This window comes from Pseudophryne corroboree (genome assembly GCF_028390025.1).
Source record: "Pseudophryne corroboree isolate aPseCor3 chromosome 3 unlocalized genomic scaffold, aPseCor3.hap2 SUPER_3_unloc_13, whole genome shotgun sequence".
Classification (NCBI taxonomy): Eukaryota; Metazoa; Chordata; class Amphibia; order Anura; family Myobatrachidae; genus Pseudophryne; species Pseudophryne corroboree.
Genome location: NW_026967501.1, coordinates 2,103,308 through 2,247,486, shown reverse-complemented (window position 1 = coordinate 2,247,486; position 144,179 = coordinate 2,103,308). Strand labels below are relative to the sequence as shown.

At 46.9% G+C, this 144,179-nt stretch overlaps 1 protein-coding gene across 1 annotated transcript; it reads left to right on the top strand.

Moving 5' to 3' along the window:
• The first annotated feature begins 24,389 nt into the window (after window positions 1-24,389).
• Window positions 24,390-82,489, top strand: LOC134983346 (oocyte zinc finger protein XlCOF22-like). Its single transcript, XM_063949053.1, has 5 exons — window positions 24,390-24,662; window positions 24,985-25,063; window positions 43,008-43,109; window positions 43,255-43,602; window positions 77,679-82,489. Exons 1-5 carry the CDS (start codon window positions 24,405-24,407, stop codon window positions 78,992-78,994), a joined length of 2,103 nt encoding a protein of 700 aa, XP_063805123.1. The 5' UTR covers window positions 24,390-24,404; the 3' UTR covers window positions 78,995-82,489.
• Window positions 82,490-144,179: the final 61,690 nt, after the last annotated feature.

Sequence of the window (144,179 nt, the reverse complement as noted above, 5' to 3'; positions counted from 1 at the left end):
ATGCCTGCGGGTGCGTGTGGTGGTGCCTGCTGCCGTGCAGGTGTAGACGCGGTACTCACTAGGCGCCGCTCTCTCTCACCTTCAGGTACCGGAACCTTCAACGGACCTGGAATTCTTCAGTAGGATCCGGACACGGCGATTCCCTCTTGGAGCTGACCGTCGACCTAGCTGAGGAGAGAAGGGTTTACATTAAAGGGGGTATCGACCCTGCTTCCGGTGGAACAGGGGATACCCCAGGGGTGGCTGCGACCTTCACCGGCTGGGTGAATGGTCATCACCGGCACAAAGCCTCAGCTACCCAGCTTTCACACACTCGCGCTTTCGCACGTAGTGTGATGAAAGGGATTCTCACGTCCGTGAGCAATCCTAACTCCGGCGCTCGGGGACAAACAAGGGACAGACGTACACGGATGCTACTCACCGTCACAAGTCTTGCACTCCGATCTTCTCCACTTACAGGTCCCTGTAAGGAGGTAAAGAGAAACAGCCGTGCAGGGCCTAACTCTGACCTAGTGTCACATCCTATACTATCTACAACAGCGGAGCCCTCAAACTAGCTCTGTGGGTGTGGTGCAACACAACTATGCACAACTTACACAACACATACACTTTGCCCTGCACGGTAATATCACACTATCGGAGTTACAACATAAAACGGTGCTGTCCCTTTATCTACCCGACCCAGAACACCCAGTAGTGGGGACCGCACAGCTCACCCACCTACCGTACTCTCAGGGTGGCATGAGCCTAGCGCCCAGTACCACCTTTACTCACCTCAGGGAAACACTGCTTCGCTGGGCCTAGCGCCCCCTAACTGCCCACAGGCCGGAGGCCTGACTTTGCCCACGGGCCTAGCGCCCGCCTACTTGCCGCCCGTTGGGTGACCTGGGCCTTGTGCCCAGGGTCACCTTATCGTATCCCTGATTTGGCCACAAATACCCTAGGGCCTAACGCCCTCTATTAGCCACAGGCCTAGTGCCTAGATTGTCCCCCGGGCCTAGTGCCCGCCTAACTGATGCCGCATGGGTGGGGTGGCTTGGGCCTAATGCCCAAACCACCTCATCAAATATTGGGGGCCCAAACTCCTAACTGCGCCCAGGCCTAGCGCCTGAATTGTGTCCTCGGGCCTAATGCCCGTCCCTGGTGGTCGAGGGAGGAAAAGGGGAGGGGGAGATAGCCTCACTGAGGCCTCACCTGATCCACGGGGTCTCTGGCTCTTTCTTCTGCCGCTGACCCGTCCTGGCCAGCGGCGCCGCCGTCTCTCCTCCGCGTCCAGCCGCCGCTGGACATCTTCTCTTCTCCCGACCGATGACCTCCTCCTTGCGGCGTCTGGATCTTCTGCGCTCCGACGCGCCGACCTCCGTCCGCGCTGCTCCCGCCCGTCTTCTTTCTTCTTCCTCCGCGCCGTCCTCCTCCTCGCGCTCCTGCGCGCGGGCCTCTCCTCCTGGACCCGCCCGGCGTCTGACACCGGGGGCGGGGCCTATGACGCGGCGAGCGCCGATTGGCTCGCCGCGCCTTCCCCTGATTGGCCGCCGCTCCGGGAGCCGCGATTGGCTCCCGGAGGGCGCCAACATTCAAACCCCTCCGCAGCCTCTGGTCCGGTGCAGGGAAAAGGGTAATCCCTGCACCGGACACCCGCTGATGTGCCCACAGGGCACATCCTTACAAGGGCATGAGGGGGGGGGGTCCATTAACCCACTCAGTGAGGGCATGGGGGGGTCCATTAACCCACTCAGTGAGGGCATGAGGGGGGGGGGGGTCCATTAACCCACTCAGTGAGGGCATGAGGGGGGGGGGGGGGGTCCATTAACCCGCTCAGTGAGGGCATGAGGGGGGGTCCATTAACCCACTCAGTGAGGGCATGAGGGGGGGGGTCCATTAACCCACTCAGTGACGGCATGACGGGGGGTCCATTAACCCACTCAGTGACGGCATGACGGGGGGTCCATTAACCCACTCAGTGACGGCATGACGGTGGGTCCATTAACCCACTCAGTGACAGCATGAGGGGGGGTCCATTAACCCACTCAGTGACAGCATGAGGGGGGGTCCATTAACCCACTCAGTGACGGCATGAGGGGGGGGGTCCATTAACCCACTCAGTGACAGCATGAGGGGGGGGGGGGGTCCATTAACCCACTCAGTGACGGCATGAGGGGGGGGGGGGGGTCCATTAACCCACTCAGTGAGGGCATGAGGGGGGGGGGTCCATTAACCCACTCAGTGAGGGCATGAGGGGGGGGGGGTCCATTAACCCACTCAGTGAGGGCATGAGGGGGGTGGGGGGGGGGGGGTCCATTAACCCACTCAGTGAGGGCATGAGGGGGAGGGGTCCATTAACCCACTCAGTGACAGCATGAGGGGGGGTCCATTAACCCACTCAGTGACAGCATGAGGGGGGGTCCATTAACCCACTCAGTGACAGCATGAGGGGGGGGGGGGTCCATTAACCCACTCAGTGACAGCATGAGGGGGGGGGGGGGGTCCATTAACCCACTCAGTGACAGCATGAGGGGGGGGGGGGGTCCATTAACCCACTCAGTGACAGCATGAGGGGGGGGGGGGGTCCATTAACCCACTCAGTGACAGCATGAGGGGGGGTCCATTAACCCACTCAGTGACAGCATGAGGGGGGGGGGGTCCATTAACCCACTCAGTGACAGCATGAGGGGGGGGGGGGGTCCATTAACCCACTCAGTGACAGCATGAGGGGGGGGGTCCATTAACCCACTCAGTGACAGCATGAGGGGGGGGGTCCATTAACCCACTCAGTGACAGCATGAGGGGGGGGGGTCCATTAACCCACTCAGTGACAGCATGAGGGGGGGGGGGTCCATTAACCCACTCAGTGACAGCATGAGGGGGGGGTCCATTAACCCACTCAGTGACAGCATGAGGGGGGGGGGGTCCATTAACCCACTCAGTGACAGCATGAGGGGGGGGGGTCCATTAACCCACTCAGTGACAGCATGAGGGGGGGGGTCCATTAACCCACTCAGTGACGGCATGAGGGGGGGGGTCCATTATCCCGCTCAGTGACGGCATGACGGGGGGGTCCATTATCCCACTCAGTGACGGCATGACGGGGGGGGGGTCCATTAACCCACTCAGTGACGGCATGAGGGGGGTGGGTCCATTATCCCACTCAGTGACAGCGTGACGGGGGGTCCATTAACCCACTCAGTGAGGGCATGAGGGGGGGGGGGGTCCATTAACCCACTCAGTGAGGGCATGAGGGGGGTCCATTAACCCACTCAGTGAGGGCATGAGGGGGGTCCATTAACCCACTTAGTGACGGCATGAGGGGGGAGGGGTCCATTAACCCACTCAGTGACGGCATGAGGGGTCCATTAACCCACTCAGTGACGGCATGAGGGGTCCATTAACCCACTCAGTGACGGCATGAGGGGTCCATTAACCCACTCAGTGACGGCATGAGGGGGGAAGGGGGTCCATTAACCCACTCAGTGAGGGGGGAAGGGGGTCCATTAACCCACTCAGTGAGGGGGGAAGGGGGTCCATTAACCCACTCAGTGAGGGGGGAAGGGGGTCCATTAACCCACTCAGTGAGGGGGGAAGGGGGTCCATTAACCCACTCAGTGAGGGGGGAAGGGGGTCCATTAACCCACTCAGTGAGGGGGGAAGGGGGTCCATTAACCCACTCAGTGACAGCATGAGGGGGGGGGTCCATTAACCCACTCAGTGACGGCATGAGGGGGGGGGTCCATTATCCCGCTCAGTGACGGCATGACGGGGGGGTCCATTATCCCACTCAGTGACGGCATGACGGGGGGGGGGTCCATTAACCCACTCAGTGACGGCATGAGGGGGGTGGGTCCATTATCCCACTCAGTGACAGCGTGACGGGGGGTCCATTAACCCACTCAGTGAGGGCATGAGGGGGGGGGGGGTCCATTAACCCACTCAGTGAGGGCATGAGGGGGGTCCATTAACCCACTCAGTGAGGGCATGAGGGGGGTCCATTAACCCACTTAGTGACGGCATGAGGGGGGAGGGGTCCATTAACCCACTCAGTGACGGCATGAGGGGTCCATTAACCCACTCAGTGACGGCATGAGGGGTCCATTAACCCACTCAGTGACGGCATGAGGGGTCCATTAACCCACTCAGTGACGGCATGAGGGGGGAAGGGGGTCCATTAACCCACTCAGTGAGGGGGGAAGGGGGTCCATTAACCCACTCAGTGAGGGGGGAAGGGGGTCCATTAACCCACTCAGTGAGGGGGGAAGGGGGTCCATTAACCCACTCAGTGAGGGGGGAAGGGGGTCCATTAACCCACTCAGTGAGGGGGGAAGGGGGTCCATTAACCCACTCAGTGAGGGGGGAAGGGGGTCCATTAACCCACTCAGTGAGGGGGGAAGGGGGTCCATTAACCCACTCAGTGAGGGGGGAAGGGGGTCCATTAACCCACTCAGTGAGGGCATGAGGGGGGGGTCATTAACACACGCAGTGCAGGCATGATTGGGGGGGGGGGGGCATTAACCCATTCAGTTCAGGCATTGGGGGAGGCTTTAACACACTCACAGGGCACACCGAGCAGCTCCCATCCATAACACCCGGCCACGATAAGATAACCCTGGGATAGGTCCGATTGCCGCCCGCCAGTCATTACATTCATCTCACTCTCCAGCAGCCTGACCGCACCAAGGTGCTGATCCTGTCCTGTCCTGGGATCCCGCTCACATACACCAGCGCCGGAGCCTCCATACCGCGGCCGCACTGTCCCGACCCTTCTGTCCTGTGCCACTGACTGCACTGCACTGCACTGCTATTCAAAGTTCCCGCGTACGCGCGCGCGACGCTTCTATCGACTCCGCCCCCAGCACCGCCCACTGCCTGACGTACACTAGGTCCTTCCGGCGAAGGCATCTTAGATGCTACCCTGTATATACTGGAGGGGAGCGCATGGGATTATGGGTAGGCACAGCCGCAGTCACTAAGCAACCAGTAGCTCTCCCGCTCATAGGCTGTAGTATCCCGTCACTCATCTTCTAGCCCCGCCCACTCCTTATTTCATACACCAAGGAGTCCATCATACAGCCCCGCCCACTCTACTCGCCATTGGTCTGACTGTCCCGTCACTCATCGTGACATGTGTAGGAGGGAGAGGGGGCGGGGCTGCGAGAAATGGGCGGGAGAAAGGTTACTGAGTGACTGGACCCTGCGACCAATAGCTAGAGACAGAGGCGGGGCTGGGCTGAGTGACGGGTTGCTACAGCCTATGAGAGAGTGGGCGGGGCTGGTGGCTGATCCCTTGCTCTATACGGTGACCCGGAAACAGTGCCCCTTCCCTTCCTGTACACAGAGCTCCGCCCCCGGTCTCCTCCAGGTAATGGCCGCTGCCCCCACTCCTGCCGGGCAGGGTGTATGTGCTGCAGTGTGTGGTGCATGGAGTGTATATTACCCGTGTCATACACACACAGCGCTGCTCACACTGCTGTCACTGGTGATACAGGTTGTTACACATAGGGGGAGATATACACACATAGGGGGCACTATACACATAGGGGGCACTATACACATAGGGGGCACTATACACACATAGGGGGTGCTGTACATAGGGGGTGGTATACACACATAGGGGGGGGCGGTATACACACATAGGGGACGGTATACACATATAGGGGGCGCTATACACACATAGGGGGCGCTATACACACATAGGGGCGCTATACACACATAGGGGCGCTATATACACATAGGGGGTGCTATACACACATAGGGGCGCTATATACACATAGGGGGCGCTATACACACATAGGGGGCGCTATACACACATAGGGGCGCTATATACACATAGGGGGGCGCTATACACACATAGGGGGCGCTATACACACATAGGGGCGCTATATACACATAGGGGGTGCTATACACACATAAGGGGCGCTATACACACATAGGGGGCGCTATACACACATAGGGGGCGCTATACACACATAGGGGGGCGCTATATACACATAGGGGGGCGCTATACACACATAGGGGGCGCTATACACACATAGGGGGTGCTATACACACATGGGGGCGCTATACACACATAGGGGGCAGTATACACACATAGGGGCGCTATACACACAAAGGGGCGCTATATACACATAGGGGGCGCTATATACACATAGGGGGGCGCTATATACACATAGGGGGTGCTATACACACATAAGGGGCGCTATACACACATAGGGGGCGCTATACACACATAGGGGGCGCTATACACACATAGGGGCGCTATATACACATAGGGGGGCGCTATACACACATAGGGGGCGCTATACACACATAGGGGGTGCTATACACACATGGGGGCGCTATACACACATAGGGGGCAGTATACACACATAGGGGCGCTATACACACAAAGGGGCGCTATATACACATAGGGGGGCGCTATATACACATAGGGGGGCGCTATACACACATGGGGGCGCTATACACACATGGGGACGCTATATACACATAGGGGGTGCTATACACACATAGGGGGCGCTATACACACATAGGGGGCGCTATACACACATAGGGGACGGTATACACACATAGGGGACGCTATACACACATAGGGGGCGCTATACACACATAGGGGGCGCTATACACACATAGGGGGGCGGTATACACACATAGGGGGGCGGTATACACACATAGGGGGGCGGTATACACACATGGGGGGCGGTATACACACATGGGGGGCGGTATACACACATGGGGGGCGGTATACACACATAGGGGGCGCTATACACACATAGGGGCACTATACACACAGGGGGGCGCTATATACACATAGGGGGGCGCTATATACACATAGGGGGCGCTATACACACATAGGGGCACTATACACACAGGGGGGCGCTATATACACATAGGGGGGCGCTATATACACATAGGGGGCACTATACTCACATAGGGAGCGCTATACTCACATAGGGGGCGGTATACACACATGGGGGGTGGTATACACACATAGGGGGGGGCGGTATACACACATAGGGGACGGTATACACATATAGGGGGCGCTATACACACATAGGGGGCGCTATACACACATAGGGGCGCTATACACACATAGGGGCGCTATATACACATAGGGGGTGCTATACACACATAGGGGCGCTATATACACATAGGGGGCGCTATACACACATAGGGGGCGCTATACACACATAGGGGCGCTATATACACATAGGGGGGCGCTATACACACATAGGGGGCGCTATACACACATAGGGGCGCTATATACACATAGGGGGTGCTATACACACATAAGGGGCGCTATACACACATAGGGGGCGCTATACACACATAGGGGGCGCTATACACACATAGGGGGGCGCTATATACACATAGGGGGGCGCTATACACACATAGGGGGCGCTATACACACATAGGGGGTGCTATACACACATGGGGGCGCTATACACACATAGGGGGCAGTATACACACATAGGGGCGCTATACACACAAAGGGGCGCTATATACACATAGGGGGCGCTATATACACATAGGGGGGCGCTATATACACATAGGGGGTGCTATACACACATAAGGGGCGCTATACACACATAGGGGGCGCTATACACACATAGGGGGCGCTATACACACATAGGGGCGCTATATACACATAGGGGGGCGCTATACACACATAGGGGGCGCTATACACACATAGGGGGTGCTATACACACATGGGGGCGCTATACACACATAGGGGGCAGTATACACACATAGGGGCGCTATACACACAAAGGGGCGCTATATACACATAGGGGGGCGCTATATACACATAGGGGGGCGCTATACACACATGGGGGCGCTATACACACATGGGGACGCTATATACACATAGGGGGTGCTATACACACATAGGGGGCGCTATACACACATAGGGGGCGCTATACACACATAGGGGACGGTATACACACATAGGGGACGCTATACACACATAGGGGGCGCTATACACACATAGGGGGCGCTATACACACATAGGGGGGCGGTATACACACATAGGGGGGCGGTATACACACATAGGGGGGCGGTATACACACATGGGGGGCGGTATACACACATGGGGGGCGGTATACACACATGGGGGGCGGTATACACACATAGGGGGCGCTATACACACATAGGGGCACTATACACACAGGGGGGCGCTATATACACATAGGGGGGCGCTATATACACATAGGGGGCGCTATACACACATAGGGGCACTATACACACAGGGGGGCGCTATATACACATAGGGGGGCGCTATATACACATAGGGGGCACTATACTCACATAGGGAGCGCTATACTCACATAGGGGGCGGTATACACACATGGGGGGTGGTATACACACATAGGGGGGGGCGGTATACACACATAGGGGACGGTATACACATATAGGGGGCGCTATACACACATAGGGGGCGCTATACACACATAGGGGCGCTATACACACATAGGGGCGCTATATACACATAGGGGGTGCTATACACACATAGGGGCGCTATATACACATAGGGGGCGCTATACACACATAGGGGGCGCTATACACACATAGGGGCGCTATATACACATAGGGGGGCGCTATACACACATAGGGGGCGCTATACACACATAGGGGCGCTATATACACATAGGGGGTGCTATACACACATAAGGGGCGCTATACACACATAGGGGGCGCTATACACACATAGGGGGCGCTATACACACATAGGGGGGCGCTATATACACATAGGGGGGCGCTATACACACATAGGGGGCGCTATACACACATAGGGGGTGCTATACACACATGGGGGCGCTATACACACATAGGGGGCAGTATACACACATAGGGGCGCTATACACACAAAGGGGCGCTATATACACATAGGGGGGCGCTATATACACATAGGGGGGCGCTATATACACATAGGGGGTGCTATACACACATAAGGGGCGCTATACACACATAGGGGGCGCTATACACACATAGGGGGCGCTATACACACATAGGGGCGCTATATACACATAGGGGGGCGCTATACACACATAGGGGGCGCTATACACACATAGGGGGTGCTATACACACATGGGGGCGCTATACACACATAGGGGGCAGTATACACACATAGGGGCGCTATACACACAAAGGGGCGCTATATACACATAGGGGGGCGCTATATACACATAGGGGGGCGCTATACACACATGGGGGCGCTATACACACATGGGGACGCTATATACACATAGGGGGTGCTATACACACATAGGGGGCGCTATACACACATAGGGGGCGCTATACACACATAGGGGACGGTATACACACATAGGGGACGCTATACACACATAGGGGGCGCTATACACACATAGGGGGCGCTATACACACATAGGGGGGCGGTATACACACATAGGGGGGCGGTATACACACATAGGGGGGCGGTATACACACATGGGGGGCGGTATACACACATGGGGGGCGGTATACACACATGGGGGGCGGTATACACACATAGGGGGCGCTATACACACATAGGGGCACTATACACACAGGGGGGCGCTATATACACATAGGGGGGCGCTATATACACATAGGGGGCACTATACTCACATAGGGAGCGCTATACTCACATAGGGGGCGGTATACACACATGGGGGGCGGTATACACACATGGGGGGGCGGTATACACACATAGGGGCGGTATACACACATAGGGGGCCGGTATACACACATAGGGGGCGCTATACACACATAGGGGGTGCTATACACACAGGGGGGCGGTATACACACATGGGGGGCGCTATACACACATAGGGGCACTATACACACAGGGGGGCGTTATATACACATAGGGGGCACTATACTCACATAGGGAGCGCTATACTCACATAGGGAGCGCTATACACACATAGGGGGCGCTATACACACATAGGGGGCGCTATACATTCAGGGGGCGGTATACACACATGGGGGGCGGTATACACACATGGGGGGCGGTATACACACATGGGGGGCAGTATACACACATGGGGGCACTATACACACATGGGGGGCACTATACACACATAGGGGGCACTATACACACATTGGGGGCGGTATACACACATAGGGGGCAGTATACACACATAGGGGGCAGTATACACACATAGGGGGCGCTATATACACATAGGGGGGCGCTATATACACATAGGGGGCACTATACACACATAGGGGACGGTATACACACATAGGGGGTCGCTATATATACATAGGGGGTGCTATACACACATAGGGGATGGTATACACACATAGGGAGCGCTATACACACATGGGGGGTGGTATACACACATGGGGGCGGTATACACACATAGGGGGCGCCATACACACATAGGGGGCGGTATATACACATAGGGGGCACTATACACACATAGGGAGCGCTATACACACATAGGGGGCGCTATACACACATAGGGGGTGCTGTACACACATAGGCGGCGCTATACACACATGGGGGGCGGTATACACACATGGGGGGCGGTATACACACATGGGGGGCGGTATACACACATGGGGGGCACTATACACACATGGGGGGCACTATACACACATAGGGGGCGGTATACACACATAGGGGGCGGTATACACACATAGGGGGCGCTATATACACATAGGGGGGCGCTATATACATATAGGGGGCACTATACACACATAGGGGACGGTATACACACATAGGGGGTCGCTATACATACATAGGGGGTGCTATACACACATAGGGGATGGTATACACACATAGGGAGCGCTATACACACATAGGGGACGGTATACACACATAGGGAGTGCTATACACACATGGGGGGCGGTATACACACATAGGGGGGCGCTATACACACATAGGGGGCGGTATATACACATAGGGGGCACTATACACACATAGGGAGCGCTATACACACATAGGGGGCGCTATACACACATAGGGGGTGCTGTACACACATAGGCGGCGCTATACACACATAGGGGGCGGTATACACACATGGGGGGGCGGTATACACACATAGGGGGTGCTATACACACAGGGGGGCGGTATACACACATAGGGGGCGCTATACACACATAGGGGCACTATACACACATAGGGGGGCGCTATACACACATAGGGGGGGCGCTATACACACATAGGGGGGCGCTATATACACATAGGGGGCGGTATACACACATAGGGGGCAGAATATACACATAGGGGGGAGGTATACACACATAGGGGCGCTATATACACATAGGGGGGTGCTATACACACAGGGGGGCGGTATACACACATAGGGGGCGCTATACACACATAGGGGGGCGCTATATACACATAGGGGGCGGTATACACACATAGGGGGCAGAATATACACATAGGGGGGAGGTATACACACATAGGGGCGCTATATACACATAGGGGGGTGCTATACACACAGGGGGGCGGTATACACACATAGGGGGGCGCTATACACACATAGGGGGGCGCTATACACACATAGGGGGGCGCTATATACACATAGGGGGCGGTATACACACATAGGGGGCAGAATATACACATAGGGGGGAGGTATACACACAGGGGCGCTATATACACATAGGGGGCGCTATACACACATAGGGGACGGTATACACACATGGGGGCGCTATACACACATGGGGGCGCTATACACACATGGGGGCGCTATACACACATGGGGGGCACTATACACACATGGGGGGGCGCTATACACACATAGGGGGCACTATACACACATAGGGGCGCTATACACACATAGGGGGTGCTGTACACACATAGGGAGCGGTATACACACATGGGGGGGCGGTATACACACATAGGGGGTTCTATACATATGGGGGGGCGCTATACACACATGGGGGCGCTATACACACATGGGCGCTATACACACATGGGGGGGCGCTATACACACATAGGGGGCACTATAGACACATAGGGGGCGCTATACACACATAGGGGGTGCTGTACACACATAGGGAGCGGTATACACATGGGGGGGCGGTATACACACATAGGGGGTTCTATACATACGGGGGGCGCTATACACACATAGGGGGCGGTATACACACATGGGGGGCGCTATACACACACATGGGGGGGCACTATACACACATAGGGGGCGCTATACACACATAGGGGGTGCTGTACACACATAGGGGGCGGTATACACACATAGGCGGCGCTATACACACATAGGCGGCGCTATACACACATAGGCGGCGCTATACACACATAGGGGGGTGGTATACACACATGGGGGGGCGGTATACACACATAGGGGGTTCTATACATACGGGGGGGCGCTATACACACATAGGGGGCGGTATACACACATAGGGGGCGCTATACACACATAGGGGGTGCTGTACACACATAGGGGGCGGTATACACACATAGGCGGCGCTATACACACATAGGGGGTGGTATACACACATAGGGGGTGCTATACATACAGGGGGGCGGTATACACACATAGGGGGTGAATAGGGTTGCCCCTTCGTGTCTCCTGTCCCTTCCCAGTTGCCCCCTACCTGCCTCCCATATCCCCCTCCCCTGCCTGTCCCCTTCTATCCCCCTCACCTGATGTGACGACACCGCAACCCTGGCACTCCACATGCATTCCTACTGTCCACTTTCCGTCAAGAACCTCATCTCCTCCCAGTCCTCAAACCCTGGCGCCCCTTTTCCACTGTCAACTCGCTCCTCTGCCCCGCCCCCTCACTCTCTGCTCTTGACTTTGCCACCTACTTCCCATGCAAAATTGGCTCCCTATGGCAGGATATCACATCCCACCAGACCCTTGAGCAATGCCCTCCTCCATTTCCTGACACCCCCCTTACCTCCTACCAACTCTGACATCTCTCTTCTTTGTATCTAGTGTGGAAGTCATGGCCCTCAGCCGTTCCTCACCCTCTCCACCTCCCCATTTGACCCTATCACCTCCTCCGCTACCTCTCTTCTTCTGCCTGTTCCCATCTTGCCCATCTCATTCTCTCCCTCTCATCAGACACTGTCCCCTCGGCCTTCCATCATGCTCTTGTCTCCCCTATTCTTATAAACCCTTCCCTTCATCCAACCAATCTCTCCAACTACCGACCATCTCTCTCCTCCTAACTCCTGTCTTTCCTCACACTCACTGCTTGACCCATTCCAGCCTGGCTTCCGTCCTCTCCACTCCACTGATACTGCCCTCGCTAAAGTCTGCAAAGACCTCCATGCTGCCAGATCCAATGGTCACTACTCTCTGCTTATTCTCCTTCACCTCTCTGCTGCATTGGACACTGTGGACCACCCTCTGCTGCAATTACTTTTCTCTAGCATCCATAAGGGATATTGTAGACAGAATTAGAACCATGGGGTATAGACGGGTCCAAAGGAGCAAGTGCACTTTAAACATTCTACCACTGGGTGTGCTGGCTCCTCCCCTCTATGCCCCTCCCACAGCTCAGTTTAGATAAAGTGCCCTCAGGAGAGGATGCACACTCTGCATCTCCAGAGTTTTCCTTCATTTTTATTTCTAACTTTTAATGATTTCGGTATGCTGTTTGGGCAACACCATACCTGCACCGTTGTGGTTAGGGGGGGGGGCGGTCACCGGCCTCCTGAGGTGAGAGCCGCTTCCCCGCTGCAGGACCACCGTCCTGAGGGGCTGTTTGTTCAGCGGGGCATGGCGCCTTGTCTGTCGCAGCCGCAGCATTGCGCACACCCCTAACAGATGCCTGAAGGTGATCATCAGTGGTGAGTACCAACCGGGGGGACCCACTAGGGGGGGTCCCCCGGACAAATGTGCGGCTGAACCACCTGGGGGGGACCCGCTATAGCCCCTGCGTGAGACTGGCTAAACACAGGTGAACCAAGCATTTATGTGAGGTTGTACATACATAAGGAGACATGGCCAGTATAAATATACAGCAGTAGCTCTGGCACCATGGCGGGGGGTGGAGCTACATTAGAGCGGGCTCAGCGGCATATTGGCATCTTCCTCTGCATGAGCTGCAGCAGCCTCCACAGCTCCTCCAGAACTGCCCCTGTATACACTGGTACCGGGTATAGGGGGGAGAGCCGCTATCATTGTGCACAATAATCCCCTGTGGGGTTTTATAAAGAATCTCACTGTGGTTACACAGATGTAACAACCACTGACAGCCTCACTGGGGCCGGTCACCATTGGGTGCGCTGGAGTCCTCTCTTCTCTGTCTCCTCTCACATGCAATAGGGCAGGCTTGTCATATATCATATCAGGCTGTATTGTGTGTGTACATTATACCTGTTTTCTACTACACTATGGTAAAACAGAAGTCTTGCAGTGTGCGTAATGCCAGGTTCTCTCCTAGTACATCCAGCTCCGTATCATGTGAGCAGTGTAGTCAGTCATCTCATGCTGATACTAATGTGGGGGAGAATGCGGAGCCTCCCTGGTTGGGGGCTATAAAAACTATGATGTCTGATATGTCATCTTAGCTCACTGCAACTGCAAACACGACACAAGAACTGTAACAAGCAGTGGCTAGCCTTACTGCTAAGTGTCCCTCCCTGCCTGCTTCACAGAAACCTGCTCTACCTGCACTCCTATCATATGATACTGATGGTGATGTTGATGTACAGGATGATGGGGATCCCACCCCAATCCAGGGTATTGAACCCCTCGTATTGGCTATTAGGGAGGTGTTAAAGCTCCTCCTGGGGGATGCAAGTACTCAGCAGTCATTTTTCCTCCCTCAAAAGGAACCAAAAGTCACATTCCCTGATTCCACGGAATTGGATGATTTATTTAAACTAGCCTGGAAGAATCCAGATAAAAAATATCAGGTGACGAAAAGGTTTCTGAATACCTTCCCCTTTGCCCCTGAAGGCAGAAAATTCTGGGAAGAATCCCCAGCCGTAGACGTCTCAGCGTCTCGCCTTTCTAAAAAGGCGGTGCTCCCTGCTCCGGGCTCCCTTACGGTGAAGGACCCGGCGGATAGGAAAATAGAGACCACTCTAAAATCTATTTTCTCCTACGTCCTAGAGGATGCTGGGGATGCTTCAAGAACCATGGGGTATAGACGGCATCCGCAAGAGACATGGGCACACTACAAGACTTTGAATGGGTGTGAACTGGCTCCTCCCTCTATGCCCCTGCTCCAGACTTCAGTTTAGATTCTGTGCCCAGTGAGACTGGATGCACACTGAGGAGCTCTCCTGAGTTTCTCTGAAAATACTTTTTGTTAGGTTTATTATTTTCAGGGAGATTTGTTGGCTACAGGCTCCCTGCATCGTGGGACTGAGGGGAGAGAAGCAGACCTACTTCTTAAGAGTTCAAGGGCTCTGCTTCTTAGGCTACTGGACAACATTAGCTCCAGAGGGTTCGATCACTACGGTGCGCCTAGCTGCTTGTTCCCAGAGCCGCGCCGTCGCCCCCTCACAGAGCCGGAAGATAGAAGCCGGGTGAGTATGAGAAGATCAGAAGACTTCAGTGACGGCAGAAGAGGTTCCGCGCTGCGCACCGTGCTCCCACACATATCACAGCACTGCAGGGTGCAGGGCGCAGGGAGGGGCGCCCTGGGCAGCATGAACACCTCAAATCAGACTGCCTTGAGTTATAACAGTGCCCCAGGCACAAGATAAGGGTCCCCCGCCAGTATAAACATATTTTTAAGCGGGACTGAAGCGCGATATGTAGTGGGCGGGGCTTAGCCCACATACCTCTGACCAGCGCCATTTTCTCTCCTCAGAAGCTGCAGAGACGCTGGCCCTGTCCTCCACACGGCTGTACAAGTAACAGGGTGCAAAACGGGGGGACGCACAAATAAATTGGTGCAGATTTGTATATATATATATATAAAGCGCTAGCAGGTCTGGGCAGTCATGTCACTGGCCTCAGTACCGGGATAGGCGCTGGGTGTGAGCTGGCAGAACGCTCTCTGTGTCTCTCTTGCAGGCTTTATTGTGGGTCTGTCTCCTATAGCCCCAGTGTGGTTGTGGGTGTCGGTACGTGGGTGTCGACATGTCTGAGGCGGAATGCTTTTCCCAGGAGGAGGCTGGAGTGGGGACAGAAAATACTGTGAGAGTGACCGTGTCTGCACCGCCGACGGATGATTGGATGAATATATGGAGAGTGTTTTAAACGCAAACGTGACTAAGTTGACTAAGAGACTTGATAAATCTGAGTCTAAGAACCAGACATGGAGGAAATCCATGGAAGATGCTTTGTCACAGGCCCAGACCCCTTCGGGGTCACAGAAACGTGCAGTTACCCAGATAGCAGAGACATATACCGACACAGACTCTGATTCCAGTGTCGACTATAATGATGCCAGATTACATCCAAAGCTGGCTAAAAGTATTCAGTACATGATCGTGGTGATAAAAGACGTGTTACATATCACTGAGGACCCTGCTGTCCCTGATACTAGGGTCTGTATGTATAAAGGAAAGAAACCTGAGGTGACGTTTCCTCCCTCTCATGAACTGCACGCTCTTTTTGAAAAGGCTTGGGAAAATCCTGACAAAAAGATACAGGTTCCCAAAAGAATTCCAGTGACATATCCGTTCCCCTCTGGGGACAGGGAAAGGTGGATGTCAATCCCCACGGTAGACAAAGCTTTATCGCGTGTATCCAAAAAGGTGGCGCTTCCGTCCCCTGACACGGCAACCCTAAAGGATCCTGCGGATCGTAAGCAGGAAAATACCCTGAAATCCATTTATGTCACTACGGGGTCGCTACTCAGGCCTGCCGTTGCTGTGGCATGGGTGAGTAGCGCTATTGAAAGGTGGGCAGAGAACTTGTCATCTGAGGTAGATTCCCTAGATAGGGATAGCGTGCTTTTGACTTTGGGTCACATCAGGGATGCTGCAGCGTATTTAAAGGAAGCTGTGAGGGATATTGGCCTTTTGGGATCAAGGGCCAATGCCATGGCACTCTCAGCCAGGAGAGTGTTGTGGATTCATCAATGGAAAGCTGATGCTGACTCTAAGAAGGCGATAGAGTCTCTACCATTTAACGGTAGGGTCTTGTTTGGCGATGGCCTCACTGACCTGGTATCTACGGCTACCGCGGGTAAGTCATCGTTCCTGCCTTATGTTCCTGCACAGCAAAAGAAAACGCCCCACTATCGAGTGGTCTTCAGTATGCCAGCGGTCGGGCTCCCGGCGACCAGCATACCGGCGCCGTGAGCCCGACAGCCAGCATACCGACACTTATTCTCCCTCTTGGGGGTCCACGACCCCCTGGACCGTGCCCGTAGCATGGCGAGAGCAGGGAGCCCGCAAGGGGCTCATTTGCGCTCGCCACACTGTCGGTAAGCCGGCGATCAGGCTCCCGGCGCCGGTATGCTGGTCGCCGGGAGCCCGACCGCCGGCATATCGTAGTGAACCCCCCACTATCAAATGCAGTCCTTTCGGCCCAATAAATACAAAAAAGGACAAGGATCTTCTTTCCTTGCTACGAGAGGAAGGGGAAAAAGGTCACAAGCTGTGGCAAGTTCCCAAGAGCAGAAGTCCTCCCCGGCTTCTGCCAAATCCACTGCATGACGCTGGGGCTCCTCTGAGGGAGTCCGCACTGGTGGGGGCACGTCTCAAACTTTTCAGTCAGGTCTGGGTGCACTCGGCCCTGGACCCTTGTATAGTCGAAATAGTAACCCAAGGGTACAAATTGGAGTTTCAAGACGTGCCCCCTCACCCATTTTTCAAGTCGGTCTTGCCAGCATCTCTTCTAGAAAGGGAAATAGTAAGCGCTGCAATACTAAAGTTGTGTCACAGTCAAGTGATTGTCACTGTGCACCCGTCACAGCGGGTGGAAGGGTTTTATTCGAGCCTGTTCGTGGTCCCGAAGCCGGATGGTTCAGTCAGACCGATTCTGAACCTAAAATCACTCAATTTCTTTCTAAAGAAATTCAAATTCAAGATGGAATCTCTACGTGCAGTGATCTCCACGCTGGAAGAGGGGGATTTTATGGTGTCGGTCGACTTAAAGAATACCGACTTACACGTCCCCATATATCCTCCATATCAGGCTTATCTGAGGATTGCGGTACAGGATTGTCATTACCAATTTCTGACGTTGCCGTTTGTTCTGTCCACGGGATTTTCACCAAAGTAATGGCGGAAATGATGGTTCTCCTGCGCAAGCAGGGAATCACAATTATCCTGTACTTGGACGATCTCCTCATAAAGGCGAGGTCCAAGGAGCAATTGTTGAAGAATGTGGCTCTTTCACTGACGATTCTGCAACAACACGGGTGGCTCCTAAATTTGCCAAAATAACAGTTGGATCCAACGACACGGCTTTCGTTTCTGGGAATGATTCTGGACACAGAATTGCAGAGAATTTTTCTTCCAATGGAAAAAGCTCTTGAATTACAGAACATGGTAAAACAATTTCTGAAACTAACAAAAGTGTCAGTTCTTCAATGCACTCGGTTGCTGGGGAAGATGGTGGCGGCCTACGAGGCCATTCCGTATATGGCAGGTTCCATGCAAGGGTGTTTCAGTGGAACCTGTTGGACCGGGTGGTCTTCAGTATGCCGACTGACGGGATCCCGGCGCACAGTATACCGATGCCGGAATCCCGACAGCCTGTATACCGACACTTATTCTCCCTCATGGGATCCACGACCCCCCTGGACGGAGAATAAAAAAGCGTGGCGCTCATTTGCGCTCGCCACACTGCCGGTAAGCCGGCAGTCGGGCTCCCGGCGCCGGTATGCTGGTTGCCGGCATACCATACTGCACCCTGTTGGACCAATGGTCCGGGTCTCACCTGGACATGCATCAGAAGATAATTCTATCTCCCAGGACCAGAATCTCCCTTCTGTGGTGGCTGCACAGTTCTCACCTTCTGGAGGGACGCAGGTTCAGGATTCAGGATTGGATCCTAGTGACCATAGATGCAAGCCTCCGTGGCTGGGGAGCAGTCACACAGGGAAGAAACTTTCAGGGAAAGTGGTAGAGCCAAGAAGTTTTGTCTACACATAAACATTCTGGAATTAAGAGCCATTTACAACGGCATACTGCAAGCAGAACATCTTCTTCGAGGTCTGCCTGTCTTGATTCAGTCAGACAACATGACAGCAGTGGCGTACATAAACTGCTAAGGCAGTACAAGGAGCAGAGCAGCGATGGCCGAGGCCACAAAGATTCTTCGCTGGGCGGAAAGACATGCCAGCGCTCTGTCAGCAGTCTTCATTCCGGGTGTGGACAACTGGGAAGCAGACTTCCTCAGCAGACACGATCTCCAGCCAGGAGAGTGGGGTCTTCATCGAAAGGTCTTTGCAGAAGTGACAAGTCGTTGGGGAGTTCCTCAAGTAGACATGATGGCGTCACGCCTCAACAAGAAACTTCAGAGATATTGTTCCAGGTCAAGGGACCCTCAAGCTATAGCGGTGGACGCCCTAGTGACACAGTGGGTGTTTCCGTCAGTATATGTGTTCCCTCCACTTCCTCTCATTCCAAAGGTGATAAAGATTATAAGAAGAACAAGGGTTCAGGCGATACTCATTGTTCCGGATTGATCAAGAAGGGCCTGGTATCCAGAGCTTCAGGAGTTGTTCATAGAAGATCCCTGGCCTCTTCCTGTTTGTGAGGACCTGTTGCAACAGGGGACGTGCGTGTATCAAGACTTACCACAGCTGCGCTTGACGGCGTGGTGATTGAACGCCAAATCCTAACCCGAAAGGGTATTCCCAGTGAAGTCATTCCCACACTTCTTCAGGCTAGAAAAGAAGTAACGGCAAAGCATTACCAGCGTATTTGAAGAAAATATGTGTCTTGGTGTGAAATTTCAGCTGGGGCGGTTGCTCCATTTTTTGCAAGCAGGTGTGGATGAGGGCCTAAAGTTAGGCTCCATTAAAGTACAAATTTTGGCCTTATCTATTTTCTTTCAGAAGGAGTTGGCCTCCCTTCCAGAAGTTCAGACCTTTGTGAAAGTCGTACTGCACATACAACCTCCCTTTGTATCCCCAGTGGCACCATGGGATCTTAACATGGTGTTGCAATTCCTGCAATCTCATTGGATTGAACCTTTGCATAAGGTTGAGTTAAAATTCCTTACTTGGAAAGTAGCCATGCTGTTGGCCTTGGCATCTGCAAGGCGGGTATCTGAATTGGCTGCTTTGTCGCACAAAAGTCCCTATTTAATCTTCCATGCTGATAGGGCGGAGTTGAGAACTCGTCAGCAATTTTTGCCAAAGGTGGTTTCTTCAATTCACGTGAACCAGCCTGTTGTGGTTCCAGTGGCTACTGATGCCTTGGTCAGAGCTTTGCAAATCTATGTCGCCAGAACGGTTTAAGTTAGGAAAACAGAGGCTCTGTTTGTCCTGTATGCTCCCAACAAGATTGGGGCTCCTGTTTCCAAGCAGACTATTGCACACTGGATCTGTAATATGATTCAGCAGTCTCATTCTACGGCAGGATTGCCGTTACCGAAGTCGGTGAAGGCCCATTCTACCAGGAAGGTGGGCTCATCCTGGGCGGCTGCCAGAGGGGTCTCGGCATTACAGCTGAGCTGCTACTTGGTCAGGATCAAACACCTTTGCGAAGTTCTACAAGTTTGATACCCTGGCTGGGGAGGACCTCTTGTTTGGTCAATCTGTGCTGCAGAGTCATCCGCAGTCTCCCGCCCGTTCTAGAGCTTTGGTATAAACCCCATGGTTCTTGAAGCATCCCCAGCATCCTCTAGGACGTATGCGAAAATAGGATTTTAATACCTACCGGTAAATCCTTTTCTCTTAGTCTATAGAGGATGCTGGGCGCCCGTCCCAGTGCGGACGGTATCTGCAGTTATTGGTTGTAGTTACGCACATGTTGTGCTGAGTGCAGTCAGTCTGTCACTGTTGTTGATCATGCCGTTGCATGCGTTGTTGTTGAATGCCATGTTGTAGGGCGTGTTGGTGGTGTGAGCTGGTATGTATCTCACCTTAGTTTAAAATGTTAAATAAATACTTTTCCTCGAAATGTCCATCTCCCTGGGCACAGTTCCTATAACTGGAGTCTGGAGGAGGGGCATAGAGGGAGGAGGTAGTTCATACCCATTCAAAGTCTTATAGTGTGTCCATGTTTCCTGCGGATCCCGTCTATACCCCATGGTTCTTGAAGCATCCCCAGCATCCTCTATGGACTAAGAGAAAAGGATTTACCGGTAGGTATTAAAATCCTATTTACGTTGCTGCAGGCGTAGCACAATGGCTTGTCATTGCAGGTTGCAGGATGACACATGCAATCCATTCCTGGGCTAGACAAATAAAGGAAGATCTCTTGGGTAATATGACCTTAGACGACACTGTTGCCTTACTGTCTCACATTCAGGACACGGCAAGAGTCCTCTGTGACTCCTTATAAGAGATTGGCACTGTTAGTGCTAGAACCACGGCTATGGCTGTGTCTGCGCGCAGAGCCATATGGTTACGTCAGTGGATCGCTGATGCTGACTCAAACCGTAATGTGGAATCTATTTCCTTCACAGGTGAATGGCTCTTTGGAGGTGACCTGGACACCTGGATTTCGAAGGCTACGGCCGGAAAATCCACATTTCTCCCTTCGGGTGCCCCTCCTGCTAGACGTTCCTAAATGGGACCATCTACTCAGTCCTTTCGGTCCTCCAGATTTCGATCCAGAGCCAGAGGAGCCTCCAATGCAGCGAGAGGCTCCAGGGCAATACCTATAAAACCAGCAGTTGCTGGGTCTCAGAACCAGAAAACCAGTTCTGCTCCCGCAAACACTTCAGCATGACGGTGCACACCCACCCCGGGGGGATCTCGTGGTGGGAGCTCGGTTACGTCACTTAAGCCACATCTGTGACGGTTCTTGCCAAGATGCTTGGGTAAGGGACCTTATCTCTCAGGCCTACAAGCTGGAGTTTGACGTTTCTCCTCCCCAACGATTTTTCAAATCAGGCTTACCAGTTTTGGAAAGTATGCATGGTACTCTACTACTGGCCATAGAGAAGTTGGTACAGTCCCAGGTCATTGTCCCAGTACCACTGTTGCAACAAGGACAGGGTTACTACAGTCTGTAGTACCGAAAACAGATGGGTCTGTGAGATCCCTTCTGAATCTGAAGTCCTTGAATCCTTACCTGAAGGTTTTCAGATTCAAGACTGAATCTCTGAGGGCAGTGATCGCAGGCCTGGAACCACAGGAGTTCCTAGTATCCCTGGATATCAAGGATGCTTATCTACATGTCCCAATTTGGCCATGTCATCAGGCCTTTCTGAGGTTTGCCCTGCTGAACGATCATTACCAATTTCAGGCATTACCCTTCGGCCTGTCTACAGCTCCAAGGGTGTTCACGAAGGTGATGGTGGAAATGATGTTTCAGCTCAGGGTCCAGGGGGTCAATGTGATCCCATACCTGGACGATCTCCGGATAAAAGCAAGATCAAGGGAGCTTCTATTACTCCACATAGATCGCACTATCCAACGCCTGTCTCACCACGGGTGTATCCTTAATCTACAGAAGTCCCACCTGGAACCGTCTCCGCGGCTCCTGTTTCTGGGCATGCTACTGGATACTGTAGCATAGAAAGTATTCCTCCCAGTTGACAAGGCGAGAGCACTCCAAGAAATGGTATGCATGGTCTTCAGACCTGCTCGAGTGTCCGTTGATCTTTGCATAAAATTGTTGGGAAAGATGGTGGCCTCCTACGAGGCGATACAGTACGGAAGGTTCCATGCAAGACCCTTCCAATTGGACATCCTGAATAAATGGTCCGGTTCCCATCTTCAGGTGCACCGGATGATTCGGCTGTCACCCCTGGCCAGGATTTCACTCCTGTGGTGGACACAGTCTTCCAACCTCTTGGAAGGCTGGAACTTTGGGATTCAGGACTGGATCCTCCTCACAACAGATGCAAGTCTATGAGGATGGGGAGCTGTCACCCAAGGGGCACAGTTCCAGGGCAGGTGGTCTGCCCAGGAGGCCCTGCTTCCAATCAACATTCTGGAACTTCAGGCTATCCAGAACGTCTCTGCTTCAGGCGTCTCCTCTACTAAGGCCACAGGCAATCCAGGTGCAGTCGGACAACGCTTTGGCAGTGGCGTACATCAATCGACAAGGAGGGACAAAAAGCAGGGCCTGCATGCGAGAAGTGTCAAGAATACTCCTCTGGGCAGAAAAACATGCAAGAGCGCTGTCCGCAATCTTCATTCCGGGAGTGGAGAACTGGGAGGCGGACCTCCTAAGCCGCCACGACCTCCACCTGAGGGAGTGGGGACTACACCCTCAGGTGTTCCAACTGAACATCCACAGGTGGGGTTGCCCACAGATCGACTTGATGGCCTCTCATCTCAACAAGAAGCTTCGCTGCTATTGCTCACAGACCAGGGACCCTCAGGCGAATGCAGTGTATGCGCTGACTTCGCTTTGGCCTTACCAGCTGGTCTACCTGTTTCCTCAAGCGGATCAGACAACAAAAAGTGGAAGCAATCTTGATTGCCCTGGATTGGCCCTGAAGAGCATGGAACACGGCTCTTCTGGACATGTCTGTACAGGACCCTTGGCCTCTACCACTAAGAAGGGATCTTCTTCAACAAGGACCGTTCGTCTACCCGGACTTACGGCAGCTTAGTTTGATGGCATGGAAGTTGAGCGGAACATCCTAGCTCACAAAGGGCTTTCCAAAAAGGTAATTGCCACTATGGTACAAGCCAGAAAACCTGTGATGTCAAAACACTATCATATCTTGCGGAGATATGTCTCTTGGTGCGAAGAACGCACATATCCCTCTTCGGAATTCCACTTAGGAAGGTTCCTGTGTTTCCTGCAGGCTGGAGTGGATAAGGGCTTATGTCTGGGATCCATTAAAGTCCAGATTTCAGTTCTTTCCATCTCCATCAAGAAAAAGTTGTCTCTCTTGCCAAAAATTCAGACCTTCTTGCAAGGGCTGCTTCATATACAACCTCCCTTTGTGCCCCCTATGGCACCTTGGGATCTAGATGTTAAGTTACGTTTTCTACAGTCCTCCTGCTTTGAACCTCTGGTGATGGTAGAAGACAAGTACCTCACGTGGAAGACGGTGATGTTACTGGCCCTGGCTTCTGCTAGGTGTGTCTCAGAATTGGGGGCCTTATCCTGTCAACTGATTACCTCCTCCCAGTCCTACCTATTTTGCACGTGCTCTCCCCATCTCACTCTCCACCTCTCTACAAAACTTCAAATGGGCTCTCAAGGCCCACTTCTTCACAAACCCCAGCCAATTGTCCTCCTAACCCTCTTATCCGCACTCAGTCTTCCGCTTCTATGTCACCCTGGTCTGTTAGCCCTATCTGCAGTAATAATACAGGGACATGACTGGGGACTTGAGGGGATCTGGGAGCGTCACAGTGACATCACTTATATCTATAGTAATAATACAGGGACATGACTGGGGAGGTGAGGGGATCTGGGAGTGTCACAGTGACGTCACTTATATCTATAGTAATAATACAGGGACATGACTGGGGAGGTGAGGGGATCTGTCAGTATTTATAGTGATATTGATGTATCCCCCATTTTGCAGAGTTGCACAGTAGTAAAGAAGACATCTGGTGAGTGTGAGACACCCAGCAGCCATAGCCGTGTGTCACGTGGACTGAGCAGAACTAAGAGCCCCATCACGGTGCCTCCACCTCACTCACTGATACATGAGAGGCACAGTGACCAGAAGATCCTGGAACTCACCAACAAGATCATTCAGCTGCTGACTGGAGAGGTGACTGCTGGGAATGGGACATTATACAGTAACACCAGGGGACGTGTCTGGGTGATGACTGGAGAGGTGAATGCTGGGAATGAGACATTATACAGTAACACCAGGGGATGTGTCTGGGTGATGACTGGACAGGTGACTGCTGGGAATGGGACATTATACAGTAACACCAGGGGACGTGTCTGGGTGATGACTGGAGAGGTGACTGCTGGGAATGGGACATTGTACAGTAACACCAGGGGATGTGTCTGGGTGATGAATGTATCACTGTGTGTGTCCGGTTCCTATAAGGCGTCAGGAAGTCACTGTCTATGTCTCCATGCAGGAAGGGGAGTATATAGAGGAACACAGGGGTCTGTACAAGGACGTGATGATGGAGAATCACCGGCCCCTCACATCACTGGGTAAGAGGAGACTGTCATGTATTGTACAGGGGAGAGCAGGTATGGGGGCCCCTATATACACACATCATCTGATCACATTTCTCTAACGTCCTAAGTGGATGCTGGGACTCCGTAAGGACCATGGGGAATAGCGGCTCCGCAGGAGACTGGGCACAACTAAAGAAAGCTTTAGGACTACCTGGTGTGCACTGGCTCCTCCCTCCTCCAGACCTCAGTTAGAATTTTGTGCCCGGCTGAGCTGGATGCACACTAGGGGCTCTCCTGAGCTCCTAGAAAAGAAAGTATATTTTAGGTTTTTTATTTTCAGTGAGATCTGCTGGCAACAGACTCACTGCTACGAGGGACTAAGGGGAGAGAAGCGAACCTACCTGCTTGCAGCTAGCTTGGGCTTCTAGGCTACTGGACACCATTAGCTCCAGAGGGATCGAACACAGGCCCAGCCTCGGTCGTCCGGTCCCGGAGCCGCGCCGCCGTCCCCCTTGCAGAGCCAGAAGCAAGAAGACGTTCCTGGAAATCGGCGGCAGAAGACTTCGGTCTTCATCAAGGTAGCGCACAGCACTGCAGCTGTGCGCCATTGCTCCCCATGCACACCTCACACTCCGGTCACTGATGGGTGCAGGGCGCGGGGGGGGGCGCCCTGGGCTGCAATATAGAGTACCTTGCTGGCAAATAACACATAATATAGTCATAGAGACTATATATGTGTAAAATACCCCTGCCAGATATACATATAGAAAAGCGGGAGAAGTCAGCGGAAAAAGGGGCGGGGCTATCTCCCAGGCTCTCCCCTGCAGTTTCAAGACTACATAGGGTTAAAAAAGAGAGGGGGGGGGCACTAAATTTAGGCGCAACATATATATATATATATATATATATATATATATATATGCAGCTATTGGGAAAAATCACTCAGTTATAGTGTTAATCCCTGTGTTATATAGCGCTTTTGGTGTGTGCTGGCATACTCTCTCTCTCTCTGTCTCCCCAAAGGGCTTTTGTGGGGTCCTGTCCTCAGTCAGAGCATTCCCTGTGTGTGTGCGGTGTGTCGGTACGGCTGTGTCGACATGTTTGATGAGGAGGCTTATGTGGAGGCGATAAATGTGATGTCACCCCCTGCGGGGCCGACACCTGAATGGATGGTCATGTGGAAGGAATTACGTGATAGTGTCGACTCTTTACATAAAAGGTTTGACGACATAACAGATGTGGGACAGCCGGCTTCTCAAAAGCCATCACCGGCTCTAAAACGCCCGCTACATCAGATGGCAGACACAGATGTCGACACGTATACCGACTCCAGTGTCGACGACAAGGAGACTACTGTACATTCCAATAGAGCCACCCGTTATATGATTGCGGCAATGAAAAATGTCTTGCACATTGCTGATGTTACCCCAGGTACCACAAAAAAGGGTATAATGTTTGGGGAGAAAAAACTACCAATAGTTATTCCCCCATCTGAAGAATTAAATGAAGTGTGTGAAGAAGCGTGGGCTTCCCCCGATAAGAAACTGGTAATTTCTAAAAAGTTACTAATGGCGTACCCTTTCCCGCCAGAGGACAGGTTATGTTGGGAGACATCCCCTAGGGTGGATAAAGCGCTCACACGTCTATCAAAGAAGGTGGCACTGCCGTCTCCGCACACGGCCGCCCTCAAGGAACCTGCTGATAGAAAGCAGGAGGCTATACTGCAGTCTGTTTATACACACTCAGGCATTACACTGAGACCAGCTATTGCTTCGGCATGGATGTGCAGTGCTGCAGCTGCGTGGTCAGATTCCCTGTCAGAAAATATTGACACCCTAGACAGGGACACTATTCTGCTAACCATAGAGCATATAAAAGACTCAGTCTTATACATGAGAGATGCACAGAGGGAGATCTGCCGGCTGGCATCTAAAATAAGTGCATTGTCCAATTCTGCTAGGAGAGGCTTATGGACTCGGCAGTGGACAGGGGATGCAGATTCTAAAAGGCACATGGAAGTTTTGCCTTACAAGGGTGAGGAGTTGTTTGGGGATGGTCTCTCGGACCTAGTTTCCACAGCGACAGCTGGGAAATCAGCATTTTTACCCCATGTTCCCTCACAGCAAAAGAAAGCACTGTATTATCAGGTACAGTCCTTTTGGCCCCAGAAAGGCAAGCGGGTTAAAGGCGCGTCCTTTCTGCCCAGAGGCAGAGGTAGAGGGAAAAAGCTGCAAAATACAGCCAGTTCCAAGGAACAAAAGTCCTCCCCCGCTTCCTCTAAGTCCACAGCATGACGCTGGGGCTCCACTGGCGGAGCCAGGTGCGGTGGGGGCCTGTCTCAAGTACTTCAGCGATCAGTGGGCTTGCTCACGGGGGGGATCCCTGGATTCTACAAGTGGTGTCTCAGGGATACAAGATGGAATTCGAGGAGTCTCCCCCTCGCCGTTTCCTAAAATCTGCCTTGCCAACGACTCCCTTGGACAGGGAGGCAGTGCTAGAGGCAATTCACAAGCTGTATTCGCAACAGGTGATAGTCAAGGTACCTCTCCTTCAACATGGAAGGGATTACTATTCCACAATGTTTGTGGTACCGAAACCGAACGGTTCGGTCAGACCTATTTTAAATTTGAAATCCTTGAACACGTATATAAAAAGATGCTAGTTCAAGATGGAATCGCTCAGGGCGGTTATTTCAAGCCTGGAGGAAGGGGATTACATGGTATCACTGGACATCAAGGATGCTTACCTGCATGTCCCCATTTACCCTCCTCACCAGGAGTACCTCAGATTTGTGGTACAGGACTGTCATTACCAATTCCAGATGTTGCCGTTTGGTCTGTCCACGGCACCGAGGGTATTAACCAAGGTAATGGCCGAAATGATGATACTCCTTAAAAAAAAAAGGAGTTATAATTATCCCGTACTTGGACGATCTCCTTATAAAGGCGAGGTCCAGGGAACAGTTGCTGTTATGCACACCAGTGCCTGCAGGAATGTACTGGTGTCTGAACTGTTATGCACACCAGTGCCTGCAGGAATGTACTGGTGTTTGAACTGTTGTTAGGGTCTCCTGCCCTGTGCTGCCACGTCGTCATGGCAACCGGGAGACAAGTGCTAGTGGAGTAACCTGAGCGCAGCTGATACTCCGGTTCGGGTCTTTTGCTGTGCAGTGGTTATAGGCTCTGTGCACGGCAGGGGATCCGGTGCTGGTTTTGGTGCTCACAGTCTGTGAGGTCTGAGTGGGGCGTGGACAGCACCTGCTTTATAAGGCCTCTTTTCAGGGTAAGCAGATGCTGCTGAATCTTTGTTGGTTAGTCATTTCATGAAAGTTAGCCAGTACTGTGTAGCTTTGTATTTGTTTGTTGCTTACTGCAAATAGGCCTGGGGATTTGGTGTTACACTCTGCCAATCCAGACCTAGCAGTAAGACTGGAGTCAGTCGTTTAGCTTGCTGGGGTTCTGTTACTACTCTGTGAACTTAGCAAGTTTGCGGCTGTATTCTAAGACTTGCCTGTCTAATCCTGTCTCACTGTGCTAGGTGTCAGGGGTCAGTTTGGTGGCAGTAAGCTAAAACCTGTGCACTGCAAGTGAGAATTAGGATTGGGGAGACTCTCCTTGTGTCTATCATTCCATCTCTGACCAAGGAGTTTACTGCCACATCCGTTGGTAACCCTTTAGGGTTTTGCTGTTGCCCTTAGCAACAGCATTTCGGGTTCTCTACGTATTAAAACACAACATCTTGCTTTTTCCACCTGAGCAGTTCTAATACAAGGGAGATACCCAGTTCCTTAGCCTGTGGGCTTCTCTGTTCACTTTGTGTGTATTTTGTTACCCTATCACCTTCTGTGTACGTTATGTCATATTCCCCAGTTTGTCTGTGAGTCCATTTGTTTTGCATAACAGTTCAAACACCAGTACATTCCTGCAGACACTGGAGTGCATAACAGTTCTGACACCAGTACTTTCCTGCAGGCACTGGTGTGCATAACATATTCAGCAGACCAATACTCCTGTTGAAATTTTGTGGGAATATGGAGCATACCCCTCAAAATACGTTGCAACAGGTGGTCGATCAGGTGCAGGTCCTGACTCGACAATTTAATGATTTGTCCATTAAAATGCACACCTCCCAGGCTGCTGGCGGAGCTCCCGCAGCAGCAGCACCTGCAGGGGTTAAGGAGCCGAAAGTAAATCTCCCGGATCGTTTTTCTGGAGATCGCTCGCAGTTCTTTTGTTTCAAGGAGAGCTGCAAGCTATACTTCCGGCTTAGGCCTCAGTCTTCTGGGTCGGAGATTCAGCGGGTGGGCCTAGTGATTTCCTTGCTACAAGGAGACCCACAGGTCTGGGCATATGGGTTGCAGCCTGACTGTCCGTCGCTTAAAAGTGTTGATGCTTTTTTTACGGCCCTGGGCATGTTGTATGATGACCCTGACAAGACGGCCTCAGCCGAGGCTCAGATTTCGATCCTTAAGCAAGGGCGAAGGCCAGTTGAGGTTTACTGTACGGAGTTTCGGAGGTTGGCCCATGATACCCAGTGGAATGACCGAGCCCTGAGACACCAGTACCGAAGAGGTCTTTCTAACCAGATAAAGGACCAACTGGTACAATATCCCTTGCCTGATAGCTTGGATCAGCTCATGCAGTTATCCATCCGGGTGGATAGACGGCTGAGAGAGCGTAGGCTTGAAAGGGAGACTGAGATTTCCTTCCTTCCCAAGGGAACCTCAGACTCTGAGGAATTTTCTGAGGAGCCTATGCAGATTGGGGCTACCCGCCTCTCCTCGCGTGAGAAGATGCGGAGGAGACAGCAGGGGTTGTGTTTGTACTGTGGGAATAAAGGTCATGTGGTAGTATCATGCCCAGAAAAGCCGGAAAACTTCAGGGCCTGAGGGTGATGGGAAATATCCTGTCAGGCCAGAAGTCAGAATTTCCCAAGAAGACTTTTATCATTCCGGTGACCTTGAAGATCCTCGGTCATACTGTCAAGATTGAGGCCTTTGTGGACAGTGGGGCCGACGGGGTTTTTATGGACCGCCAATTCGCCCTGAAACACTCTGTTCCCTTAGTACCCTTGGCATCGGAAATTGAGATTTGTGGGTTAAACGGGGAACCATTATCCCAAGGTAAAATTACCTCTTGCACTAGCCAGATTTCTTTGTTTATTGGAGCCACACACTCTGAAAAATTGTCCTTTTATGTGACTGTCTGTACTTTTGCCCCATTGGTGTTGGGGTTACCCTGGTTAAGGGCCCACAATCCTCAATTTGACTGGGCCTCTGGGGAGATTCTTAGTTGGGGTACTGATTGTTTCAGGAGTTGCTTGAGCCTTCCAGTCAGGCTCTCGCAGCTAAGTTTGCCAGGATTGCCAGGGTGTTATGCAGATTTTGAGGACGTGTTCTCCAAAAAAGTTGCAGAAGTACTACCTCCCCATCGCCCCTATGACTGTGCCATTGATTTGTTGCCAAATGCTAAGCTTCCCAAGAGCAGGTTGTACTCCCTGTCACGTCCTGAGACTCAGGCTATGGCAGAGTACATTCAGGAGAACTTGGCTAAGGGATTTATCAGACCTTCACAGTCTCCAGTTGGGTCGGGGTTCTTCTTCGTGGGTAAAAAGGACGGTTCGTTGCGACCCTGCATCGACTTCAGGGAATTGAACCGTATCACGATTAAAAACTCATACCCACTGCCTCTCATTTCGGTCTTGTTTGACCAGCTTCGTACTGCCACCATTTTTTCTAAGATTGACCTACGCGGTGCGTACAATCTAATCCGAATAAGAGAGGGGGATGAATGGAAGACTGCCTTTAATACCCACTCAGGGCATTATGAATATTTGGTGATGCCTTTTGGGCTCTGTAATGCCCCGGCAGTCTTCCAGGATTTCATGAATGATGTGCTCAGGGAATATTTGGATAGATTCTTAGTTGTATACTTAGATGACATCCTAATCTTCTCCCATTCCCTGGAGGAACATCGGAAGCATGTACGCTTAGTCCTCCAGAAACTCAGAGACCACCGGCTTGGGGCGAAGCTGGAGAAGTGCGAATTTGAAGTTCAGCAAATCGCATTTCTAGGATATATTATCTCCCCAGAAGGTTTCCAAATGGAGGGTTCCAAGGTACAGGCAGTCCTGGATTGGGTGCAGCCCACTAATTTGAAGGCGCTTCAGCGTTTCCTGGGCTTTGCAAATTTTTATAGACGATTTATCGCTGGATTTTCGTCTATAGTGGCGCCCTTGGTGGCACTCACTAAGAAAGGGGCGGATGTTGCTCACTGGTCTGGTGAGGCTAAAGCGGCTTTTGCCCGTCTCAAAAGGGCATTTGTTTCGGCCAAGGTGCTGCGACACCCAGATCCAGAGCGTCCTTTTGTGGTGGAGGTGGATGCCTCTGAGATGGGTATTGGGGCAGTGCTTTCTCAGATGGGAGTGTCTGATAATCGCCTTCATCCCTGTGCTTACTTTTCCCGTAAATTTTCGCCTGCCGAGATGAATTATGACGTGGGTAACCGGGAATTGTTGGCTATTAAGGATGCACTCGAGGAGTGGAGACACTGGCTTGAGGGGGCTAAGTTTGTGGTCTCAATTCTCACTGACCATAAGAATCTGGCATATTTAGAGTCAGCGAAGCGTCTCAATGCCAGGCAGGCACGATGGGCTTTGTTTTTTGCTCGCTTTAATTTTTTGATAACATATCGCCCTGGGTCAAAAAACATCAAGGCTGATGCGCTCTCGCGGAGTTTTGCTCCAATCCAGGAGACCACCGAGGAGCCGTTGCCCATTGTTTCCCCATCATGTATTAAAGTGGGCATTACCCAGGACCTCTTATCATTAGTCCTTAGAGCACAGGAGCAGGCTCCTCCAGACCTTCCGGTAGGTCTTTTGTTTGTGCCTCCTAGGTTAAGACAGCGAGTGTTCCTGGAATTCCATGCCAAGAAGTCGGCAGGTCACCCGGGTATTGCCAGAACTCGGGAGTTGCTATCTAGGGCGGTGTGGTGGCCCTCGGTGGCTAAGGATGTGGATCAGTGGGTTCGGGCATGTGACATCTGTGCCCGAAATAAGACTCCTAGAGGGGTTCCTGTTGGCCCATTACATCCACTCTCTATCCCATCTAAGCCATGGACCCACATTTCAATGGATTTTGTGGTGGGCTTGCCCAAATCCTCGGGGATGACAGCCATCTGGGTTGTCGTTGACAGGTTTTCGAAGATGGCGCACTTCGTTCCACTGGTTGGGCTGCCATCAGCCAGACGCCTGTCTGAATTATTTATGCTGCATGTTGTGCGTCTCCATGGGTTGCCACTTGATGTGGTCTCTGACCGCGGATCCCAGTTTGTGGCCAAATTCTGGAGGGCATTTTGTTCCGATCTCCAGATTTCTGTCAGCTTGTCGTCAGGCTACCATCCGCAGTCTAATGGGCAGACTGAAAGGGTGAACCAGTCCTTAGAGCAGTTCCTCAGGTGTTATGTCTCCAAGTGTCAGACTGACTGGGTTGCTCATCTGTCCATGGCGGAGTTTGCCTATAACAACGCGGCTCACTCTGCTACAGGGATCTCTCCCTTCCTTTGTGTGTATGGGCATCATCCTAAGGCCAATTCTTTTGACCCCCTGGACTCCACGCCTGGTGGTTCCTCTGTGGTTTCGGTCCTTAGAGGTATTTGGCGGAAAGTGAAGAAAGCCCTTGTGTCTGTGTCATTAGTGACCAAAAGGGTTTTTGATAAGCGGAAAAGACCCTGCAGCTTCAAATTAGGAGACTTCGTCTGGTTGTCTACCAAGAATTTGAATTTGAGACAGCCATCTCATAAGTTAGGGCCCCGGTTCATCGGCCCTTATAAGATCACCAGGGTTATCAATCCGGTGGCATTTCAGTTAGATCTGCCCCGTTCTTTGGGTATCAATAAAACATTTCATTGTTCCCTTTTAAAACGGGCGATTAGTAATCCTTCTTCCCGTGGAAGACCTTCCCCTCTGCTGGTACGTGGCCAGAGGGAGTTTGTTGTTGAAAGGATTCTTGACGCCAAGGTGGTTCGGGGTCGGCTGTCATTTTTGGTGCACTGGAAGGGGTATGGCCCGGAGGAGCGGTCGTGGGTGCGCAGTTGTGATCTTCATGCCCCCAGACTGATACGCTCTTTCTTCTCGCAGTTCCCCGATAAACCCGGTGGTAGGGGTTCTTTGACCCCTCGTCAGAGGGGGGGTACTGTTAGGGTCTCCTGCCCTGTGCTGCCACGTCGTCATGGCAACCGGGAGACAAGTGCTAGTGAAGTAACCTGAGCGCAGCTGATACTCCGGTTCGGGTCTTTTGCTGTGCAGTGGTTATAGGCTCTGTGCACGGCAGGGGATCCGGTGCTGGTTTTTGTGCTCACAGTCTGTGAGGTCTGAGTGGGGCGTGGACAGCACCTGCTTTATAAGGCCTCTTTTCAGGGTAAGCAGATGCTGCTGAATCTTTGTTGGTTAGTCAGTTCATGAAAGTTAGCCAGTACTGTGTAGCTTTGTATTTGTTTGTTGCTTACTGCAAATAGGCCTGGGGATTTGGTATTACACTCTGCCAATCCAGACCTAGCAGTAAGACTGGAGTCAGTCGTTTAGCTTGCTGGGGTTCTGTTACTACTCTGTGAACTTAGCAAGTTTGCGGCTGTATTCTAAGACTTGCCTGTCTAATCCTGTCTCACTGTGCTAGGTGTCAGGGGTCAGTTTGGTGGCAGTAAGCTAAAACCTGTGCACTGCAAGTGAGAATTAGGATTGGGGAGACTCTCCTTGTGTCTATCATTCCATCTCTGACCAAGGAGTTTACTGACACATCCGTTGGTAACCCTTTAGGGTTTTGCTGTTGCCCTTAGCAACAGCATTTCGGGTTCTCTACGTATTAAAACACATCTTGCTTTTCCCATCTGAGCAGTTCTAATACAAGGGAGATACCCAGTCCCTTAGCCTCTGGGCTTCTCTGTTCACTTTGTGTGTATTTTGTTACCCTATCACCTTCTGTGTACGTTATGTCATATTCCCCAGTTTGTCTGTGAGTCCATTTGTTTTGCATAACAGTTCAAACACCAGTACATTCCTGCAGACACTGGAGTGCATAACAATTCTGACACCAGTACTTTCCTGCAGGCACTGGTGTGCATAACAACTGTTATGCACACCAGTGCCTGCAGGAATGTACTGGTGTCTGAACGGATAGGGATGCAAAACAAATGAACTCACAGACAGACTGGGGAATATGACATTACGTACACAGAAGGTGATAGGGTAACAAAATAAACACAAAGTGAACAGAGAAGCCCAGAGGCTAAGAAACTGGGTGTCTCCCTAGTATTAGTAATGCTCAGATGGAAAAAGCAAGATGTTGTGTTTTAATACGTAGAGAACCCGAAATGCTGTTGCTAAGGGCAACAGCAAAACCCTAAAGGGTTACCAACGGGTGTGGCAGTAAACTCCTTGGTCAGAGATGGAATGATAGACACAAGGAGAGTCTCCCCAATCCTAATCCTCACTTGCAGTGTACAGGTTCAGCTTACTGCCACTAAACTGACACCTGAACACCTTGCTCAGTGAGACAGGATTTAGGCAAGCAAATCTGAGAATACAGCCGCAAACTTGCTAAGTTCACAGAGTAGCAAAAGAACCCCAGCAAGTTAAACGACTGACTCCAGTCTTACTGCTAGGTCTGGATTGGCAGAGTGTAATACCAAATCCCCAGGCCTATTTGCAGTAAACAACAACAAATACAAAGCTACACAGTACTGGCTAACTTTCAGGAACTGACTAACCAACAAAGATTCAGCAGCATCTGCTTAACCTGAGAAGAGGCCTTATATAGCAGGTGCTGTCCACGCCCCACTCAGACCTCACAGACAGTGAGCACAAAAACCAGCACCGGATCCCCTGCCGTGCACAGAGCCTGTAACCACTGCACAGCAAAAGACCCGAACCGGAGTATCAGCTGCGCTCAGGTTACTCTGCTAACACTTGTCTCCCGGTTGCCTTGACGACGTGGCAGCACAGGGCAGGAGACCCTAACAGTACCCCCCCTCTGACGAGGTGTCAAAGAACCCCTACCACCGGGTTTATCGGGGAACTGCGAGAAGAAAGAGCGTATCAGTCTGGGGGCATGAAGATCACAACTGCGCACCCACGACCGCTCCTCCGGGCCATACCCCTTCCAGTGGACCAAAAATGACAGCCGACCCCGAACCATCTTGGAGTCAAGAATCCTTTCAACAACAAACTCCCTCTGGCCACGTATCAGAAGAGGGGAAGGTCTTCCACGGGAAGAAGGATTACTAATCGCCCGTTTTAAAAGGGAACAATGAAATGTTTTATTGATACCCAAAGAACGGGGCAGATCTAACTGAAATGCCACCGGATTGATAACCCTGGTGATCTTATAAGGGCCGATGAACCGGGGGCCTAACTTATGAGATGGCTGTCTCAACTTCAAATTCTTGGTAGACAACCAGACGAAGTCTCCTAATTTGAAGCTGCAGGGTCTTTTCCGCTTGTCAAAAACCCTTTTGGTCACTAATGACACAGACACAAGGGCTTTCTTCACTTTCCTCCAAATACCTCTAAGGACCGAAACCACAGAGGAACCACCAGGCGTGGAGTCCAGGGGGTCAAAAGAATTGGCCTTAGGATGATGCCCATACACACAAAGGAAGGGAGAGATCCCTGTAGCAGAGTGAGCCTCGTTGTTATAGGCAAACTCCGCCATGGACAGATGAGCAACCCAGTCAGTCTGACACTTGGAGACATAACACCTGAGGAACTGCTCCAAGGACTGGTTCACCCTTTCAGTCTGCCCATTAGACTGCGGATGGTAGCCTGACGACAAGCTGACAGAAATCTGGAGATCGGAACAAAATGCCCTCCAGAATTTGGCCACAAACTGGGATCCGCGGTCAGAGACCACATCAAGTGGCAACCCGTGGAGACGCACAACATGCAGCATAAATAATTCAGACAGGCGTCTGGCCGATGGCAGCCCAACCAGTGGAACGAAGTGCGCCATCTTCGAAAACCTGTCAACGACAACCCAGATGGCTGTCATCCCCGAGGATTTGGGCAAGTCCACCACAAAATCCATTGAAATGTGGGTCCATGGCTTAGATGGGATAGAGAGTGGATGTAATGGGCCAACAGGAACCCCTCTAGGAGTCTTATTTCGGGCACAGATGTCACATGCCCGAACCCACTGATCCACATCCTTAGCCACCGAGGGCCACCACACCGCCCTAGATAGCAACTCCCGAGTTCTGGCAATACCCGTGTGACCTGCCGACTTCTTGGCATGGAATTCCAGGAACACTCGCTGTCTTAACCTAGGAGGCACAAACAAAAGACCTACCGGAAGGTCTGGAGGAGCCTGCTCCTGTGCTCTAAGGACTAATGATAAGAGGTCCTGGGTAATGCCCACTTTAATACATGATGGGGACACAATGGGCAACGGCTCCTCGGTGGTCTCCTGGATTGGAGCAAAACTCTGCGAGAGCGCATCAGCCTTGATGTTTTTTGACCCAGGGCGATATGTTATCAAAAAATTAAAGCGAGCAAAAAACAAAGCCCATTGTGCCTGCCTGGCATTGAGACGCTTCGCTGACACTAATTATGCCAGATTCTTATGGTCGGTGAGAATTGAGACCACAAACTTAGCCCCCTCAAGCCAGTGTCTCCACTCCTCGAGTGCATCCTTAATAGCCAACAATTCCCGGTTACTCACGTCATAATTCATCTCGGCAGGCGAAAATTTACAGGAAAAGTAAGCACAGGGATGAAGGCGATTATCAGACACTCCCATCTGAGAGAGCACTGCCCCAATACCCATCTCAGAGGCATCCACCTCCACCACAAAAGGACGCTCTGGATCTGGGTGTCGCAGTACCTTGGCCGATACAAATGCCCTTTTGAGACGGGCAAAAGCCGCTTTAGCCTCAAAAGACCAGTGAGCAACATCCGCTCCTTTCTTAGTGAGTGCCACCAAGGGCGCCACTATAGACGAAAATCCAGCGATAAATCGTCTATAAAAATTCGCAAAGCCCAGGAAACGCTGAAGCGCCTTCAAACTAGTGGGCTGCACCCAATCCAGGACTGCCTGTACCTTGGAACCCTCCATTTGGAAACCTTCTGGGGAGATAATATATCCTAGAAATGCGATTTGCTGAACTTCAAATTCGCACTTCTCCAGCTTCGCCCCAAGCCGGTGGTCTCTGAGTTTCTGGAGGACTAAGCGTACATGCTTCCGATGTTCCTCCAGGGAATGGGAGAAGATTAGGATGTCATCTAAGTATACAACTAAGAATCTATCCAAATATTCCCTGAGCACATCATTCATGAAATCCTGGAAGACTGCCGGGGCATTACAGAGCCCAAAAGGCATCACCAAATATTCATAATGCCCTGAGTGGGTATTAAAGGCAGTCTTCCATTCATCCCCCTCTCTTATTCGGATTAGATTGTACGCACCGCGTAGGTCAATCTTAGAAAAAATGGTGGCAGTACGAAGCTGGTCAAACAAGACCGAAATGAGAGGCAGTGGGTATGAGTTTTTAATCGTGATACGGTTCAATTCCCTGAAGTCGATGCAGGGTCGCAACGAACCGTCCTTTTTACCCACGAAGAAGAACCCCGACCCAACTGGAGACTGTGAAGGTCTGATAAATCCCTTAGCCAAGTTCTCCTGAATGTACTCTGCCATAGCCTGAGTCTCAGGACGTGACAGGGAGTACAACCTGCTCTTGGGAAGCTTAGCATTTGGCAACAAATCAATGGCACAGTCATAGGGGCGATGGGGAGGTAGTACCTCTGCAACTTGTTTGGAGAACACGTCCGCAAAATCTGCATAACACCCTGGCAATCCTGGCAAACTTAGCTGCGAGAGCCTGACTGGAAGGCTCAAGCAACTCCTGAAACAATCAGTACCCCAACTAAGAATCTCCCCAGAGACCCAGTCAAATTGAGGATTGTGGGCCCTTAACCAGGGTAACCCCAACACCAATGGGGCAAAAGTACAGACAGTCACATAAAAGGACAATTTTTCAGAGTGTGTGGCTCCAATAAACAAAGAAATCTGGCTAGTGCAAGAGGTAATTTTACCTTGGGATAATGGTTCCCCGTTTAACCCACATCTCAATTTCCGATGCCAAGGGTACTAAGGGAACAGAGTGTTTCAGGGCGAATTGGCGGTCCATAAAAACCCAGTCGGCCCCACTGTCCACAAAGGCCTCAGTCTTGACAGTTTGACCGAGGATCTTCAAGGTCACCGGAATGATAAAAGTCTTCTTGGGAAATTCTGACTTCTGGCCTGACAGGATATTTCCCATCACCCTCAGGCCCTGAAGTTTTCCGGCTTTTCTGGGCATGATACTACCACATGACCTTTATTCCCACAGTACAAACACAACCCCTGCTGTCTCCTCCGCGTCTTCTCACGCGAGGAGAGGCGGGTAGCCCCAATCTGCATAGGCTCCTCGGAAAATTCCTTAGAGTCTGAGGTTCCCTTGGGAAAGAAGGAAACCTCGGTCTCCCTTTCAAGCCTACGCTCTCTCAGCCGTCTATCCACCCGGATGGATAACTGCATGAGCTGATCCAAGCTATCAGGCAAGGGATATTGTACCAGTTGGTCTTTTATCTGGTTAGAAAGACCTCTTCGGTACTGGTGTCTCAGGGCTGGGTCATTCCACTGGGTATCATGGGCCAACCTCCAAAACTCCGTACAGTAAACCTCAACTGGCCTTCGCCCTTGCTTAAGGATCGAAATCTTAGCCTCGGCTGAGGCCGTCTTGTCAGGGTCATCATACAACATGCCCAGGGCCGTAAAAAAAGCATCAACACTTTTAAGCGACGGACAGTCAGGCTGCAACCCATATGCCCAGACCTGTGGGTCTCCTTGTAGCAAGGAAATCACTATGCCCACCCGCTGAATCTCCGACCCAGAAGACTGAGGCCTAAGCCGGAAGTATAGCTTGCAGCTCTCCTTGAAACAAAAGAACTGCGAGCGATCTCCAGAAAAACGATCCGGGAGATTTACTTTTGGCTCCTTAACCCCTGAAGGTGCTGCTGCTGCGGGAGCTCCGCCAGCGGCCTGGGAGGTGTGCATTTTAATGGACAAATCATTAAATTGTCGAGTCAGGACCTGCACCTGATCGACCACCTGTTGCAACGTATTTTGAGGGGTATGCTCCATATTCGCACAAAATTTCAACAGGAGTATTAGGCTGCTGAATATGTTATGCACACCAGTGCCTGCAGGAATGTACTGGTGTCTGAACTGTTATGCACACCAGTGCCTGCAGGAATGTACTGGTGTTTGAACTGTTATGTACACCAGTGCCTGCAGGAATGTACTGGTGTCTGAACGGATAGGGATGCAAAACAAATGAACTCACAGACAGACTGGGGAATATGACATTACGTACACAGAAGGTGATAGGGTAACAAAATAAACACAAAGTGAACAGAGAAGCCCAGAGGCTAAGAAACCGGGTGTCTCCCTAGTATTAGTAATGCTCAGATGGAAAAAGCAAGATGTTGTGTTTTAATACGTAGAGAACCCGAAATGCTGTTGCTAGGGCAACAGCAAAACCCTAAAGGGTTACCAACGGGTGTGGCAGTAAACTCCTTGGTCAGAGATGGAATGATAGACACAAGGAGAGTCTCCCCAATCCTAATCCTCACTTGCAGTGCACAGGTTCAGCTTACTGCCACTAAACTTACACCTGAACACCTTGCACAGTGAGACAGGATTTAGGCAGGCAAATCTGAGAATACAGCCGCAAACTTGCTAAGTTCACAGAGTAGCAAAAGAACCCCAGCAAGTTAAACGACTGACTCCAGTCTTACTGCTAGGTCTGGATTGGCAGAGTGTAGTACCAAATCCCCAGGCCTATTTGCAGTAAGCAACAACAAATACAAAGCTACACAGTACTGGCTAACTTTTAGGAACTGACTAACCAACAAAGATTCAGCAGCATCTGCTTAACCTGAGAAGAGGCCTTATATAGCAGGTGCTGTCCACGCCCCACTCAGACCTCACAGACTGTGAGCACAAAAACCAGCATCGGATCCCCTGCCGTGCACAGAGCCTGTAACCACTGCACAGCAAAAGACCCGAACCGGAGTATCAGCTGCGCTCAGGTTACTCTGCTAACACTTGTCTCCCGGTTGCCTTGACGACGTGGCAGCACAGGGCAGGAGACCCTAACAGTTGCTGATCGGAGTAGCACTAGCTTGGGAAGTGCTACAACAGCACGGCTGGATCCTGAATATTCCAAAGTCGCAGCTGGTTCTTGCAACGCGTCTATTGTTCCTGGGGATGGTTCTGGACACAGAACAGAAAAGGGTGTTTCTCCCGGAGGAGAAGGCCAAGGAGTTGTCATCGCTAGTCAGAGACCTCCTCAAACCAAAACAGGTGTCGGTGCACCACTGCACGCGAGTCCTGGGAAAGATGGTAGCTTCTTACGAAGCAATTTCGTTCGGAAGGTTCCATGCATGGATCTTTCAGTGGGATCTGTTGGACAAGTGGTCCGGATCGCATCTTCAGATGCATCGGATGATAACCCTGTCTGCAAGGACCAGGGTGTCTCTACTGTGGTGGCTGCAGAGTGCTCATCTTCTGGAGGGCCGCAGATTCGGCATACAGGACTGGGTCCTGGTAACCACGGACGCCAGCCTTCGAGGCTGGGGAGCAGTCATACAGGGAAGACATTTCCAAGGACTATGGTCAAGCCAGGAGATGTCCCTACACATAACTATTCTGGAACTAAGAGCCATTTACAATGCCTAAGTCAGGCAAGACCCCTGCTTCAAAGTCAGCTAATACTGATTCAGTCAGACAACATCACGGCGGTCGCCCATGTAAACCGACAGGGCTGCACGAGAAGCAGGATGGCAATGACAGAAGCCACAAGGATTCTCCGATGGGCGGAAAATCACGTGTTAGCACTGTCAGCAGTGTTCATTCCGGGAGTGGACAACTGGGAAGCAGACTTCCTCAGCAGGCACGACCTCCACCCGGGAGAGTGGGGACTTCATCCAGAAGTCTTCCGGCTGATTACAAACCGTTGGGAAAGGCCACAGGTGGACATGATGGCGTCCCGCCTCAACAAAAAGCTAGAAAAATATTGTGCCAGGTCAAGGGACCCTCAGGCGATAGCGGTGGACGCTCTAGTGACACCGTGGGTGTACCGGTCGGTTTATGTGTTCCCTCCTCATCCTCTCATACCAAAGGTACTGAGGATAATAAGAAGGAGAAGAGTAAGAACTATACTCATTGTTTCGGATTGGCCAAGAAGAGCTTGGTACCCAGAACTTCAAGAAATGATCTCAGAGGACCCATGGCCTCTACCGCTCAGACAAGACCTGCTGCAGCAGGGGCCCTGTCTGTTCCAAGACTTACCGCGGCTGCGTTTGACGGCATGGCGGTTGAACACCGGATCCTGAAGGAAAAGAGCATTCCGGAGGAAGTCATTCCTACGCTGATCAAAGCCAGGAAGGATGTGACTGCAAAACGTTATCACCGCATATGGCGAAAATATGTTGCTTGGTGTGAGGCCAGGAAGGCCCCAACGGAGGAATTTCAACTGGGTCGATTCCTGCACTTCCCACAGTCAGGGGTGACTATGGCCCTCAAATTGGGGTCCATTAAGGTCCAGATTTCGGTTCTGTCGATTTTATTCCAGAAAAAACTGGCTTCACTGCCTGAAGTTCAGACTTTTGTTAAAGGAGTGCTGCATATTCAGCCCCCTTTTGTGCCTCCAGTGGCACCTTGGGATCTCAACGTGGTGTTGGATTTCCTTAAGTCGCATTGGTTTGAGCCACTTAAAACCGTGGAGCTAAAATATCTCACGTGGAAAGTGGTCATGCTGTTGGCCCTGGCTTCGGCCAGGCGTGTGTCAGAATTGGCGGCTTTGTCATGTAAAAGCCCTTATCTGATTTTCCATATGGATAGGGCGGAATTGAGGACTCGTCCCCAATTTCTTCCTAAGGTGGTTTCAGCGTTTCATTTGAACCAACCTATTGTGGTGCCTGCGGCTACTCGGGACTTGGAGGATTCCAAGTTGCTGGATGTAGTCAGGGCCCTGAAAATGTATGTTTCCAGGACGGCTAGAGTCAGGAAAACTGACTCACTATTTATCCTGTACGCACCCAACAAGCTGGGTGCTCCTGCTTCAAAGCAGACTATTGCTCGCTGGATCTGTAGCACAATTCAGCTTGCGCATTCTGCGGCTGGACTGCCGCATCCTAGATCAGTGAAAGCCCATTCCACAAGGAAGGTGGGCTCTTCTTGGGCGGCTGCCCGAGGGGTCTCGGCTTTGCAACTTTGCCGAGCAGCTACTTGGTCGGGGTCAAACACATTTGCAGGATTCTACAAGTTTGACACCCTGGCTGAGGAGGACCTAGAGTTCGCTCATTCGGTGCTGCAGAGTCATCCGCACTCTCCTGCCCGTTTGGGAGCTTTGGTATAATCCCCATGGTCCTTACGGAGTCCCAGCATCCACTTAGGACGTTAGAGAAAATAAGATATTTCTCGTAGTCCGTAGTGGATGCTGGGCGCCCATCCCAAGTGCGGATTGTCTGCAATACTTGTATATAGTTATTGTTTAACTAAAGGGTTATTGTTGAGAGCCATCTGTTGAGAGGCTCCGTTGTATTTCATACTGTTAACTGGGTATAGTATCACGAGTTGTACGGTGTGATTGGTGTGGCTGGTATGAGTCTTACCCGGGATTCAAAATCCTTTCCTTATTGTGTCAGCTCTTTCGGGCACAGTATCCTAACTGAGGTCTGGAGGAGTGTCATAGAGGGAGGAGCCAGTGCACACCAGGTAGTCCTAAAGCTTTCTTTAGTTGTGCCCAGTCTCCTGCGGAGCCGCTATTCCCCATGGTCCTTACGGAGTCCCAGCATCCACTACGGACTATGAGAAATAGATTTACCGGTGAGTAAAATCTTATTATATACTCTGTACTCAGTCACTGTGTGTCTCCTACAGATGGGCCCAGTAACAGAGATACCCCAGAGAGTTGTCCCCGTCCTCTGTATTCCCAGGATTGTACAGAGGAGTATCACAGGACCCCACAGGAGGATCAGGTAGGTGGGATTTAGGGTCTCACCAATATACCAAAGTGACTGTCACTATATGATCTGTAGAGAAGCTGTGTGTCTTATACACTGATATTATACTGTTTTCTCCAAATGTCATTATAGTGTTGTGTTTTGTTTTTGTTTTTTTTAGGTAGAACGTCTGTCTGATATTAAAACAGATGATATAGAGGGAGAAGAGGAGACGTATGTGACTGATATAAAGGCAGAAGATATAGAGGGAGAAGAAGAGATGTATGTGACTGATATAAAGGCAGAAGATATAGAGGGAGAAGAAGAGACGTATGTGACTGATATAAAGGCAGAAGATATAGAGGGAGAAGAAGAGACGTATGTAACTGATATAAAGGTAGAAGATATAGAGGGAGAAGAAGAGACGTATGTGACTGATATGAAGTCAGAAGATATAGAGGGAGAAGAAGAGACGTATGTGAGGGGGGATCAGCAGTGTAAGGAGGAGGAGATCCCTACAGATATCAGCACAGGTGAGTAATAAACATTTATTACAGAAAAGAGTCACATATTCTCCTTGCTCAATCACTACAGCAATCTCTTATCCTACACCCTCCTTTGTCAGTACAAACCAATGAGGAATATTTATTTTCCCAGAGGGGAAGTCATGAGCCATCACCTCTATTATACTCCTGCTCTCCCCCTCACATCATGTCACTGTGTGTTACCAGCCCAGAGATCTGACCAGTCTCCGCCCCACACTCTCTGGTGTATCTCGTACATCAGGAGCCATCAGCCCCTATTATACTCCTGCTCTCCCCTCACATCATGTCACTGTGTGTTACCAGCCCAGAGATCTGACCAGTCTCCTCCCCACACACTCTGGTGTATCTCATACATCAGGAAACATCAGCCCCTATTATACTCCTGCTCTCCCCCTCACATCATGTCACTGTGTGTTACCAGCCCAGAGATCTGACCAGTCTCCTCCCCACACTCTCTGGTGTATATCATACATAAGGAGCCATCAGCCCCTATTATACTCCTGCTCTCCCCCTCACATCATGTCACTGTGTGTTACCAGCCCAGAGATCTGACCAGTCTCCTCCCCACACTTTGGTGTATCTCATACATCAGGAGCCATCAGCCCCTAATATACTCCTGCTCTCCCCCTCACATCATGTCACTGTGTGTTACCAGCCCAGAGATCTGACCAGTCTCCTCCCCACACTCTCTGGTGTATCTCATACATTGGGAGCCATCAGCCTCTATTATTTTAGGCTGGGGATACTGGGATGGTCTTAGTACTATGGGGTATAGATTGGGTCTATTGGAGCCTAGCACTTTAAGAAATCATTAGTGTGTGCTGGCTCCTCCCCTCTATGCCCCTCCTACCAGACTACATTTAGAAAAACGTGCCCAAGGAGCCGGGTGCATTCTCTGGAGCGCCAGAGAGTTTTTTTCAGAATGTATTTTAGTTTTTGTTTTCAGGAAGGATGGGTTGGCACCAGTCTGCCTGCGTCGTGAGACTTAGGGGGGGGACCGGTACCAACCTCTTGAAGGGTTAATGGTCCAGATCCCCGCTGACAGGACATAGCTCCTCAAGGGGGTTGCTTCGCTCACCCACAGCGGTGTGCACTCTTCCCCACAGCATGCCGCCACCCCTAATTGAGTGGTGAGTGCTAAACCGGTTCAGATGGCGGCATTAAGGCAGCGGGCACAGTGCTGCTGTTGTCCCTCTATGCAAGCATGATGACACACAGACGTGACTGAAATCTTTTAGTCTCGCTCCCACCTGCCTGATCTCCAGGCTGAGAGGTCCACCATCATGCTAAATATTTGGAGGAAGCAGAACCTGGATTCTGTCCCTGGGAACCTGTTGGTGCAGGTTTTTTTGATCTTCCCCGACCTCCTGTAAAGAAGGTGGGAGGGGGTTTGGATTTTTTAAATGTTGCGGTCCAAAAGGACTGCAGTGTAGGTGTAGGATAAGATTTCCTAGCTTGGGCTGCTGCGGTGGGAAGAAATGTCTTACCCGCAGTCGCCATGGAAATCCACGAATCCAATGCATCCCCAAATAGTGCCTGACCTGTGAATGGCAAGTTCTCCACACTTTTCTTTGATACTGCATCCGCAGTCCATTGGCGTAGCCAGAGTCCTCTGCGTGCCATGGAAGAAGCAGGCCAATGTCCTTCATGGCCTCCACCATGAAACATGCAGAATCCTGTATGTGACGTAAAAACAAGTCAATGTCACTCCTATCCATAGTATCTAAGTCCTCTAGTAAGGTGCCTGACCACTTTACTATGGCTTTAGAAATCCATGCACAAGCAATAGTGGGCCTTAAAGCCACGCCTGTAGCAGTGTATAGTGATTTGAGCGTAGTCTTAATCTTGCGGTCAGCCGGCTCCTTTATGGCGGTTGAACCAGGGACAGGTAAAACCACCTTTTTAGACAGCCTATATACAGAAGCATCTACTATAGGTGGATTTTCCCACTTCTTCCTATTCTCTTCAGGGAAAGGGAAAGCAATGAGAATTCTTTTAGGGATCTGGAATTTTTTCTCTGGGTTTTCCCAGGATTTCTCATACGTCCTAGAGGATGCTGGGGACTCCGTAAGGACCATGGGGTATAGACGGGATCCGCAGGAGACATGGGCACACTATAAGACTTTGAATGGGTGTGAACTGGCTCCTCCCTTTATGCCTGGCATGACATGTATGCAGTGCACGGACACTGTATACGAACCCCCGCCAGCATGAACCGTTAAAATAACAGCGGGGCTGAAGCGCGCCGAGACGGGGGCGTGGCTTAGCCCTCACAGCACGATACATCGCCATTCTCTCCAACAGTCCCTGCCAAAAGCTCTGTGTACATAGCAGTGTAAAGGAAGTAGGGCACAGTGATTAGTGCAATATACAAGTATAGCACTATGTTAGATCATGGCCGTGTAGTCAGTGTGTTGTGTATAAGTGTCTGTGTTTTCCCTGTCAGATACCCACTATAGCTTTTAGTACACATGTGTCGACATGTGTGAGGGCTCTGTCGCAAACAGTTATGGGAATATCTCTGTCGGCATTGCCGACTCCTGTGGTACTTGATTGAGTAATTGAAGTGTCAGCAGGTCGGTAGTGGTATTCTTTCAAAGAGTAAACACGCTATGGGAGACACAGTAGTATGTGGGTGACCCTGTTGGCACCAACTGTCAATACTGGGTGTAAATTAACATGCTGTAACTGCCTTATACCTGTATATATATTTATATGTATATGTATGGTACGGTTTCATGGGCCTGTAGCTCGAGCACAGACATGGTAGTATTGTGGGGGTGTGATATTAAAATTATATATGTATATTTCCCTTGGACCCCTTGGGGTCGCAAGAATGTTATTTTGCCTGGTACTACTCCCTGCTGTCGACGATTACTATGTTTTATGTCGACCATAAGGTTTCCTGGTTAGATCCACAACTGGGGCATTCAGTACATGGACATACACATTCAGAACACATTAATGTCACTAGGGACCCGATGGTTGCGGACAATCCGCTTATATGTATGGTGTATATATATATATATTGATAAAGCTAAATATTTATCTTATATAAAACCCTTTATGAGAGGTCTAAGAACACGGTACGCTATTTACTTATGAAGTACCGTAAGGGTACGCACGTTGCGTAACAATCGCTTATCCGTAGTCGAGACGCTCAAGCGTCACGTTCGCTCACGGCCAAGAGATCACAGGCAGGCACGCTATTGGCTGCCGACTAACGTACTGGTTCGCTATATCGTAGCGGACGCTCGGGACCACGAGGAGATCACCAGCGGCGCAGACGCTCACAATGTTAAACCTTTATATCTAAACCATCAACAATGTATTATGCAGTAAAACCTTAGTGTAGTGAAAGGGTGTAAATGCAACACAGTATAACCTTATTAACTCAAAAGCTGTTCGAGCGTCACCGACGCTCTGAGAATACTTAACACTAAGAAATACACAGATACCGTGCTTTAGGGTCTAACGCCTTATATGAATGTTATTACTTGCAAAAAGAGTAATACAGTACAAGTCACACACTACAATATAACATAGACTAACTAACCAGATAACTACACAGGAAATACAATACAATTACGTTTAAGGGAAAATGAAGGAGAAAGAGGAGAAGAGAGAGAGAGAGAGAGATATGGCTCACAATAACAATAAAGACAATATGATTGCGGAGAAAACTTACGCACAAAGGGAAACGATCGCATGCGCCTCTGGATATCCAGCTCCCGATTATCAGCAATGAGAACCGTTGAAGAGAGTGAGCTGGATACCATCGGCTTGTCTATTTATGCCCCACACACAATACAATTCAATGGTCCCTACAATCTCATTGTTCATTGGACACAGGAATTCGTCTTCGCATTATAACAAAAGGTCATAGGTTGATTCATACAGGTGGGCTGTGTCTACTTCCAACTGCTCAGGTGGGTGGGAAACTAGGTTTTCCGCCGCATGGATAAGTAAGTGCAAATAAATAGTAAATGGATATAAACTTCTTATGTCCATAACTATTCGCACAAGCGATTTATCCGCTTCAAACCAACACCGGAATATTGCTAATTAAATACTCTTCCGATGGATACTAAACACCACTGTATGACCCGTGTTGGACCCTTCGTATCAAACAAAGAGGGATCTCTTTGTCCAGGAACATGCTACATTAACTAAACTTTCAGAATCTATCAAAGGGACCATGATCTACAAAATACATTATATAGTGAAAATATGTAACGATTGAGTCGCACGCTGCGAACACATAAACTCTACCGTAAATACGCATACCGTGCACCTGCGGGTGCACGTAACAGCGGGTATGCGCACGCACGGGAGAGCGCACGCATGCGCAACGCGGACATGTATGAGGTGCAAATATGGCAGTGTGCATAGTGATATTTTTCTGACTTTGACAGTCCACCCTTTGGCAGTCAACAATAACTGCCACCTTCTAAAACATTTCAAAAAGAGAAAAATATATGTCAGGGGTTAATACATTTCCATGGTTGGGTAAGGGAGGAGAGAGGAAGGTGAGAAAAGGGTATGACCTAGTGAGATAGCAGAAGCATGTGTGTATGAATCCATGTTTGGGGGGTCATGTATCATCGTGCCGTACGTGTTGTACATCAAGCTTCGAGGTATTGCGAAGTATACATTTGAATTCCTTCTTATCCCGTATTAAGGGTCTGTGGATGGGCTGTCAAACTTTACCGAGCTCTTTTCGGCTGTGGTTGCAACAAAATGCAACATTTTAGTTGATGATACATGAATGGGGGAATATGTGATTGCGGATATCTGTGCCTGTATTCCCTATCGACTATGTGTGTCATTACCTGAGGGTTGTAGAGATGAAGATAAAGAACACTTATGGTAAATGCAGTGGTATTCTATGTCAGGTTAATGTACATTTGTCGGTTGAAGTCTTGTTCGGTGTCAGTTGATTGCAGTCTTCTTTGTGCTTTTGCCCATAAGGTGCGAGCAAAAAAGCTTTGTCAATGTCCATAGACTTACAAAAAGTGTTGGGCTAGCGTAATTTTAAAATTTCTAGGGAAACTGGGGGTCTATGGCACAGTTCATCAAATATCTGTGTATAAGGTTGTCAAAACTTCTTCTTTAATCCATCAGTTGTCTGTATACAGGATCATCAAATTCCTCGTCCGAGTGGGTCTTTTTATCTTGGAGGAAAACGGAAAAACAGGTGAAAGAAACGGACCGTATAATCGCATTTTCATCACATCATTGTTTCTACAGTTGGGTCATAAATCAAATCCATTGGAATTACAGTTTCCCCTCTCCTCAGACTCATTACCCTGGTACGACGTTTGCACTTCATTAAAGCCTGACCGCTTCTAAATATCAAGCCAATTGATATGACAACACCTAAGATACATAGAAGAAACTTCCCAACATCCATTATGACTCCTTGAGCCCATTCTCCTAAACCAGAGAACCAATTTCGCGGGTTCAACCATGACACCCAACCAGTCAGCTCATTACCTACAGCAGCAAGAGTGAGATTGTGTCTTCTGCGAAATTCCCACTTCAATTGGAGAATATCGTCCATCTTTTGGTCTATGACCTCGACCGGGTCCTCGGTACTATTTGTAATATATGTGCAACATTTCACGCCGTACTGCGTTGCCAGTGTGACACAATATCCGCCTGTCACTGCTGTGAGGTAATTGAGAACCATTCTATGCTGGACTAGTTCTGTTTTATAAGCTTGAAGTTCTCTTCCAGTATACCTAAACGTATCATCATACATTTCCATGATATTGTCTAACAAATTTGCAAGCGCAGATATGTATCTATAGTTCATCACTCCTCGAGTGGTGCGAGTGAAGTCTAACGCGAGTAGAACCTGAATCCCGGTGGATTCATGGATCATGTCAGAGGCCAAATGCTCTGTCCTTTCTGTCAGTTGCCTTTTAACTACGTGCTCGTAATGAGTATGAGTATAAGGAGCTTGGGCACCACGGTGTATATCTTTCATTTTGGCATGTGATACAGTCATTACTTCAGGCAGTACTTTTCCAATATAACACAATCCTTCAGAGTTTGGGGCAAGCCACTTATACGCCTTCCTCCCGCATATGAAATATGCATCATCGGGGAGAACATATGGGACGGAGTAGGACATAACCATATTACACATCTTCCATGTGAAATCTCCTAACCCTAATTCTCCCATCTGTTTAGTACACGTATCAGTTTGTACGATATGTGCGCAGTTTCCTGGTGATACCTCTCCAACTCTCGTAATCCTACTTCCTAGGGTATACCTATACCGGAAAGATTTTCCTCTACTGGCTATGTGGCGTATAAGCTCTGTATCTGTAGGCATTCTATCTGCTCTATATGAAAAGGTCATGGTTTGGTTACTCCATGACACTTCCCAATTTCCTGGTTTTCGGGGGTTGGTAATGTTAAAACATATTAGGGACTTATCCACATGATATTGGTGGAGCTTCAAACTAGGAGGGCTGGAGATATTAAACCTCTGGCCACCGGTCTCCCACCCTTTAGCTCAAGTACCTCCCCTACCGTTAAAGGAAATGGTACTAGCCCTGATTTGCTATGACCTTGAGGTACTTGAGAGCATACCCAACAATCTGTTTTATTTAACACACTACCCACTAAGGAGTAATAGTCACTCAATGGATGCCGGTCCATATGGATATTAAAACTGGATTGGCATTTCTTAATGCACCCATCCTCAACTACGTTGTCACAGAGCCTACAGATACAGTTTTCTTCAGCTAACAATCCTTCACAATTCCTTCTATTGTCAATGCTATCGGATCGTTTTCTGATACTCGCCTTTACTTGTTGGTTAAGTTGTTCTTGGAAAACTACGCCTCCATCTTTATCATCAGAACCCATTCCAGAACCTCTCTCGACCTCCATGGTACTCTCGCCGGAACAGGCTGCTCTGGTCAACATCATGGTCAACAGGAAAATCCGGATCACAGTCTCTTGGGGCAAGTCCATCTTATAGGAGGTAAACGGAGAAGAATGAGAAGGGGGAAAGAAATAATTGAGGGAGATGGGATGGGAAGTTGGAGAAAAACAATAAAAGGGAACAGGGGATCGACAACTGCTTTTGATCTTGTGATCTTCAATGCTCAGGTGCCGCCTCAGTCCTCCTGGAACAGACACTCCAGTGATACAACTTCTACCGTCTGTTCCTTATCACGGGACTTCTCTGGATCAGCGACCTTCTTACAGTGGGACGAATGAACCCAAGTCTCTCTCTCAGCAACCTTCAATGCTGTAGTGCTAGTCAATAAGACCTGGTATGGTCCTTCCCATCTGTCAATAAGGCTACCTGAGCGTAGAAAATTCCATATCATTACATAATCCCCAGGTTCAATGTCATGACAATTACTATCTGGTAAATCAGGAATCACTAACTTCAAATTATCATTTTGATTCCTTAGCTGTTTACTCATGTTAACCAGGTATTTTACAGTCACTTCATTGTTACACTTCAAATCATCCTGAGGGTTAATCATAACATGCGGTTGTCGACCAAACAGAATTTCAAAGGGGGACAGATTAAGAGGGGACCTGGGAGTGGTTCTGATGCTGTATAGTACAATGGGTAAAGCTTCTGGCCATGTCAATCCTGTTTCTGCCATAACTTTGCTCAGTTTATTTTTAATAGTGCTGTTCACTCTTTCTACCTTCGCACTCGCCTGGGGGCGGTACGGAGTGTGCAGCTTACTATCAATTCCCATCAACTTACACATTCCTTGAAAGACATCACCTGTAAAATGGGTACCCCTATCACTTTCAATTATTCTAGGGATACCGTATCTACACACAAATTCCTGCACAATTTTCTTAGCAGTAAACATAGCGGTATTTGTGGCCGCAGGAAATGCTTCGACCCAATTTGAAAACACATCTATACAAACTAGTACATACTTTAAATTTCGACAAGGGGGTAATTGTATGAAATCAATTTGTATTACCTGAAAAGGGCCGCCTGTAGGGGGGATATGAGATAGTTCTGTTGGTATTGCCTTTCCGATATTCTTCCTCAAGCAGGTGAGGCATGACATTGCTCTCTTTCCCGCATGGGATGAAAATCCTGGGGCGCACCAATATGCTCTTACCAACTTGCACATCCATTCCTTGCCTAGATGAGTCAGCCCATGTGCTGCTTCCGCTAGACTTGGAAGGTATGCTCTGGGTGCCACTGGTTTACCATGTGCATCCATCCAGAGTCCTGAGGACTCTTGGCCATATCCTTTTGCCCTCCAAACTGCCTTTTCCTGTGTGGAACACAAATTTTGCATTTCACACAATTTCTGTGTGTTGACAGTATTAAATACCATCAGTTGTGTGGTATCTGTCTGTCTGGGGGTACCAGCTGCTAACTTAGCAGCTTCGTCTGCTCGGCTGTTACCAAGTGATACTGGGTCCTGGCTATATGTATGTGCTTTACACTTGATAACAGCCACTCTGTCGGGTTCCTGTATCGCTGTTAGAAGCCTTTTGATGTGGGCTGCATGCGCTACCGGTGTGCCAGCTGCCGTCATGAAATTTCTGAGGTGCCATAGGGCTCCGAAATCATGGACTGCCCCGAAGGCGTATCTAGAATAGGTGTAGATATTGGCTGACTTGCCCTTAGCCAATTCACATGCTCTGGTTAGGGCAACCAGTTCAGCAACCTGGGCTGAGTGAGGTTGGCCTAGCGGTTCTGCTTCTATGGTGCCTTGGTCATCTACGACTGCGTATCCAGTACACAAGTCTCCCGGGTCCGTCTGTCTGTGACAACTACCGTCAGTGTAGAAAGTAAAATCAACATCTTCCAGTGGGTTGTCACAATGAGGCACGGACAAATAATAGTAAACAAGAAATACAGGTGTGTGTGCTTATGCATACATACGCAAAACAGAAACAAAACAGGTTTTAAAAGACAATAACGTACTGTTCCTACCTTCCGGTACCGGATTCCCTCAGCACTCCTTACTAAGTGAAGCAGACGCTTATCTGGTCAGCACTACGAGGGATAACACCTCCCGCCCTTTGCTGACCGATAATGTCTACTAAAGTTACCTAGTGCAGATATGTGAAGAGCGGATGAGTCCCCCAATTGATAAAGCCTATAAATTTATCCTATTTAAAACACTCTAAAAGGTCAATGAACACAGTACGCAATTGGCGTATGATGTACCGTAAGGGTAAGCACTTATCGTAGCAAACTCTTAGCCGTGGACGAGACGCACGAGCGGCACGTTCGCTTACGGCTTAAAGCGTAGAGGCAAGCACGCTATAGGCTGCCGACTAACGTAATGATACACTATCAGCGTAGCGGACGCTCGAGACCACGAGGAGATCACAAGCGGCGCTGACGCTCACAGAGTTAAACCTTTATAACTATACCATAAGTAATGTACTTATACTGTAAACCTTTGTGCAGTGATAAGGTGTAAATGCAACGCAGTGTAACCTTGTTACTTTAAAGCTGTATGAGCGTATGTGACGCTCAGAGAACACTTTAGCAATATAATAAACACTCAAATACCGGTCTAAGGTTCTAACACCTTTAAGGGAGAGAATGAACGTTCAATTGCAAAAGAATACACAATACAAGTTATACACTACCAAACTAACATAGAATACCTAACCGAATTACTACACATAAAATACAATAACGACACAATTTCATTTAAGGGGAAGGAGAGAGAGAGAATGGCTTACAACATTAATAAGAGACAAAATGGTTGCAGAGAACTTACGCACAAGGGAAAACAATCGCATGCGCCTTCCTGGATATCCAGCTCCCGATTATCAGTGATGAGAACCGTTGAGAAGAGTAGAGTGGAGCTGGCCCAGGTCGGCTTGTCTTTATATACACTACACACAATACAGTACAATGGTCCCTACATTCTTATTGTTCATTGGACACAGGAATTCGTCTCCGCATTATAACAAAAGGTCATAGGTTGGTTCATACAGGTGGGCTGTGACTATTTCACACTGCTCAGGTGGGAGGGAAACTCAGGTTTCCCGCCGCATGGGTAATAAACTGCATTTATAGTAAATGTCCATAAACTTGTTATAGTCATAACTATACGCACGAGCGAGTAATCCGTTTCAAACCAACACCGGAATGTTGCTAATTATATTCTCTTCCGATGGATACTAAACACCACTGTGTAACCCCTGTCTGACCCTTCGTATCAAACAAAGAGGGATCTCTTTGTCCCCGAACATGCTACATTAACTAAACTTTCAGATTCTATCAAAAGGACCATAATCTACAAAATACATTATATGACTAAAATATGTAACGATTAAGTCGCCCGCTAGACGCACACAAACTCTACCGTAAATGCGCACATCGTGCGCCTGCGGGTGCACGTGACCGAGTATACGCACGCACGGGAGGGCTCATGCACGTGCAGCGGGCACTCGCATGAGGTGCATATATGGCAATGTGTGGCGTGATATTTTTCTGACTTTGACAGTCCCATGCTTTCAGGGATTCGCAGATGGGGACGTGTCTTTGGATGTTGTCCGAGCTTACGAATATATGTACAAGTTACGTCGTCCTTTAGAAGGTCGGACCATTGGTTTGGTCCAAAGAATGGTTGGCCAGCATCTAGGCAGTCTTTGTTTAGATGGAATAGCTTTGCCAATCGGCAAGCTAATATTTCCTGTGGTAAACAGTTTCCGGTTCAGACTGGTACTCATAATACCAGATCAGTGGGTGCCTCATGGGCGGCTATTTGAGGTGCTTCCTCTACTCAATTTTGCAGAGCGACAACGTGGTCTTCAGCCCACACATTCGCAAACTTTTACAGGTTTGATACCTTGGCGTCCGGAGATTCTAAGTGGGGATAACTTTGGGACGTCCCCTACTGTATAGGACTCCAGTGTCCCCTAGTGGGTGAAAGAGATAAGAGGATTTTCGTACTTAACGATAAATCCATTTCTCTGAATCCTCTAGGGGACACTGGACGCCCGCCTCAGTGCTGTCAACCTGCTGTGTTCAAAGTTCTTGTTCAAACAGTTCGTGCAAACAGCGTTGGTTTTTCTGTTAAGAGTTTCTTGGATGCTGTTTGCTTTGTTGTACGGTTTGGTTCCTCGCCAAGTGCTTGTCAGGAATCGACTCACCGCTGTTATGTCTGTCCGCCGGAGCGGACTCCGTCCGGGGTCACTGCATGTTGCTGTCATCTGTCACCCTGCTCTTGGATGCCATCTCAGGCCTGGAAGCGCCCCTGGAGTCAACGGGCGTGAGAGCGCGCCGCGTTCCTGCCGGGCCGCGGCATGGGCGCCGCCATGACAGTATTCCCCAGTGTAAGTGCGGCAGCCAATCCGGAGCTTGGCCGCACCCCCTTGTCTCACTCCAGCCAATACCTGCCGGTCAGGGGGTATATCATGAGCTGCAGGGTGAGTCAGAGGTTGTCCTGAACTTTGTGTCACTCCTGCGACCCGTGTGTCTGGACCTGTTCTCCTGTTTCTCCGTGTTCCTGGATATTCTCCTGATCCTCCGTGTTCCTGGATATTCTCCTGTACCTCTGTTACCTCCGTGGAACTACAAGCACCAGCACTACAGCAATACCTCTCTGGCTTCACCTCCACCATCTGCAGTGTGCTCCAGCCCTCAGCAGTAGAGACTCTCTCTCCAGGTGCATTCCGTCATCTCACCTGTGATTCAGCCTGCAGGCTGCCTGTGCACTTCCAACAGCACAGTGGACATTAACATCAAGTCTCCTGCTCTGCTACCAGGTTTGCTACCATTATTTCCACCTCTGCTGGCTCCATGTTTTAACTATTCTGGTTCATGTCTGCATATCATACACTGCCATAGACTTTCAGCTCCCAAGCTGTATTCCTATCATTGCCATTACCATTGCCAATACCATTGCATTGCGTTTGTTTATTTCTCTGACGTCCTAGTGGATGCTGGGAACTCCGTAAGGACCATGGGGAATAGCGGCTCTGCAGGAGTCTGGGCACATCTAAAGAAAGCTTTAGGATCACCTGGTGTGCACTGGCTTCTCCCCCTATGACCCTCCTCCAAGCCTCTGTTAGATCTCTGTGCCCGAACGAGAAGGGTGCACACTAGGGGCTCTCCTGAGCTTCTTAGTGAAAGTTTTAGATTAGATTTGTTAGTTTCAGTGAGACCTGCTGGCAACAGGCTCACTGCATCGAGGGACTAAGGGGAGAAGAAGCGAACTCACCTGCTTCCAGAGTGGATTGGGCTTCTTGGCTACTGGACATTAACCTCCAGAGGGACGATCACAGGTACAGCCTGGATGGGTCCCGGAGCCGCGCCGCCTGCCCCCTTACAGAGCCAGAAGAGCGAAGAGGTCCGGAAAAAGCGGCGGCAGAAGACGTTCCTGTCTTCAAATAAGGTAGCGCACAGCACTGCAGCTGTGCGCCATTGCTCTCAGCACACTTCACACTCCGGTCACTGAGGGTGCAGGGCGCTTGGGGGGGGAGCGCCCTGAGACGCAATAAAACACTGAAAAAACCTTATATGGCTAAAAAAATGCATCACATATAGCTCCTGGGCTATATGGATGCATTTAACCCCTGCCAGTTTTCCAGAAAAAAGCGGGAGATAAGGACGTCGTGAAGGGGCGGAGCCTATCTCCTCAGCACACAAGCGCCATTTTCCCTCACAGCTCAGTTGGAGGGAAGCTCCCTGGCTCTTCCCTGCAGTCACTACACTACAGAAAGGGTTAAAAAAAAGAGAGGGGGGCACTGATTAGGCGCAGTATTAAAAGCAGCTATAAGGGGAAAACACTTATATAAGGTTATCCCTGTATATATATAGCGCTCTGGTGTGTGCTGGCAAACTCTCCCTCTGTCTCCCCAAAGGGCTAGTGGGGTCCTGTCCTCTATCAGAGCATTCCCTGTGTGTGTGCTGTGTGTCGGTACGTTTGTGTCGACATGTATGAGGAGAAAAATGAGGTGGAGACGGAGAAAATTGTCTGTAATAGTGCTGTCACCCCCTAGGGGGTCGACACCTGAGTGGATGTACTGTTGAAAATTACGTGACAGTGTCAGCTCTGTATAAAGCCAGTGGTTGACATGAGACAGCCGGCTACTCAGCTTGTGCCTGTCCAGACGTCTCATAGGCCGTCAGGGGCTCTAAAGCGCCCGTTACCTCAGATGGCAGATACAGACGCCGACACGGATACTGACTCCTGTGTCGACGGTGAAGAGACAACCGTGTTTTTCAAAATTACATGATAATATGAGTACCACCAAAAAGGGGTATTATGTTTGGTGAGGAAAAACTACCTGTAGTTTTCCTGAATCTGAGAAATAAAATGAGGTGTGTGATGATGCGTGGGTTTCCCCCCGATAACAATTGATAATTTCTAAAAAGTTATTGGCAGTATACCTTTTCCCGCCAGAGGTTAGGGTGCGTTGGGAAACACCCCCTAGGGGGGATAAGGCGCTCACACGCTTGTAAGAATAAGGGCTCTACCCTCTCCTGAGATGGCCGCCCTTAAGGATCCTGCTGATAGAAAGCAGGAGGGTATCCTAAAATGTATTTACACACATACTGGTGTTATACTGCCTCAGCCTGTATGTGCAGTGCTGGGTTGGCGTGGTCGGATTCCCTGACTGGAAATATTGATATCCTAGATAAGGACAGTATATTATTGCCTATAGAGCATTTAAAAGATGCATTTCTATATATGCATGATGCACAGAGGAATATTTGCCGACTGGCATCAAGTATAAGTGAGTTGTCCAAATTCTACCAGTAAAGTGGTCAAGTGATGCGGATTCCAAACGGCATTTGGAAGTATTGCTTAAAAAAAGGGGACAGTTGGGGTCGGTCTTTCAGACCTGGTGGCCACGGCAACAGCTGGGATATCCACGTTTGTACCCCAGGTCGCCTCTCCAAATAAGACGCCGTATTATCAGGCGCAGTCCTTTGTTGGCAAGCGGACAAAAGGTTCCTCTTTTCTGCTCGTGACAGAGGGAGAGGAAAAAGGCTGCAGAGATCAGCCAGTTCCCAGGAACAGAAACCCTTTCCCGCCTCTGCCAAGCCCTCAGTATGACGCTAGGGCTTTACAAGCTCAGGCACGGTGGGGGCCCGTTCTCAATGAATTTCAGTGCGCAGTGGGCTCACTCGCAAGTAGACCCCTGGATCCTTCAGGTAATATTTCAGGGGTACAAATTGGAATTCGAGACGTCTTCCCCTCGCCGTTTCCAAAAGGTCGGTTTTACCGACGTCTCCCTCTGACAGGGAGGCAGTTTTGGAAGCCATTCACAAGCTGTATTCCCAGCAGGTGAAAATCAAGGTACCCCTCCTGCAACAGAGAACGGGGTATTATTCCACACTATTGTGGTACCAAAGCCAGACGGCTCGGTGAGACCGATTCTAAATCTTTGAACACTTACATACAGAGGTTCAAATTCAAGATTGAGTCACTCAGAGCAGTGATTGCGAACCTGGAAGAAGGGACTACATGATGTCTTGGGACATCAAGGATGCTTACCTTCATGTCAAAATTTACCCTTCTCACCAAGGGTACCTCAGGTTATGGTACAGAACTGTCACTATCAGTTCAGACGCTGCCGTAGAGATGGTCCACGGCACCCCGGGTCTTTACTAAAGTAATGACCGAAATAATGATATTCCTTCGAAGGAAGGGAATTTTAGTTAACCTTTACTTGGACGACTCCCTGATAAGGGTAAGATCCAGGGAACAGTTGGAGGTCGGTGTAGCACTATCTCAGGTAGTGTTGCGGCAGCACAATTGGATTCTCAATATTCCAAGATCGCAGCTGGTTCCGACGACTTGTCTTCTGTTCCTAGGGATGATCCTGGACACAGTCCAGAAAAAAAAAAAAAAAAGGTGTTTCTCCCGGAAGAGAAAGCCAGGGAGTTATCCGAGCTAGTCAGGAACCTCCTAAAACCGAGCCAAGTCTCAGTGCATCAATGCACAGGGGTTCTGGGTAAAAATGGTGGCTTCCTACGAAGCAATCCCATTCGGCAGATTCCACGCAAGAACTTTCCAGTGGGACCTACTGGACAAATGGTCCGGGTCGCATCTTCAGATGCATCAGCGGATAACCCTGTCACCAAGGACAAGGGTATCCCTCCTGTGGTGGTTGCAGAGTGCTCATCTTCTAGAGGGCCGCAGATTCGGCATTCAGGACTGGGTTCTGGTGACCACGGATGCCAGCCTGCGAGGCTGGGGAGCAGTCACACAGGGAAGGAATATCCAGGGCTTATGGTCAAGCCTGGAGACATCACTTCACATAAATATCCTGAAGCTAAGGGCCATTTACAATGCTCTAAGCTTAGCAAGACCTCTGCTTCAAGGTCAGCCGGTGTTGATCCAGTCGGACAACATCACGGCAGTCACCCACGTAAACAGACAGGGTGGCACAAGAAGCAGGAGGGCAATGGCAGAAGCTGCAAGGATTCTTCGCTGGGCGAAAAACCATGTGATAGCACTGTCAGCAGTATTCATTCCGGGAGTGGACAACTGGGAAGCAGATTTCCTCAGTACGACTTCCACCCGGGAGAGTGGGGACTTCACCCAGAAGTCTTCCACATGAGTATAAACCGTTGGGAAAAACTCGACAGGTATTGCGCCAGGTCAAGGGACCCTCAGGCAATAGCTGTAGACGCTCTGGTAACACCGTGGGTGTACCAGTCAGTGTATGGGTTCCCTCCTCTGCCTCTCATACCCAAGGTACTGAGATTGATAAGATGGAGAGGAGTAAGCACTATATTCGTGGCTCCGGATTGGCCAAGAAGGACTTGGTAACCGGAACTTCAAGAGATGCTCACGGAGGATCCGTGGCCTCTACCTCTAAGAAGGGACCTGCTCCAGCAAGGACCCTGTCTGTTCCAAGACTTACCGCGGCTGCGTTTTGACGGCATGGCGGTTGAACGCCGGATCCTGAAGGAAAAAGGCATTCCGGATGAAGTCATCCCTATCCTGATCAAAGCCAGGAAAGATGTAACCGCAAAACATTATCACCGCATTTGGCGAAAATATGTTGCGTGGTGCGAGGCCAGTAATGCCCGACGGAGGAAAGTCAACTGGGTCGATTCCTACATTTCCTGTAAACAGGACAGGAGTGTCTATGGGCCTGAAATTGGGGTCCATTAAGGTTCAAATTTCGGCTCTGTCAATTTTCTTCCAAAAAGAACTAGCTTCAGTCCCTGAAGTTCAGACGTTTGTAAAAAGGGGTACTGCATATACAGCCTCCTTTTGTGCCTCCAGTGGCACTTTGGGATCTCAATGTAGTTTTTGGATTCCAAAAGTCACATTGGTTTGACCCACTTAAATCTGTGGAGTTAAAATATCTCACAGGAAAAGTGGTCATGCTGTTGGCTCTGGCCTGGGCCAGGTGCGTGTCAGAATTGGCGGCTTTATCCTGTAAAAGCCCTTATCTGATTTTCCATTCGGACACGGCGGAATTGAGGACTCGTCCTCAGTTTCTCCCTAAGGTGGTTTCAGCGTTCACCTGAACCAACCTATTGTGGTGCCTGCGGTTACTAGGGACTTGGAGGACTCCAAGTTGCTAGACGTTGTCAGGGCCCGGAAAATATATGTTTCCAGGACGGCTGGAGTCAGGAAATCTGACTCGCTGTTTATCCTGTATGCACCCAACAAGCTGGGTGCTCCTGCCCTGCTTCTAAGCAGACTTTTGCTCGTTGGATTTGTAGTACAATTCAGCTTGCACATTCTGTGGCAGGCCTGCCACAGCCAAAAATCTGTAAATGCCCACTCCACAAGGAAGGTGGGCTCATCTTGGGCGGCTGCCCGAGGGGTCTCGGCTTTACAATTTTGCCGAGCAGCTACTTGGTCAGGAGCAAATACGTTTGTAAAATTCTACAAATTTGATACCCTGGCTGAGGAGGACCTGGAGTTCTCTCATTCGGTGCTGCAGAGTCATCCGCACTCTCCCGCCCGTTTGGAAGCTTTGGTATAATCCCCATGGTCCTTACGGAGTTCCCAGCATCCACTAGGACGTCAGAGAAAATAAGAATTTTACTTACCGATAATTCTATTTCTCGTAGTCCGTAGTGGATGCTGGGTGCCCATCCCAAGTGCGGATTGTCTGCAATACTGGTACATAATTATTGTTACCAAAAAATTCAGGTTATTGCTGTAGTGAGCCATCTTTTCTAGAGGCTCCTCTATTATCATGCTGTTAACTGGGTTCAGATCACAAGTTGTACAGTGTGATTGGTGTGGCTGGTATGAGTCTTACCCGGGATTCAAAATCCTTCCTTATTGTGTACGCTCGTCCGGGCACAGTATCCTAACCGAGGCTTGGAGGAGGGTCATAGGGGGAGGAGCCAGTGCACACCTGGTGATCCTAAAGCTTTCTTTAGATGTGCCCAGACTCCTGCGGAGCCGCTATTCCCCATGGTCCTTACGGAGTTCCCAGCATCCACTACGGACTACGAGAAATAGAATTATCGGTAAGTAAATTCTTATTTTTCTGCTGCATTATTATCTGGACTTTTCGTTGTTAATAAAACTACATTGTGCACATGCGCAGAAATCCAATCCTGCCTCCTCACTTCATTCCTCCTACCTCCACTGACCCACTAGCGCCCCCTCCGGGGACACAAACTAAACCGACTCTGACAGTAAGTTCAGGACCGATGGACTCGGACGGTGGTCAGAGTGTGGGGTCAGGGGCCTTACAAAATCTGGTCTCCCGTTTGGATGGACAAGAGGCTGTGCAGCAGCAGATATTCCAATTTCTGCAAGGGATGTCCTCTCGGATTGATACGTTACAACAATCTCATCAGAATACGCAGCGGTGATGAATGGAAGACGGCTTTCAATACTCGGGATGGCCATTACGAGTACCTGGTAATGCCATTCGGGTTGAGCAATGCCCCAGCAGTGTTCCAGCACTTTGTTAATGAAATCTTCTGTGACGTTCTGTACAAATATCTCGTAGTCGACGTCTTCGTGAGAACCGTCTCTACGGCAAATTATCCAAGTGTACCTTTGAAGTTGCCTCCATACCCTTCCTGGGGTATATAATTTCTGGATCGGATCTCCAGATGGACCCGGCAAAATTGGAAGCTATTGCCAGTTGGTCCATTCCGAATACTCTCAAGTCCATTCAACGATTCCTGGGCTTCGCCAATTATTATAGGAAATTCATCCGAGGCTTTTCAACTCTCATTGCTCCTATTACTAGCTTAACTCGAAAAGAGGCAGATCATTCCAACTGGTCAGAAGATGCCCTGGCTGCGTTTCAAAAAATCAAGATGGCTTTTATGACCGCCCCAGTTTTGTTACAGCCCGATGTTAATAAGCCATTCGAGTTGGAGGTGGATGCTTCCACAGTAGGAGTGGGAGCTGTTCTCTCTCAGATGGGAGCTGATGGGAAGATTCATCCCTGTGGATTCTTTTCCCGCAAATTTCTTCCTGCAGAAGTTAATTATTCCATCGGAGATCAAGAGCTTCTGGCGATTAAACTGGCCCTTGAGGAATGGAGGTATCTCCTGGAAGGGGCGAAGTTTCCATTTAACATCTATACGGATCATAAAAACCTGCTCTATTTGAAGGCAGCTCAGTGCCTTAATCCTCGCCAGTCCCGATGGGCTATGTTCTTCTCCCGTTTTAATTTTAAGCTCCATTTCCGCCCAGGTTCTCAGAATACCAAAGCAGATGCCTTGTCTCGATCCATGGAATCCGAGGACGAGATGTCCGATCCAGTACCACGCTCCATCCTGGATCCTGTTGCATTTGCCTCATCACAAGTTTCTCCAGCTCCGCCTCCTGGTAAGACTTTTGTTGCTCCTGAACTCCGTTCTAAGTTGCTGTCTTGGGCTCATCAGTCTAAATTTACTGGGCATCCTGGTGTCCTAAAGACTTTTAAATTTCTCTCCGAGACATACTGGTGGCCGAAGATGAAAGTCGACATCAAAGACTTTGTGGCGTCTTGTCCTAAATGTGTGCAGCACAAGACTCCTCGTCAGTCTCCAGCAGGTCAGTTACAGCCATTATCCATTCCCAGCCGTCCTTGGTCACATCTGTCTATGGATTTTATCTCTGACCTTCCCTCCTCCCAAGGATTCAATACCATCTGGGTAGTGGTCGACAGATTTACCAAAATGGCTCATTTTGTTCCACTCCAAGGACTTCCTTCAGCTCCAAAACTGGCCCAAATCTTCCTACGGGAGATTTTCCGTTTACATGGACTACCCACTGAAATAATATCTGACCGTGGAGTTCAGTTTGTGGCAAGGTTTTGGAGAGCTCTCTGTTCTGCCATGCAGGTCCATCTCAAGTTCTCATCAGCTTATCATCCTCAGACGAATGGGCAGACAGAGAGGGTAAACCAGGAGTTGGAGACTTTCCTGAGACTGTACATATCATCTTCCCAAGATGACTGGGTGGATTTGCTCCCGTGGGCTGAATTCGCTCACAATTTCCGCTACCACACAGCTACTGAAACTACTCCGTTCTTCGCTGTTTATGGGCAACATCCACGTGTTCCTGATTTCAAGACCTTCCTAGCATCGATGTTCCTGCTGCCACTACTGTCCTCAGTCAGTTCTCGTCAATTTGGAAGAAGATTCATACTTCACTCAAAAAGGCTTCTGCCCGGTACAAGTTCTTTGCCGACCGCAAAAGACGTGCAGTTCCCAGCCTGAAACCTGGTGATAAAGTTTGGCTTTCCACCCGGCATCTTCGTCTTAAAGTGCCTTCGATGAAGTTTGCACCACGCTTCATCGGTCCTTTCTCCATCGAAAGAGTTCTTAGTCCTGTGGCTTACAAGCTCAAATTACCCCCTTCCTTGCGAATTCCTAATGCTTTCCATGTCTCTCTCCTCAGACCATTAGTCCTGAATCGCTTCCAAAGAGCTCTTCCAGCTGGCCAAGAATTCCAACTCAGCGGGGCATAGAGTTCGAGATAGAGAAGATTCTGGACTCCCGTCACCAGTATGGTCGTCTGCAATATCTCATCGACTGGGCCTGCTACGGTCCTGAGGAGAGGAGTTGGGTGAATTCTGCTGATGTCCACGCTCCCAGGTTGGTCCGTGTTTTCCACAGGTTTCATCCTTCCAAGCCACGTGGGTGTTCGGTGCCCACCCTTAAGGGAGGGGGTACTGTCAGGAATCGACTCACCGCTGTTATGTCTGTCCGCCGGAGCGGACTCCGTCCGGGGTCACTGCATGTTGCTGTCATCTGTCACCCTGCTCTTGGATGCCATCTCAGGCCTGGAAGCGCCCCTGGAGTCAACGGGCGTGAGAGCGCGCCGCGTTCCTGCCGGGCCGCGGCATGGGCGCCGCCATGACAGTATTCCCCAGTGTAAGTGCGGCAGCCAATCCGGAGCTTGGCCGCACCCCCTTGTCTCACTCCAGCCAATACCTGCCGGTCAGGGGGTATATCATGAGCTGCAGGGTGAGTCAGAGGTTGTCCTGAACTTTGTGTCACTCCTGCGACCCGTGTGTCTGGACCTGTTCTCCTGTTTCTCCGTGTTCCTGGATATTCTCCTGATCCTCCGTGTTCCTGGATATTCTCCTGTACCTCTGTTACCTCCGTGGAACTACAAGCACCAGCACTACAGCAATACCTCTCTGGCTTCACCTCCACCATCTGCAGTGTGCTCCAGCCTTCATCAGTAGAGACTCTCTCTCCAGGTGCATTCCGTCATCTCACCTGTGATTCAGCCTGCAGGCTGCCTGTGCACTTCCAACAGCACAGTGGACATTTAACATCAAGTCTCCTGCTCTGCTACCAGGCTTGCTACCATTATTTTCACCTCTGCTGGCTCCATGTTTTAACTATTCTGGTTCATGTCTGCATATCATACACTGCCATAGACTTTCAGCTCCCAAGCTGTATTCCTATCATTGCCATTACCATTGCCAATACCATTGCATTGCGTTTGTTTATTTTCTGCTGCATTATTATCTGGACTTTTCGTTGTTAATAAAACTACATTGTGCACATGCGCAGAAATCCAATCCTGCCTCCTCACTTCATTCCTCCTACCTCCACTGACCCACTAGCGCCCCCTCCGGGGACACAAACTAAACCGACTCTGATAGTGCTATAATATTATGTCCTATTCTCTCAGTCAAATTTTTCAAACTGAGGGAGGAGGGATGTGAAGGGGGAGGTGCCGGCTGTGCAGACAATGCTAATTTTAGATTGTGCCACACCTCCGGTTGCAAGCTTCACACCCCTACTGTATAAGACTCCAGTGTCCCCTAGAGGATTTAGAGAAATGGATTTATCGGTAAGTACCAAAATCATCTTTTTTGGGGTTATTTAGGTAGAACGTCTTTCTCGTATAAAGGCAGAAGATATAAGGAGAGAAGAAGAGACATATGTGACTGATATAAAGGCAGAATATATAGAGGGAGAAGAAGAGACATATGTGAATGATATAACGGGAAAAGATACAGAGGAAGAAGAAGAGACGTATGTGACTGATATAAAGACAGAAGATATAGAGGGAGAAGAAGAGACGTATGTGACTGATATGATGACAGAAGATACAGAGGGAGAAGAAGAGACGTATGTGACTGATATAAAGGCAGAAGATATAGAGGGAGAAGAAGTGACGTATGTGACTGATATAAAGGCAGAAGATACAGAGGGAGAAGAAGAGACGTATGTGACTGATATAAAGGCAGAAGATATAGAGGGAGAAGAAGAGACGTATGTGACTGATATAAAGGCAGAAGATATAGCGAGAGAAGAAGAGACGTATGTGACTGATATAAAGGCAGAAGATACAGAGGGAGAAGAAGAGACGTATGTGACTGATATAAAGGCGGAAGATATAGAGGAAGAAGAAGAGACGTATGTGACTGATATAAAGACAGAAAATACAGAGGGAGAAGAAGAGACGTATGTGACTGATATAAAGGCAGAAGATACAGAGGGAGAAGAAAAGACATATGCGACTGATATGATGACAGAAGATACAGAAGGAGAAGAAGAGATGTATGTGACTGATATAAAGGCAGAAGATATAGCGGGAGAAGAAGAGACGTATGTGACTGATATCAAGGCAGAAGATACAGAGGGAGAAGAAGAGACGTATGTGACTGATATAAAGGCAGAAGATATAGAGGGAGAAGAAGAGATGTATGTGAGGGGTGATCAGCAGTGTAAGGAGGAGGAGATCCCTACAGATATCAGCACAGGTGAGTAATAAACACTTATTACAGAAGTCACATATTCTCATTGCTCAGTCACTACAGCAATCTCTTATCCTACACCCTCCTCCGCCATCAGCACTGTTCTCAGTTGGGTGTTTATAACACAAGGCTATCCATGACAAACATCACATGTAGAGAGTTATTACACACATCACTATAGTGTTATTAAAAGTAACAAGCAGAAGTTTTTATGGATCATATATAAGTAGTAGTGTGTTTTTTGTGGCGCGCCTAATTTGTATGGGATCTAAATTTCTCAGTTTAGCAACCTTTTATTAAATAACCTTCATTTTGTTAGATGATGCAGGTATTAAATAACGCCTTGTATATAGTAGACCTATTTGGCCATTTGTGGTCAGGTTTATATCTTTACATTTAGCGAGGTGTAGTCATGGTGTAAAGGACAGAGTGTGATTCCTGATTAGTTAAAAAAACAAATACCAAATACTGAACAACATCACCAAGCAGGTAATTTCAACTTTAAACTTGTCATTTATTTTGTACTGTCTGGACATGGCTACTAATAACAGATGCACAGACATAATTCTTAAAGCTATGTGTGCAAATGCTAGGAGCTTAGGAGACAAAATTCCAGAGCTAATTGTGATAATGAACAGGGATAACCTGGATATTGTGGCAATTACAGAGTCATAGTGCAATGAGAATCATGACTGGGACATATCTATACCAGGATAGAATTTATTTAGAAAGGATAGAATGGTCAGTGTAGGAGGGAGGGTAGCAATGTATGTGGGAAAAAAAGCATGAATGCTACTTCAATTAATACAAAATATTTAAGACAAATCTGAAGCCCTTTTGGTCACCACAGAATCCGGGGGAAAGGACATTATTCGCATTGGGGTGATCTATAGATGACGTGGCCAGGGGCAGGATTTGAACAGGAATCTATTGTTGGACATCAGTAAAATGGCTTTAAAGGGAGAAGTCATAATCATAGGAGACATTAATTTACCTGATGCAAGGGGAGGGGTCTTTTGCAATTTCAGCTACAAGTGGTAATTTCCTTACAGGGAGCATCTCTCAATAAACAGCAGATATTTCCCTTCTGCATAGAAGAGCGGTCCGGAAAGAAAGAAGTAAACTTCCTTTTTGGGAGCACTCTTGTTAACTTAATTGCAATTAAAATATAACCTTTAATAACTATTCACTAAAAATTCATATAAATTGATCCTACTTAATTAAAAGAAAGATTACTATTGACTGAATTGTCAGTATTATATCAACCGGGGTGAAAAATATTTTATTTAGAAGAAATATATTCATATGTGTAATACTTTACCATCTAGAACACTTTCAGACAGCCGTGGGCTCTCCCTATTGTTTCCTGTAAATAGAATCAGTTACATGTGCATGGTATCCACACACACACCTTATTCATTATCATTTTCAGAAGGGAGACGCTGAGGCTTATATATACTGTCTATGTATGGTAGTTATCTCTTCCATACCTACTATACATAGACAGGAAAACTATGTATATAGGAAACTATACGTCTGTAAGACAATACAGAAGGAAACTATAGGTCAGTAAGACAATACAGAAGAAACTATAGGTCAGTAAGACATTACAGAAGAAACTATAGGTCAGTAAAACAATACAGAAGAAACTATAGGTCAGTAAGACAATACAGTAGGAAACTATAGGTCAGTAAGACAATACAGTCAGAAACTATAGGTCAGTAAGACAATACAGTAGGAAACTATAGGTCAGTAAGACAATACAGTCAGAAACTATAGTTCAGTAAAGGGCCCTACACACTTAAAGATTATCTGTCCAATCTGGCTGATTGGAAAGAAAATCCGTCAATGTCTGGGAGCAAATGACAATCAACCATTTGCTCCTAAAATCAAGAAAATGGACAAACACAGTTCAGATAAATTGGTTTAATGAAACAAATGTAACCAATCTGTCTGAAAGTCCATTTTTGTCTGTTTTCCAATCTTTGAGAGCAAATAGTAAATTGCCATTTGCTCCCAGACATTGCCAGATTTTCTTTCCAATCAGCCAGATTGGACAGATAATCTTTTAGTGTGTAGGGCCCTAAGACAATACAGAAGAAACTTTAGGTCAGTAAGACAATACAGTAGGAAACTATAGGTCAGTAAGACAGGAAACTATAAGTCAGTAAGACAGTGATACAGTAGGAAACTATAGGTCAGTAAGACAATATAGAAGGAAACTATAGGTCAATAAGACAATACAGAAGGCAACTAGGTCAGTAAGACATTACAGAAGAAACTATAGGTCAGTAAGAATACAGAAGGAAACTATAGGTCAGTAAAACAATACAGAAGAAACTATAGGTCAGTAAGACATTACAGAAGGAAACTAGGTCAGTAAAACAATACAGAAGCCACTATATGTCAGTATGACAATACAGTAGGAAACTATAGGTCAGTAAGACAATACAGAAGAAACTATAGGTCAGTAAAGACAATACAATAGGAAACTACAGGTCAGTAAGACAATACAGTAGGAAACTGTAGATAGATAAGGCGTTGACATGCTTATCTAAGAAGGTGGCCCTGCCGTCACAGGATACGGCCGCCCTAAAGGATCCTGCGGATAGGAAGTAGGAAGGTATCCTGAAGTCTGTTTATACACATTCTGGTACTCTACTGAGGCCAGCAACTGCTTCGGCCTGGATGTGTAGTGCTGTGGCAGCATGGACAGATACTCTGTCTGAGGGGATAGATACCCTGGACAGGGAGACTATTTTACTGACCCTGGGACATATCAAAGACACTGTCTTATATATGAGGGATGCCCAGAGGGATATTTGCCTACTGGGCTCTAGAGTAAACGCAATGTCGACTTCTGCCAGAAGGTTCCTGTGGACTCGGCAGTGGACTGGTGATGCCGACTCTAAAAAACACATGGAGGTTTTACCTTACAAGGGTGAGGAATTGTTTGGGGACGGTCTCTCGGACCTGGTTTCCACAGCAATGGCTGGGAAGTCGAATTTTTTGCCATATGTTCCCTCACAGCCAAAGAATGCACCGTATTACCAAATGCACTTCTTTCGTTCACAAAAAAGCAAGAAAGTCAGAAGTGCATCTTTTCTTGCCAGAGGCAGGGGTAGAGGAAAGAAGCTGCACCATGCAGCTAGTTCCCAGGAACAAAAGTCCTCCCCGGCCTCCACTAAATCCAGCGCATGATGCTGGGGCTCCACAGGCAGAGCCAGGAGCGGTGGGGCGCGTCTCCGAAATTTCAGCCACCAGTGGGTTCGCTCACGGGTGGATCCTTGGGCTATACAAATTGTGTCTCAGGGATACAAGCTGGAATTAGAAGTGACGCCCCCTCACCGTTACCTAAAATCGGCCCTGCCGGCTTCTCCCATGGAAAGTGAGGTAGTGTTGGCAGCAATTCACAAGTTATATCTCCAGCAGGTGGTGGTGAAGGTTCCCCTTCTTCAACATGGAAGGGGCTACTATTCCACAATGTTTGTGGTGCCGAAACCGGACGGTTCGGTCAGACCCGTTTTGAATTTAAAATCCCTGAACATTTATCTGAAGAAATTCAAGTTCAAAATGGAATCGCTCAGAGCGGTCATTGCAAGCCTGGAAGAGGGGGATTTTATGGTGTCGCTGGACATCAAGGATGCTTACTTGCATGTCCCCATTTATCCTCCTCATCAGGAGTACCTCAGGTTTGTGGAACAGGACTCTCATTACCAATTCCAGACGTTGCCGTTTGGCCTGTCCACGGCACCGAGAATATTTACCAAGGTAATGGCGGAGATGATGGTACTCCTTCGAAAGCAAGGAGTTACAATTATCCCATACTTGGACGATCTCCTCATAAAGGCGAGGTCCAGGGAGCAGTTGCTGATTGGCCTAGCACACTCTCAGGAAGTGTTGCAACAACACGGGTGGATCTTGAATATTCCAAAGTCGCACCTGATCCCTACGACGCGTCTGCCCTTCCTGGGCATGATTCTGGACACAGACCAGAAGAAGGTGTTTCTCCCGGCGGAGAAGGCTCAGGAGCTTGTGACTCTGGTCAGAGACCTCCTAAAACCGAAACAGGTGTCGGTGCATCACTGCACGCGAGTCCTGGGAAAGATGGTGGCGTCATATGAAGCCATTCCCTTCGGCAGGTTCCATGCGAGGATCTTTCAGTGGGATCTGTTGGACAAGTGGTCCGGATCGCATCTTCAGATGCATCGGCTGATCACCCTGTCCCCCAGGCCAGGGTGTCTCTTCTGTGGTGGCTTCAAAGTGCTCACCTCTTCGAAGGCCGCAGGTTCGGCATACAGGACTGGGTCCTGGTGACCACGGAAGCAAGCCTCCGAGGCTGTGGTCAAGTCAGGAGACTTCTCTGCACATCAGTATCCTGGAACTAAGGGCCATATACAACGCCCTGAGTCAAGTGGAGCCTTTGCTTCGAAACCAACCAGTGCTGATTCAATCAGACAATATCACCGCAGTGGCCCATGTAAACCGCCAGGGCAGCACAAGAAGCAGGGTGGCAATGGCGGAAGCCACCAGGATTCTTCGCTGGGCGGAGAATCACCTGCAAGCACTGTCAGCGGTGTTCATTCCGGGAGTGGACAACTGGGAAGCAGACTTCCTCAGCAGGCACGACCTCCACCCGGGAGAGTGGGGACTTTATCAAGAAGTCTTCACACAGATTGCAAATCGTTGGGAACTGCCACAGGTGGACATGATGGCGTCCCGCCTCAACAAAAAGCTAAAAAGGTATTGCGCCAGGTCAAGGGACCCTCAGGCAATAGCTATGGACGCACTAGTAACACCATGGGTGTACCAGTCAGTCTATGTGTTTCCTCCTCTTCCTCTCATACCAGAGGTGCTGAGAATTGTAAGAAAAAGAGGAGTGAGAACAATACTCATTGTTCCGGATTGGCCAAGAAGGACTTGGTACCCGGAACTGCAAGAAATGCTCACAGAGGACCCATGGCCTCTGCCTCTCAGACAGGACCTGTTGCAACAAGGGCCCTGTCTGTTCCAAGACTTACCGCGGCTGCGTTTGACGGCATGGCGGTTGAACACTGGATCCTAGCGGAAAAAGGCATTCCGAAGAAGTTGTTCCTACGCTGATAAAGGCTAGGAAGGACGTGACAGCAAAGCATTATCACCGTATATGGCGAAAATATGTTGCTTAGTGTGAGGCCAGGAAGGCCCCTGCAGAGGAATTCCAGGTGGGCCGGTTCCTGCACTTCCTACAGTCAGGAGTGTCTATGGGCCTAAAATGAGGGCCCATAAAGGTCCAGATTTCGGCCCTATCCATTTTCTTTCAAAAGGAACTGGCTTCACTGCCTGAGGTTCAGACGTTTGTTAAGGGAGTGCTGCATATTCAGCCCCCTTTTGTGCCACCAGTGGCACCATGGGATCTTAACGTGGTGTTGGGTTTCCTGAAATCCCACTGGTTTGAGCCACTTAAAACCGTGGAGCTAAAGTATCTCACGTGGAAAGTGGTCATGCTGTTGGCCTTAGCTTCGGCTAGGCGTGTGTCAGAATTGGTGGCTTTATCATGTAAAAGACCCTATCTGGTTTTCCATATGGACAGGGCAGAATTGCGGACACGTCCGCAATTTCAGCCAAAGGTGTTGTCATCTTTTCATTTGAACCAACCTATTGTGGTGCCTGCGGCTACTCATGACTTGGAGGATTCCAAGTTGCTTGACGTAGTCCGGGCTTTGAAGATTTATGTTACCAGAACGGCTGGAGTCAGGAAGACTGACTCGCTGTTTATCCTGTATGCATCCAACAAGCTGGGTGCTCCTGCTTCAAAGCAAACTATTGCTCGCTGGATCTGTAACACGATTCAGCAGGCTCATTCTGCGGCTGGATTGCCGCATCCAAAATCAGTGAAAGCCCATTCCACAAGGAAGGTGGGCTCTTCTTGGGCGGCTGCCCGAGGGGTCTCGGCAGTACAGCTTTGCCGAGCTGCTACTTGGTCAGGTTCAAACACATTTGCAAAATTCTACAAGTTTGATACCCTGGCTGAGGAGGACCTTGTGTTTGCCCAGTCGGTGCTGCAGAGTCATCCGCACTCTCCCGCCCATTTGGGAGCTTTGGTATAATCCCCATGGTCCTTACGGAGTCCCCAGCATCCACTAGGACGTTAGAGAAAATAAGATTTTACTCACCGGTAAATCTATTTCTCGTAGTCCGTAGTGGATGCTGGGCGCCCGTCCCAAGTGCGGACTTTCTGCAATACGTGTATATAGTTATTGCTTACTAAAGGGTTATGTTATGTGGCATCCGTTGAGTGATGCTCGTTTGTTATTCATGCTGTTAACTGGGTATGTTATCACAAGTTGTACGGTGTGATTGGTGTGGCTGGTATGAGTCTTACCCTGGATTCCAAAAATCCTTTCCTTGTACTGTCAGCTCTTCCGGGCACAGTTTCCTTAACTGAGGTCTAGAGGAGGGGCATAGAGGGAGGAGCCAGTGCACACCAGGTAGTACTAAATCTTTCTTTAGAGTGCCCAGTCTCCTGCGGAGCCCGTTTATTCCCCATGGTCCTTACGGAGTCCCCAGCATCCACTACGAGAAATAGATTTACCGGTGAGTAAAATCTTATTTTTTACCATTTATTCCCCAACAGCAAAAGAAAATATCACCGTATCAGATGCAGTCCTTTCGGTCGCAAAAGTCCAGAAGAGGTCGGGGGGTCCTCCTTCCTTGCCAGAGGTAAGGCTGGAGGGATAGAGAACCCGCTTCGGCCAGTGCCCAGGAACAAATGTCCTCCCCGGCTACTTCAAAACGCTCAGCATGACGCTGGGGCTCCCCTGAGGGAGTCTGCACCGGTGGGGGCACGTCTTCGACTTTTCAGCCAGGCCTGGGTCAGCTCAGACCTGAATCCTTGGGTGTTGGAAATAGTTTCCCTGGGTTACAAACTGGAATTCGAAGAGGTGCCTCCGCGCTGATATTTCAAGTCGGCATTACCAGCTTCTACACCAGAACGGAATGTAGTGTTAGCTGCAATTCAAACGCTGTGTCTACAGCAACTAATTATCAGGGTTCCCTTGAACCAGCAGGGAAGAGGCTACTACTCAACCCTCTTTGTGGTCCCGAAACCGGACGGTTCGGTAAGACCTATTTTGCATCTAAAATCCCTAAACCTGTACATGAAAAGATTCAAATTCAAGATGGAATCCCTCAGGACGATTATAGCCAGTATGGTGTCACTGCACATAAAGGATGCGTACCTTCATGTCCCCATATATCCCTCCCATCAGGAATACCTAAGATTCATTGTACAGGATTGTCATTACCAATTTCAGACGTTGCCGTTTGGGCTTTCCACGGCCCTGAGGATTTTGTCAGAAATCATGGTGCTCCTGCGCAAGCATGGAGTCACAATTATCCCATACTTGGACGATCTCCTGATAAAGGCGAGATCAAGAGAGAAAATTGCTGAACAGTGTAACGCTCTCTCTGAGAGTGCTCCAGCAACACGGTTGGATTCTGAATCTACCGAAGTCACAGTTGATTCCGACAACTCGACTAATGTTCCTAGGTATGATACTGGATACGGAACAAATGAAGGTTTTTCTTCCGTTGGGGAAGGCCCAGGACATCCAGAACATGGTCAGAGACCTGCTAAAACCGAAAAGGGTTCAACAATGCACTCGAGTTCTGGGAAAAATGGTGGCGGACTACGAGGCCATCCCCTTCGGCAGGTTCCATGCGAGGACGTTTCAATGGGACTTTCTGGACAAATGGTCCGGGTCGCATCTGCACTTACATCAAGGGCCAGGGTGTCTCTCCTATGGTGGCTACAAAGTGCTGACCTGCTGGAGGGTCGCAGGTTCGGAATTCAGGACTGGATCCTGGTAACCACGGACGCGAGCCTCCGAGGATGGGGAGCAGTCACCCAAGGAAAACATTTTCAGGGACTGTGGTCAGACCAGGAATCCTGTCTACACATTAACGTGTTGGAACTCAGGGCCATATACAACGGCCTTCGACAAGCGTAGAGTTTTCTTCGAAACCTACCAGTTCTGATTCAATCAGACAATGTCACAGCAGTGGCTCATGTGAACCACCAAGGCGGGACAAGAAGCAGAGTCGCGATGACGGAAGCCGCAAGGATTCTTCGCTTGGCGGAAAATCACGTAAGCGCTCTGTCGGCTGTTTTCATTCCGGGAGTGGACAACTGGGAAGCAGACTTCCTCAGCAGACACGATCTCCATCCAGGAGAGTGGGGACTTCATCAAGAAGTCTTTGCAGATATAACACGTCTTTGGGGAATTCCTCAAATAGACATGATGGCGTCACGCCTCAACAAAAAGCTTCGGAGGTATTGTGCCAGGTCTCTGGACCCTCAGGCAGTAGCAGTAGACTACCTGGTAACACCGTGGGTGTTCCACTCAGTCTCCATGTTTCCTCCTCTTCCTCTCATCAAAAAAGTGTTGAGGATCATAAGGCGAAGAAGAGTACAGACGATACTCGTTGTTCCAGACTGGCCTCGAAGGGCCTGGTACTCAGATCTTCAAGAGATGCTCACAGGAGATCCCTGGCCTCTCCCTCTGAGGGAGGACCTGTTGCAACAGGGGCCCTGTATATTCCAAGACTTACCGCGGTTACGTTTGACGGCATGGCGGTTGAACGCCGAATCCTAGCGGAGAAGGGGATTCCGGAGGAGGTCATCCCTACTTTAATAAAGGCTAGGAAGGAGGTGACGGTGAAACATTATCACCGTATCTGGCGAAAGTATGTGTCTTGGTGTGAAAACAAGAACGCGCCTATGGAAGATTTTCATTTGGGGCGTTTTCTCCACTTCCTGCAGACAGGAGTGGATATGGGCCTGAAATTAGGTTCTGTTAAGGTACAGATTTCAGCCCTTCGATTTTCTTTCAGAGGGAATTGGCTTCTCTTCCAGAAGTCCAGACGTTTGTAAAGAGAGTGCTGCACATCCAGCCTCCTTATGTGCCTCCAGTGGCACCGTGGGACCTGAACGTGTTGTTGCAGTTCCTAAAATCACACTGGTTTGAACCACTTAACAGGGTTGAGTTTAAATTTCTTACCTGGAAGGTGGTCATGTAGTTGGCCTTGGCATCGACAAGGAGAGTGTCAGAATTGGCGGCCTTGTCACACAAGAGCCCCTACTTGATTTTTCATGTGGATAGAGCGGAATTGAGGACACACCCTCAATATTTGCCTAAAGTGGTTTCTTCATTCCATCTGGTGCCTGTGGCTACGAGTGACTTGGAGGATTCCAGGTCCCTGGACGTAGTCAGGGCTTTGAAGATTTATGTAGCCAGAACGGCTAGAATTAGGAAAACAGAGGCACTGTTTGTCCTGTATGCTGCTAATAAGATTGGCGCACCTGCTTCGAAGCAGACTATTGCTCACTGGATCTGTAATACGATTCAGCAGGCTCATTCTGCGGCTGGATTGCCGCTTCCAAATTCGGTTAAGGCCCATTCCACTAGGAATGGTGGGCTCTTCTTCGGCGGCTGCCCGAGGCGTCTCGGCATTACAGCTTTGCCGTGCGGCGACTTGGTCGGAGTTTGATACCCTGGCTGACGAGGACCTAGCTTTTGCTCAGTCGGTGCTGCAGAGTCATTCGCACTCTCCCGCCCGATTGGGAGCTTTGGTATAAACCCCATGGTCCTTACGGAGTCCCCAGCATCCTCTAGGACTTAAGAGAAAATAATATTTTAAACCTACCGGTAAATCTATTTCTCCTAGTCCGTAGAGGATGCTGGGCGCCCGTCCCAGTGCGGAAACTCTGCAAGACTTGCATATAGTTGTTGCTTACATAAGGGTTATGTTACAGTTGGAGTCGGTTTTGGACCGTCACTGTTGTTGTTCATACGGTTAACTGGTTATGTATGTTCCAGGTTACATGGTTTGATTGGTGTGGGCTGGTATGAATCTTGCCCTTGGATTTTTAAATCCTGCCTTGTATTGTCCATCTCCTCTGGGCACAGTTCTCTAACTGAGGTCTGGAGGAGGGGCATAGAGGGAAGAGCCAGTGCACACCCATAGGAAAAGTTCTATTTAGGTGCCCATGTCTCCTGCGGAGCCCGTCTATACCCCATAGTCCTTACGGAGTCCCCAGCATCCTCTACGGACTAGGAAAAATAGATTTACCGATAGGTTTAAAATCTTATTATAAATGAGTTCCTTCTAACACCGCACAACTGCTCAGTGCGCAGACATTTGTGAGCAAAATAAAAAATCTATGGAGAAATATCACCAATAACTTTTTGCGGCTAATTGGTTAGGGAGTTTTTGCGATGAACTGAATCCCCCCCACACAGTGTTTATACATACAGTATGATGTTCCATTGAGATTACCGCTGGAGGAAACTCTGCCACAATATTATTAAATGTGTAATTTATCCCATCCTCGTATGGGTGTAATATATAAATATATTCTTACTGACCAGGATTACCAGCACTGAATCAATTATCACCCAATATAATATACATGCCGATGTTTAACAACAAATACACTTGTTTCTTTATTACTTTATTCACCTTTATACATTTACCTTTGTGTTTAATATATCACTGATTTATCTTACATACTTTACTGTACTTAATAAAGGTTATATATTATTTATTAGTGCACAAACAGGACAGCACTGTCTCTTCTTTGCTGTTTTATTATTGCAAATCCCATGTCACCTCTAGTAATCCCACATGAGCGTCCATGTCACCTCTAGTAATCACACATGAGCGTCCATGTCACCTCTAGTAATCCCACATGAGCGTCCGTGTCACCTCTAGTAATCCCACATGAGTGTCCATGTCACCTCTAGTAATCCCACATGAGCGTCCATATAACCTCTAGTAATCCCACATGAGCGTCCATGTCACCTCTAGTAATCCCACATGAGCGTCCTTGTCACCTCTGGTAATCCCACATGAGTGGCCATGTCACCTCTAGTAATCCCACATGAACGTCCATGTCACCTCTAGTAATCCCACATGAGCGTCCATATAACCTCTAGTAATCCCACATGAGCGCCCATGTCACCTCTAGTAACCCCACGTGAGCATCCATGTCACCTCTAGTAACCCCACATGAACATCCATGTCACCTCTAGTAACCCCACGTGAGCGTCCATGTCACCTCTAGTAACCCCACGTGAATGTCCATGTCACCTCTAGTAACCCCACATGAGCGTCCATGTCACCTCTAGTAACCCCACGAGCGCCCATGTCACCTCTAGTAATCCCACATGAGCGTCCATGTCACCTCTATTAACCCCACATGAGCGTCCATGTCACCTCTAGTAATCCCACATGAGCGTCCATGTCACCTCTAGTGATCCCACATGAGCATCCGTGTCACCTCTAGTGATCCCACATGAGCGTCCATGTCACCTCTAGTAACCCCACATGAGCGTCCATGTCACCTCTAGTAATCCTACGTGAGCATCCGTGTCACCTCTAGTAATCCCACGTGAGCGTCCGTGTCACCTCTAGTAATCCCACGTGAGCGTCCTTGTCACCTCTAGTAATCCCACGTGAGCGTCCCTGTCCCCTCTAGTAATCCCACGTGAGCGTCCCTGTCACCTCTAGTAATCCCACGTGAGCGTCCCTGTCTCCTCTAGTAATCCCACGTGAGTGTCCGTGTCACCTCTAGTAATCCCACGTGAGCGTCCGTGTCACCTCTAGTAATCCCACGTGAGTGTCCGTGTCACCTCTAGTAATTCCACGTGAGCGTCCACGTCACCTCTAGTAATCCCACATGAGCATCCACGTCCCCTCTAGTAATCCCACATGAGCGTTCAGTGTTGATCAAGCTCCATTCTAAGCATCCTAGCTTTTTTTATTTTTTAATAAACATAAAAGCAATGATTACAGGTAAAAATGTCAGTTATAGAATTATATATTGTATCCTGTAACACCCTGGGTCTTGTCTACTCATTATATATATTAATGTATTTTATTTCCAGCAGATGGACACACAAGCAGGAATATCTCAGAAGGACATCTAATGTTATCCCTAGATTCTGAAATAACAGATAATGACAGTAGACAGGATTCTCCAGGAGCTAACCCCATTACCCCAATTATTCATCCAGCTCTATCAGCTGATCCCTCTGATACTGGGAAATGTTCTCCTGATCACTCTGATATTGGTGCATCTGTTACAGCTCTGACAGTAGATACAGTGTTTCCTTGTTCTATAGATGCCAAATGTTTTACACAGAACACAAAGCCTATTACCCATCAGCCAGCTAAGGCAGGGGACGGGCCATTTCCATGTTCTGAGTGTGGGAAATGTTTTACATATAAATCATATCTTGTTAGACATAAGAGAAGTCACACAGGTGAGAAGCCGTATTCCTGTTCTGAGTGTGGGAAATGTTTCGCATATAAATCACAACTTGTTACACATCAGAGAAGTCACACAGGTGAGAAGCCATATTCCTGTTCTGAGTGTGGGAAATGTTTTGCATACAAATCACATTTTGTTATTCATCAGCATGCTCACACAGGTGAGAGGCCATTTTCCTGTTCTGAGTGTGGGAAATGTTTTACATATAAATCATATCTTGTTAGACATGAGAGAAGTCACACAGGTGAGAGGCCATTTTCCTGTTCTGAGTGTGGGAAATGTTTTGCATGTAAATCAGTTCTTGTTACACATCAGAGAAGTCACACAGGTGAGAAGCCATTTTCCTGTTCTGAGTGTGGGAAATGTTTTTTATCGACATCACATCTTGTTAGTCATCAGAGAAGTCACACAGGTGAGAAGCCATATTCCTGTTCTGAGTGTGGGAAATGTTTTTTATCGACATCACATCTTGTTAGTCATCAGAGAAGTCACACAGGTGAGAAGCCGTACTCCTGTTCTGAGTGTAGGAAATGTTTTGCACAGAAACCAGCTCTTGTTATACATCAGAGAAGTCACACAGGTGAGAAGCCATATTCCTGTTCTGAGTGTGGGAAATGTTTTTTATCGACATCACATCTTGTTAGTCATCAGAGAAGTCACACAGGTGAGAAGCCGTACTCCTGTTCTGAGTGTGGGAAATGTGTTGCATGGAAATCACATCTTGTTATTCATCAGAGAAGTCACACAGGTGAGAAGACGTATTCCTGTTCTGAGTGTGGGAAATGTTTTGCACACAAATCACATTTAGTTACACATCAGAGAAGTCACACAGGTGAGAAGCCATTTTCCTGTTCTGACTGTGGGAAATGTTTTTCATCGACATCACATCTTGTTAGACATCAGAGGAGTCACACAGGTGAGAAGCCATAGTCCTGTTCTGAGTGTGGGAAATGTTTTGCACGGAAATCAGTTCTTGTTAAACATCAGCGATTTCACAGATGAGAAGCCATTTTCATGCTGTGAGAGAAATAAATCTGCTCTTGTTGAACATATTAGACATTACCCAAGTCCGAAACCATTTACATCTTCTGGAGTATAATTATCACTGTCGTCCAATGTTCCTCAAGGGTGAATCCGATCTCCTATGCTTTATAAAATATACATGCTACCACTGGGTGATATAATCAGACGTCATGGCCTGATCTACCACTGCTATGCAGATGACCTGCTTTTTGCTCCATGTACTGAGAACCTAATACCAATAAATGGTTGTCTAGCTGAGCGCCAGGGGTGGATGATGCCAGTTGGCTGTGACTCAGTCTTTGTGAAACATAATAGAAGCTCCCAAACAAAGGACAAGACTACAGCTTTACCAACCATCTGGATTTATGCTTTGGTGTTCAGAATCGCAAAATACTGAACGTGTGCTGAATCTTTGTGTTGTCCTGGTATGTGGATGACACAGACATCAGGTATCCGCCACATACAATTCCTCATTCTTCCATCTGTGGACCATAACCAGAATCAAGCTCTTGATTCCCTCAGAAGTTCATAGACTACTGCAATGCCATCTACCTGGGTCACCCAGCAAAAGAATTACAGAGCTTTCAGGTTTTCCAAAAGGTGGAGAAAGTAAATTCTCCTCCCAATTGGAGAGTAACCCGCACCAGGATATAACTGTCCTGATAGTTTATGTACTTGGGGTACCTTTATATTAAATAATACCACTATCACAATTAAGTGAATAAATCGTGGGACATTCTCAAGGTAATTATAGGTGCTACCAACTGATTTAGGTCAAGGAATAAAGTCAAATCCCCAAAGGGAGGGGAAAGAAAAAATAAATCAGTTTTTTTGTGCGGTGCACACAACCCAATATCCAATATATTAAAATATTTTTCTTTATTGATAAATTGTTAAAAAATCCCTATGTTATTCGTATTTATAGGCAAAATTGCCACACTTAATATTTATTAATTTTATGTATAATTAAGGATATTAATCAGACTAGTATTGTCCTTAAATTTGTAATCAAGCAAAGTAATAAAAGATAGTAAGGAAAGTGAAAAAGAATGAAAATTAAGTGAATAAAGATTAAAAACAAAGCTGGTGTGTCGAGTGCCTTTTGTATTTATGTAATAAGATGGTCCTAATGTGCGTAAACCGTACTGGTTCCCACTGAGTTATATTGACATAAAAGGTTCTTACTGGGAAATACGTGAATATTTAACTGCAATAATACTCATTACTGGGATGTGTTCCACAGATGCAATATGGTATTAATAATTATGATAGTAAATGTGTGTCGGTTAACAGATGATTTCAGACAGAGACACAGATCCTATATTGTAATAGTTATTGCAGGTTCCACACGATCCCATCCCTGGGGTGTTGCATATTATGCCTGCAGAGTTCGTTTACTCAAGGTGATTTATTGTGTCTTTTATTGTAGTGCAAAAGATACATGTGAGGTAAGAGATAAGTCACTCAATAGAGCACCCAAAGTTGTCACATTACCCACATCAAGTGCTATTTAGGCACAGTTGCCTGAATAATATTGGCAAGCTGGACTGTGAATTTGCTATAAAATATTATTGTCACTACAATGTCCTGCTGAATCACCACCTTTAATTTCCCATGTGATCTGTGACTCAGAAAAGATCCAAAGATAGTCAGTTGACACAGTAATTTGGGCCAGCAATAACTCCTATGTGGTCATCCAGCGCCCCATCTGATATGATGTGCACGATTTAAATATATCACCGTGCAATCTGTAGTTGCAGTTAGTGCCTCTATAGTTGGATTCTTGCTTTCTGCTGCTAATATTGCGCAGTTCTCATTCTCATTAATAGAGATCTCGATCCAACTCAATCCATATGCTTATACACTTGGTAATAAGCGTACTCCTGCTAGATGTTTAGCGGTGCAGTGATTGCTTTCAAGTGTCTAACAGTCGTATATATTATTGCAATTAGACAGGCAATTACACCGCTCATCTGGTATGCTGTATGCAGGTTGATGATAACACATTCACCTATGTTTTTAATTGCTATAAACTCCACCTATAAGTTTGGCAGTGCAGTGATTGTTATGGTGCAGCACGTCAGTGAAATGTCACAATGGAGATTATTGATTCCTGAGGATACTGCTGTAAGTTTGGTAGTACTGTAATTCGTTTCTAATTTCTAACAGTCACGTATGTTTTACAGTAGCACGGGCGGTTGTACCGCTCGTCAGGTACACTGTATACAGGCTAATAATAGCACATTCTCCTGTGTAGATACTGCTACAAGTTTGGCTGTGCCGTAATTAGTTTCCAATTTCCAACAATCACATATGTTTCACAATGAGACGAGCGGTTGCACCGCTCGTTAGATACACTGTATACAGGCTAATAATAACACCTTCTCCTGTGATCTTAATTATCAATACTTCTACTATATGTTCATCAGTGCAGTAATTAATTTCAGATTTCTACCAGTCACATATAGTATTATGACTGGGCGGGCAGTTGCACCGCTCGTCGTAACGCTATCTGCAGGTTAACAGAGGCACATTCTCCTATGTACGTACACACATTTGATCGGACACTTTTTCTAACATTTATATATTGCACATTAGACACATCAGCCTAACGCCAATGCACATTTCGCTCATAGGCTTCCTCAGGGCACTATATCTTGCAGCTAGTACAGAATGCAGCAGCCAAGCTGTTACCTGACCAGCCCGTTCCAGCCTCATAACACCCATTCTCTACTCCCTTCACCGGCTGCCTGTAAGATGACAAATCTATTTCATAATTAACTAAATGACCTTCCCAGCCCAGCATTACATGGTCCAAGGTACTAGAAGCAGCTTCTGCCTCCTTACTGCCCTGCTGGCTTCTACAGATGAAGGACTGTTACCAGCAGTACCAAGAATCTCCTGTAATTCATTTATGGGTTGAACGTTTAGCTTTGACCATGGAACTCACTGCCTTGCACAGTCCAAGAGGCCTCCACTCTAGAGACCTTCACAAGCAGACTGATGACTGCTACTCACACTTTTCATTAATGTACCTCTATTTACTTCCTAAATAATACATCCCAAATGCTTAGGTCTTTATTCTGCTGTTTATTTTGTATCTTGTGCTTTGTGTAAATGTGAATGTGTAATGCCAGTTTCCACAATCTGTATTGCTGCACGACAATATGGCGGCCATTGGAACGTGTTTTCACTTCTTGTAGTTTACCTAACTTGTTGCAGACACTCATCTTGACATGGAGTGTTTTCTGATACAAGATCCTATCCATATATACCCTGTACATTATCATGTGCATTAGAGTCACCCGGGTTCCATCTGCGGTGGTTTGTTGTATGTTACATCTATATGGTGCGGATACTCCCCTGTATGATTTCATAATAAAAGCTTTTGTTTGCATCTAATTATTGCATTATAGCTTTTATTTTTTTATCTGTTTTATATTCCCGTCTGAGTAATTACGCCATAATATCTAATCTCGGAGTGGACCCCAAAAGATGTAAAGAAACCGTGTAAGTTTTCCATCATTCTGTTTCATATAAGCATACAGGTAAGTGATGGCACGGTGGTCACTGACCGTCACATTCCGGTGGTATAATGGAAGTGGACTGTCTGGGCTTATTCTAGTCTACTGCAGAAATAAAAAACTCAGCCTTTATCCTGCTTATAAAAATTACAAAGCCCATAAATCAAGCTGGCCGGACAAGACAGAAGCCACATTAATGGTGGCACATCATATAGGCTGAAGACCCATGCTTCAGCTATATATGGCATAACTCACTCTTCACCCACAAAAACCTTCCCTTCACCATTCGCAATGTCCACCATTGCCCCTTCAGAAGGGTCAAAACTTTCCTTTGCTTGTTCCACCTCCTCCTGTACAGAGCCCAGGACCACCTCCATGACCATTTCATATTTATCTGGAGGCCAGGCATCTGGGAGGTTCATGGCCTGAGATGACCACAGAACCACCAGGTAGTGGGCAGAAAGAATCCACAGCCTCCTGAGGAACTGGAGAGTCCAAAGTTCCACCCCACATGAGGTAGAGAAGGGTCAACCACAGGGTCTGGCTCACCTATTTCCTTCCTAAAAGCTGCTCTTTACCCACTTTGGTACATGTGGGATCCCACTCCAATTTCCCTTGAGAGTCCTTACCCTCACTAATCCCTTCTGAACCTACTAACCCACAGAAATACTAACAATGGCCCTCATTCCGAGTCGTTCGCTCGTTATTTTTCATCGCATCGCAATGAAAATCCGCTTAGTACGCATGCGCAATGTTCGCACTGAGACTGCGCCAAGTTATTTTGCTAAGAAGATAGTATTTTTACTCACAGCTTTTTCTTCGCACCGGCGATCGTAGTGTGATTGACAGGAAATGGGTGTTACTGGGCGGAAACACAGCGTTTTATGGGCGTGTGGTTGAAAACGCTACCGTTTCCGGAAAAAACGCAGGAGTGGCCGGAGAAACGGGGGAGTGTCTGGGCGAACGATGGGAGTGTTTATGACGTCAAACCAGGAACGACAAGCACTGAACTGATCGCAGATGCTGAGTAAGTCAGAAGCTACTCTGAAACTGCTAAGTAGTTTGTAATTGCAATATTGCGAATACTTCGGTCGCAATTTTAAGATGCTAAGATACACTCCCAGTAGGCGGCGGCTTAGCGTGAGCAACTCTGCTAAATTCGCCTTGCGACCGATCAACTCGGAATGAGGGCCAATATACATTTTCAACAGCTTTCCACTTCCCTGCAACAACTGCTCTCACCAATCTCTACATTTACTACACCTGACACTGCTATATCACACCTGCAGCAGACCCTAGAGAGTGCCCTTGATGAAGTGGCTCCAGCTACCCATCACACTCCACGTAGGCTTAGATGCCTACCATGGCACTCTAAATCAACAAGACACCTACAAAAACTGTCACGTAAAGTAGAACATCAGTGGCGTAAATCTCAGAATCCAAGTGACTTTCTCACATATAAGACTACCTACTACTCCTATCATCAGGCCCTGGACACTGCCAAACAAACATATTTCCAATCTCTCATCTCTTATCATGCCAATAACCCCAAGCCACTTTTTAATACGTTTAAATCACTTCTTTACCCTCCCTCACCTCCCCCACTAGCTACTATCAGTGCACAAGAACTTGCTTCCTACTTCAAGGATAAGATTGATAAAATCTGAGAAGAAATGGTATGCTCTTCCTCAGCCAGTGACCTGCTCAATTCCCTACCTGAACCGTCTGGCACTTTCTCTTCATTTGATCCCACAAGTGAAGATGAAGTATCATCAGTCTTTCCATCCTCCTACTCCACTACCTCTCCTCTTGATCCTATACCCTCACAGGTCAGTAAAACCTTGTCTCCTGTGTTTATCCCAACCTTAACTAAAATCTGTAATCTCTCTCTCTACTGGTATCTTTCCCTCTTTGTTTAAACATGCAGTCATTACTCCCATTCTAAAAAAACACAACTCTGACCCAAACACACTCTCTAACTACCGTCCCATTTCTCAGCTACCAGGTCCCTTCAAGCTACTTGAGGAATTGCCTACACTCGCCTCACACACATTCTTAACTCCCACAACTTATTGGACCCACTTCAGTCAGGCTTTCATGCCCAACACTCCACAGAGACGGCGCTGACCAAAGTAGTGAATGATCTAGTCACTGCTAGATCAAAAGGCCATTACACACTACTCATTCTTCTAGATCTCTCTGCTGCTTATGACACTGTTGACCACTCTCTTCTCATACAAATACTACAATCTCTAGGTCTTCAGGACACAGCCCTCTCCTGGTTCTCATTCTACCTATCTAATGGCTCTTTCAGTGTTCACTTCTCTGATTCTACCTCCTCTTCTCTACCTCTATCAGTTGGAGTACCGCAAGGCTCAGTCTTAGGTCCTCTGCTTTTCTCAATCTATACCTCTTCTCTTGGTAAACTAATCAGCTCCTTTGGATTTCAGTATCATTTTTATGCTGATGATACTCAAATCTACCTATCCTCCCCAGATTTGTCACCACCAGTATTGGCTCGTCTCACTGGATGCCTGTCTGCCATTTCATCTTGGATGTCATCTCGCCACCTCAAACTCAACATTTCCAAAACCAAATTAATTATTTTCCCACCGGCTAAGAGTAGTTACCAACCTGATATCTCTATAACTGTTGACAATGCAACTATCCACCCCACAAGCTCAAGCCTAGGTGTCACCCTCGACTCTGAACTGTCCTTTGTTCCACACATTCAATCTGTCTCTAAATCATGTTACATGCACCTTAAAAACATATCCAAAATACGCCCTTATCTTATACAAGACACTGCAAAAACTCTAATCCATGCACTCATCATCTCCCGCATTGATTATTGTAATAGTCTCCTTACTGGTCTTCCCAAACATAGGCTATCACCACTTCAATCCATTTTAAATGCAGCTGCAAGGCTAATCTTCCTCGCCAGACGTTCTTCATCTGCTTATCCGCTCTGTCAGTCCCTCCATTTGTTACCGGTATTCTACCGTGTCAAATATAAAATACTTTTACTTACATACAAGGCTATTTACCAAACTGCACCATCATACATCTCCTCACTAATCTCAAAATATCTCCCTACCAGACCTCTCCGCTCTGCACAAGATCTGCGTCTCTCATCCAAATGTATTACCTGTTCCCACTCAAAATTACAGGACTTTACCCGGGCATCACCCACTCTGTGGAATGCACTCCCACGCACAATAAGACTCTCCTCTAGTCTCCAAACCTTTAAACGTTCTCTGAAAACTCATCTCTTCAGACAAGCCTACCAAATTCCTGACCCACACACATAACCTTCAATGCTTCCCTATCCAGTTACATCCCCTCTGTACAGTCCACATAACCTCACATTTTGTCTTCCAACATTGCGGGGGGATCATATATACAACCCATTAACCTAGCAACCTGGGGAACCATTATGTGACAGGTAGCATCTATCCTTGTGTATCAATGCCTATTTCCCTATAGATTGTTAGCTTGTGAGCAGGGCCTTCCTACCTCTGTCTGTCTTTGCCCAGTTTTGTTCTATAATTGTTCTAATTGTAAAGCGCAACGGAATATGCTGCGCTATATAAGAAACTGCTAATAAATAAAAAATAAATAAATAGTTCCTTTCCCTTCCAACCACTCCTCCTTTTTAAGCTTTTCACCACCTGCTGTGTGAGTCCCATGCAACTACTCCATTCCTTGACTCATTGGTGTAGCAACCCCCTTCTCCCACCCCCACCACACTGATACACTGCAGTTAAGCTGTGAGACTTGCTGCTAGCAGTACTCACTACTCAGCACACACACTCACATCATGATTACACAGCTGTGCCAGAGACACTGTCTCATTGACAACCAGGACGAGACACTCCCAGAAAGGCATGTATGTATGAGTATGGAGAGAGTGGGCGCAGTGGGGCTGCATGACTGACATCTGAGCCTGTCACGTCAGTGAGGTGGATGGGGCATCCCATTCCCAGCTGGAACAGCACACTATATGTAAGAGCCGGAGCGGTGCAGGGCTACTGGCTGACAGCCTAGCATCTCGGTGCAGCGGCAGAAGTCTGTAAATGATGGGAAATAACATCTGGCCCATGGCTACTGTGAGGAAATGAGAGGTCTGTTACAATATAGCTATGCCTCATTTCTCATGTCAAATATGTACTTTTTATCCCCATATCCCTATACATTCATCTGTTTCCTCATTCTCCATAACATGTCCATTACTGCTCACCCAATATTGTGTTTAAATCAACCTTAATATTGTTAATATATGCAATTGTGTTACGTTATCTGTTACCCTTTGGATAATGTATTCATTTTAGACCTGGTTTTCTATCGTTTACTACCACCACAGTGGACACTCAAAGGGTGAGTCATATAAGGTACCATTGTCCCTTCTTATTTACTCCCTATTGTCCAACAGTGAGCTGACCAGACATGGTTGCTCTCTGGCTGATGTAATCACCTTGATTAGAATATGTATTGTATTCCAATGCTGTAAGATCCTTAGACAAAGAAGTCACACACACACCATGTAATATGAAGCTTCTGGGGGTATAAGTAGAGCTAACCAGAGAGCTGAAAGAGATTCTATGCTCCTTGACTAAGAAGTGATGCTCTGTCAGGAGTTTGTGGTGGGAATTGTCATGTGGAATTGGATTACAGAGGTGTGCTGAGCTGTTTATAGCCCATTCAGTTCAATAACCACTGTTGGTTTTTCATCTACCACTGTGCCTGAGTGATTTGGAACCCAGTATCTTCACAGCTACTATCGATGGCGGGTAACTACCTGGCTCTCTTCCTTTGATGGTAAAACTAGTTATCATCAGGTATAAACCATCAATGATTCCAGATCATCAATGGTTGATAGCCAATCCTAGACCAGACCCTGAGAGCACAGCCACCACCAGATCCACATTGTGTACCTAGAAGCTGCCACATCTGGCACTTTGTCACCCACCATCAGATCTACCTTCTCCTAGAGAGCCACCTCCACAGCTTTCCACATCTAAGCTGGAACTCTGCAGGTTTCCTTCACCACCAGCTTGGATCTCCTTTGCATCAGCATCCCGGCCAGCCACACACAGGTCCGTGGAATCAGCATTATGATAACTTTTGACTCTTTATTTGCTGCAGCTGCTGTATAGTTCCTGTGATTTCCTCCAGCTTATTAACCAGCTGCACCAGCTCCTCATTTCATGTAACTCTCCCAGCTGCTGCTACAGTTTTTTCTCCTGCAGGGTCCACAGGTTATCCACAGGATAACATTGGGATATGATGACGCGACAGCAGATTTGCACCAAACGGTCTAAGCTTTTGGCCTCATAGCATGCAGTGGGCCCGTCCATATATCCCCACCTCCTGGCTCAGGCAAATCAGTTTTTTGTCTGGTGTGGCAGGAGTCAGGCCGTGGTCAAGAGGGCTTCTGGTTTTTAGCAGCCATAAGCTTTCTTATTTTATTTTCTATTTTTCTCGAGTGATCTTTCTAAAAAGTGTCTTAAACGCACCTTAGAAAGAGTCGCTCCAACAATTCCCCGCCGAGTCGTTTACAGTGCTGTTTCGGTGGGCGTCTGTGTTGGATATACTGGCAAGTCCAGGAGAAGAAAGAAAGAAGGCTCTTGTTTGGGCGCACTCAAGCAAAATAAATGATTTATAGTCGTAAACAGATAAAACTCAAATTTTTTATCATTAAATGTTAAAAATATATATTTTTATGTGTGTCATCCACCGATGGAATAATTAAAAGAATGTTCTGGTCATTTGCACCATGCAAAGTAGGATTGGATATAGATGTGACCACTCACAGTGCCACATCCGATCTCATTAGACCAGTATAGTAAATCTGTATTAATCAGACCTGTTAGTTTGGTCAGAGAAAGTAATGACTAATAAGTGAGAGTAAAATAAACAAGACGGCAACCTTGTCACAAAATAGGTGTTTCTGTGAAAATGTGTAAGAAAGCAATCCTCAAATAATCCTGCTGATATAATATTAGGCACAAATGACCTAATTAAATATTGTGTCACACAAATAGCATTGAGAAGCTAATGAAGATTCTTACGTTACACAATGTTGACTATGTAGCATTACAAATCAGTATACCATATATGGGCAGCAAAAAACCGCACTGTAACATAATGTAAGGGGGTAGATACAGAGGTACCTGCCACACCTTTAAATCCACAGGTGTCTGGATCCTTGTTTAGAAAATGCGTTTCACCCGTACTCAGGTTTGTTCACTTCCTGAAGGTGTCCTAACTAGTTTCCCTCTGCAGGGTTAAAATACCCGGTGTGATGAGCATGAACCACTCAGTGTTGATACAGAGGTACCTGCCACAGCAATAAATCCACAGGTGTCTGGATCCTTGTTTAGAAAACGCGTTTCACCCGTACTCAGGCTTGTTCACTTCCTGAAGGTGTCCTAACTAGTTTCCCTCTGCAGGGTTAAAATACCCGGTGTGATGAGCATGAACCACTCAGTGTTGATACAGAGGTACCTGCCACAGCAATAAATCCACAGGTGTCTGGATCCTTGTTTAGAAAACGCGTTTCACCCGTACTCAGGCTTGTTCACTTCCTGAAGGTGTCCTAACTAATTTCCCTCTGCAGGGTTAAAATACCCTGTGTGATGAGCATGAACGACTCAGTGTTACTGAGGGGTCGGAGGGGGTTCCCGGAAGTGGGAACTTATGGGTGGAAGAAATCATATATCACAGTGTCTGTCCGTTCACTGTGGAGGTGGAAGTAATCATTATTATGGCAGCTAGTGAGGGCAGAAGTGGAAAGGGCCGCTTCATGGGGCCAATACCAGCATAAGTATTAGATAATAAAGGTACTTAATCAAAGTGGAGGTATCACAGGTGGAGACTTGGGGACGTCAATGATGAAACATCCCTGTGTCCAATTGTTAAGTGTATGGGCGGAAGTGGTCATTAAACAGACATCCAGTAAGGGCGGAAATCACTCGGCCACTTCACATCCGTCTATCACAGCGTGCATACTGACCAATAATCTCGCAGGGATGATCCCGAGTGCACGCCCACCGAACTATTCAAAGACTGTATAGTCATATAGGGGTGGATACATGTAAAATCCCCAAGACATTACCCGGCAACGATGTTGACAAGGGAAATAGCATCAATTTACAGGTGATTAGAATAGAAACTTATATTGCAATGCGATGCTTAAAATAAAAAATGCAGTTATGAGCAATAAAGCTGTCACAAAGAATAAGTGCTTATTTATTAATTAAAGATCAAATAAGGTGATGAAGGGATCTGTGATTACATGAAGCTAGGATAAATAAAAGTGATGGAATAATAATAAGAGTGCTTGAATCAAAAATAAACTATAATTTGTTAAGTGACACAGGAAAGTGAGAATTGAGTCAGTACTGTGAAGGGTAACCTCATAGGAAGACTCAGTGCTGTAGTGGGCTGAGTCAGTACTGAGAAGGGTAACCTTATAGGATGACTCAGTGCTGTAGTGGGCTGAGTCAGTACTGTGAAGGGTAACCTCATAGGAAGACTCAGTGCTGTAGTGGGCTGAGTCAGTACTGTGAAGGGTAACCTCATAGGAAGACTCAGTGCTGTAGTGGGCTGAGTCTGTACTGTGAAGGGCAACCTCATAGGAACACTCAGTGCTGTAGTGGGCTGAGTCAGTAATGTAAAGGGCAGCCTCATAGGAACACTCAGTGCTGTAGTGGGCTGAGTCAGTACTGTCAAGGGCAGCCTCATAGGAAGACTCAGTGCTGTAGTGGGCTGAGTCAGTACTGTGAAGGGCAACCTCATAGGAACACTCAGTGCTGTAGTGGGCTGAGTCAGTACTGTGAAGGGCAACCTCATAGGAAGACTCAGTGCTGTAGTGGGCTGAGTCAGTACTGTGAATGGCAACCTCATAGGAAGACTCAGTGCTGTAGTGGGCTGAGTCAGTACTGTGAAGGATAACCTCATAGGAAGACTAAGTGCTGTAGTGGGCTGAGTCAGTAATGTGAAGGGCAGCCTCATAGCAAGACTCAGTGCTGTAGTGGGCTGAGTCAGTACTGTGGATGGCAACCTCATAGGAAGACTCAGTGCTGTAGTGGGCTGAGTCAGTACTGTGAATGGCAACCTCATAGGAAGACTCAGTGCTGTAGTGGGCTGAGTCAGTACTGTGAATGGCAACCTCATAGGAAGACTCAGTGCTGTAATGGGCTGAGTCAGTACTGTGAAGGGCAACCTCAAATGAAGACTCAGTGCTGTAATGAGCTGAGTCCGTACTGTGAAAGGCAGCCTCATAGGAAGACTCAGTGCTGTAGTGGGTTGAGTCAGTACTGTGAAGGGCAACCTCATAGGAACACTCAGTGCTGTAGTGGGCTGAGTCAGTAATGTGAAGGGCAGCCTCATAGGAAGACTCAGTGCTGTAGTGGGCTGAGTCAGTACTGTGAATGGCAACCTCATAGGAAGACTCAGTGCTGTAGTGGGCTGAGTCAGTACTGTGAATGGCAACCTCATAGGAAGACTCAGTGCTGTAGTGGGCTGAGTCAGTACTGTAAAGGGTAACCTCATAGGAAGACTCAGTGCTGTAGTGGAATGAGTCAGTACTGTGACTGGCAACCTCATAGGAAGACTCAGTGCTGTAGTGGGCTGAGTCAGTACTGTGAAGGGCAACCTCATAGCAAGACTCAGTGCTGTAGTGGGCTGAGTCAGTACTGTGAATGGCAACCTCATAGGAAGACTCAGTGCTGTAGTGGGCTGAGTCAGTACTGTGAATGGCAACCTCATAGGAAGACTCAGTGCTGTAGTGGGCTGAGTCAGTACTGTGAAGGGCAACCTCAAATGAAGACTCAGTGCTGTAGTGGGCTGAGTCCGTACTGTGAAAGGCAGCCTCATAGGAAGACTCAGTGCTGTAGTGGGTTGAGTCAGTACTGTGAAGGGCAACCTCATAGGAACACTCAGTGCTGTAGTAGGCTGAGTCAGTAATGTGAAGGGCAGCCTCATAGGAAGACTCAGTGCTGTAGTGGGCTGAGTCAGTACTGTGAATGGCAACCTCATAGGAAGACTCAGTGCTGTAGTGGGCTGAGTCAGTACTGTAAAGGGTAACCTCATAGGAAGACTCAGTGCTGTAGTGGGCTGAGTCAGTACTGTGAATGGCAACCTAATAGAAAGACTCAGTGCTGTAGTGGGCTGAGTCAGTACTGTGAAGGGCAACCTCATAGGAACACTCAGTGCTGTAGTGGGCTGAGTCAGTACTGTGAATGGCAACCTCATAGGAAGACTCAGTGCTGTAGTGGGTTGAGTCAGTACTGTGAATGGCAACCTCATAGGAAGACTCAGTGCTGTAGTGGGCTGATTCAGTACTGTGAAGGATAACCTCATAGGAAGACTCAGTGCTGTAGTGGGCTGAGTCAGTACTGTGAATGGCAACCTCATAGGAAGATTCAATGCTGTAGTGGGCTGATTCAGTACTGTGAAGGGCAACCTCATAGGAAGACTCAGTGCTGTAGTGGGCTGAGTCAGTACTGTAAAAGGTAACCTCATGGGAAGACTCAGTGCTGTAGTGGGCTGAGTCAGTACTGTGAAGGGCAACCTCATAGGAAGACTCAGTGCTGTAGTGGGCTGAGTCAGTACTGTGAAGGGCAACCTCATGGGAAGACTCAGTGATGTAGACTTTTGTGTATGAACCCGAAGGCATTAACCTGTTGCAACGCTGACAGCAGCATCACCATCTTTTTTTCCTTCATTTCTTAGTACAAAAATAATGATCTCAGACTACTGTAACAGGGTATATTACCATTAACGGATATATTATCAACAGAAAGGTTTACATTGTCAGGTACCCGCACACGGGATTCCCCCACATAAATTGTGCTCCGGTATCCTAAGTGTCATATTGATTTATTTTAGTCTCACTTATTAGTCATTACTTTCTCTGACCAAACTAACAGGTCTGATTAATACAGATTTACTATACTGGTCTAAGGGGATCGGATGTGGCACTGTGAGTGATCACATCTGTATCCAATCCTAATTTGCATGGTGCAAAAGACCAGAACATTCTGTTAATTATTCCTTCGGTGGGTGACACACTTAAAAATAATTTTTTTTTAACATTAAATAATAAATTTGAATTTTATTTGTTTACGACTATAAATCATTTATTTTGCTTAAGAGTGCGCCCAAACAAGAGCTTCTTTCTTCCTTCTCCTGTGCTCACAGAATACTTACTGGGTCCGGGCGCACCACCAAATTACGAAATCACAAAGGGATTTACCCTGTGGATGTTTATTTTGGTTACATTATTATGTCTATATAAAAATTTATGAGACTTGTGCGGAATCAACAAACTTCTTATACTAGCAGGTCCAGCAGAAGTTACCCGGCTGTGGCTGGAGCATGGGAAGAAGGTAAGGTATCGGTTCTTCTTAGAGTGGGAACACGGGCACAGCTGCACTGTTTTGGAGGAGACTACCAGTCACTGATGCGACTTCCACCTAGGGTGCACCAGCGCTAGGCCTTTTGGATCATAGGGTTTAGATGTAGTATGAGGCCACAATCCCTGGGATTGATGTCAGCAGTGGGGAGTCAGATGCTCCCCTGGTCACCCCTCCCCCCCGGTTCATGACCAGTTTCCTCCGAGTCTCCCGCCATGAACCGTTTTCCCACTTCCGTCTGAGACGCTGTGTATCTAAAAGGACCCAGTCGCAGCATAGGCGGCTGTGTGACTGGTGCGTCGGTGTTCACTTGGGCGTCTGAGTTTATTGTAGGTTCACAGGGTGAGTGTGTACACTATTAGTTTCTGGATCCACTTAGCGTTTGCTAATGTATTGTTTGGTCCTGGAAGCAGGGTGAGTATCCCTGTATCCCACTCTACTGAGCCGGGTAATACAGCACTAAGTCTCTATCTACCTTTTGAGTATGAATAGTTGGATAAGTGCCGGATGCATGTGAGTCTAATAATTATTACTGTTGTTTCTTTTGCTATGCGTCTGAATACGGTTAAACTCCTATATATAACATAATTAGTGAGGTTGAAAAGAGGCAAAATGTCCATCGGGTTCAACCTGTATTCTGTGATCAGCTGATCATATTATAATGTACCTACTGATGTAATGGCTTAGTACCAATTGACAACAATGATTCTGACCACTCCCAGTTTAATGTCACTGTGATAAATGCTATAACCCTGGATACCCTTTCCAGTTAGAAATTTGTTTAATTGGTTTTTAAATGCATTTACAGAGTCTGCCATTACTATCTTCTCCGGCAGGGGTTCCAAATCTTTATTGCCCTTACCGTGAATAACCCTTTCCTACGTTGTATATGGAATTTTCTCTCCTCTAGCCTCAGCGAGAGGCCACGTGTCCTATGCAGAGTTCTTTTAATACACAAATCCGCTGCTAGCTCCTTGTGCTGACCCTTTACATATTTGATGATATTAATAATGTCTCCTCTTAGTCGCCGCTTTTCTAGTGTATACATATATAACTTAGCAAGCCTTTCCTCGTACTCCAGTGTCTCTAACCCGTTAATCAGTTTAGTAGCCCGCCTTTGAACCCTTTCTAGTTCTCCTATATCTGTTTTATAATACGGTGCCCAGAACTGAACACAATATTCCAGGTGCGGACACACCAATGATTTGTACAGTGGCAGGATTACATCCTCGTCCCTTATCTCAATGCCCTGTGTTATGCACGCTAATACCTTGCCTTTTTAGCAGTATTTTGACATTGTGTACTGTAAGCCTATTATCCATGAGCACCCCCAAATCTTTTTCCACCACAGTTACCCCTATTATTTCCCCATTTAGAGTGTACGATGTTTGTGTGTTTTTGTCCCAAAATGCATAACTTTGCATTTTTTTATATTGAACCTCATTCCCCATTTAGACGCCCAGGCTTCAAGTATAAATAAGTAATTTTGTAGAGACTCCACATCGCTATCTGAATTACCTTACACATCTTAGTATCATCCACAAAGATTGACACTGTGCTTTCCAGGCCTATTCCTAGATCGTTGATAAATATATTGAATAGTAGCGGGCCAAGTACGGACCCTTGTGGTATTCCACTTACTACTGGTGCCCAGCTGGAGAACATCCCTTTCACCATTACTCGTTGTACTCTGTTATCCAGCCAATTACCTATCCATGTACAAATAGTATATCCTAGACCAAGTTCCCCTAATTTGATGATCAGTCTCCTGTGAGGCAAAATCTAAATACACCACATCTACTGCTTTTTCCTGATCAAGATTCCCGCTCACTTCCTCGTAGAAGCTAATTAAGTTAGTTTGACATGATCTGTCCCTTGCAAACATTTGCTGACTTTTGCTATTAATCTTATTAACCTCCACTATGCGCCAATCCTTAGGTACCTTGCCTGATCTAATTGAACTGGGGAAAATCAAGTATAGGGGTTTTGCTAGCTATGACCTAGGCTCTGTAATAACCCTTGGATGAAAACCACCTGGGCCTGGTGATTTATTAATCTTTATTTTGCTTAGTCTTTCCAGGACAACAAGTATTCAGCCAAGAGTCATTATCTTCACTATCTTTATGCACTACTTTCTCCGACTGATCCTCCCTGGTGAATACCGAGGAAAAAAATTGTTCAGTATTTCCACTTTATTTTATCATCGTTTATCAAAGCTCCCAATTCATCTTTTAAAGGGCCTATGTTCTCCTTTAACATTTTAGTGTTTATGTTTTTATAATACTTTTTTGGGATTGCTTTTACTCTATAGCGATTTGCTTTTCATTTACAATTTTTGCTGCGATTATTTTTTGCATTTTTTGTTGCATTCCTTGTAATGCTGGAATGACTCCTCCCCTCCATTAGATTTAAATGTTTTTAAAGCACGCCTCTTTTAACCATTGCTTCTTTGACATCCTTATTAAGCCACATTGGTTTGTATTTAGTACTCCTGCGTTTACTGCTCATGGGAATGAATTTGTGAATATGCTCATGGGAATGAATTTGTGAATATGCTCATGGGAATGAATTTGTGAATATGCTGTCAAGCAACCCTTTTAAAGCATCCCACATTTCCGTTGTGTCTTTACCATGAAAAAAAACTTCCCAATCAATCTCGTTTAGTGCCTGTCTCAGCATATTGAAATTAGCTTTTCTAAGGTTATATGTTTTAGTTGTTCCCTAATAGCTGTTTCTTGAAACTGATGTCGAATGTGATCATATAGTGGTCACTGTTCCCCAAGGTCTCCCCAACTTTAGTGTTTGATATAATGTCCACATTATTGGTAATAACTAGGTCCAGAATAGTTTTACCTCTAGTTGGGTCCTCGACTAATTGAGTCAAGTATTGATCCTTTAATGTATTTAAGAACCTGCTGCTCCTAGTTTTTACACATGAATCGTTACTACAATTTATATCAGGATAAAATCCCCTAACACTAGGATGTCCCCCATTCTCGCAGCTTTTTCAATTTGGTGTAAGAGTTGTTCCTCGTCATGTACACTAATATCTGGTTACTTGTAGCACGTGCCAATGACTAGTTTCTTTGCCTCTGTGCCCCCACTTGTGATCTCACCCCATAGCGACTCCACGTTATCTCCAGCCTCCCTGAAAATACCCTCTATTAAGTTTGGTTTTAGAGATGGTGTAACAAAGAGACATACCCCTCCTCCCCTTTTGGTAGCCCTGTCCCTCCTGAAAAGAGAATATATCCCTCCAAATTCACAACCCAGTCGTGAGAGTCATCCCACCATGTTTCCGCAATATCTATAATATTATACTGAGACTTTGATACAAGCCATTCCAATTCCCCCATTTTACCCGATAGGCTTCTTGCGTTCACAAGCATACATCTTAGCTTAGCCTCTCCATTACCCGTTTGTTTTAGTGGTATCTTATCTATATTTACAAGAGCCTTTCTAGACTTACCCTTACTGACTGTTATTCTACTTCCTCCCTTTCCACCCCCATCGTGCTTAATACAGCCTTCCTCACTACTATCTCTATCTGACCTATTAAGACTTTCAACCCCCCCCCCCCCTGATGTTAGTATCCTCCCTTATGATATGCACATTATTTTCTATATACCGTATTGCTGAGCCATATTCATTATTAGGTAATAAATTGGGAATATCTTGGCAATACCTGTGTCAGTATTTCCGATGTCAATACCAATGCAAATACCCTTGCCATCTGATCTTACGCTCCCCTCTTCTCCACCCCCAAATTGTTCACTACCCCCATCCTTACTGCTCTCCCTGATTAACCCACCGCTTCTAACTAAACCCTCCCCCCAGGCTCCTAGTTTAAAAGCTCCTCCAACCTTCTAACCATCCAGCACCGCAGACCCCTCCTCATTCAGTTGCAATCCATCGCGACAAAGATGACGCCTGTCTGACAAGTCCGCCTAGTGTTCCAGGAACACAAACCCTTCCTTCCTACACCAGTCTCTAAGCCACACAATTATCTCCCTAATCTCCCTCTGCCTCCCTGGACTAGCGCATGGCACTGGTAATATTTAGGAGAATATTACCCTAGATGTCCTTGCCTTAAGTGTCTTGCCTAAGTCCCCATGGTCTTTCTTAAGGACATCCCACCTACCACTAACTTTGTCATTGGTGCCAACTTGCACCAAGACCGCCAGGTCTTTACCAACCCCTCCCAACAATCTACCCTCTGTCAGAGACGGTTTTGTTTGTGTCCCCGGAGGGGGCGCTAGTGGGTCAGTGGAGGTAGGTGGAATGAAGTGAGGAGGCAGTACTGGGTTTCTGCGCATGAGCACAATGTAGATTTATTAATAACAGAAAAGTCCAGATAATAATGCAGCAGAAAGTAAACAAACGAATACCATGGAAATGACAATGGTAACGGCAATGGTAATGGCAATGGAATAGTATGGTTTGAAACTGAAAGTCTATGGCAGAGTTTGTAATGCAGGAATGGAACCAGAGTAATTAAAACGTTAGCCAGCAGAGGTGGAATGATGGTAGCAAACCTGGTAGAAATGCAGGAGACTGGATGGTAATGTTCACTGTGCTGTTGGAAAGCACAATCAGCTTGCAGGCTGAATCACAGGTGAGAGTGTTAGAATGCACCTGGATAGGGAGTCTCCACTGCTGATGGCTGGAGCACACTGCAGGTGTGGAAGGTGTGAAGCCAGAAGGTATTGCTGTGATGCTGGTGCTTGTAGTTCCATGGGGTAACAGGTACAGGAGAATATCCCGGAACACGGAGGAACAGGAGAATGTCCAGGAACACGGAGGATCAGGAGAATATCCAGGAACACGGAGGAACAGGATAACAGGTCCAAACACACGAGTCGTAGGAGTGACACAAAGTTCAGGACCACCTCTGACTCACCCAGCAGCTCCTGATATACCCCCTGACCGGCAGGCATTGGCTGGAGTGAGACAAGGGGGTGCGGCCAAGCTCCGGATTGGCCGCCGCACTTACACTGGGGAATACTGTCATGGCGGCGCCCATGCCGCGGCCCGGCAGGAACGCGGCGCGCTCACACGCCCGTTGACTCCAGGGGCGCTTCCAGGCCTGAGGGTGCATCCACGAGCAGGGCGACAGGTGACAGCAACGTGCAGTGACCCCAGACGGAGTCCGCTCCGGCGGACCGACATAACAGCGGTGAGTCGATTCCTGACACCCTCTCCGCGATGTGCCGTACCTGAGCACCTGGAAGACAACAGACTGTACGGCGATCACGGTCCCGGTAGTAGATTGCCCTGTCTTCCTGATAATAGAATCCCCTATAACCACAATCTGACTAGGTACCTCACCATCTGCATCGGTGGGAATGCTCCTCTGGTTGCTAGAGGGAACGGTCTCCTCCGGTTCCGTCATATCCTCACTGCTATCCTCAGAATCTCTGTCCAATCAGGCGAATTTATTGGGGTTTGGCAGATTGGAGATGTCCTGTCTTCCCCTCCCCCTCTTCTTCTTCCTTCTAACTGTGACCCAGCTGTCTACCTGATCTTCCTCATCTACCAGTGATCCCCCCTGCAACTCCCCCACGGTTCTACCTAAACTTTGCTCAAGATTGTGAATGCTCCTTAGTTGTGGAAAGGTCTAGATCAGTTACCTGGGCTTCCAAGGCGGCCGTACGCTCACATCTTGCACAGATGTACCCGCACTCGGACTGATGTGTCAGGTGCTCATACGTCATGCACGACATGCATTGAGTGAGATTACTAATCTTGGCCACACCCATTTTTTAATTAGTGCTAACTCCCTGTTACCTTCAGAAAATCAAAAAGAGGAGGACAATCAATATATAAGGAATATATTAGGAACAATAACTAAAATAAAGGAATAAGGGACAATAAATAAAAATATAAATAAATGGATAGGATAAGGATAAATTTAGTACAAAGATGGGCACTCAACAATAAAATGCAGTAATGGACAAAGGAAGACAATCGGTTATACAACACAGTGGGAAAAGTTAATAGGGAAAGTTAATACTTATCTGCTCCACTGATCTGCACAGAAGTTGTTCTCCCCGGCTGCAGGCTCCCTTCCCCACCGGCTGCTGGCTCCCTCCGGCCACTGCTTCCTCCTGGCTGCTGGCTTCCCCCTTGTTGCCGGCTTCTGGCTCCCCCGGCTTGTGGCTCTAGCACCTTGCTGCTCCGTCCTTGTGTGCGCCCTCGTGTGTGCGCACCCAATGTCACTTCCGGTTCCAGTCGCTCGATGCTTTATCTCAGTTATAGGTTTCTCCTACATACTTGAAATGTATCTGTAGTTGATTATGTGCTCATATTGCTTACTGTACTAATGTATAACCTGTGACTGCTGAATTTACTATAATTCTGTCAGTTTTTTCTGTCTATTCCGATCTTCAATGCTGGTACAAAGCAGGGTAGGTTCGGATTTTATGTCACTTTAACAAAATTTAAAGTGATTACCGTCTCAAATTGTGTAGTACACTGTGCAAGTGTCTGATTATTTATCATGTCTAAGAGCAGCAAGGGTGAGGAAAATACACTCACAGCAGCACCAATACTCATATCATGTTTGTCAAAGCTGGGTTAACCTCTCAGGATCTGGTTCAGAAAAATTGTTTTAGCTCTCACCAAAGTCTCTTGAAAAATCCAAGGAGGACACAGGTGCAAGTTGAACCCCTATGGGCTACCTTTGTACAGACATTATCCAGTATAGCTGACTGGATAATTCCAACTTCTTTACCAGGGATAGGTTACACTATTAACCCTTACATGCAGCATTCCCCCTGGAGTTTATCACATAAACCCCAGGAAGCAGCAGCCTCTCAACAAAAACAGACCGAAAGGACAGTGGTAAGTAAATCACATAGATATGAAACAACATCTTCACAGTCTACACATGCTTCAGATGAGGATTCATTGGAGAATGAAGACTCATTACACTCTGGTTCTGCATATGAAGATGAGGAAGGAGGTCTCAGCTCAGTGGACATATCTGAGTTAATTAATGCGATGAAAGCCATTATATCCTTAGAATAATCAGCAGTGCCTGTGTTAAAATACAAGTCACCTGTGTTTAAATGTCCCAAAACAGTCAGGACTGAGTTTCCTGGGTCAGAACAGCTGAAGGAAATTATGGAAGAGGCTTAGGCTACTCCCATTAAGAAATTTAGAATTCCAAGGAAATGGAATTCCAATTATCCTCTTCTGGCTGAGGACAGTTTAAACAGGGAGATGGTCCCAAAGTAGATATGCATGTCATTCTATTAGTGGGAATATCGACATTACCTCTGCCTTCAACATCATTAAATGTCATGGATAGGAGAGTTGATGGTTTTAAAACAAAACATTTTTTTCCCTGTCTGGGGCAATCGTAAGACCAGTTATGGCTTCAGCCTGGCTGGCAAAAGCAGTGGCTGCCTGTGCTGATGCATTGGAAGGGGATCTTTCAATTGTAACTAGAGAGCAAAACTCTCATGTAGCACTGTTAGGGTCTCCTGCCCTGTGCTGCCACGTCGTCATGGCAACCGGGAGACAAGTGCTAGTGGTGTAACCTGAGCGCAGCTGATACTCCGGTTCGGGTCTTTTGCTGTGCAGTGGTTATAGGCTCTGTGCACGGCAGGGGATCCGGTGCTGGTTTTTGTGCTCACAGTCTGTGAGGTCTGAGTGGGGCGTGGACAGCACCTGCTTTATAAGGCCTCTTTTCAGGGTAAGCAGATGCTGCTGAATCTTTGTTGGTTAGTCAGTTTAGGAAAGTTAGCCAGTACTGTGTAGCTTTGTATTTGTTTGTTGCTTACTGCAAATAGGCCTGGGGATTTGGTATTACACTCTGCCAATCCAGACCTAGCAGTAAGACTGGAGTCAGTCGTTTAGCTTGCTGGGGTTCTGTTACTACTCTGTGAACTTAGCAAGTTTGCGGCTGTATTCTAAGACTTGCCTGTCTAATCCTGTCTCACTGTGCTAGGTGTCAGGGGTCAGTTTAGTGGCAGTAAGCTAAAACCTGTGCACTGCAAGTGAGAAATAGGATTGTGGAGATTCTCCTTGTGTCTATCATTCCATCTCTGACCAAGGAGTTTACTGCCACACCCGTTGGTAACCCTTTAGGGTTTTGCTGTTGCCCTTAGCAACAGCATTTCGGGTTCTCTACGTATTAAAACACAACATCTTGCTTTTCCATCTGAGCAGTTCTAATACAAGGGAGATACCCAGTTCCTTAGCCTCTGGGCTTCTCTGTTCACTTTGTGTGTATTCTGTTACCCTATCACCTTCTGTGTACATTATGTCATATCCCCCAGTTTGTCTGTGAGTCCATCTGTTTTGCATAACAGTTCAAACACCAGTACATTCCTGCAGACACTGGAGTGCATAACAGTTCTGACACCAGTACTTTCCTGCAGGCACTGGTGTGCATAACAAGCACATATCAAACAGGCTGCAATGTTCTTGGAAGAAGCAGCCTTGGATATGGGTACTATTGCCTCTCAGGCATCAGCTTCAGCAGTAGCCACTCACAGAGCAGTTTGGCTACGTACAGGGAAACCTGATTCAGAATCCAAAAGGGTTTTGGAGTCTTTACCTTTTACTGGAGATATTCTTTTTGGTAAAGAATTAATCAGTATCTTGGAGTCAGAAGCAGACTCCAAAAAAGTGCAGTTTCCTTCCACATACAAATTCAAGCCTAAAATTCCAGCTTTTCAGCCCTTTCCGTCTCAAGGGAAAACAAAAGGAAAAGGAGATGGCAAACAGTCCCAATACAAGAAGTCTGGTGTTAAAACTGAATGATAAGAATAATAATTGAGAGTTCTCCGTTTTGATGATATTCAGCATATAGAATTTATTATCAAAGAGGGAACCACACCCAATATTCTGTGCAGAGGAGCATGGACCAAGACATAATTCATCAATGAGCCTGTGTCTTTAGAACACTGACTTTACATTATTTATACCATAACATTATACAATTATTCCGAACTTATTTTTTTATAGTTTTTTTTTCTTCAAATATATTTATTGGATTTTCTCCAGAGAAGACACTGAGACAGTTATCACAAAATGTACATAGGGAAACAATACAGCATCTCGTGAAAGAGGCAAAAGAGGAATTATGAATACATCAACGTAGCATACCATAAAGCGCTGCTTCTCATACATTATATTCGTGTATCCCAGTAGGTATATTGATCCCCGTGTAACAAAAGTACATTATCTAATAAAATCCATATTTGTCTCATATCACTGGTTATTTTCTAATAGAAACATACAAGAACAGTAACCATACAAATACAAAAGTAATTAACAAGAATATGAAGAGAAGGAAGAAAAGAGGGGGGTGATTAAGTGCATACAATAATCATCTGATCCGGTGGTGAATAAATAATATAGTCTACCTAGTAGAGGTGGAATAATACTTAGCACCATAAGTAGAACAACTCAGGTTAACTATATAAAGAAGAATCCTCACATATCCGACCCATTCAGTGTCCAGAGACATTAAGTATCAGACCCTCTATACACCGATACGTCCACCAATTTGTTTTGTCAAATAGTTTAAACATCCGTGTTTGGGTAGCTTCATCTAGGGTGTCAATATATGGACCCCATTTTCTGTAAAATGAAATAGCCCCTTTTTCTAGGTCAGGTTAAGCTGTTTGTCTATCCATATATCTAGTTTTCAAGAGCAACGTCTTAAGTTCTGCTACAAAAGGAGAAGCCTTTGTGATCCAATATGACAGAATTATTTTCTTCGCAATAGTAACTATATTGACCATTACAGGCCCCATTGTCTTTGACATGCCCTCAGCAACCCATTCAGTATAATTAGCAAAAAGTAAATGCAATGGCAATAAAGATAAATGAAGTCCAAAAGTACTATTTATAAAACTTAAGACTTTATTCCAAAATGTCTTTATGACGCCATATCCCCAAATCTGATGTGTATAATCAGTAGTGGATCCCTTACATTTCAGACAATGAACATCAGAGAATGGAAATTATAGTAAATAGCTTGAGAGGCATAGGCTCTGTGCACCATCTTAAAATGTTTTTTAGGCGTGGCCTGGACGAGCATGGAGTAGCACTTGCATAGTGCAGCTCTCCAGCCTAAATATCCTGAATCAATATCCTGGACTCCCTCCCTGGGTCTGAAATTGAGGACAGCGCTGCATGAATGCCCCCTGCCCCTGTGGAGTGAATTTGGGCTGGATGTCAGTGTTCCCCTAGCTCCTGCAGCCCTGTCTGTCTGTCCGGCGGGCCCTGCTCGGCGCTGGAGCTGCTGCCTCGCGCTCACCTCAGACCGGAAGTTCGGCTCTCCGCCGCTGCCCGTGTCTCTGTGGGGAGAAGTGAGAGACACCCATCTGCCACCCGGAGTGACTGCTGAAAACCTGAGGGGGATCTGCGGCGCTTGAAACACCCTGCACCGCCGAGGATCCGTGCCGCCCGGGGGACCGGAAGTTCGGCCCCGGCTTTTTACCGCCGCCCGCACTCCTGTGGAGGGAGGTGAGGAGAGCTCGACTGCCGCCATATGAGCCTGCTGGGGGACGCAGCTTATAGTTAAAGCCGCCCGGGCTGTCATCCTCCGCCGCTGCGGGCCCGCGGGACCGGAAGTGCGGCTCCCGCGACTTCTCTCTGCCCACTGCAGCCTTCAGGGACACTATAATATGCGGGGACCTATCTGAGCTGGCTGCAAATTTACTGGGTCGAGTGTGCCCTTCCCCCCTCTCTCTCCGCTGCACGTCTCTGGCTGGCCGATCCTGATCTCACCCTGCCTAGAGGTCAGTACGGGGGACTGTTCAGCTTTAAATACACGGCTGTGAATAGGGGGGATTACCTGACTCCCTGCTCCATCAGGCAGACATACATTACTTCCGGAGGCCTTAGCCCTGCTGTTTGGCTATACATATTTATATCCTGCCCTGAGCCCGCTGCCCTTGCTATAGGGTGTCGGCGCGGGCGCCCCCCTCTTGCTTGCTTATATTTGCTTTGATATATCTGCTCGGTTAGGCAGATCGACACCGTGTTGTCTAAAATGGTGTGCGGCCGCCAAAGTAATGCGGCGGCGGGCGCAATGGATAAGTTTGTCCGGAATCCTGCCAATCAGCGGCAGGGGGAGGGTGAGAATGCTGGATCTGAATCTGCACCACCATCTCCTGCGTATAGTTCCGCTTCCTCAGACCATCCGGATGCTACTCTGCAGAGAGTATTAGATGCGGTGACTGCCAGCGAGGCGCGTCTGGCGGACAAGATTGGGCAAGTGCAGTCTGATCTCTCCATTATCCATCAGGACCTTCAACGAGTGAGAGAACGAGTGGGCGAGGCTGAGACCCGTATATCCAATGTTGAAGACTCTGTCGGCCCGCTGGGTCGCCGCACTGATGCTTTGGAATCTCAAATGACCGAGGTGCGCAAAACACTGACGGATATGGAGGGGCGCTTGCGGCGTAATAACGTCCGTTTTGTCGGCCTGCCGGAAAAGGAGGAGGGTTCATCTCCTGAAGAATTTCTTGTAAAATGGCTTCGTGATGCTTTTGGAACTGAGGAATTCTCACCTTACTTTACCGTAGAACGGGCCCATAGAGTTCCGATGCGCCCGCTGCCTCCGGGGGCTCCACCCCGCACCTTTATTGCTAAGTTCCTCCATTTCCGAGACCGCGACACAGTCCTACGGCTGGCTCGCCCTAAGGGCCCTTTGAAGTGGAATGGATCGCCCATATCGGTTTTCCCTGACTTTGCCGTGGATGTACAAAAGGATAGGGCTCAATTCCTGTCTGTTAAGAGGAGGCTCCGTGAACTTGACCTGCCGTATGCCATGCTCTTCCCATCTAAGTTGCGAGTGGTGGCTGATGGAGAAACAACGTTTTTCACGACTCCCCGTGAGGCCACGGCGTGGCTGGATAGACGATTCCCGGCGAGGCGTGCCCTGGCGGATCCCTGATGCTCCAGCCTAACCCTGTTGCTAACTCTACCCTGTTTGCTTTAGTCATGGCTTTTTTTCTCTCCTTGTGCTCTCCTCTTGTTATTATCTATGTACGCTGTACATGCGTGTTCATTAATGTGCGGCAATAGGCTGCGGGAGTGTTGGAATGGGGTTATTGTCCTTTATATCCCAGTATCCTAGTTACCCTACTCTGCTCTCGCAGGTACAGCAGGTCAAATGACTGCTTGTCTGCCTACTTTGATGCTTCGGGTAGGCCCCAGAGTTTATGTTATCCCCTGATGCCTCTGGGGGATGGGGGGGGGGGGTTGCGGTTCGATATGTTTAGCTTTTTACTATAGGTGTATGCTTGTTTTGTTTCGGGTATGCACGGACCCCGGGGGTGGATGTCTATGATTTCCCCTCCTATACTGTTCGGGGGGGGGGGGGGGTTGGTGGTTGGTGGCTGGAGGCTATCTTTGTTCTCCCAAGAGTCATTATATTCTTGGCCCCGATCAGGGTATACTTGCACCACTTAATGGTGCAACGAAGGTTGTATATTTGAATTTGGGTACTTGCGTTTAGTTTTGGGATCCAAGTATGCTGCAAGTTGGGGGTGGTATACAGGGTGGGGGCGGGGGAGGGTTCTGGGTTCTGGTTTTACTGTGTGTGGAGATGTATGGTGCGAGTGGATATGGTTCATTGTTGTACTATCTCAGTGACAAAGTTAAGAGGTCTCTGGTACTCCGACAGATTAAAACCTGTGCCGCTGATGTGGTCTGCCTTATGGAAACACACTTGGTGGGGAATAAGATTCTTTCGCTAAAAAGGCCATGGGTGGGATGGGCGTACCATTCCACGTATACTTCTGCCTCTCGTGGAGTTTCAGTCCTTATTAAGCGGACCGTCCCCTTCGTGCTGGAATCTGTGCAGACAGATCCGTGGGGGAGATATGTGTTTCTGAAATGTAGATTATTTTACGTCCCTGTCCTCCTTTTGGCGGTCTATGTGCCCCCTCCCTATTCCCCTGATGTTCTTAAGAGGGCTGCCGGGTTCATGGCCTCTTCCCCCGGGATATCGGTTATTTGCCTCGGGGATTTTAATAATGTGCTTGATGCGGCAATGGACAGGCTGTCTAGGTCCTCGTCGACTGCAAGCCCTGGGAATACCTCTTTTGCTAATGTGGTGTTGGGGCTGGGCCTGGTCGATCCTTGGAGATTGAGACACCCGTCTCTTAGACAATACTCCTGTTTCTCTCACTCCTATTCTTCGTTCTCCAGGATTGACCTGGCCCTCCTCTCGAGCGACATGGTCCCCCGGGTGAGCGATATTAGATATGAAACTAGGGGTATATCAGATCACTCCCCTTTGATCCTCACTCTAGATTTTAATTGTTCTAAGTGCCAGGCTGTATGAAAATTTAACCCATTCTGGCTCGTCCATATGGGGGACGGCTCTGACTTGGTGGCTGCATGGCGGGAATTCTTTGAGTTAAATAGTGCCGGAACTGCTATCTCTATTCTATGGGACACGTTTAAGGCCTTTTTGTGAGGGAGCTTGATTAAACGGGTAGCTAACTTGAAGTCCTTTTATAAGCAGCGGGAGTTGGTATTGGAGGCCCGGAGCATCTCCGCGGAACTGCAATACTTGCAGGATTCCTTAAATAGTTCTAAGTTAGCCTGGTTATCGGCTCAGAAAGAATGGAAGGATTATCTAATGGAGAAGACTCAGCATAGACTCCTTTTCTCCTCCCACACATTTTATGCTACGGGTGATAAACCGGGGGCGTATTTGGCCTCCCTGGCCAGAGGTGATAGACCTAATAACGTAGTGGTTGAGATTTTAAATTCTGATGGAATTTCCCTAACTCAGACCCCACAAATGGCGGTTGAATTTGTGTCCTACTATAGTCGTTTGTATGAATCTAAACTGGAGTGCACACAGTTGCATCTCACTGATTATTTGGATGCTGTTTCCCTCCCCACACTATCCAGCGAGGCCTGTGATCTGCTGGAAGCGCCTATTTCACCTGATGAGATTATGGCTGCTATTAAGGCCTCCCCTAGTGGTTGTTAGGCGCCGGGGTCCGCTCGGCCGTGCGGCCCGGCGCCTAGCAACCAGGGACGCCGGGCGCGTTCAGCCGCCGGCTCCCTGGCAACGCCTAGACGCCGGGCGCACGGAGCCGCTCAGACCCTAGCAACAGGGACGCCACGGTCAGACCGCGTTCCCTGTTGCTGGGTCTTAATTAAATCAGTGCTTGTGTGTTCTGGCCGTGCAGCATGCAGCTGCACGGCATCATTATGTAATTACCCTGTCTGGATCAGGATTGGAGGGCTCTCAAATATAAGCACTCACAGACGCCGGTGATAGCTTCCTGTTTGCCTGTGTCTGCTGCAGAGAGAGTTCCCAGTCCCGGTCTATTCGATTGTTCCTGTTCTCAGTGATCCTGTACTCGGAAGTTACCATCTGTTCCTGGAGTCTGACCGAGCACCTTAACATCTGGTGGCGTTCGTGAGTCGCGGCGCAGCCGTGTGTTGCGGCTTGTCCGCTACTGTTTATTATTTTGCTTTATTGTGTTCTGGAGCTTTTGCGGAGGATTCCGCTTCCACAAGATCCACTCTGGTGTCCGGCGGTGCTGGATAGGAGTGTCGGATCAGTGGATCTTTGGTTGTCCTTTTCCCTGGCGGCTTGTCCGCACATACCTTTTGAATTTGTTAGTTAGCTTGTAACCCCTGGCCTGGTTGTTTAGTCAGAGGGCCCCTTGTTATCACCCTGTCTCGGACTTCCCCTTGTCTCCCATTAAGACCTGCGGGGGCATCGGGGTTGGGCAGACATAATCCGCCCTTCGAACGCGGCTGCCATGGGCTCAAGCAACCATAGTCTCGCAGGGGATTTCTGATAACACGGGCGAGACAACGGAGTTAGGGCGCCAGGGGTTACTAGGCTCTCCAGCTCCCACAACCAGTATATTGTTCCTGTACTCAGATCCCTGTCATAAGATCTTCTCCGGTCTGGAGTACAGGAATCATAACATTATCACCGGCCAGACAAAAGAAATTTTTTTAACAAGAGTTAATTTTTTCACTTATTCAGTTGGGAGAATTTTGTCGGCCTCATGAATCCCACCGGTGTTGGGCCAAATCCTGGCCAGTTTCTAGTTAGTCAGATTCAAGAACTTACTCAGATGGTTCAGGATCTGTCCCTCCGGGTGAGCTCACAGGAAGATCTGTTACGGACTTCCCCGAGGGTCATCCCTGAACCAAAAATGCATCTGCCTGACCGTTTTTCTGGGGATAGAAAACAGTTTTTCAATTTTAAAGAGTCTTGTAAACTTTATTTTCGGTTAAGACCAGTCTCCTCAGGTACGGAGGCTCAGCGGGTTGGAATTATAATTTCTCTGCTTCAGGGGGATCCTCAGACCTGGGCTTTTGGTTTAAAGACAGACGATCCGGCCTTATCGTCTGTAGACGCCTTTTTAAAATCTTTAGGGCTATTGTATGACGACCCTGATAGAGAGGCGTCCGCAGAAAGTCAGTTGCGTGCTCTTAGACAGGGTAGGAATCCTGCAGAGAATTATTGTACGGAGTTTCGCCGTTGGTCGAACGACTGTGGCTGGAATGACCCTGCCCTGCGCAGTCAGTTTCGCCTCGGCTTATCTGAATCTATAAAAGACAGTCTCCTTCAGTATCCCGCTCCTGAGACCCTTGATAAACTCATGGAGCTCTCTATTAAAATAGATCGTCGGCTCAGAGAGCGGAGGGCTGAAAAAGGGGCATCTGTAGTTTCTTTTCCCTGTGTTCCTTCCGTTCCTGTAGACATGGAGGAGCCTATGCAGATTGGTCTCTCCAAATTGTCTCCGGAAGAAAGAACCAGGAGGCAAAATTCTGGTCTGTGTTTATACTGCGGAGGTAAGGGACATTTTGCCCGTAGTTGTCCAAACAAGTCGGGAAACTTCCTGACCAAGTGAATAGTGAGGGGGTTCACTTTGGTCTACAGCTCATCTCCTCAAATAATTCACTGTTGGTTCCTGCTAAAGTTTCTTATGACAGCCTCTGTTCCTCGGTCTCTGCTTTTGTGGACAGTGGAGCTGCAGGAAACTTTATGGACTTAACATGGGCCAAGGCCTTAGGTATTCCTCAGCTAACCTTAGGTAGGTGTATCACCATGCATGGTTTAGATGGGAGTCCCTTATCCAATGGGGTTATTTCTCTATGTACACCTCCTGTTTTGCTCTCGGTGGGAGCTCTGCATTCTGAAAAGATTGAGTTCTTTCTTACCCATTGTCCAGCAGTTCCTGTGGTTCTAGGTCACCCTTGGCTGGCCTTTCATAATCCCATCATAGATTGGCAGTCTGGGGAGATCCTACAATGGGGTACCATCTGTGATAAAGAATGTATTACGCTTCCTATCCGAGTAGCTGCTGCCGGGTCCGCACATATTCCTGGAGAATACCAGGATTTTTTGGATGTGTTTTCCAAGGGCAATGCGGATATTTTGCCTCCCCATAGGCCTTATGATTGTACCATTGAGTTAATTCCTGGTGCCACGTTGCCTAAAGGAAGGTTATATGCATTGCAATAAAGAAAGATATTAGCGCTTAAGGTCACAAATGCAAATGTGGATCACATTCAATTCACAATTTATTTGAAAAATAATAAAATAAAATGCAATGCATAATAGTGGTTAATACCCACATATAGAAAATGCTGATAAAAATGCTAATGATAAAATTGTGTAGCTCCCAATATTGGTTTAACCTTTTGGAAATTTGTAGGAAGCACGGACCTGTTCCTATATTAGTCCCCTTTAGAAAGAAAAGTTCAATGTCCCAATTGTGGATTCAATAATTACCACCAACGTGTCACGAGGCAATTAAGCGAATCTGCGTCCGCAAAGGTGCTGTTCCTCGGTAGGTGATGAAAGGATGGCTTTCCACGATAGTAGGGAGATCCTTGTATCCAAAGGAAATATTCAACGGGGACTTGGTCCAGGTCCAGAAGTTCCAAAGGTGTGGGAGAATACACAAATAGGCAGGCTACACCGACGCGTTTCGTTGCACCTGGGCAACTTTTTCAAGGTGCTGAGAGTCCTGCTGATGGTGGTTTATATACCTTACCAATATGGTTGCTCATTAGCATATGTGATTGACATGTGACCACTAATATACATAAGATGACCAAATAATGACAGACATCGGAGAAATAATAAATTAATAATTAATGATAATGTAATTAATACATTTTGTATATCATTATATTTAAAATTCAAAGGAATTCATTTAATAGAAACCAGTCACATGACCCCTATTTGATGTAACCCGATTGGGTTCTACAAATACCTGGAGAGATAAAAAATGGCTGATGTACTGTGGCTATTGATATGATAATTAGGATATATCCCATGTTTTCCACAGAGCTAAGGGAACATCCTCCCACCCCCCCCTTCCGTTTTTCCCTCCGCCGTGAATCACGCGGGATTAGGGCCGATGACGTGGTATTGTGAGAGTGTAGCCCCAGCCAATAGGCTGTCCGTGGATGCAGATGAACGTAGTGTGTTTGTATTATGTCATTCTCCTGCGCCTGGGTGGACGATGTGTAACTACGATGTGTGACTGAGTTACCATGGTGACGCGTGACGTCACCAGCGTGTTAACGCTGGCCACTGCCGCGATAATTGACTCCGGGATTACTTCCGGAAGTAACATTGCTGTTATGCATCGGACGCATCCAATTGCCATGGTGACGCCTATCAACAAATGACGCCATGGCAACTAATCTGCTGACATCTGATTTTTATACAATAAACTTTAAATAATGTCGGTCTCCAAAGGAAGATGATAATAGTTAGCATGGGGCTATAAGAAAATATGTATTTTGACCATATATAATATATTTATAGAAAGTAATAATTAGCCATGCAATATGAAAACAGTGATCACTGCGACAAGCGCCCGTATTTAACCAGCTTCATTTATATCGGACATATATTGATTGTATTGTGATTTAATTAAATCAGTTTGAAATAAATTTTGTTTATATTATAGTAATAATAGGTGCTGCAACTGGTTTGAATTAAAAAGCATCTGGCAATATGTTAAGTAAACACACTGTATTAGCAGAAGGGAATACAAAAGAAAACAGTTGATATAAGAAGTGATAAAATATGAATATATATAAATATATACACATATTTCTTTAAACATCATTTTTTCGTATCCATTATAATTCTTACAGTTTTATCCCCATTAATATAACCTCTATATATAGTTTAATAGTACAATCATAGGTATATTATAAAGAATAAAAAATAATACAGTTTTCTTTAATAAAATATATATAATAAAATAAAATAAAATAAAAGGAAACATTAGAAAATAAATAAATATGCCCACTACTTAATGAATAATCTATGTAAAAAAACAATCTATGAATATCACAATAAAGAATTGTACCTCCAGTAAATAATCAATCATTATTTTAAATTAATCCAAAAAAATAATTGAAATGGGAAAAGCTAAATACATGAAACTAAAAGAAAAGGGTAGAGTATTCAGGATATGTGTATCACAGTATAGAGTTAAGCTCCACCGCCTCATTCAATCCCGATGGATGAATGGTATCCAACCTATACATCCAATATAATTCCTGTTTACAAAGTATTTTATAACGATCCCCTCCTCTTTTAGTTAATGCTATATGTTCAATGGCTATTAAGCTCAAGGAAATGGGGTCACCACCGTGATTGTCCCTAAAATGACGAGAGACACTATGAGTGGGTACCTTGTTGATGATATTGCGGCGATGTTCCATGAAACGGATCTTAATGCTACGAGTGGTGCGACCCACATATTTCTGGTTACAACCACATGTAAGGAGATAGATTACATAATTGGTGTCGCAATTCATAAAACTAGTTAGACTGTATCTCTCTCCATTTTCAATGACAATGTGGGTGGTCTTCCTGGGAATGTGTTTACAAGTTGTGCATTTGGTGGCCCCACAACGATGGAAACCTTTTGGTCTAGATGGTAACCAAGTATTTTGTATTGTACCCCCTGGTGTAGAAATGGATGTGTCTTTCAAGAAACTCGGTGCTAGGATATTCTTGAAAGAACGATTTTTCTTAAAGATAAATTGAGGTCTTGGAGGTAAATAGGCCCTGAGTATATTATCTTGATTCAATATACCGAAAAAAATTTTTGAGATTATTTTCTTGATTTGCATGCTATCCCTATTAAATGTAGATATAAAAGCTAAATCATCCAATTGATCATTGGGAAGATCTGGTCTAGTTTTATTTTTATTTTTACTATTATTACCACGGTTATTTTCAACAACTGATTCCTTCGGGCAAAGTAAAATGTCTCTATCAAGATCAAAGGTAACCTCTTAGAGAGAATGCTTCTACCATAGATGCTGCTTGACTTCAGCACTAAAATTTGTTTCTAGTCTCAACTGTAATTATTTTAATTTACAGTTCACTCACACCTATCACCCTACCACTATTAATTTTTTGGATTTAACTCTTGAAGCCAGGGAAGGTAGAATTTACACGTCAAACTATATTAAGGAGGTTTCTACCAACTCCTACCTGCACTACCGGAGTGCCCACTATCCCCCGTGGAAGAGGAATATCCCTAGAGGACAGTTCCTACGCCTGCGGAGAAATTGTACAGATAGGGCAAAATATATGGAACAAGCAGCATCTATGGTAGAAGCATTCTCTCTAAGAGGTTACCCACGACCTCCCCTAGAGAGAACTATGAAAGAAGTGGCTGATCTTGATAGAGACATTTTACTTTGCCCGAAGGAATCAGTTGTTGAAAATAACCGTGGTAATAATAGTAAAAATAAAAATAAAACTAGACCAGATCTTCCCAATGATCAATTGGATGATTTAGCTTTTATATCTACATTTAATAGGGATAGCATGCAAATCAAGAAAATAATCTCAAAAAATTTCGGTATATTGAATCAAGATAATATACTCAGGGCCTATTTACCTCCAAGACCTCAATTTATCTTTAAGAAAAATCGTTCTTTCAAGAATATCCTAGCACCGAGTTTCTTGAAAGACACATCCATTTCTACACCAGGGGGTACAATACAAAATACTTGGTTACCATCTAGACCAAAAGGTTTCCATCGTTGTGGGGCCACCAAATGCACAACTTGTAAACACATTCCCAGGAAGACCACCCACATTGTCATTGAAAATGGAGAGAGATACAGTCTAACTAGTTTTATGAATTGCGACACCAATTATGTAATCTATCTCCTTACATGTGGTTGTAACCAGAAATATGTGGGTCGCACCACTCGTAGCATTAAGATCCGTTTCATGGAACATCGCCGCAATATCATCAACAAGGTACCCACTCATAGTGTCTCTCGTCATTTTAGGGACAATCACGGTGGTGACCCCATTTCCTTGAGCTTAATAGCCATTGAACATATAGCATTAACTAAAAGAGGAGGGGATCGTTATAAAATACTTTGTAAACAGGAATTATATTGGATGTATAGGTTGGATACCATTCATCCATCGGGATTGAATGAGGCGGTGGAGCTTAACTCTATACTGTGATACACATATCCTGAATACTCTACCCTTTTCTTTTAGTTTCATGTATTTAGCTTTTCCCATTTCAATTATTTTTTTGGATTAATTTAAAATAATGATTGATTATTTACTGGAGGTACAATTCTTTATTGTGATATTCATAGATTGTTTTTTTACATAGATTATTCATTAAGTAGTGGGCATATTTATTTATTTTCTAATGTTTCCTTTTATTTTATTTTATTTTATTTTATTATATATATTTTATTAAAGAAAACTGTATTATTTTTTATTCTTTATAATATACCTATGATTGTACTATTAAACTATATATAGAGGTTATATTAATGGGGATAAAACTGTAAGAATTATAATGGATACGAAAAAATGATGTTTAAAGAAATATGTGTATATATTTATATATATTCATATTTTATCACTTCTTATATCAACTGTTTTCTTTTGTATTCCCTTCTGCTAATACAGTGTGTTTACTTAACATATTGCCAGATGCTTTTTAATTCAAACCAGTTGCAGCACCTATTATTACTATAATATAAACAAAATTTATTTCAAACTGATTTAATTAAATCACAATACAATCAATATATGTCCGATATAAATGAAGCTGGTTAAATACGGGCGCTTGTCGCAGTGATCACTGTTTTCATATTGCATGGCTAATTATTACTTTCTATAAATATATTATATATGGTCAAAATACATATTTTCTTATAGCCCCATGCTAACTATTATCATCTTCCTTTGGAGACCGACATTATTTAAAGTTTATTGTATAAAAATCAGATGTCAGCAGATTAGTTGCCATGGCGTCATTTGTTGATAGGCGTCACCATGGCAATTGGATGCGTCCGATGCATAACAGCAATGTTACTTCCGGAAGTAATCCCGGAGTCAATTATCGCGGCAGTGGCCAGCGTTAACACGCTGGTGACGTCACGCGTCACCATGGTAACTCAGTCACACATCATAGTTACACATCGTCCACCCAGGCGCAGGAGAATGACATAATACAAACACACTACGTTCATCTGCATCCACGGACAGCCTATTGGCTGGGGCTACACTCTCACAATACCACGTCATCGGCCCTAATCCCGCGTGATTCACGGCGGAGGGAAAAACGGAAGGGGGGGGGTGGGAGGATGTTCCCTTAGCTCTGTGGAAAACATGGGATATATCCTAATTATCATATCAATAGCCACAGTACATCAGCCATTTTTTATCTCTCCAGGTATTTGTAGAACCCAATCGGGTTACATCAAATAGGGGTCATGTGACTGGTTTCTATTAAATGAATTCCTTTGAATTTTAAATATAATGATATACAAAATGTATTAATTACATTATCATTAATTATTAATTTATTATTTCTCCGATGTCTGTCATTATTTGGTCATCTTATGTATATTAGTGGTCACATGTCAATCACATATGCTAATGAGCAACCATATTGGTAAGGTATATAAACCACCATCAGCAGGACTCTCAGCACCTTGAAAAAGTTGCCCAGGTGCAACGAAACGCGTCGGTGTAGCCTGCCTATTTGTGTATTCTCCCACACCTTTGGAACTTCTGGACCTGGACCAAGTCCCCGTTGAATATTTCCTTTGGATACAAGGATCTCCCTACTATCGTGGAAAGCCATCCTTTCATCACCTACCGAGGAACAGCACCTTTGCGGACGCAGATTCGCTTAATTGCCTCGTGACACGTTGGTGGTAATTATTGAATCCACAATTGGGACATTGAACTTTTCTTTCTAAAGGGGACTAATATAGGAACAGGTCCGTGCTTCCTACAAATTTCCAAAAGGTTAAACCAATATTGGGAGCTACACAATTTTATCATTAGCATTTTTATCAGCATTTTCTATATGTGGGTATTAACCACTATTATGCATTGCATTTTATTTTATTATTTTTCAAATAAATTGTGAATTGAATGTGATCCACATTTGCATTTGTGACCTTAAGCGCTAATATCTTTCTTTATTGCTTGTATTATTTGGGGTCTGACCAACCCGTGTTTATATATAGCTGCTGTGGTGAACCTCGCATCAAGCGCCTGAGAGTAGAAACACCTTTGAGTGTTCCCTTCTTTGTAGGTTATATGCATTGTCTGGTCCTGAAACTGTGGCCATGAATGAGTATGTGAAAGAAAGTCTTGAGAAAGGGTTTATCAGACCATCTAAATCCCCTTTAAGTGCAGGTTTCTTCTTCGTAGAGAAGAAGGATGGTTCCCTCAGACCCTGCATTGACTTTAGAGCGTTGAATAAGATCTCAGTAAAGAATACTTACCCCCTGCCGCTGATCTCTGTCCTCTTTGATCAGCTACGTTCGGCTGTTATTTTTTCTAAGATTGACCTGAGAGGAGCATATAACCTCATTAGAATCAGGTCAGGGGATGAGTGGAAAACGGCATTCAGTACTCAGTCAGGCCACTATGAGTATCTGGTCATGCCATTCGGCCTATCTAACGCTCCGGCAGTTTTTCAGGATCTCATTAATGATGTGCTCCGTGAGTTTCTGGGAAGATTCGTCGTGGTCTATTTAGACGACATTTTGATATATTCTGACTCTGTAGAACAACATGTTACCCAGGTGCGTCAGGTGCTAAAGAAATTACGTGAAAATCACTTATATGCCAAGCTGGAGAAGTGTGAATTTCATGTCACGGAGGTATCCTTTTTAGGGTACATTATTTCCCCTCGGGGATTCCGAATGGAACCAAAGAAGCTCCAAGCCATCCTTAGTTGGGCGCAACCCACCAACTTAAAAGCAATTCAGCGCTTTTTAGGGTTTGCAAACTACTATAGAAGGTTTATTCACTCTTTCTCTGACCTAGTTGCTCCCATTGTGGCACTTACTAAGAAGGGAGCAGATCCTACCAATTGGTCATGTGAAGCTAAAGTATCTTTTCAGGCCTTGAAACAAGCCTTTGTCTCAGCCCCTGTCCTTAGACATCCCAACCCAGAATTGCCTTTCATTGTTGAGGTTGATGCCTCGGAGGTTGGAGTAGGGGCTATCCTTTCTCAGAAGGATCCAGATTCCCTTGAGTTACATCCTTGTGCCTTTATGTCCAGGAAATTCTCATCTGCAGAATCCAACTACGATGTTGGTAACCGGGAGTTGCTGGCTATTAAATGGGCTTTTGAGGAGTGGAGACATTGGCTTGAAGGAGCGACCCATACCATTTCAGTTTTGACTGATCACAAAAATCTTCAATACATTGAATCAGCTAAGCGACTGAATGCCCGACAGGCTCGTTGGGCTTTATTTTTTACTCGTTTCAAATTCATTATCACCTTCAGACCTGGTTCCAAGAATACCAAGGCAGATGCCCTCTCACGCAGTTTTCTTGCCGTTCAAGACAACAGTCCTGTTACTCCCATACTTCCGCCTTCAGTCATTCAGGCAGGTCTCACACAGGATGTTTTTTCCCAATTGAAGCTGCTTCAACATCAAGCTCCGGGAAATACTCCTGCTGGTCGTCTTTTTGTTCCTGAGTTTTTGAGAGCAACTGTTTTGGAGGAATTTCATGATAGCAAAGTTGCAGGGCATCTGGGAGTCGCTAAAACTTTGGAATTGGTATCCCGCTCAGTGTGGTGGCCTGGTCTTTCTAAAGACATTAAAGAGTTTGTTTTTTCGTGTCAGGTCTGTGCACAGCATAAAGTTCCCCGTTCTTTGCCTATTGGTCAACTTATGCCCTTGAATGTTCCTCTTAGGCCATGGTCGCATATCTCCATGGATTTTATGGTGGATCTCCCTCTGTCAGCTGGATGCCGAGTCATATGGGTGGTAGTGGACCGTTTTAGTAAGATGGCCCATTTTATTGCTCTTCCCCGATTGCCATCTGCCCAGGGATTGGCAGTCTTGTTCCTCCGTCATGTTTTCAGACTCCATGGGTTACCCACTGATATTGTTTCTGACAGGGGTCCACAATTCATTGCACAATTTTGGAAGTCTTTTTGTGCTTCGTTAAAGATGAAATTATCATTAACCTCCGGTTATCATCCACAATCCAATGGACAGACTGAGCGAGTGAACCAATCCCTAAAACAATATTTGCGTTTGTACTCGGCCAAACTCCAAAATGACTGGTCTGAGTTTCTTCCATTGGCGGAGTTTGCTTATAATAATGCCTGTCATTCCTCCACCAATGTGTCCCCATTTTTTGCAGTTTTTGGTTTCCACCCCAGAGCTAATTAATTTTTTCAACATTCCTCTGTCTCCTCTCTGGCCCTGACCTCTCATCTTAAACTTATTTGGAAAAAAGTGCACCTGGCTCTCAGAAAAGCAGCTTTCAGGGAAAAAAATTTTTCTGACAGGCTCCGGCGGCCGTGCACTTTTAAAGTAGGAGACAGGGTGTGGTTGTCGACTCGCAATATCAAACTTCAACAAACCTCAGCCAGATTGGGTCCTAGATTTATTGGACCATTTCTCATTATCAAAAAAGTCAATCCAGTTGCTTTCCGGTTACAGTTACCAAAAACTTTACGGATCGGAAATACCTTCCATTGCTCTTTGCTCAAACCATATGTTTCTTCTAGCAGATTTCCTCGTAAAAAATCTCAGGGGAGATCACCAGTTAATGTACAGGGTCAGCAGGAGTTCTTGGTTGAGAAGGTTCTCGATTCCAAGTTGTCCCGGGGTCGGCTTTATTTTTTGGTGCATTGGAGAGGTTATGGTCCTGAGGAAAGGTCGTGGGTCCTAGATGAGGACCTTCATGCCCCAAGGCTCAAAAGGGCATTTTTCCAAGAATTTCCTCAGAAACCCGGATTTAGGGGTTCCTTGACCCCTCCTCAAGGGGGGGTACTGTTAGGCGCCGGGGTCCGCTCGGCCGTGCGGCCCGGCGCCTAGCAACCAGGGACGCCGGGCGCGTTCAGCCGCCGGCTCCCTGGCAACGCCTAGACGCCGGGCGCACGGAGCCGCTCAGACCCTAGCAACAGGGACGCCACGGTCAGACCGCGTTCCCTGTTGCTGGGTCTTAATTAAATCAGTGCTTGTGTGTTCTGGCCGTGCAGCATGCAGCTGCACGGCATCATTATGTAATTACCCTGTCTGGATCAGGATTGGAGGGCTCTCAAATATAAGCACTCCCAGGACTTCTCACAGACGCCGGTGATAGCTTCCTGTTTGCCTGTGTCTGCTGCAGAGAGAGTTCCCAGTCCCGGTCTATTCGATTGTTCCTGTTCTCAGTGATCCTGTACTCGGAAGTTACCATCTGTTCCTGGAGTCTGACCGAGCACCTTAACATCTGGTGGCGTTCGTGAGTCGTGGCGCAGCCGTGTGTTGCGGCTTGTCCGCTACTGTTTATTATTTTGCTTTATTGTGTTCTGGAGCTTTTGCGGAGGATTCCGCTTCCACAAGATCCACTCTGGTGTCCGGCGGTGCTGGATAGGAGTGTCGGATCAGTGGATCTATGGTTGTCCTTTTCCCTGGCGGCTTGTCCGCACATACCTTTTGAATTTGTTAGTTAGCTTGTAACCCCTGGCCTGGTTGTTTAGTCAGAGGGCCCCTTGTTATCACCCTGTCTCGGACTTCCCCTTGTCTCCCATTAAGACATGCGGGGGCATCGGGGTTGGGCAGACATAATCCGCCCTTCGAACGCGGCTGCCATGGGCTCAAGCAACCATAGTCTCGCAGGGGATTTCTGATAACACGGGCGAGACAACGGAGTTAGGGCGCCAGGGGTTACTAGGCTCTCCAGCTCCCACAACCAGTATATTGTTCCTGTACTCAGATCCCTGCCATAAGATCTTCTCCGGTCTGGAGTACAGGAATCATAACAGTGGTAAAGCATCCGGCATGGATGGCATACCTTCAGAGATCTATGGGCATCATCTGGATTTTTTTGTCCCTCGCCTTCTAGAGTTGTACGCCCAAATTTTTACACAGGAGTCTCTCCCTCCATCTATGGCAGAAGCATTGATTGTGGTTCTCCCTAAGCCAGATAAGGATATTAGGAGAGTTGAGTCCTATCGCCCTATATCCCTCTTACCCACTGATATTAAAATATTAGCTAAGGGTCTGGCTGGTAGATTAATTACAGTCATATCTCACATTATACATCCGGATCAGACGGGATTTATGCCCAATAAGTCGACATCCATTAACCTACGACGTTTGTTTACTCATCTACAACTCCCCTGCAGGGACCCCACCTCCTCCATAGTCATTTCGTTGGACGCCGCTAAGGCTTTTGATTCCGTAGAATGGGCTTATTTGTGGGAAGTTGTGCGTAGATTCGGTATAGGCCCAAACTTCATTAAATATGTTCAATTGATGTATTCCTCTCCCTCGGCGAGAGTGACAGTTAATGGTTTCGTATCTCATTCCTTTCCTTTATCTAGGGGTACGCGGCAGGGCTGCCCACTGTCCCCTGCTCTGAGCCCCTTGCGTGCCTCTTGAGGGCGGACGCGGGGATCGCTGGCTTCAGGGTGGGTGCCCGCGAGGACAGGGTGGCACTGTATGCCGATGATGTTTTGCTATTCGTGGATCGCTATGCTGAGTCTATGCCTAGGATCTTGGGGATTATTGTTGAGTTCGGGCGATACTCTGGGCTCCTGATTAATTGGGAGAAATCCTTTATTATCCCACTCCGGGGGGAGGTTCCTGCTTCCCCACTGGTGGCTCTTCCGTTGCGATGGGTGGACTCATTCAAATACTTGGGCATCTGGGTGTCTAATGATCCTCAAAAGTTCTCCTCCCTAAATATCACTCCACAAATAACGTATCTCCGTAGTCGGGTAAAGGTATGGGGGAAATTACCCTTAACAGTCACAGGGAGGGTAAATATGGTAAAAATGGTCTTCCAGCCCAAACTTCTGTATGTTCTCCAACAATCTCCCGTTTATATCCCGCTGAAGATTTTTAAACAAATAAATGGGTTGCTTTCCTCCCTGGTGTGGGCTAGCAAGCGGGCACGTTTGCGACTGGATACTTTGACCAGGTCACGGGACATGGGGGGTTTAGCTCTCCCCAACTTCCGCTTTTATTATTATGCCGCGCAGCTGGCGCATGTCTGGGAGTGGGTTACCGACCTCGATGCCCTGGCTTTGCACTCGCTGATGTTGCACCATGACTACCCTGGGGGCTCCCCATTGCAGCTGCTCTTGTGTGGTAAAAATGTTTTTTAAGTGTTTCATGGTCATGTCATAGAAGAATAAAACCTGTGATGAAAGTCATTAATGGAAAGATCCTGTTGCCATGATTTTTCCAAGCTACTCCATATTTTAGGAGATGATTTTTTAAGGAGATCTTCATATAGGTATTTTGTTTTGTATGGGACAGACTTAAGAAGATCAATAATTATCGATAACGAATCTGGGACAGATTTGGTGACAGAAGGCGGGGACAATGGGTGAACATAATGCCTAATTTGGAAATATGCAAAAGAAATGTTGGCTGCAAGTCCATATTTCTCTTTCAATTCTAGGTGGTCATACATCCTACCCCTCAGATCAAAGACATCCGCTGTAGAGCGTATGCCTCTGTGTCTAAGTCTGAGAAGTGTAGTCTCTGTCATACCAGGCAGAAACATCGGGTTTCCCCATAATGCAATATTTTTAGAATAACCTGAGTGTCTGCCAAATTTTTTGTTGATCACCTAACATACTCTGTGTCAGAAAATAACGGATTCATCAAACATTGAGGAGGTAGGTGAGTTCTAGGGGTGTGAAGCAAAGCATTTAGGGAGTACGGCGCTAATAATGCGCAGTCCAATTCATACAGGACAAAATGACTCCGCTCATATAACCAGTCTACAATATAGCGGAAGAAAAAGGCTTGGGAATACAACTTCAAATCTGGGAGACCCAGTCCCCCTTGTTTCCGTTTGTCACACATTTTGGTTCTCGCCACTCTAGGTTTCCCTCCCCTCCATAAAAATCTAGCAATCATAGATTCAAGCCGCCGTACATCTGCATTACATAGCATAATCGGCAACAGCTGCATAGAATAGGAGATCTTAGGAAATATGACAGACTTAATCACTGCAACCCTGCCAAATAGTGAGCGGGGCAACAAGTGCCAGGCCTCAAGTCATTTAGAAACAGCCACAATAAGCGGGGAGAAATTGACTTTATACAAAGAAGACAAGGTCATCGGTATATGCATCCCAAAATATTTCAAATGAGTCTGCACTATCTTAATAGGTCCAAGATCATTTATACTGGATAGGAAGGAAAGATTCCCAGATAGTGGCATTATCTCAGACTTATCTTTATTTATCCTATAGCCCAGAGGTTCCCAAACTGTGTGCCGTGGCTCCCTGGGGTGCCTCATGGACACTTGCAGGGGTGCCCTGGGTTGGTGGTCCAGGACCAATTCAAATTATTTATGGTCAATATAATAGGTAAAACCAGTGCTTGCGGCTGCCAGTCATAAAATATGTGGCCAAACAGAAGCAAATCTTGTCCATCACCACACACCTGACCCTAAGGATGACATAAAGACGCCATCTACCTAATGTAATATTTCTTTCTAAATTTCTCAATAAGAAATTTTTGGCCTAGGGGTGCCGTGAAAAAAAATCTGATATTCTAGGGCGCCGTGATACAAAAAAGTTTAGAAACCACTGGTATAACATATACTGACCACAGCTACAGGATAACACAAAGTGACCGCTGCAATAGCCAGATAATATTCCAAACCTATCAATTATGTCAAAAACAATTGGCAGCGAGTGAGAGGGGTCAGAGGGAAAAAGCAACATATCGTCAGCAGATAAAGCTACACGCAGCTCTATATCTCCTATCACTATACCTTGAAATATAGGGGATTGACGCAAAGAAAGGGTCAGAGGTTCCAACGCCAGCACAAAAAGCAGTGGGGACAGTGGGTAACCCTGTCTAGTACCCCATTTAAAGTTGAACGGTTGTGATAGATAACCATTGCATGATATCTGCGTACGAGGGTCAGTATATAATGTGGATATATATCCTATAAACTCAGCAGGGAATCCAAATTTCAATATGGTGTCATAGAGATGATCCCACAGCACCATTTCGAAAGCCTTCACAGCATCCAAGAACACTATCGCTCTATCATCCTTAACATCAGGTTGGGAGAAGTCGTAAATTGCCGATAATACTCGTCTAATATTTGTTATAGAAGTTCTACCCATTATGAACCCAGTTTGGTCACTGTGTATAATTCCCGGGAGAATCTGCTTCAGGCGAGTGGCTAAAATTTTTGTGAGTAATTTATAGTCGGTATTAAGTAGGGAAATGGGCCTATACGACCCCGGATTACTGAGGTCCTGACCTGGTCTTGGCAACACTTTGATTATGGCAGAGTTAAAGTGTAAAGGCATCTGACCGGAGCTCAATATAACATTAAACAATGTCATGAGTACTGGTGTAATACGTTCATCAAGGAGTTTGTAATATTCAGCCGTGAGGCCATCCGGGCAAGGGGCTTTTCCCAATTTTAAGAGTCTAATTGCCTGATGGACCTCCGCTTCCGTAATCGGAGAGATTAGGGATATCACCGCCAAATCTGGTAACTGGGGAACATCCAATCCCTCCCAAAATTCCTGCACAGTTGCAACAGAGGGTCTGCTGTCTGTGCATGCATAAAGTTTCCCATAAAAGTCTTGCATGACCTCCGCAATCTGTGCACTAGAGGTAGTCTTTTTACCATCAGGCAATCTTAAAAGATGAACCACCCTGGGGGGATTTTGGCCTCTGAAAATAGCTTAACCGTTTTATTACCAAATTTAAAGTGGCTGGCATCTTTTTTGAAAGAATAAACCCCCTCCAACTTAGTAACTATTGCTTCAAAATGTGTCTTTGCCATGAGATACGTTTGTTTCGTGGCAGCTGTCTGATGGGTATGATGGGTACGGTAAGTAGACGTTAATTTCTGCTGCGCCTCAATATACTCCTGGGACAGAGCCTTCCTCTTAGCTGCTGCATAAGATATTATAGACCCCCTAAGAACTGCTTTAGATGCCTGCCAATAAATTGCTGGGTTGTCCTCTAGCATGTCAGAGTTGTGCATTTTATAATATTCCCATGCCCCCACCGCATTATCCTGAAACTCTGACATAAATGATAAACCAGTGGGATATCTCCATTGTCTATATGGACCATTGTCAATCCCCGACGGCAATATAGCCCTTAATAAAGCATGATCTGATAGACATATCGGTTCCATCTCCACCTGTTTCAGTTTGGGAAATAAAGAAGTAGATGCCACAATATAATCTATCCTGGAGAAGGTATGATATGCTGCGGAAAGACAGGAAAATACCTTTTCAGTCGGATGGAAGGAGCGCCATGCATCCAATAGCTGCATCCGTCTCATGAAGGCAGAAATACCTAACCTCGGGAGGCGTCGGCATCTACTCGGCATAATCTGTCTATCTAATGAGGATGAAGAAATCAGATTGAAATCACCACAGACGAAATCAGGCTGATTGCCAAACAATTGTAGTTCTGCTGTAAGTAATTGGAAGAAGTTTACAGAATATGCATTAGGAACGTACACAGCACATAGTAGATATCTAGTACCAGCTACTTTTGCATCACAGACACAATATGGACCTTCAGGATCAGCTTTAGTTGTAAACACTTCATATGAGATCTTTCTCTTAATTAATGTTGCCACTCCTCTCTTCTTTGATGTGTATGAAGCTGAGCCGAGTATCGTCCAGCCCAGCATATTAAATCGAATAACATCGTGCTCAAGTAAGTGCGTTTCCTGAAGAAACATGAAATCAATTTTTTGTTTGTTGAGATATAATAATATTTTTCTACGTTTTTGTGGAGTATTCGCTCCCCCTATGTTCCATGAACCAATTGTAAGAACTGTCATTGCAACAGAGTAAGAGTGTAATAAGGCAGTAGTACATATAAAAACCTTGACAATAAATGTACGCATATCGTATCCATAAAATAATCACCACCGGATCACCAGGGATCATTGAGAGAGGGTAGGAAAAGGAAAGAAAAAGGTCAGAAAAAATAACATGAAAAGAAAAACAAATAACAAACATATAACCTGCATGTCTCCTGGCAGGGGCAACAGAGGGCCTATTAAGGTCCAATGGAACCCCTGAAACAGCGCAATACAGAATTCCCAGGATCACCAGAAACATAGCTAGCAATACTCAGTGCAAAAGGCCTCTCATCCAGCCACACATGCCAAAACATTAGAAAGAACATCAGGCCAAACCCAACCCCAAATATGTATTAAAACTCAGTCTTCCCCCGCATCAGAGGGTACGTTGTCATGACGTAATTCTTTATCAGCTTGCTGAAAGTATACATCTGAATCCTGTGCAGTGGTAAAGTCAACATGTGAATTTCCGTCATACAAGTGTAGACGCGTAGGATAAAGCAACGCAAACTTCCGTCCTTTTGCCACTAATTGGGAACACAACGATGAGAATTCCTTTCTAGCCCTAGTCAGCAATATTCCTGGAAAAGCATTATCTTTTGGCCTTGCCACATAAGGCCATGATGAGGTCGAGAGGCCGACCAAATGGCATCTTTATGTGGATAGTTAAGTGTCTTAAATATGACCACTCGGGGTCTAGAATCAGGTTTTCGCTCTGGACCAATCCTGTGCGTGCATTTTATCACCATATCAGTACAGGATTCAGCAATATTCAGAAGTGAAGGTAAGGTAACTTTTAAGAAATGTATATACTCTGTGCCTTTAAGAGATTCTGGTATGCCTACCAGCCTCAGACTCTGATTATTACGAAGTGATCGATTCTCAAGATCGTCGATCTTTATCCAAATCTGCTGCTGTGCTTTAGCTTGATTAGCATAAGAGACTTGCAAATCAGAAACATCACCAAATAAAGCACCAACTTGGCATTCAGACTTATGAATCCGCTTTGTAAGAGAATCAATCTACTTGGCTATATCAGCTGTCTGTGCAGCCAAAAGGGGGGCTATAGCAGCCCGTATTGCAGCTACCATATCTCCATATGTCACTGGCGTGGTGGGTGATGGGAGAGTAGTGTCCATGTGCAGGGTATGCATAGTGAGTGAAGGTGCAGCATACTCCCTGACATCTACAGCGACCTCTCTGAGCCCAGAGGGGAGGCACAGGCACTTCCAGCTTTTTCCCTGGGAGTGGGAGTCTCCGCTGCACCCAGTGTCTCTGCGGGCACCATCTTGGATTCCCCTCTCCCATTCTTTTTATTCTTATTGCGGTGCATGGAGGCACAGAGAAACTTCTTCATGCGGTTCCTCTTGCTCAATGGGGGTTCTGCTGCAGGAGGGGGCGGTTTGTGGAGGCTCTAAGAGCTGTGAAATAGCGGTCGGTGGGAATTTTTAAGCATACAGGGCCAGTGTAATATTATTTAAACAGTAGCACCCCTATATTTTACAGCATACAGCAGTGTGCTTTTATTTGTAACAACTGCACCCCTGAATTTACAACATACAGGGCCAGTGTAATGTTATTTGAACAGGAACACCCCTATATTTTATAGCATACAGTAGTAGTGTGCTTTTAATTTTTAACAACTGCACCTCTGAATTTTTACAACATACAGGGCCAGCAGCACCCCAATATTTTACAGCATACAGCAGTGTGCTTTTAATTTTTAATGACTGCAACCCTGAATTTTTATAACATACATAGCCAGCAGCACCCCTATATTTTACAGCATGTGGGAGCAGTGTGCTTTTAATTTTTAACTGCACCCCTGAATTTTTATAGCATACAGGACCAGTGTAATGTTATTTGAACAGCAGCACCCCTATATTGTCCAGCATACAGGAGGACAGTGCCCCTGCACCCTGTACAACACAGTGACAGCCAGGACAGCAACACCCATGTACAGCTGCAGCACATGAAACACCAGTGACAGGACAGCACCCCTAACACCGCACAGGTACACCACAGTGACTGCAGCAGCACCCCTACAGAGCACACACTAACCCCACCCAATGCCACCACCCACAGAGAGAGACAGAGGTCTGTCTCCCTCACTCTCCAAGTCTGGAGTGAAAATGGCAGAGACATGTGGATGTTTATATGGAATCCAAATCCCGCGGGATGATGACGTTTTGCCTTGTTCTGGTTTCCGAGTCTGGCTGGAAGTCCCGAGTCGGACTCGGATCTGGGCTCAGAGCGTGAAGGTTGGGGGGTTCAGTTCTCAGGGAACCCAACCCGCTCATATCTAATAATAATGTGTAATGAACATTACAGTCTGTAATAATGTGTAATGGACATGACAGTGTGTAATGGGCATTACGGTGTGTAATAATGTGTAATGGGCATTATGGTGTGTAATAATGTGTAATGGGCATTACGGTGTGCAACATGTGTAATGGGCATTACGGTGTGTAATAATGAGTAATGGGCACTACAGTGTGTAATAATGTATAATGGGCACTACAGTGTGTAATAATGTGTAATGGGCATTACGGTGTGTAATAATGAGTAATGGGCACTACAGTGTGTAATAATGTATAATGGGCATTACGGTGTGTAATAATGTATAATGGGCATTACGGTGTGCAGCATAATGTATAATAGACATTACAGTTTGTAAAAATGTGTAATAGGTATTATGGATGTGTAATAATGTGTAATGGGCATTACTGTGTACAGCATAATGTGTAATGGGTATTATGTGTGTAATAATGTGTAATGGGTATTACGGTATGCAGCATAATGTGTAATAGGCATAACGGTGTATAATAATGTGTAATGAACAATGTGTAATTGGCATTACAGTGTGTAATAATTTGTAATGGGCATAACGGTGTGTAATAATGTGTAATGGCAATGCAGATTTGTTTTAATTTTCAGCTTGGTGCATAAATTAAGTTGCTGTTTGTGCGTTACTATACAGGTTGTATGACACAGGTGTGTACATTACACTTATACTTTGTAGATAAATTGTGTATAATATTTTCCCACAGATATGTCAGCAGAGGAAAATCACAAATTCTGGTCTGGCTTCATTGAATTGTATCACGAGAAAAAGTGCCTGTGGCATGTTAATAGCGCGGACTATGCCAACAGCACAAAGAGGAATCGGGCATAAGACCAGCTGATCAGATACAGTAGAGCCAAGAACAGCATTATTACACATCCATAATGCCCATTACACATTATTACATATCCATAATGCCCATTACACATTATTACATATACGTAATGCTCATTACACATTATTACACACCGTAATGCCCATTACACATTATTACACACCGTAATGTCATTACACATTATTACACACCATTATACCCATTACACATTATTACACATTCGTAATGCCCATTACACATTATTACACACCGTAATACCCAATACACATTATTACACACTGTAATGCCCATTACACATTATTACACACCATAATACCCATTACACATTATTACACATCCATAATGCCCATTACACATTATTACACACCGTAATGCCCATTACACATTATTACACACCGTAATGCCCATTACACATTATTACACACTGTAATGCCCATTACACATTATTACACACCGTAATGCACATTGCACATTATTACACACCGTAATGCCCATTACACATTATTACACACCGTAATGCCCATTACACATTATTACACACTTATGCCCATTACACATTATACCACACACCGTAATGCCCATTACACAATATTACCTACAACCATATCTTACACAAGACACAGCAAAAACTCTAATCCATGCTCTCATTATTTCCCGCATTGATTATTGTAATAGTCTCCCGACCAGTCTTCCCAAACACAGGCTCTCACCACTACAATCCATTTTGAATGCAGCTGCGAGGCTAATCTACCTCGCTAGATGGCCATCATCTGCAGATCAGCTCTGTCAGTCCCTCCATTGGTTACCGGTATTCTAACGCATTAAATATAAAAAGGAGATTTATGTTAGATGTGCCATATTTAAATCTCTTTCTGCAAGGTACACTGTATTCCTCAGGGAATAACATTGGGGTGTAGAGTTGGATCTTGATCCGAGGCACCAACAGGCTAAAGCTTTGACTGTTCCCAGGATGCACCGCATCACCTACTCTATACCCCCACCTCCAGGCACTGGAGCTCAGTTTTGTTAACCAGTAGCAGGTAAGAGATTGTAGATGTTAGTCACATAGAACCACATTCTGATGACAGGAGAAGGGACCAGTGTCTAATGTCCTATAAACCCAAAGAAGCTAAGTGCATCAGGGTGGACGCCCTGTGGAACCCAGTGTACCTCACAGAAAGAGATTTAACTATGGTAAGTCTACCATAAATCTCCTTTTCTGCAGCTGGGTACACTGGTAGTCCACAGGGAATAACATCAAGGATGTTCTAAAGCAGTTCCTCATGGGAGGGGATGTACTGTAGCGGGCACAAGAACCCGGCATCCAAAGTAAGCATCCTGGGAGGCGGAAGTATCAAAGGCATAGAATCTGATGAACATGTTCACAGAGGACCACGTAGCCACCTTGCACAATTGTTCAGTGTAAGTGCCACGACGGGCCGCCCAAGAAGGTCCAACATACCAAGTAGAATTGAGTTCCTCAATGTTTGTTGATGTATGTGACTGCCGTCATGTTGTGTGACTGAACTTGGACAGGGTGAGACTGGGGCATGTGCACTGCCTGGTGCAGTGCTTTGTACATTTCCCTGAGTTCCAGGAAATTTATCGACAGTAATCTTTCTCGTTTGACCACAGACCCTGAAGCTGACAATTGAGGACCACTGTTCCCCAAGCTCTGAGACTTGCGTCTATTGTCAGAATTATCCAATTCCAGACTCCAAACATTTGTGCAGTGAGATTGTGTATGTGGAGCCACCAGAGTAGGGCTACATCTGGCCCTTTGAGACAACCGCACCAACTGATGGATTTGTAGATGTGAGCCTGACCACTGTACGAGAAGATGCAGTTGAAAAGGACATGAGTGAAACCTTCCGAACTGGAGTGCTTCGAAAGATGTCACCATCTTTCCTAACAGTCTAATGCACAGATGCACCGAGACTGTCCGTAGTTTGAGCACCAGCTTCACCAGATGATGAATACTTTGTACTTTCTGTTCTGGCAAGTAAATTCGTTGATCCACCATATCCAGAATCATTCCTAGGAACTGAAGTCTTTGAGATGGGACCAGGCTTGATTTCTTGACAATCCAACAGTGCCGAACCAGTACATTGTACGTTAGTAAGGCATGTTGAAGGAGTACTTGTTGAGACGGAGCCTTGATGAGAAGATCATCTAAGTACGGAACTATTATCACTCCCAGGGATCTGAGATGAGCTACCATCACAGACATCACCTTCGTGAACACCAGAGGTGCTGACGAGAGGCCAAATGGTCGTGCCTGAAATTGATAATGGTTTTGTTGTACTGCAAACCTTAAGTACACCTGATGCAGTGGCCAAATCGGAATGTGTAAGTACGCATCCTTGATATCCAGCGAAATCATTAATTCCTGTGGTTCTAGACCTGCAATCACTGACCGCAGATATTCCATCTTGAATCTGTAGTAAGTGACTTACTGATTGAGCCCCTTCAGGTTCAATATCGGTCTGACCAAGCTGTCTGGCTTTGGTACTACATAAAGATTGGAGTAATAACCCTGACCCTGTTGAACTGGAACCTGAATCAAAACTGCTGCAGCTACGAGAGACTGAATCGCGGTTTGCAGAACCACCTTCTTATCTGCTGACACAGACAGGCCTGTCTTGAAAAACTGCATTGGTGGTAGACAATCAAACTCTCTTTTGTAACCTTTGAACACTAAATTGCGAATCACCAATCTGTGGATGTCTGAAACTACACCAAGTGAAACGTCTGAAGGCGTGCTCCCACAACAGAAGATCAGAGATTGGCTGGAAGCACATCATGCCACTGGCTTGTCAGCGACCTTTGTGTCCTGATGACAGTTAGCGGTTTGTCGAAAACTACATCCTCTACCACCTCTACTCTGTATGGTTGTTCCTCTAGCATGGCCTTGAAAGGACTGAGTTCTAAAGGATTTGAACGCTGGTCCAGCGTATTTCCGTTTTGAACTGGTGTGGGCAATGACAGGAAAACAGACTTTCCCCAGTGGCCTGAGATATCCATTTGTCTACTTCAGGACAAAACAATATATTGCCAGTGTAAGGCAATGCTTCTATTCCTCGTTTTGACTCTGCCTGCAAAGAATGTAGCCAAAGGGCCCGGCAGGCCGCAACTAGAGACTCAGAAAGGTGAGAACTTGGCTGACGTACCTAAATACTCAGCAGATTCACAAATGTGATCAGCTAGAAGTATAAGCTGGTCTAAGGGGAGATCCTGTTGTAGGCCCAACTTGAGCTGTGTTGCCCATGCAACTACAGCCTTGTTAACCCAAACCAACTAAAGCAGGTCTAAGCAACACTCCTACTGCTGTATACATTGACTTCGAGCTTACGCTCTGACGGGTCCTGAAGCGTTGTAGCAGCCTGTACTGGTATGGCTAACTTCTTGGAAAGTTTGGACACCGAGGAGTCCACTGTCGGTGGAGTTTCCCATTTCGTAGTCATAGACTCTGGGAATGGGTGGTTAGACAGAAAACGTCTTAACATAGAGAACTGTTTATCCAGATTCTTCCATGCTTCCGTTAACTTCTTGTTAATAGAATCTGAATAAGGAAAACACACAGGTGATCTCTGTTTCTTTGCAAATAAAACCTCATTTGAAAGAGGTTCTTCAGTCTCAGTAAAATTTAAAACCTGACGTACTACCCTGATGAGATTATTAATGGCCGGACTATCAGTAACCTCATTATCTGACTCCTGGCCCAATTCACCTTCCTCGTTAGATAACAGGTCTGACATGGAACCATCAGAATGCAACACAGCTGACACTGGTAGGTTATGAGACCACTGATGACTATTTGTCGGATTTGAACTAGACCTGGACTGTTGTAAACCCTGCAAAGTTCTTGGCATCTCCTGAGCCCACTCCAGCAGCTGAGATGGTAGCAATCTAGCCTCAGCTCTTGCCATCTCATGCTCCTTACGTGCAGCAGCCAACTCTGATTGTAAGCCAGTCATCACACCTGTCATCATCGCCCAAGGAGGATCAGGGTAAGGGTTCGTATTTGTAGCCGTATTTGCAAGACACACTGTGCAAGTGGTAGTTCCCTCAGGCAACACACTCTGACAGACCTTGCAGCCAAGCTGCTTTTTTGCTTTTGCATGAGCTTTACTCATTATGTACACAGACGGATAGGTATACAATAAAAATGTAACTGAAGTGTGTATAACCAAAAGTGCTGTGCACGGAGGACACACTAAATCAGTTAAACATGTGCTGTTCTGAAAATTCCTACTGACTCCCCTGCTCCTCCTGTGGCTGAGTGTTGTAGTATTGGCACCAAATTTCCTGCAAGAAGAACCAGGAAGTGAGGTTACAATGGCGTCCTGACATGTGCTTGCCTATACACATGTATAATAAAGCATGCAAGATGAGACTTATTACAGTATTAGCTGATATATCTATCTATCTACGTATCTATATATATATAGAGAGAGAGAGAGAGAGAGAGAGAGAGAGAGAGATACACCTCCATCTGCAACACAGGCTTAAGAGCCTGATAGTGTATTTGCCCAGCAGACATTAAAATAACTGACACCCCCAAAATTCAATGGGAAAAACAGAGGAAAAGACTCTATGCTGGGGCACTCTTTCGTAAAAAATGACTAGACAGTAAAACTTAACTTTTATTTAGTATCCTAAAATAATGTGACTTAATATTTGTGTATATGTCCCATATGCTCCATTGTTGATACCAGTAACTTGTAATTATGATAGGTATTAATAAACTGCCTAGGTGAAAGATATTTTTAATTCAATAATATATGATCTGGGTACGCCTGTGTAACAATATTATAATTTAAACAGGTTGTATTTAATCCCAGGGGGGTAATCACTCAGTGTGTCCTCTCCATACTGATAATAAATGATCCAAGAGTAGTATGATCTGAGACTGAAAAGAAATGTAGCCTATGTAGGTTTTCAGCACCTTCTGCTCTATATTCAGGCGGTGGTGTCACCAAAAGGCATTTGATTCATGGTTTTTAGCCTCTTGCACCTAGCAAGAGCCTGAAGGTGTGAAACTGCTTGATTAATGGAAAAGATATTTTATAGAAGGGATATATTATTTTTTAGCAACCCTCAAATGCAGGAAAAAGAACATTTTGAGTTTAAACACATGAAGAAGATTGAGATAAACACTGGGTATCTTACTTCTGCTGTTCAGCTGGATTGTTTACTGCACCTGGTGTTCACTTCTGGTCACCGAGACAGTTACTGGCCAGGCCTTCCAAAGATTAGCTTCCAATTTCGGATGAGATTGGGTATATCCTGTGGAGTATGGCCGTAATCTGCTGAATGAGAGAGTATGACCCCTATTAGAGAGAAATGCTTCTGCTGTCCAGGTTAGTGGATGAGAGAGCATATAATAGATTAAGAGAGTATTCATTTAAAGTGTGGAAAAATAGAATTAAGATGTGGAATACATCTGAGGATATATGGTAGTGCCTTAATTATATCAACGTTTGACAAACCAGATACTGCTGATTTCACAGTTGAAAATTAAAATTAGCACCTATATCATACATAGCTTATAAATATGTCAGTGGCAACCAAGTATCTTACTGCTCATGATGTTACAGAGTAATAGATATTTTGGTGGTAAATCATTACAGTAAACCAACAAAGTTTAGAGAAAAAACAGGAAAAACGGAGTATAAAAGATTGTTAGATATACATAAATATGATTAGCACGTATTCCTAAGTGTTGAAAAATGCTGCAGAATCTCAATTAATGCTTAAATATCTCTAGCATCATATACTTTGGAATACCACACAAAAAACAATTGATTATGGAGATAAGCATATAAATTAAGGAAATTATTTCCAAGATGTGGTCCAAGTGGGCGCTTACTAGACCGGTGTTCCCTTTGGTGGTGTGGGCTGCGCAGTCCCACAAATCCCACTATCCAAACGGACCGTCTCACCTATAGGTAGGCTTGTTCACTGGACCAGTGAAATGTTACTGTCTAGTCATTTTTTACGAAAGAGTGCCCCAGCATAGAGTCTTTCTCCTCTGTTTTTTCCGTTCATGTACCTTACTGACTCAGACCATTATCCATTAGTGGTTATTGTCTGTAACCTTAGCCTGTTGCGGAACTACCCCCATAGTACTAAGCACCCCCATAATCAACACAGGCTTAATAGCCTGAGAGCTGCTTGCTGCATTAAAATGCAGCTTAGTTATGGGGCCTCCCTCTCACCCGTGATCTCCCCCTTCACTGGTGGAACGCAGCAGCAGTGAGAGCTATCCACGGTCAGCCTCCCCTCTCTCCCCTGTGTAAAGACAGAGCCGCAGCACCCACTGTTTGTGGCTCTGGAGATCTGGAGGGTAGCGGTTAGCAGAAGCAAACCGTGGGAGGGAGGCGGAGCGGCAGTGGGCAGGGAACCAAAGGCAGGGGAACAGCAGCGGCTTTGTGCCCAGTGGCAGCTGCTGGGCAGGCCGTGGCTGGGCGGGGCAGCAAGGGGACACACATAAAATAAAACATAGGCCCTCATTCCGAGTTGTTCGCTCTGAGTTTTTCATCGCATCGCAGTGAAATTCCGCTTAGTGCGCATGCGCAATGTTCGCACTGCGACTGCGCCAAGTAACTTTACTATAAAGAAAGTATTTTTACTCACGGCTTTTTCATCGCTCCGGCGATCGCATTGTGATTGACAGGAAATGGGTGTTACTGGGCGGAAACACAGCGTTTTATGGGCATGTGGCTGAAAACGCTACCGTTTCCGGAAAAAACGCAGGAGTGGCCGGGGAAACGGTGGGAGTGCCTGGGCGAACGCTGGGTGTGTTTGTGACATCAAACCAGGAACGACAAGCACTGAACTGATCGCACAGGCAGAGTAAGTCTGAAGCTACTCTAAAACTGCTACGAGGTTTGTGATCGCAATATTGCGTATACATCGGTCGCACATTTAAGATGCTAAGATACACTCCCAGTAGGCGTAGGCTTAGCGTGTGTAACTCTGCTACATTCGCCTTGCGAGCGATCAACTCGGAATGAGGGCCATAGTCCCTACATGGTGGGCAGCAGAGTGAGCTGACCGCCTCTCACCCTCAGTAAGACAAAGCAAGGGAGTGGCAGCAGCGTGAGCTGCCTGCCCGCTCATTACCTGAGATTAGTGGAGACTATGGCCCTCATTCCAAGTTGTTAGCTCGCAAGCTGCTTTTAGCAGCTTTGCACACGCTAAGCCGCCGCCTACTGGGAGTGTATCTTAGCATAGTAAAATTGCGAACAAAAGATTCTCAAAATTGTGAATACACACTTCTTAGCAGTTTCTGAGTAGCTCCACACTCGGTATCTGCGATCAGTTTAGTGCTTGTCGTTCCTGGTTTGACATCACAAACACACCCAGCGTTCGTCCAGACACTCCTCCGTTTCTTCAGCCACTCCCGTGTTTTTCCCAGAAACGGTAGTGTTTTTCCGCACACACCCATAAAATGGCCTGTTTCCCCCAGAAACACCCACTTCCTGTCAATCACACTCCGATCACCAGAACGAAGAAAATACCTCGTAATGCCGTGAGTAAAATACATAACTTCTTAGCAAATTTACTTGGCGCAGTCGCAGTGCGGACATTGCGCATGTGCATTAGCGACTTATCACTCCGTTGCGAGAAAAAATAACGAGCGAACAACTCGGAATGACCACCCATGATTGGGCTTCTCTTCACAAGCTCTGTCCAGCTCCTTTGGCAGCCCCAGGCTGCAATCAACTTAGCTGAGTTTGTTCTATGGTGGTGCTCCTCTCCTCAGCGCCAACAAGCCAATTGCTGCAGGCAGCACCAACAAGTGCGGACCCAAGCTTCTTAATAGGCTGAGAAGGGATTGAGTGTAAAGAAGAAAAAATCTTTCAAAAATAGAAGAAACTTGTGGAGAATCCTCCACGTGTGCCATTCTCTGTGAGGCACAAAAAGCACACTGGTCCTCTGGGAGTATGGAAGGGGTGGAGGGTCACTAATTTAAATATTTAAATGTGCCTGTCCCTACTAACACCCCATCCATATCCCAAGAGTACTCCAGTGACCCCTAGTGGATGAAAAAGAAATTAAAATTATGGTTTAAACATTAAAAAAGCATGTAAATATTTAATCAACACCAGTAGTGTTTTTCTTGTCAACATATATATATATTGTCTATATTAACAATGTGGTAATGTGTTTGACATTTTTTTTTTGAGTGTTTTTATTTTAAAATGCTGCAGATATGTTTTTGTTATCATGCATTCATGTGTCTTAAGATATATTTATTTTATAACATAAAAACAAAAACTCACTAATACAACAATCCTGCAATGTTTAGCTGAAGGAAGAGCAGAGAATTTTGGTAAGTTTTTTTGCAGAAGCTCCACTAGCAGTAACATAGACTCGCAATTGCGTTCACAACTGAGAACACGTACCAGACTGTTAACTTGCAGTAATAGCAATAAAGTTTATCAATATATGTCAGCATCACAGCTGACGGCCAATCAACAGTAGGCAGACAGTATAAATATTATCATTTGTGATGAATACGCCATTGGCACCATGCCAGCTGCCGCCTTCAGTATGCGGGAGCTGCGGCTCCTCACCATGGTCATGGACCGCTGCATAGGCCGCACGGGCACATACGTGTTTAACTCCCGAAAGCGTATGGCCTACGCGGAGATCCGCACGTGGCACACGGGTGAAGGTCCACATGCGGCGGACCATTGCACAACTCGAGTGGCAGTGGTCTGACCTCCACCGCCGTCAGCCGCATTTGCTGGCACAGCTACGCCACCAAATACTTGACGGTAAGTAATGCACACTGTGGCATTTCTGTTTGCATGAGTGTGTTTGTTTGCAGGTAAATGTATAGTAATATTTGCAGCCATAATTATGTGTGTTGTTTGGCCTGTAGACAGTGGTAGTGTATGTACAGTACCAGTCAAAAGTTTGGACACACCTTCTTATTCAATGGTTTTTATTTAAGTATTTTCTATATTGTAGATTAATACTGAAGACATCACAACTATGAAATAGCACATATAGAATTATGTTGTTAATAAAAAACTGTTACTGTGCATCAAAATCTGTTTTATATTTTAGATTTCTCAAAGTAGCCCCCCTTTGCTTTGATGACAGCTTTGTACACTCTTGGCATTATCTCAATCAGCTTCATGAGGTAGTCTCCTGGAATGGTTTTCCAACAGTCTTGAAGGAGTTCCCAGAGGTGCTGAGCACTTATTGGCTGCTTTTCCTTCACTCTGCGGTCCAACTCATCCCAAACCATCTCAATTAGGTTTAGGTCAGGTGATTGTGGAGGTCAGCACTCCATCACTTTCCTTCTTAGTCAGGTAGCCCTTATTTAGCCTGGAGGCGTGTTTGGGGTCATTGTCTTGTTGAAAAACAAATGATGGTCCCAGTCAGCGCAAACCAGATGGGATGGCATGGCGCTGCAGAATACTGTGGTAGCCATGCTGGTTAAGTGTGCCTTGAATTTTGAATAAATCACCAACAGTGTCACCAGCAAAGCACCCTCACACCATCACACCTCCTCCATGCTTCACAGTGGGAACCACACATGCAGAAACTAGAGATGAGTGGGTTCGGATGTAACGCCAGAATTAACGCCAGTTCGGTTTTATCCGGATTTTTTTTATTGGCTATCCCAAACATGTGATGTCCGTGAGCCAATAAGATGGCGCTTTGAGAACCGAGTAAATACAAGTAAAACCGAACCCGCACATCTCTAGCAGAAACAATCCGCTCACCTTCTCTGCGTCTCACAAAGTCACGGTGGTTGGAACAAAAAAGACTCAAATTTTTACTCATTAGATCAAAGTACAGTTTTGCACTTGTCTAATGTCCATTCCTTGTGTTTCTTGGCCCAAACAATTATCTTCTTGTTGTAAAATGTAGGTGGGAGTCTTCCTGGTGCTTCATTTGGTACAGTGGCTGCCTCTTCATTTCACAAAAAGGACTTATCCCAACAAGTCCAAATTAGAACTATAGAAACAGGGGAATGTGAATAGGATGGCGCGTCTGTGCCTATATAAATGGACGTGTGGTAAATGATACGGAAAATTATATTAAACACCTATCCTAAGTTAATTATGATAACTGGAATTCCTTGATCCAATAGACATCCTCTTTCTGTGCTGTCAGCGTGGACGCACAGGTACATAGAAGACATAATGGTACGGAAATTATGTGTAGAAACTTCCAATGAAATATGTGGATGTATCTACAGTGGGGCAAAAAAAGTATTTGGACAGCCACCGATTGTGCAAGTTGACCCACCTAAAAAGATGAGAGAGGTGTGTAATTTCCATCATAGGTCACTTCAACTGTGAGAGACAGAATCTGGAAAATAAACAGGAAAACATATTGTACATTTTTTAAACAATTTACTTGTATTTTCTTGAGGAAAATAAATATTTGGACACCTACGAAGCAGCAAGATTTCTGGCTCTCACAGACCTGTTACTTCTTCTATAAGAAGCTCTTCTATCCTCCACTCATTACCTGTATTAATGGCTCCTGTTTGAACTGGTTATCTGTATAAAAGACACTTGTCCACACCCTCAGTCAGACTTCTACCTCTCCACCATGGCCAAGACCAGAGAGCTGTCTAAGGACACCAGGGATAAAATTGTAGAGCTGCACAAGGCTGGGATGAGCTACTCGACAATAGGCAATCAGCTTGGTGAGAAGAGATCAACTGCTGGCACAATTATAAAAAAATGGAAGAAATACAAGATCACTGACAATCTCCCTCGACCTGGGGCTCCATGCAAGATCTCACCTCGTGGGGTATCAGTGATCTTGAGAGTGGTAAGGAATCAGCCAAGAACTACACGGGGGGACCTGGTCAATGACCTCAAGAGAGCTGGGACCACAGTCACAAAGGTTACCATTAGTAACACACTACGTCATCGTGGATTGAAATCCTGCAGTGCCCAAAAGGTCCCCCTGCTTAAGCCAGCACATGTCCAGGCCCATCTAAAGTTTACCAGTGACCATCTGGATGATCCAGAGCAGGCCTGGCCAACCTGTGGCTCTCCAGATGTTGTGAAACTACACATCCCAGCATGCCCTTCCACAGTTTTAGCCTCCCCTAATAGCAAAACTGTGGCAAAGCATGATGGGAACTGTAGTTTTACAACAGCTGGAGAGCCACAGGTTGGCCAGGCCTGATCCAGAGGATGACTGGGAGGATGTAATGTGGTCAGATGAGAGAAAAATCAAACTTTTTGGTATAAACTCCACTCGCCGTGTTTGGAGGGAGAATGATCAATAGCATCCCAAGAACACCATACCCACTGTGAAGCATGGGGGTGGAAACATCATGCTTTCGGGCTGCTTTTCTGCAAAGGGGATAGGACGACTGATCCGTATTAAGGAGAGGATGAATGGGGCCATGTATCATGAGATTTTGGGAAAAATCTCCTTCCCTAAGTAAGATCATTGAAGATGGAACGTGGCTGGGTCTTCCAGCATGACAATGACCCCAAACACACTGCCTGGGCAACTGAGTGGCTCCGTAAGAAGCATTTCAAGGTCCTGGAGTGGCCTAGCCAGTCTCCAGACCTCAACCCAGTAGAAAATCTGTGGAGGGAGTTGAAAGTCCGTGTTGCTTGCCCAGTGACAGCCTCAAAACATGACAGATCTAGAGAAGATCAGCATGGAAGAGTAGGCCAAAATACCTGCTACAATGTGTGCATACCTGGTCAAGAACTACAGGAAACGTTTGACCTCTGTAATTGCCAACCGAGGTTATATTATAAAGTATTGAGTTAAACTTTCTGATTGTCCAAATATTTATTTTCCGCAAGAATATACAAATACATTGTTTAATAATCATACAATGTGATTTCCAGATTCTGTCTCTCACAGTTGAAGTGTACCTATGATGGAAATTACAGACCTCGCTCATCGTTTTAAGTGAGTCAACTTGCACAAATGGTGGCTGTCCAAATACTTTTTTGCCCAACTGTATGTTCAAGATTATTCCATACACGAGATTATAATGCGGTACTCCTTATGAAAGTGAATGATCTTTTTTTAGTAGATTAGAGGTGGCGTACCTCACTTACACAATATAATGTGCGATAACCCTTATAATGGTTTCTTTATATCTTAACCCCACAAATAAGATATGCAGGTGATCTTAGAAACAGCATACCTCACTTACATAGTGAGGAACAGTATAACACACATCAAGGTATCGTTATCATAAGGTACGTCTCAAGCGTACCATTACTCACAATGAATACAGCATAACTCCACATATAAAGGTCTCTGCGTCAAATAGACTTGTACAGTGATGCAATAAAGGTACAATTTATTTAATAAATGGTTTAAAATGGTTGAAAAAATAAACATACAAGCCTTAGGGGGAGGGGGGTTGTGCGAGATCCCAGCAAGGAAGAATATATGATTTTGTTGAGCTGAGGTCCGGTAACGAAGCTCCAAATGCCAAATATAGAGAAATAAAATAGGTCTTACCTTACATGGGAGACACACACACATCCACCTCACCTGTGCAAAGACCTCCTTTGGGCAACGCGTTTCGAGTCTGGAGTGACTTTTTCAAGGCATGCCTTGAGTCACCCCAGACCCGAAACGCATACAGAAAGAGTCCCCCTCCCCCAATAATGTCATCCCACTATTCAAATGAGCTGTCAAAATCAGACATAGCCAAAATTGCAAGTACATAGTCACTATTGGTGGTTCTGGGCTCTGGATACTTCAAGGGAAATTGCATAGTCACAATGGCAGCGTGTGTACCCACCTTTATACACCAGACGGGATATTTATACACAGCAACACTGATATTATGTGGACACAAAAGTAACAACACAAGTGACACGTTAACAGGAAATTGTTTCTGTCACCATAGCAACAATTATCTGGAAATAAGATAATACAAAGACAAATAAAAAGACTCAACGGAAATCTTTTGTTTTTAAACAACTTTATTTCATATCTTTAATAGAGATTTTAGTCTATCTATATTTCTCTGACATCCTAGTGGATGCTGGGAACTCCGTAAGGACCATGGGGAATAGCAGGCTCCGAAGGAGGCTGGGCACTCTAGAAAGATCTTAGACTACCTGGTGTGCACTGGCTCCTCCCACTATGACCCTCCTCCAAGCCTCAGTTAGATTTCGTGCCCGGCCGAGGTTGGATGCACACTAGGGGCTCTCCTGAGCTCTTAGAAAGTAATAGTCTTAGATTTTTTTTATTTTCAGTGAGACCTGCTGGCAACAGGCTACTGCAGCGAGGGACTAAGGGGAGAAGAAGCGAACTCGCCTGCTTGCAGCTGGATTGGGCTTCTTAGGCTACTGGACACCATTAGCTCCAGAGGGATCGACCGCAGGCCCAGCCTTGATGTTCGGTCCCGGAGCCGCGCCGCCGTCCCCCTTACCGAGCCAGAAGCAAGAAGATGGTCCGGAAAATCGGCGGCATGAAGACTCAGTCTTCACCAAGGTAGCGCACAGCACTGCAGCTGTGCGCCATTGCTCCTCTCACACACTTCACACTCTGGTCACTGAGGGTGCAGGGCGCTGGGGCGCCCTGAGGCAGCAATAAAAACACCTTGGCTGGCTAAAATACCTCAATATATAGCCCCAGGGGCTATATATGAGGTAAATACCCCTGCCAGAAGTCCATAAAAAGCGGGAGAATAGGCCACAAAAAAGGGGTGGAGCCTATCTCCTCAGCACACTGGCGCCATATTTCCCTCACAACTCCGCTGGAAGGAAGCTCCCTGGCTCTTCCCTGCAATCTACAGTACCAGTAAGAGGGAAAAGAGAGGGGGGGGGGCATTAAATTTGGCAGTATATATAATATATTTTATTGAAAAGCAGCTATTAGGGACATAACTCAGTTAGTCCCTGTGTATATATAGCGCTCTGGTGTGCTGGCATACTCTCACTCTGTCCCCCCAAAGGGCTTTTTGTGGGTCCTGTCCTCTGTTTGAGCATTCCCTGTGTGTGTGGAGTGTGTCGGTACGGCTGTGTCGACATGTTTGATGAGGATAATGATGTGGAGGCGGAGCAGATGCCTTTAGAAGGGATGTCACCCCCTGGGGGGCAGACACCTGAGTGGATGAGCTTATGGAAAGAAATGAGTGCACGTATAGACTCTTTACATAAAAAATTTGACGACATGCCAACTGTGGGACAGCCGAGTCTTCAGCTCGTGCCTGTCCAGGTGTCTCAAGGGGCATCAGGGGCTCTAAAACGCCCGCTATCTCAAGTGGCAAATGTAGATGTCATACACGGATACTGACACCAGTGTCGACGAGGATGAGTCGAATCTAATGCCAGTCAGGGCCATTCACTGCATGATTGAAGCAATGAAAGAGGTGCTAAACATTTCTGATTTACATCCAGGTACCACAAAAAAGGGTATTATGATTGGGGAGAAAAAAATACCCGTAGTTTTTCCCCCTTCAGATGAATTAAATGAGGTGTATGAGGAAGCGTGGCTTTCCCCTGATAAAAAATTAGTAATTTCTAAGAAGCTACTAATGGCGTTCCCTTTCCCGCCAGAGGATAGGTTACGCTGGGAAACACCCCCTAGGGTGGATAAAGCGCTCACACGTTTGTCTAAAAAGGTGGCACTACCGTCACAGGATACGGCCGCCCTTAAGGAGCCTGCTGATAGAAAGCAGGAGGCGATCCTGAAGTCTGTTTACACACACTCAGGCATTATACTTAGACCAGCTATTGCGTCAGCATGGATGTGCAGTGCTGCAGCTGCGTGGTCAGATAAACTGTCAGAAAAATATTGACACGTTAGACAGAGACACGATTCTGCTAACAATTGACCATATCAAAGATTCAGTCTTGTATATGAGAGATGCACAGAGGGAAATCTGCCGGCTGGCATCTAAAGTAAGTGCATTGTCCATTTCTGCTAGGAGATGCTTATGGACTCGCCAGTGGACAGGAGATGCAGATTCCAAAAGGCACATGGAAGTTTTGCCTTATAAGGGGGAGGAATTATTTGGGGATGGTCTCTCCGACCTAGTTGCCACAGCAACGTCTGGGAAGTCAGCATTTCTACCCCATGTCCCCTCACAGCCTAAGAAGGCGCCATTTTATCAGGTTCAGTCCTTTCGGACACAGAAAAGCAAGCGGGGAAAAGGAGGCTCTTTTCTGTCTAGGGGCAGAGGTAGGGGAAAAAGGCTGCAACAAACAGCAGGTTCCCAGGAGCAAAAGTCCTCCCCCGCTTCTTCTAAGTCCGCCGCATGACGGTGGGGCTCCACAGGCGGAGCCAGGTACGGTGGGGGCCCGCCTCAAAAATGTCAGCGATCAGTGGGCTCGCTCGCAAGTGGATCCCTGGATCCTTCAAGTAGTATCTCAGGAGTACAAGCTGGAATTCGAGGCGGCTCCACCCCACCGGTTCCTAAAATCTGCCTTGCCGATTGCTCCCTCAGACAGGGAGGCGGTGCTAGCGGCAATTCACAAGCTGTATTCCCAGCAGGTGATAATCAAGGTACCCCTACCTCAACGAGGTCGGGGTTACTATTCCACACTATTTGTGGTACCGAAACCAGATGGTTCGGTGAGACCCATTTTAAATTTGAAATCCTTGAACACATATATAATAAAATTCAAGTTCAAGATGGAATCGCTCAGGGCGGTTATTGCAAGCCTGGACGAGGGGGATTACATGGTATCTCTGGACATCAAGGATGCATACCTGCATGTCCCCATTTACCATCCTCACCAGGAGTACCTCAGATTTGTGGTACAGGACTGCCATTACCAATTCCAGACGTTGCCGTTTGGACTCTCCACGGCACCAAGGGTATTTACCAAGGTTATGGCGGAAATGATGATACTCCTTCGAAGAAAGGGAGTTTTAATTATCCCGTACTTGAACGATCTCCTAATAAAGGCACGGTCCAAGGAGCAGTTGTTGGTGGGAGTAGCACTATCTCAGGTAGTGCTGCGCCAGCACGGCTGGATTCTGAATATCCCAAAGTCACAGCTGGTACCGACGACACGTCTACTGTTCCTGGGGATGATTCTGGACACAGCCCAGAAAAAAGTGTTTCTCCCGGAGGAGAAAGCCAGGGAGCTGTCTTCTCTAGTCAGAGACCTCCTGAAACCAAAACAGGTATCGGTGCATCACTGCACGCGGGTCCTGGGAAAGATGGTAGCTTCGTACGAAGCAATTCCATTCGGCAGGTTCCATGCCAGAATTTTTCAGTGGGATCTGTTGGACAAGTGGTCCGGATCGCATCTTCAGATGCATCGCTTGATAACCCTGTCTCCAAGAACCAGGGTGTCTCTTCTATGGTGGCTGCAGAGTGCTCATCTTCTGGAGGGCCGCAGATTCGGCATACAGCACTGGGTCCTGGTGACCACGGATGCCAGCCTGAGAGGCTGGGGGGCAGTCACAAAGGGAAGAAACTTCCAAGGACTATGGTCAAGTCAGGAGACTTCTCTTCACATAAATATTCTGGACCTAAGGGCCATCTACAATGCCCTAAGTCAAGCAAAATCCCTGCTCCTACATCAGCCGGTGCTGATCCAGTCAGACAACATCACGGCAGTCGCCCATGTGAATCGACAGGGCGGCACAAGAAGCAGGATGGCAATGGCAGAAGCCACAAGAATTCTCCGATGGGCGGAAAATCATG

What these genes read in the sequence shown, in the direction of transcription:
- LOC134983346 (XM_063949053.1), top strand. Translation starts at nt 24,405, where the DNA reads ATGACTGGGGAGGTGAGGGGATCTGTCAGTATTTATAGTGATATTGAT. An exon ending in CCCACAGGAGGATCAGGTAG is followed by an intron (nt 43,110 to 43,254) that starts GTGGGATTTAGG and finishes TTTTTTAGGTAG; the next exon opens with AACGTCTGTCTGATATTAAA. An exon ending in CCCTACAGATATCAGCACAG is followed by an intron (nt 43,603 to 77,678) that starts GTGAGTAATAAA and finishes TTTTATTTCCAG; the next exon opens with CAGATGGACACACAAGCAGG.